Raw genomic sequence first — 144,179 nt, 5'->3', positions numbered from 1 at the left:
ATAACTTGCACTGTGTAAACCGCATTGAGTCACCTAATCTAGGCTGAAAAATGCGGTATAGAAGTAAAGCAAATAAATAAATAAATAAATAAATAAATCTTCATCACCTGCATTCAGCAGTATTTTTATACCACCAATCCAAAGGACAACAGAAGCTTATGACCAGCTTAAGCTTCACAAGAAAGAATATTAAGACAGTTTATAACCATTGCTTTGCACCAGAGCCAGAAGACTCAAGAGAGATGACTGCAGCCAGCAAAGGCTCCTTTTGTAATGTATTGTTTTAAGTTACCTTATGATAGTCCTGGGTGGAGTCAACCCTTTATTCCTACACACCAGTAAACTCATTTTGGTTATCTTTTCACCTTGCCTAAAGTATCTCTGTCTGCTAAGAGTCTTAATCTTAACAGAAGGTATACAGATAGCCCCTGAGTAAAGTCAAATGCTATAATTTTCCAAAAGGCTCAGGCATGCCATCAGAGGAGGAGAAGGAGGAGAAGGAGGAGGAGGAAGAAGAAATACACCTTCCAGGGGCCACTTGAAAATTTCAAAATGCACACAAGGTTTTTTTTACCTGCTCACACTTTTACTTGATTTTTATTTTGGTGTCCAGGCTTATAGTTTTATTATTTAAAAAAATATTGAGAGAAACTGCTAAAACAGATTGATTTGCCTAACACTTTCTCTCTGTTTTGCTATTGAAATTTGCTCTGTAAAGGATTCTGGAAGTAGCTGATGTTTGTCTTTTTCAGGTAGGCACACAGCTCCAGTAGGGTTGGCTACAACATTTCCCAGCTCAAGCTTTATTGCATTGTTTATTGCAGATTCACTGCGGCAATCCAATATTCCTCACCCCTGGTTCACTATCTTCCCAATTCTAATGTTTATTTTAAAAACAAGTAGGAAGAACATGAGAAGAAAAAGAAAGAGACTAGGCAAGCATAAACAGACTTTGCTAAAAGGGGCTTCTTTGTCATAGGCTTTATTAGCAGAGGAATGCTTGTAGCATTGCAGCATAACACTACACATATCTATCGAGCAGTCACTAGAGCTCAGTGCAACTTTTTCATTATCAGTGAGTAGATCAGAGATTTCCAAACTGTGTGTCATGACAAGTTAGTGGATCAGCTCTAGTGTGTAGGTGTGTCATGCGAATATACTCATAAATGACAGAAACCTTGGAAATGTTATTGTCCTGCAGATTAGATATCTTTAAAATATAAATGAAAAGTGGATTGTTCTAGGTTTTTCAGGTTATATGGCCATGTTCTAGAAGCATTCCCTCCTGATGTTTTGCCAGCATCTATGGCAGGCATCCTCAGAGTTTGTGAGGTCTCGCAACCTCTGAAGATGCCTGCCATAGATGCAGATGAAACATCAGGAGAGAATGCTTCTGGAACATGGCAATATAGCCCGAAAAACCTAGAACAACCCAGTGATTCTGGCTGTGAAAGTCTTCAACAATACATAAATGAAAAGTTTTCATATGATGATGTGTTGTTATTACAATCATTACAATTTATGTATGTTTCCCCATCTCTTGTAAGGGGTTGATTTAATGTCTATTTGGCTAGTAAAACTGAATTAGTGTGTGAGAAATGATACATGTCTAAAAATGTGTCATCAACATGAAATTTTAAATCCTTGCAGAGAACCTCCCTCATCTGCCATAAATGCACACCCTTTCCCTTGACATCTGTCAAACATGAATTGGCTCATGTGGTGTAGTTCTTCATTGCTGTTTTAGGGGGCAAAATCTCTAAATGCCTGCCTTCTTTGAAGGTAAACTATCTTCTCCACATTCTTCTGTGACTCCTGAACGACTCGCTGAGTAATCCACAGAGATCCATCCTGTTTATAGTGGTTTAGGAAAGTATTAAGTTTTACTGTGTTCATCCTTGGTTTTTTTTAATGCCCACCCAATGAGAAGTTTTTTTCTTTATTCCTATTTTTTGCCAATAGTGGATTAAGAATGATATAGCGAGTGATTTGCTTATCACAGGATTCATGGCTGAGCTGAAATGAGATTAGTTCTGCCTAATTCAGATCTAATACTTTACCTACTCTTAATACATTTAATTGAAAGCATCTTGCAAATGTAATGATCGAGTGCACAGTGATGAGTTTTGCATGGAAGACTTCCTGATACATTTTAATATTTTTTCCAGTTTCAGATCGTAAGTCTACATGGCTATGACTGCACTCAAGCAATACATTCTGTCTTCAGGAATAATAGACATTTTATTAAAAAAAACATTAGGGAAATTGAATCTAAATGCATCTGCCAGTTGAATGAGTTGTAGTAAAAAAGAGATTTGACTTATTACTTGTATTTACTATATAGGTGTTAGAGGACTCATGGAAATGAATGATATTAGCTGGATCCAGCACACAGGAATGTATAATTATTCTTATCCATATTATTATATAATAATACTGCACCGTAAACCTGTTTATACTGCTCTGTGGTTTTCAACACACGGTATGCCACATTTTGTTTGAAATATTGTACTCCTTTAAGTGCCTCTTTCACAAAGCTGTAAAAAGTTGACTTTGGAGGGATTAAAGCTTGATCACTGATTAAATAACTAACCATTTCCTGCCTTTTCATGACACCAAGATGTTTGAGGTCTTGATTACATTTTGAAAAGGTGATGCCTATAAATCTCTGAGCAGGGAGGATTGGAATTACAGTGTGTGAGAGGGAGGAGAAGGGAGAAAGAGGGAGAATATATATGAGCGCTTTGATAAATGTTTGTATGAGAATGGGGAATGATTGATCCAGGTCAACAGTAGGATAGCTCCACTATTTGGGGCTATGGCATCTCAGATATCCCACATGTGGCCTATGTTGATGCTACTGTTATCAATGTTGTAAACATCTTTATTTATACCTTACTTTTTACATCAAACCAGGACTAAGGTGCCGTACAAATTAAAATAGGTTTAATATAGTGAAAGTATGGCCCCAAACCCAATATTTAAATGAAATTAAGTTCTATAAACAATTTAAAAATTTAAATTTTAAATGTTCAAAAGCAGTTTCATAACAGTACACTCATGATTACAAACTTTCATTAAAGATCCTTAGTTCTCAAACATCTGTCCCAATTTTAAAAATATAAATTAAATGGTTCCTGATTATACCCCAAACGAATATATACCCACAAGTACAACAGCATATATAGGTCAACAATCAATAAACAGGTATGAAATATAAACTTATATTGAATAAGCAAGTACACAACTTACAATTATAATGTTGATGCTCCGTACATCAGAATGAATATCAAACAAAACATAAATTTGCCGCTTGTGAAGTCAGTCCGTTGAACTGAAGAGTCTGTAGAGCACACAACCTAAGGATGACTTTTTAGTCATCCTTAGGTGTGAGTACTTATACCTGATTTCTGTGTGTTCCCCCCAGTGCTCACATTATTTGATAAAGTTATATCTTCCTCAGATACTATAATAATCAGCTCTGATTCTATTCTTCCTCCCTTTTATGACCAATTTCATTAGAAAGGCAGCATAGATTTCTAATAAAAAGTACAAATCATTACTGACTCAAAGCATATATTTTGTTTATTTATTTTCTCTTTTTTGTGTATTTTTATCCCACATTTCTTCCAATATAGGGACTTAGGGTGGCTCAGAGCCTTCCACAGGCACTGGGGTTAAGGGTACAAGACCTCTGTGAAAGTGAAAAACTGTGAATAAAGAAATTGCTATTTTTTTAACCTGAAAGAACACCTCTGTAGGAATTTAGGGCCTCCAGCATGACTTTATGGTCAATTTCTGCTGGAAACTGACTACAAAACCTCATCGTAGGACCTAGGGATTCTTATGACCTCTTCACATGCGCCACTGGAATCACCAAGTATTGTTATGGATTGCAGTGATTCCGGCAGCACCCACCCAGGGGGCCTAGGGACCTGTCACCTCACACCATCCCAGCTCCCCACCCCTACCTTATCACACGGGGAAAGCATAGAGAAGTCAGCTATCTCTGTTGATTCTTATGGAAAGACAGGATACCTCCATATGAATCCATGGACATAGCTGGCTTCTTGATGCTTCCCCCATCTTTTGTGTCCCATATTTCAATGCCTGCTATTTTTTGGCAGCGGCAGGGTTTTTTGGCAGTTTCACCATGAAGCCTCTCTTGGAGTACTTCTCCAGGGTGTAAATGGAGCCATCGGGCTCTGTGGCAAAACTGCTAAAAACTCATCACTGCCACTGAAGAGGTCTCTAGACACATATTTTCTGTAGGAATCTCTAGGTCCTCCAGTATTACTGGAGGAAGATGACAATAGAGTCAAAAAATTCTAGAGAGAACATTTTCAATCAAATCCATGAATAATCAAATCTGCAAATCAGAACCACAAAGTGGAAGAATTACTGTACTAGACTTTTTAATGAATCTAATACACACACACACACACCAAAAAAAGATACCATACAGAGAATGTCCTATTAAATTCAAACAGAACAAAACAAGTAGAGAAGATAAACAAACAATACCAGTCCAACTACTGGAGATCATTCATAAATTTCTATAAATAAGTTATTGCTTGCCTGTTCTGCCTCAAACTCCCTCTGGATCATCTCAAACCAACTTTGTTACACTGCCAAGTTTTGGATCAATCTTGTTGAGCTATTTCAGAACAAACCCGTAGAACTCAGTGCTCCACACTCTCAGTAGTAGCAAAATGTGCTTCATCCAGCTCAATCTTCACAAAGGGTTACCTCTGTGGCTCATAATTCTGCAAAGTAACAGAAAAGAAGGTAGCTGTCATTGACTTACAAAACTGATGGAGCTATAGCTCAGTAGGTGCTTTGAAGGTTCCCAAGGTCTTCAGTTGCGGATGTGAAAAGCATTCACACTACGGAATTATAGCAGCATTTTCCCATTTAAACTGCTAAGCTATCAGATCCTAAGACTGACTGTTTAGGGAGAACATTGATCTCATCCTAGATTCCATTATATTGAGCTATGGCAGTTCGAGTGGAATCGTCGTGCTATAATTCTGTAGTGTGAATGGGCTCCAAGTGATGAAAAGACTTCTGTCTGAATCCATAGACTCCACTCCTTTGAAAGCAGACTCAATAGAACAATGATCAGTCCCACGGTTAAGACAAAATTTATGTGTTAAATATCAGACTTGATGGTGGGCATGAAATGATTGGATTCTAAGAATTATTTAGTATCTATCAATCTATCTATGGCCTGGGATGTCTGTACAGATACTGTTCTGCTCAGTATCTTTTCTGACAATAATTTGTATAAGTTGAGTGGGGGAGCTTGTATGACTGAATAAATCCATTTACTTTTTGAAATGCAAAGAAATGTGTGTCCCTTAATAAGTAAAGGTCTCAATAATTTGTCATTTTCCAATCCTCCCACCTTTTATGAAGGTAGCTTTTTTTCCCAGTTAGGGCTTTTGTTACTAGAGCATGACCGGGAACTGACAGCAGGTAGCAAATCTCCTAGCAACTCATCATCTAAGGCTACAGAATAACATTATGAAAGTAATTACCAGGGTTCAGAGTAGAATGCTTTGAATAGGAATCGGGTTGCTTCAAGGTAAAACATGAAGAAAAAGATTACACACAGGTCATGTCTTAAGAAAATGACACACACAATATAGCAATATCCAAATTCTTTTACAAGGAAATATTCAACAGGTACTAGTCAGTTCTCTTTCTTTGACATGCAAATAATCCATAGGATTCTACAGCATCTGCTGGCCACATTCCTGCACTTCTAGATTTATGCTTAAAATATGTATCTCTTGAGCTGGAAATAGATATTAATATTGTTGAATGGCTACACTGCCAATATGACAGCAGAAAACATCCTTATACCACTTGCCATGTGAGAAGCTTTCAGATATGTGAAGATAACTTTCATATTGCCTCTCACTATCTTGGTTTGTGTTCTCTGCTCCAGTTTTCCTGGAAACAGATACAGTACTCCAGGTGAGAACTGGCTACACCAAATCCTTAATGTAGTCCTTGGATTTTTGTTAAGGGAAACTAGAATTGTATAAGCTTTATATACCACTGTGTCAGACTGTTGACTCATGTTTGTGCTCTACTTATATAACATATAGTGTACTATACAGTATTTGTGGACATAATATTTGCTGACTAAATGTAATCCAATTTTCATTTTTCTTCAGTTGCCAAGAAACCATTCACAAGCACTTTTTAAATTCAGTTTGTCAATCAGCTAGAATTTCTCCTAATCTACCAAGCTTGTATTTGATTTTTTTTTTAAAAAACTTATTTTTGAGAACCAAAGCCAGCATTATTTTGTGAATGCTCACAGAAACAGAGTTTCATGGTCTATCTTAGATGTGTCCCAGGTATCAATGTGAATATGCTCTGATGGCATTTGTCCAGTTCTTCTTTTGGACAAATATTGGATTCTACGGGAAGATGGAGGATAGTAGTTACCCAACTCCAATGTGCAAGGAATTTACCTGAAAGACAGCACAGTAGACTCTGGATAGGCAGGGGGAAAAGTCTGGCAGAGGTAGATGTGGTTTGCTAATAGGCAGAACATAGGAAAGCAGCAGGTAGTTATAATAAACATTGTTCCTTCAGCATCATACTAGAGACCCATGGAGAACTGCAAAGGTTCAGAATTAAAGTACTAACCACACAATAGAATTGTCAGAGTTGAAACATTTCATTGAAAGACAGTTTAATGAAACCTGGGTGATCATGATATAACAAGTGGATGGCATCCTGTTAATGACTTATGTTAGCACAAGCCCATCTTATGCTAATATAAGTTATGAGTCAGTCAGTAGCCTTTATTTCAGTCAACAAACCTACAGCTGAAGTCAAATGAGGATAGAATAGAAAAATACAGCATTTGAATCATTTATAACATCGAATGTGGATTAATTTATTTTATTTATCATATCAGAAGCGAACTGAGGATGCAGTTGTAATGTATTTTTAAAATACAAACTTTAAAAAAATTGGCCTTATACTAAATGTCCTTTAACCCATAGCTCGCCACTTGAAGTGCCTCTGGTGTTGCTATAAGAAGGTCCTCCATTGTGCATGTGGCAGGGCTCAGGTTGCATTGTAATAGGTAGTCTGTGGTTTGCTCTTTTCCACGCTCACATGTCATGGACTCCACTTTGTGGCCCCATTTCTGCATCTTGCAATGCCAGTCTGTTCAGCGCATTCCAAGTCACCCAGTCTTCTGTGTGCCCAGAAGGGAGTCTCTCATTTGGTCTTTCCCATGGGTTGAGGTCCGGAGTTTTTGCCTGCCACTTTTGGTCTATCACTTGCTGAGGTGTTCCTGCGAGTACCTCTGTAGATCTTGGGAAAAAATCCTTGATTTAAGGCGTTGGTCTTATAGTTTAATGATAATAAATATCTCCATTCAGTTGAGTGCCTATCTTAATCTCCTAAAACTGATTAGCTAATATTAGTTACTAACACTTTTGTGAAAACAAGATAGAGGTATATAGCAACTTTGTATCTTGATAAATAATGTAGTGAGCAGAAGTATAACAAAGATTACATATAAAAGAAGACATATAAAGGGAAAATGGAGGGGGTGGACAAAGCTTTAAAAACACCTGAGATCTGTCTCAAAGTGCCAAACATCATGGAATATTCTACAAAGTGCCATCTATGCCAGTCTCTTCTGCAGTCCCTCTTTATGGTTTGGCATCCTGCTTTGCCAGGGCTCCAATTCACAGGGACAGCCTCCAAATATAAACAGAGTACCTCCTCTTCTGCTCCATAAATGAGAAGCCAGCAGAGCTTCTAACTAAGGTTTGACATATTTCCTGGGGAGGAAACACTAGATGCCTCCAACATACCAAGTTTACATTATTTCTACTGCCACCAAAATTTTATGACAGCTCTGCTAGCCTCTCCATTGTTAAAAAGATGTTGCACAAGGATGTAGAAGCTACAGGCTGGAAGCATCTCCTTCCCAAAAGTGTAGGACTACAGTCCTAGCTTCAATGTACAAATTTCACAGAATTCCAATTTACTCTTCTACAGGTTTTTTTGTTTTTGCAGGGGAGCTAAAAGCTTCCCACTGGAGAAAAGAAAAACTCCATATGCCCTACTTCTAGCTTGAGCTGCTTCGTTCAGCGAAATAAATAGGGAGCTATAGGAACTCCTTGTCTTTGCCTTCATGAGTGAAAACCCAAACTGAGTAGTGTTCCTGAACTTTAAAAAATGATCAGAAGAAATAGAGTTATGCAGACTCTGCTCTCTTATCTGCTCAGATGCAGCCGACCAGACTGCTGGGTAAGACAGAAAAGGTAGAGAAACCATTGCAAACATTTCCAAATTATCAAAATAAGTAATAATAGCAGAATTTGGGATGTCATTGATTTTTAAAGGATTGCTTTGCTCTTCATGGGCCCTTGGTATCTGCTGGGGTTTGGTTCCAGGACTATACATGAAGATAAAATGGCAAAATCCAGCTTTGTCTTTCGGAATTACATATTTTTTTTTTTAAAAAAAAACATTTTCAGACTGAATGGTTGAATCAATCCACACAGAGTCCATGGGTACAGAGGATCAACCATACTACAGCTTTGTTCATATGACAGATTTATCCTCTGGCAGCATGGGATTGGAAGAGATTTCCCCAGTCCCTTATTTTGCATCATCTTCTTTACAGCTAGATATGTAGAAAGCGCCTGCATTTAGTTATCCTGTAGGTGTATAAATATTCTGATTTTGTGGAGCAAAAGACCATTAGAAAATGAGTTCTAACATACACAGCCTGTGGACCATCTGAATAGATCAGTGGTTCCCAACCTGTGGTCCGTGTACCACGAGTGGTCCACAAAAACAAAAATATGGTCCACGGCCTCACCATTACTATACAGTTGCTTCAAAACCATGTGGCAATGAGAGCAACTAGTCTCGCAAAAACGTCTTATATTGCCGAGGCAACGGGGATGTTGGGAGGGGAGAAGCTTACTATACAAGAAAGATTACTACTACCACATCGGCCCTAGATTATTAAATATGTTTTTTTTTGTTTGTGGGTGAGCATATGGTGACTACTGGATGGCATATGTTCTGTATCTGAAACTAGAGCTGATGTGGTCTATTTTTTTTTTTACACTGTAGCATTGAATTTTTGCTGTTCTTATTTGTTGTGAACCGCTGTGAGTCGCCTTCGGGCTGAGAACAGCGGTATATAAGTAAAGTAAAGGAAGTAAGTAAGTAAGTCTATTCAATGCAGTTTTCTGAATCAGCACGCCAAATAACCAAACTGAGTCTGAAGTTGACCAAAAACTGGATAGTAACCCTTTTGGTACTAATGTTAGAGAATGGTCTCTGGTCAAAGTGGTCCCTGGTAAAAAAAGAAAAGAAAAGAAAAGATTGGGAACCACTGGGATAGATCTTGTGAGAGTTATCACAAAGCATTTCCTTTAAGATGCATAACTCATGGCACACAGAAAAAAATATTGTGACTTCACTATTTACTACATGAAGCTCATAGAATTTCTTTAAAATTCTGTAGGGCATAAATGAAAATGTGATAAAAATAGTAACACAATGGTGATGAGTGTAGAAACCAAGTCCTGTGAGGAATGGTTGAAAGAAGTGAGGTATGTTTAGCCTGAAGGAGAAAAAAATGAAGGTGTGACATGACAGCTGTCATCAAATATCTGAAAGGCTACCATGCAGAAAGTGGAAAAGGTTTGTTTCCCTGTTGTTCCAGAGGACAGAACTCAGAAAAGTGAATGGAGAGAAACTAAAGAAACCTGTTTTCAGTTACACAACAGGACAAACATCCACTGGCAGCAGTAATTTGACAGTGGGGCAGCCTTTCTTAGGATGTGCTCCCTCTGGACATCTTTAAGAGAAGCAAAATGACCATATGTCAGAGATGCTGTAGCTACATCTTGTTCTGCAGTCCCCAGCCTTTAGCAGGATGTTGGAATAAATTTATCTCCAAAATGTCTTCTGACTTTACTTCCTGGAATAGTTTCCTATGCCATACATGCATATGTTTTGTTTTGTTTTTTTTTATTGTTTTTTTTTTTTTTGCTGCAGAAAAGGGGTGCCCAATGCAAACAGATTAAGACAGTGTGCAGGAAGAAGTCTGTGTGGCCTAATCACCTCCATTTCCTTTTGTGGTGTCTGTCTGTTTCACCCATGCAAATGAAGGGAGGAACCTGGAACCCATTTGTTTCTCTCTCTGACAGCTTGTTTTGTCATCCTCTCTGATATGAGAAAGACAGCAAGTGGTCAGATAGGTTGGGAATGGAAGGGGTACCCAGTTCCTCTCTTTCTTTCTCGGCTTGCCTTATTGCTCAGTGCCTTCCAGATGCTCAATTTCTCCATGCCTTTCTCGTCTTTCTTCAAGTTCATTCACTGCATCTGAAGGATTGGCAACCCTCATTATGCATTTACAGTCATCTTCAGTCTTGTGAGGCTTGCAGTCCCTAGTAAAATGAAGTAGGATTGCCATAAGTAAAAGGTGCCCTAACTCATAATAATAACCACAAAAGGTACAAAATATTACAGGCATAAAGTTTTCCCTTTTATAATGAAGGGAAGTATTTGAGATGGAAAATTTCAAATCTCTTTGAGGGAAAATGGGATTTTGGGGGGCAAATAATGCTTTTCAGTTGTTAACAGAATATTGTAGGGTATGCCCACATTTCAGGGTCGTTATAGTAAGTATTATTTTCTAAATTAGGTAATTCTTTGGATTATTATTTCACATTTGCTCCCATCTCCATAATTCCTTGGTTTTAAAAGCGAGCATTGTTTTTTCATGGTTCCCGGGTGGGGAAAATGGGCATTCATAAAAATGCTGTAAATAAAACCAGCCATAAAAATGCTGCCAATGCGTCCAGGGATTCATTCCTTGATCTGTTGTGCTGCCAAAAAGGGTCATTAGAGCTCCATGCATAGTGAGACAGTATGCAACAGCGGCTGCTAAAATGGAAGGGACTCTCAGCTCTGTCCTTGGAAAAGGCTCCCACTTTTCTTGAGAATTTCCTTGAATAAAATAGTATCACCATTCCAACTTACTTCCCTAAACTAAAAAAAAGAAACCCAGAAACTGTCTAGGGCAAAAAAATATATATTTTCAGGGGGCTTGGAAAATATTTTATCAGCTAGCATTGGTTCTGGCAGATTGACATTTGAAGATTGATCTGGTCTTAAATATTTTAGTCTCTTGACTGAAAGGGAACTAACCAACAGCTGAAGGAACCTTATGGCCTGAATACTGTTATTACTCCCAAATAGAATAGATCTATTGAATCAATGAGATTTATTTAGATGTTGCCTCACATTTTAACTGTTAATTTAATCAATCTTGTGTAGTCTGAACAAAACTCAATAACGTTAGGCTACCTTCTGCTGTCCTCTCTCATGACTAGAATTCTGCTGCTATGGTTGATCCAAGTTTATGGGGTTATTACTCCAGTCAAGAGGTTCAAAATTACTTTTAAAAGCTATTTGTTCCCATTACCCACAATGGTGTTTAAAACATAGTCTATTGCAATTCCTTGTTATAATAGTAAAGAAATTACTTGTTGTATTACGTGCTGCTTTGCTCATTATATTTTCATTGTTTGCAATGATAATTTCTGAGGGGAAATCCTTAGGAATTACAAGGGAATGACACAAAATCGTGCCAATATGCCTCTAAATGTGCTTTTAAAACATGACCATTAAAGGTAACTAGAAAACTAGTGAAGTAGACTCATTGCCATCTCTTACTTTACTTATCCAATGTACTTTTATATACAATTTATTTACAATGAAGCAAAAAAGGAAAGAACAAAATAGACCACTTCACTATGTTACTTATAATTCATTACTTCCTAGCTGTGCCTAAATCAAAGAGCATGGTACCTAAAACAAGATACATTATTTAACAACTCTTTCAGTATTTGGCCATAAAAATGTAATACGAGGGTTGAATGAAAAGTAATGCCTCCACCTTCGTTACTTAGGTTTGGATGGAAATATTTTAATAAATCAAATGCAGAAATAATCCTTAGAATGTGCTCTTTAACTACCACTATTCACTTTTCCGCATAATCACCAGACAATTGGATACATTTCTGCCAACAATGAACAAGTTTTCTGAAGCCATCATGGAAGAAATCGACACTGTTTCTGCAACCAGCATCTCACAGTTCTCTCAACGTCTTCATCAGAAGCATAATGATGTCCCCGCAGATCTTCTTTCATTATCAGGAACAGATGGAAGTCAGATGGTGCTAAATCTGGACTGTATGGAGGATGTCATACAGTGGTGAGATCCAGTCTCTGAAGTTTCAAGTCTGTGCGCTTTCATTTCAGGTGTCAGCAGCCAAGCAAAGCAATAATGTGACCCACACATTCTTGTGAAATGCTGATTATGCTTGAAATTTCTCTCTGAGTGATACGAGGATTGTCCTGAATCAACCTTTTGCTTGTGAAACTCGGTGGTTCCTGTCACAGGACGTCCAACTCTTTGTTTGTCACACAAGTCAGATGTTCCTACCTCAACATCTTTAAACTTTCTCACCCAACAACACACAGTACTCACATCAACACAATCACCATAAATGGCTTGCATTCTCTGATGAATCTCCTTTAGGGTGACACCTTCTGCTGTCAAGAATTAAATGACTGCACATTGTTTAAGTTGCATTGACCAATCATCTGCACAGGGTTCCATACTTCACACTTTAACAACACAACTGTTCAATGCTAAGGCTTCCTACCAAAATGGAACTGTAGAGGAGAGGCTACTAAACAAGCCAGTACCTGCCGCATACCAGTACTGCCATCTGTTGAGGAGTCTGCCAAAGACGGCTGGTGGCTCACAAACCTCCACTTTATGATTCCACAGCACTGACCTATGGCAAAGCAGTATCAAGCTGTATTACTTCTTCAGCATAGATGAACTCTACTGAGTCTTCTGCTCGAAGAGGTAACTTCAAAATGGGCACCTGTCTGCTGCTTACCATAATATGATTTGGGGAAGACAATGGGAAACAAGCTATAGAAGTCATCATCACGTGATTTCAAGTAAGATTGTCACCCTTGAAGACCTACCTGGGACAGTACTGTTTACTCAAAATCACTACATTCACAAGTATAGAAGCACATGCTTCCCACTTGTCAATCCTCACTTTATATGTCTCTGTTATGGATAGATGGATTGACTGACTGACTGATTAATGTAATATTCCACATTTTCCCCAAACCCTAGGACTCAAGTGTAGGAAAGTCAAAACAGATACAGCTAAAGGTTCACATCAAAAGATAAAATACAATTTAACTATTTGCTTTAATGCATAACAAAAGGTAAACTATCTACCTCTTTGTGAATAATGTATGTATGATGAATGAAAATCTGCAGATATAAGCAGCACATTTCCATTTAAAGGAGATGCTAAAGTGAAGGGCCCAATCAAATTAAAACTGGAATTATACACATTCAAACTTGCATTAAGTTGAGACAAGGACATACAGGTGGTAGAGCCTGAGCTACTATGTGATTTCAGGATGGCTGGCAGTATCTCAGCAAACTATATTGCTAAAATGAATGTATATTGCTAAAATGAAGACAGCCTGAATTGGCTATTAACTATTTTTCATGTGGAGGTGATGTGTGCACCATTCATTTCTACTACTCTGAACAGATTGAGCTCAGAGGTTGATCCCTTCAACCTGAAGAATATTTTTCCCCCTGTAGAATATTTCATGGTATATGAGAACAAGAAATGCTCACAAGTCCTGTCACAAGAAGCAGGTCCTGTTGATATTACAAGAGATATAAGCGAGCAATCCCTGATGATGTCATTAAGCACAACATTTTAAGAACATATTTTGCAGTATATACAATTGAATGTAAGACATGTCTAAGAAATGAAAAACACTTTTGAAGGCAGTGTTCTCATCCTGAGATTTCTCTTTCTTGCCCTGAAGATCAGAAAAGAGTCAGGCACTGAGATTCTGAGGCTCCATCTATACTCTTATATTATGCAGTTTCAGAATGCAGATTTACTGCATTAAACTGGATTATATGAGTCTTCACTGCCATATAATCCAGTTCAATGCAGTCAATGTGCATTCTGAAACTGCACTATATGGCAGCGTAGATGGGGCAACTCTGAGATGTGGGGGATTTTAATGCCAATTAGGTAAAAATGTCAAGTCTAACAAATGAGGAAAATATATATGCATGTATAATGGGTTGTTGGTATCTGTCAAGAACCCATAAGTTCCAGGCCTACTATGTATACCAAACTCTGTGGGTGCTGAAATCCCATTATATGCAGTGACATGATTAAATTGTGTTCTTCTATATACAAGGTAAAAATCAGGGTTTGCTTTTTGGATTTTTTTTTTGTATAGGAATATTTTCAAGCCTAAATTGAATCTAGGGATACTTTACTTACTTATTTACTTACTATATTTATATCCCACCCTTCTCACCCTGAAGGGAACTGAGAGTGGCCTTACAATCGGCAGCAATTTGATGCCATATCAACAGACAATAAACTAAAATATACATTAAGACAAAAAAAATTAAAAGCAATATGAACATTAAAACACATTATTAAAATCACTTAATCTGAAGACAGTCAAAAGTTGTTCTGGTCATTATTGCACATAATTCCACTTCACTTATTGCACTGAACTATTGGCCAAAGGCTTGGTCCCAGAAAAGTTTTTACTTTCTTTCAGAAGGATAGGAGGGAGGGAACTGATCTAATTTCACTGGGGAGGGAGTTAAATAGCCGAGGGGCCACCACTGAGAAGGCCCTGTCCCTCATCCCCACCAACCGCACCTGTGAAGGAAGTGGGACCAAGAGCAGAGCCTCTCCAGATGATCTCAATGTCTGAATGGTTCATAGAGGGACAGATAAGCTGGGCCAGAACCATTTAGGGCTTTATAGGCTAAAGTCAGCACCTTGAATTGTGCTTGGGAGCAGATGGCCAGTTATAATCACTGATATAACATCTGTGATTATAAAGGGCCAATACGCATGTTACAAGCTGGTATCCTTGCCCCGGGACTCCTCCCTATCACTGAGGATTTGAGGAGGCATTGCAAAAAATGTCAGAAGTCCAGCAATTTTCATGACTTTAATCACAAAAAGTGCTTCCATGACTTTCCTAATACCTGCCAACACCTATTGCGTCAAGTAAACCCTGCTGCTAGTATACTAGATAGAAGTGATCTCTTCAGATATATTATTATTAGAAGAGTGGCCTCAAGATTATGAACTCTGTGCACACTTCGTTTTTAAGGGGTGCTGCTGTTTGGTTATCATCAGTAAAGCAAGTGCAATATTTGTGCTTAAAAGCCCTTTCAACAACCACATTCTTCAAGATGTTTAAACTATTTTCGATGCCACTAACTGAGGCAATACTTCAACTATGTCATTTTCCCTCTGCCCTCACACCCTTGCAGACATTTCAAAGCACAAGACATTTTAATATGTCAAGTGTGGTGGTTCTTATGAGGCTCTTTATTTCTACATTAATTTTTAGTAGTGAACATAAAACTTGCTTTTCCAGCACTATTTCAAAGTCAGATCGAATCAAGAGTGTACTATAGGGAAACATTTACACTATTTCTTTAAAATCTAAAATTCAAAGAGGGAACAGACCATCATAAGAAAAATACCAAGCATTATTTTCCATCTCCCATTCATTATGGCATGCTTTACTGAAAAGATTTGAAATGTGAGCATAGCTTTGATCTCTCACTGCTGTAATTCATATAATCATTAATGAAATATGGCAGGATAATGCAAATCTCCTTCATTGTCTTTGGTCCAGGGACATTTCAGTTACGGTAATTTTTATTAAAGATAGATTTCCTGGTGTTGGCAGCTGTACCTCTAAGGCAATATAGTATCTGAGAGTCTTTCATAATTATTAGAGAGTTTGTCTTAATAATCTCTTCTTAAGCATTCAACACCTGTTCAAGGATTATATTTGATTCATAATATACCTGCACACATCATAGTTATAACTAACTGCATATTTTCCAACACTTCTAAGCAAATCAAGAGTGTGTCAAGACGGCAAAAGTGAGGCAAAATATGCAAGCTAACAGACACTATGGGAGTTTGCTTTTTCCTGAGCCTATTGTAAAGGGTACAATTCTGCCATCTCCTTTTCCCTTGCTGTATTAAATGAGTGCAAACCATTTTTATTTATCTATTATTTATTTGCGATATTTGTATACTGCCCTTCTCAACCCCGAAGGAGCCTCAGGGTGGTTCACAGTGTTGGCAACAATTCAATGTCATTGATAAAAAAACAGTATAAAACATCAAAATTGACCCTCCCCTCATAAAACATTAAACATTAGTAAACACAGCACACCACATATCTCACAAAAACATTGCCATTGTCCATAAACAGTCCTGGGTCATTGCACTTTCAATTTTCACTTTCACTTAAAATATTCCTATGAAGGGCCGAACACTTGGTTTTTGCACTTTGGACTCAGTTTGCAGCAACTAACATAAGCTGAGGACAAAATAGGTGAGAGTAAAAGAAAGAACCCGTCTGTATGAGCCCAGTAACCTGCAGTGGCTCAGAAGTCACTCCGAGATGTCTACATGATGTCTAGGAACTGTTTGCCTTTATCACAGTCCAAGTTAAACTTTCTTAGACCCACAACAAAGGGGGAGTATATTGGGACTGTGTTGTGAACCTACAGATGGGAAAGCTCCTGGCCATTGTGGGTACTCCATGTTGACATCAGCAGAGTGACCATGGAGGAGGTGACCCCCCCCCCCCCCCGCAGTCATACACATGCACCTGTTGATGTCAACTGATGGTCCCTTCGAGGGCAGGAGATCTCCTAGGCTTTGAAACCTCTCCTTCAATATCCCTGCAACCCATGCAGAATCAACCTATGCCACCTTGTTGTACTTTTTGTTGTACTTCAGTCATCTGGGGTCCCTTCCACACAGATGAATAAAATCCTACATTAACTGCTTTGAATTGGAATACATGGCAGTGTGGACTCAGATAACCCAGTTCAAAGCAGATATTGTGGGATTTTCAGCCTTGATATTCTGGGTTATGTAGCTGTGTGGAAGGGCCCCTAGATGACAGCAATAGAGACAGTAAGATAATATTTAATGGGTACCAACTGGTTTCAGATTCCCCCCCCCCCCCAGACTATAGATGCCTCTAGGGCCACTCCAGTGTGTTGGAAGCCTCAATCCCAAATACTAGCTGAGTGTTAATCAAAAGTCCAAGGTCAAACATTAGCAGGATAACACAATAGAGAAGTCAGGATCATAACCAATTATTACCAGAATGTTCGGAGTACAAGGTTAAATCAGAATCCACAAACCAAAGTCCAAGGTAAGTCCAGAGTTCAGAAAAGCAAGATAGCAATGACCAAGAGTCCAAGGTCATTGCTTCTAGAACTGACATTGCAATCAACAATGTCTTTAAATCCTAAGTTCACAAGTATTACCTTTTGCTGGCTCTCTTCTCAGTGAATCTCAAGGACATACATGACTGAGATTTCTCTCTTTGCAGGTCCACAAAAGCTGGAACAGTTAAATTCCTCAATCTGCTCAGGGGAACTTGCTTGCACTTGTTCTGCAAGATGAGAAGTAGTAGCTACTTCCATGGGCACTGCTTCAAGGCTTGGCTGAGGGAGCTGCTGCACTGCTGATCTCCTGCTCAACAACTGAGATTTCCACCAGCATCTCCTCATCTCCTCATCCCTGCTTTCCATACTATCCATGACATGTAACATTATATTCTGGATGTGCTGTTAATTATGTGGCTATTCTCCAGTGTAGAAAAGCCCTAGGACATTTTAGAAGCAGCTGGAAATGACAGATGATTATGTGAGCCTCCCAAATTTGGACACTTGGAATCTCATCACAAAGGGCAGATTTCAGCAGCATATGCCGGCTCCACCCTACTTCATCCATGGAGCTCACTGGTTTCCATCAAATGACACCGGCGGGGCTCTGTGGGTGAAGTAGGGCAGAGCCGAACATGTTTCTATTGGAATCCATTGGGGGGGGGGTGTCATGTGATCGACACTCCCGCATCTCCAAGGGGATTGCCCCCTCAACTGGAGCTGGGTGATGTGGGGCATGTGGGGCATGGGGACCCGGGTTCACCACGTCCCTTGATGTCACTCTGTGCTGCAGGGTATTTGGAGCATATGTAACTGAGGCCTGGTCTCTACAAGCAGCACATCAAATCATGAAAGAGTTCATTATCTGAACACAGGGCCACTGCAATTTTTTTTTTTGTGAGAAGCAAGAGAAAATTGTTCTATCCACCCTCCACCCCGCTTCTTTCTCAAAGTGCATAGTATTCTCAACCAGTCACATTATCTTGCCTCATGAGATAGTTAATCTCACAAATACCTTTATAGTTGTTTTTCACAAAACCCAGAATTTGGTATCTGAATTAGTTGCTCCTTCTGTACTTAATGATAAGATTGACCCTAGCACTACGTTAGATTACATATAAGTGTATATATTTTTGACCAATGATATTAAATAGTAAAAGGCATGAACTAGTCTAGCCTTATTCCTCACTTCTCAGCTTTCTGCATCTAGCATTTTTTTTGAATGAGGAGTATTGAATCCTTTAGTAGAGGATTCAATAGAAAATCCTTGCCTGCAGAAATAACATCCACAAACATATCTACTTCATTACCTGAGATATATTACTATAGTAGCACGATCCAGCTCTTTAAAGAAACCCTGCAGAGATTTAAAGCAAGTTCAAACCTCTGTGTAATGAAGTTTCCACAAAGCCCAAATCTCTCCATGTGTGTAGTTTTATGTTGTCTTGAACTAACTGGCTTTAAACTGTCTTGTTTTATTTTGTCAAACTATTCATTGTACAGTATTTTCATTTTTGACTGTTTTCAATTGATTAGATTGATTTTACTAGTATGTCATTTTAAGTTTCTCTAACATAGAGCAGGGTAGAAAGGCTTTAATAAAGCAAATATAGACAATTGTGATCTCAGCAAGTGCCAAAGCAGGAGAAAAAGCTACTCGTTGAGTAAGATGATAAAAAAAAATTCAATAAGCCTGAGGAAAAAGATAAGGCTCAGATTAGATAAGCAAAAACACAAGGCTCAGATTAGATAAGAGGAAATACTGATTAAGTATGAGGATAAGGCTAAGATAAAGGAAGAGGATAAGGCTCAGACTCTGGAAACATGACTGGACCCCACCAATATCCACATTTAGGTTTAGGAAAGTATGTTTTTCTATGCAAATACGTTTGTAGTCCTTTCCCCTTCAACGGCAATCTCATTGTTCTGTTTTAATTCTTTGAATTATGAGAACCTCTAGTACAGAGCTTTTTGAGGTCTGGATTTTTTTCCTTTACAGTTATGTACTATGGTTGATTCTTGTGTAGTTTTCTCTATAGCCACTCCATGTGTTTCATTACAAACATTATTACCAACAGATTCTCTTTTCTTACTTAGAAACATATCCATTTTAGTGGCAATAACTGCAATTCAATAAACAACTTGTGCAGATTATAAAAGTTATAACAGTACCTAAAGTTGAACAGCATCAGCCTTTGTTTGTGAGGGTAGAGGAGGGAGCATTTTTTCATGCAATACACTTAGGCACTACAGGCGACACACTAGTGTGTCCTGATACATAGTTTGGAAAGCTCTGTTCTAGTAAGAGTCATCTTGTTTCATTTTAATTTTTGGTTTCTTGCACATTGTATGATATGAGATGAGTTATTAAGAGCATTTGGGTATAGAAAATCCTGACTTTGTGTGTTTATAACACATGGATGATCTGGGGCCGTTTGCAATTGCTACATATTCAATTATTACAGAAGCATATACAATATTTTAATAAGTAGATATAGTGTTTCTGCTCCCTCTGCTGGGCAGGTAGGGGTAATCTCTCTTCTTGTTATAGAGCTGGTGCCTTGGCTCAGTCTCAGCATATAAAAATGCCATATTTAGTTTCATGCTGGTATAGGCACAGAGCCAAATGAAGAACAAGAACACCAGTCAAGTGGCAAACAGTCCATGTGTGTTAAAATTTGCATATTTCTATATGATTTGAGCAGTTTCCATTTTTATTTTAGGAAGAGATGACAAAATCAGTATTTCTATTTAGAATCACCTTCTCAAAATCAAAATATTGAGTTTTTTCTTTGTTCAGAACCTTCTACTAACCATCAAGAAATGAAGAATTACAGTTTGCTTTCTACATTCACTAGAGTTGGGGTGCAGAACCCCCACAAAAGTTGAAAATTATTAATAAAAACACACTATTTTTTTACCCAAGAGAACTCAGGAGAAAGTTGACCACAGAGTCAAAATGGAGCACCTAGGTTCCTTCTACACCACCATATAATTCAAATTATCAATGTAGATAATCCACATTATCTGCTTTGAATTGGATTATATGAGTCTACACTGCCATACAATCCAGTTCAAAGCAGATAATTCGGAGGTTATATGGCAATGTAGAAGGGGCCCTATTAATTCCTTGAGTAATATCCAAAAGTTAAACCTGCAAAAGTTAAGGGGCAATTGCATTTCCTTTTTCTATCAAGAGGTCATGAATCCTAGATATATGAATTACCCCTCACAAATAGGTCTTTCTCCTCTTCCTTCTTCCACTGACCCAAGAAGCTTTGAATCCTCTCCTTCAATATCCCTGCAACCCATGCCATCTTATTGAACTTTAGGCATCTGGGCTACAACTACCACAATTCCTGAGCCAAACTACAGTGGTGACTGTTGGGAGCTATAGTCAGTTGGAGGATGTCAGTTTGATGAAGCATCATCCCATCTCTATGTGGTTTGCTTAAACATAGAAAGTCAACGTGGCTTACAAAATAAAAACAAATGTCATATAGATGAAAACCTACATTATTCATGCAGCTCAGGGCCCTTCCACACAGCTATATAACCCAGAATATCAAGGCAGAAAATCACAATATCTGCTTTAAACTGGGTTATCTGAGTCCACACTGCCATATATTCCAGTGCAAAGCAGAAAATTTGGGATTTTATTCAGCTGTGTGGAAGGAGCCTAAAATAATCCAGTTCAAATCATATAATGTGGTTTTTCTGGTTTGATAACCTGGATTATCTAGCAGGGTAGGAGGGGCAATAGACACCAGGTGTCAGCATCCCTATTTTCCATGTATATGGGGAATATGAACACTCTAGCTCAAAACACCCAGAGGCCACAAGGCTGTCTTACATAATTAGTCCACAGTCTGTTCATTTTATTCATATGCTTGCCTTCCACAAGCCAAACTTCAGTCCTTGGCTGAAAAATGAAGACCTTTTGAGGATTTTTTTCCCTTTGGGATGTAATCTGGCACTCGACTAACTCTTTTTACCCCCTGACACCATTTGTGGAGACAGGCATTTTTATTGAAGCCAGCACTATAAATTCCAGGACAAGACAAGCATCAGCCTTAGAAGTCTCGCAATTGGTGGGTTTCCCAGCTATTCTACACTGCCATAAAAAAATCCATCTTTTCTGCTTCGAAAATGGCAGTGTAGACTCATATAATCTAGTTCAAAGCAGATAATGTGGATTATTTATTTATTAAAAAAATATATTCTGCCCTTCTCACCCCGAAGGGGGCTCAGGGCAGAGCACAGCATATATACGGCAAACATTCAATGCCGGGACACAAATTCTTATATACATACATAAACATTAAAAACATTTATCAAAATATTAAAATATACCATTTAAAACCATCCTAGTCATCCACATCAAATTTAATTGGCCTGGTAATCTTTCCTATTGCTGCTTTATTGCCCTGCCCCAAAAGCCTGGTCCCACATCCAAGTTTTTACCATCCTTCTAAAGGACAGGAGAGAGGGAGCCAACTTGATCTCACCAGGAAGGGAGTTCCATAGCCGGGGAGCAATCACCAAAAAGGCCCTGTCTCTTGTCCCCACCAATCGTATCTGTGACAATGGCGGGACGGAAAGCAGGGCCTGCCCGGAGGATTTTAATTTCCGCAATGGTTCATAGGGGGAGATGTGTTCGGACAGGTAATTATCTGCTTTGATAATCTGGATTTTATGGCAGTTTAGATCCAACCTAACATTGCTACTCAATCGCGTTGGGATAGGCATTCTGAGCAACCTTATTTTGGTCATGAGATCTTATGAGGCAATACAGGATATCAGGATGCATGCATAGACCTGCTGACTTGGTGACCAGCTGGTTTCAGTCTGATCAAAAACATCTTGCCAGGCTAAAGGTGTATTTTTCTCATTATTGGTGTTCCTAAGAGCACACCTTTATTTACTTATGACAGCTATTAATAACAGGAGGTTTTTTATCTTTCTTCCACACCCTGAGAAGATCTGGCATAATTGGTTATCCCAAATTCACTGCCTCCAAATTTAGGAAGAAAATTCTTGTTCAGTCCATCGGTTGGAGTAGAACCTGCTCACCACTTCTGATGTGGCTCAGTCTGACTGTCATGGACTGCACAGGAATGCATCAAACTTGTGTGCTCAGGAGGCAGAAAAATGCATTGGCTCTTCTAGAGATAAGACTCTTGCAATATACAGATGACCTTCATCGTGGCAGACATTTTGCTAATATCCTAGAGAGGGGTATTCAAATAGAGATTGCTGCTCAGAATGCCTATCCCAGCTCGGTTGAAAAAAAAAATCAATTATCACTTTTCTTTGCTTCTATCTTGCTTATCCAAAGATAACCCAAATCATTTTGCAGTCACAACACACAAACACATTGGATTGATGTTATCTATGATGACCTTAGAGAGGAGAATAGTATTTTTCTACTAGGCCAATAAGTCTAGCTTTAAACCCACTATCAACAGCTACTGGAAATTACTATTTTTGTACTCCTCTGAGAAACCCCTTGCTATTTTCAAATAAAAGCTTATAAATTGAAGCAACAAGGCAGCACTCAGTTAACAATAAGTTGTTAAACAAGTTTGTGTGTTTGCAAAATGGCAAGTGAAGGACATCCTTTCAGGAGCTTCAGACAGGGGAAACACTGTTATTAATGTGAAAGAGATAGATACGATACCATAAAGTAGTTACGTAGAGCCTCCTGCCCAGACATTTAGTATGGCTGGTGGTGAAGGACCTTCTGTCATTCACTAATTCCTTCCTTATCCTTCCAACTCCTGCTTTTTTCCTTGACACAGGGTAAAAAGAGGGGGGAAAGCTTGTCTCCAATCTTTAGCCCAAATTTACTTTCTCCCTCATGAACGAGTATGGCTTCCATTATAGTAGGCATGAACCTACTCTTGGCTTCATGCTGAACTTTGAAGAATCTGGCTCATTATATTCAACACCTTGGACAAATATTTGAATTAAGCTATAAAATCTGAGATGGTTACCATTCTAATAACATGAAAAACCATTACCAGAGTGCAAAAAAAAAAAAAAAAAAAACATTTCATAATATATCATTTTAATGTTTGTGCCCATAATACCTCTCCAATTAATTAATTAATTAATTAATTAATTAACTATATTTATATCCCGTCCTTCTCGACCCCGAAGGGGACTCATGGTGGCTTACAGCAGAAGCAAAATTCAATGCCTTAAACAAGTCAACAAATAACATTTAGTTAAAAATCTAAATGAGGTTAAAAGCAATCAAAACATAAATACCACTTACAGCTATAAAAGCACGTTATCCGCAATCAAGGTTGGGCTATTCCAATGATCATTACACATAAATCCAAGTCATCTATTGCATTGTATTAGTTGCTGGAGGCTTGATCACAAAGCTATGTTTTCACATTTTTCTGAAAGTCAGGAGGGAAGGGGCTGATGTAATATCACTAGGAAGGAAGTTCCGTAGCTGAGGAGCCACCACTGAAAAGGCCCTGCAAAGGAGGCGGGACCAAGAACAGGACCTATCCAGATGATCTCAATCTCTGAAATGGTTCATACAGGGAGATACATTCAGACAGATAAGTTGGGCTGGAACATTTAGGGCTCTATAGGCTAAAGCCAGCATTTTGAATTGTATTCAGTAGCAGATTGGCAGCCAGTGGAGCTGACACAACAGAGGGATTGTATGCTCCTTGTGCGTCGCTCCATTGGACCATTTGTAGCTTCCGAACAGACTTCAATGTGATTATGCAGTGAATCCAACAGCATATGCAAGGGGTTTTTTAACTCTGTCTTTGCTAAATTTAAGCCAGCACTGATACTCTAGTGAGCATCTTTTTAGAGCTTCCTAAAACCTTTCCAGAATTGGACAGCTGTCATATGCAGAAGAGCTCCAAATTAGTGCCGCTTCCTTTTAATGTCACCTTGACCTGGAGTGGGTGTCCAAGATCTACCTAAATTATCTCTATGGAGAAAATTTTGCTGAGACAAAAAGATTACTTTGTTGCCTTGGCTACTTTGGCTGGCCTAAAATAACCTCTATTCATAAAGGCTGACCTGCCACAACGGCTTTGATTAGTCAGCAATGACTTCTTCATCCACCTGCTAGCCTTCTCCTTATATAAAGCACTCTAACCTTAGTAAATTTTAGCATCCGGCCTCTTTCATTTTAATTTTTGCTTTATGTGTTCTTTTCCATCTCTGGTTTATGTCTTATCCTTTATAACATATTTTAAGATTTTAAATCCCCTTAAGGCACCAGATCCCATCTAATACTGGAAGCGTTACAAGATCAGATCTGGTTAATACTGAATGTGAGACAACCAACAAACACAAAGTGTTGTAGACTTTATTCCAGAACTGGCAAAACCACCTCTGAGTATTCTTTGACTAAGAAAAACCTATGAAATTCATGCGGTTACAATAAGTAGAAAAGTGACTTGAAGGCAACACATAACCTTACAGGCAATATATTATAAACACTCTCTTTTCCCATGATCTCAAAAGTCATGTTTTAAAGCACTATATTAATACAGTTCATGTTGTTCTTACACATTTCATCAATTATGGCAGTCTTAACACAAGGAATAAGATCAATTGAAAATATGTTATGCTTGCCTTGAAACATAACAGAAACTGACAAGCATTCCAAAGGTCTTCCCGGTGGTTTGGGATCTAAATTGAATAAAAGGAAATCAAGTTGCTCCAAGTTTGTCATCTTTTATAGACTCATAATTGAAAGGAGCCCTATGGGTGATTGAGTCCTGCCCTCTGCTCAATGTAGGACCACCAGCAGGCAGTTCTTCAGCCTCATTTTGCAGGTGTCCAGGGAATTAGACATGGCCTCCAGGCTCCTCTAGGCATTTGGTTCCATTACTGTTAAGTTCCTTCTAACTTTCAATCAAAATGTATTGGCCTGTAACTTCAAACCATTAGACCTGGTCCTACCTTCTATGACAGCCCTTGAGGAATTTAAATTAATATTTAAAGGTTTTATCTCACCTCTAGCCAGTCTGGAATAATGTCAGTTTTTCAGCATGTGCAATAAATCATGTTTTGTGAAGCCATCAATTAAACGAGATATCCTGAAATGTTTACCAAGATTAAGCAATTGTCAATCTGGCTGTAGTTGATGGCATGTAAATTAAAGATGCTAAGATATTTTGTTGAATAAAATATACCTTTTATCCAACAAAATTCAAAAATAGCAAAAGAGTATAATTGGAACATATGGCTTGATAACTCATATGTTTTTATTATGTCAGAAGCTACTTGAGAAATTGCAAGTTGCTTCTGGTTTGAGAGAATTGGCCATCTGCAGAGACATTGCCCAGGAACGCCCGGATGTGTTACTATCCATGGGAGGCTTCTCTCATGTCCCCACATGGGAAGCTGGAGCTGACAGATGGGAGCTCATCTCATCTCGTAGATTTGAACTGCCAACCTTCAGGTCACCAGTTCAGCCCGCACAAGGGGTCAACCTATTGCGCACTGCAGCTACCTAAACTCTTATGTGGTAACCAATTCAAACTTCGTCCCACAATATTTTTTCTTTGCCATGTCAAGGGTAAGTGACTAGAGTTCCAACCCCTTCAACACAGATTGGGAACTTCTTTATTAATTTGGTCCCTTGAGATTATCTTTGAACACTTAGTTCCAACCCTGGTTGGAAATGAGAGCCAGTGTGGTGTAGCAATTAGACTAAAACATTGGAGATCCAGGTTCAAGTCCTCACTGAGCCATCAACTGCACGAGGTTACTTTGAGTCTTTCATCCAACCTGATAACTTGCAGCTGGAGAACCATGTGTGCCATTTGGCGTGATATAAGCAAATAAAAGAAAAAAAACTGTGCATTCCAAGAAATAATTTTTAATGACAATTTTAAATATTTTTAGTAATTATTTTGATTTATTTGTCCCACTAGAGCGTGTTCTATCGAAATTCCTTAGATCAGCTCTACAGGCTCCCAGATGTGTCTCTAATGCCAGTCTGCGATTGGAGACAGGCTTTGTGAAAGTAGAGGCGAGAGTATGGACAGCCATTCTCAACTACTGGCTACACCTATCCTTCTCCCTATGTGGTCCTGCCCCTCTAACCATGAGGGACGTCTTCCAGTCCACATTGACTAAAACAGTGGCAATAAAGATCACAACACTAGGTTTCTCCCAAGGACAATTGCTAAGCATGAGATAGGACCAAGTCAAGGAACTTATTAAGCAACGGATCCTTGAATCCTGGATATAGAGTGCCAATGGAACCTAGCTTGCTCCTCAGCCTTTATTGTTAGTGAAGCCAATAGATACCTCATTGCTCCCATGGCATGCCTAACAGATCTGGAGGTGTCCAAACACTGAAACTGTTTTACCCTGGGAAGATGCCATGCCCTCCTATCGGCTGTATTGGAGGGGAGATACTGGAAGACCTCCTTCAAGGAGAGACTATGCCCCTGTGAATCCGGACATGTAGAAAAGACTAAGCATGTGCTTCTTCAATGCATGTTCTACAGAGATCTTAGAACTAATCTCATTATACCATGGCTTCTAAAATATCCAGGGTGCACTGAAAAATATTACTCCACCTTGCTGCTTTCGGACTCTAGCACTACAATAACTTACAGTGGTGCTAAGTTTCGTGCTGCAGCACTTACAATTAGACAGATGATGGTTGAACCCAATAGGCAACACCCTGTCAGGAATGTAGTTAGGGCAGTCTGTTACAGCTGAAATGCTACTAGACTTGTAATGTGCCCATCCCATCCCTTTTAGTGCCCCCCTCCCAGTGCTTTGATCTCTCCTATCAGTCTTCCCAGTCTCAGTTCCATACCTGCTACAATTTAAACTGTTTTTTAATAACTGCTTCACTGGAGAACTGTGTTTTCCCATTCCAGGGCACTTGTGCCCCACTTTGTGCTGGTCAGTGACCATAATAAAGTTTTGTTGTTGATTATTTATTTGCATGGAAAGGAGCTCTTGTGAGTGTTGAAAATTTTGGACTGGAAGATGCAAAATTGCTACTTTTGTAGAGAAATTAGACCTCAGCTAATTTTTTCCACCCTAAAAGGCCATACTTGGGCTGAACTGCTTACAAGTGAAAGTCTTTTTCATTAGAACTATCAAAATGTTGTTTGAAGTAAACTGGAGAGAGTAAAACTCACATTCTAATCATTAAGATCTTTGAGATTGGTTTTGATGTTCAAGCAAGTGACCAGGCTATATACTAAACCCATCTTTATCCTTCAAGTGAACAAAATACATTTTGAAAAATTGTAGGAGAGGACTTTATCCCCTGAACACCCTTTATCTCCCATTTCCAGGTGTAACAAAATATAATTTCTCCTTTTCAAAAAGCCACACATCTCTGCTGCCCGTGCATGCTTTTATTCACTTTAGAAGAAGCCAAATAAAATGTGCTGCACTTGTGTGGGTTCATACAGGTGCCCCAAAATTGCAAAGAAGCCAGAAACTCATACCTGGCAGAAATGATATCCTTTCCTTTCACAACAACATATGATAGTTGTTTGACCTCTTTGGTTTAAATCCACTCACTCATTCATTCTTGTGATATACAGCTTTTTTCACCCCTCTGGAATTGGAAACGGGCTGTGAAGATTAAAGCAGGCACAGGTTGTTATTTTTTTTAAAAAACCTGAATGTTCAAATGCTAGAGCACAACCAAAGAAAATTATAGTATTTTGATTAAATTAAGCAGGTTGGAAACCTATTTTAAAACACCCGAAATGCTATTTAAAATAGTTTGGCACTTATATATTCAAAGTCCCTTTTCAGATGCCAGTCAGTTGCCAAGAACCTGCCTGTGCAAAAGGACTTTGCCAGACAGCAGAAAGACAGTTATTTGCTGCATTTACTTTAACCAATTCTTCACTTCAAAGGTAGAAAAGTGGTACAGTATTCAACTTCATGGGCAGACAGAAATTGTCCTAGCTTCCCAGAACATTATCTGCCTCTGTGGTCTAAGGATGAATGAAAATTGACATCAGAACGTGTCAATATGATAATTGATTTTCAAAAGGCCATATTTCTCAAGATGCATGGTGACCTTGTTCTCAGTTTGAGAGATAGTGAAGTGCAGTAAGATATGATAGTGTGAGTCCTACAAGTTAAGACTTGTTTTCCTGTTTCATTTTTATGTTGATAATTGGATTTTTAATGTAATGTATCTCACTATAAGCATAAACATACCCAAACATTTTCACTGTGCTTTTTGTGAAGAAGGAAGTGATTGTATATTAATAATGCTCTGCCAATACAAACTTATTCAGGATTTTCTCATATTGAATTTATTAAGATTTCCTTCTGAATTAATGAGAGGATTGAAATGTATATCCGTTTGCCTCTTTGCTATAAGTCAAAATATACCAGACTTTTCCAACTCAGGTTTCTCTTCTTGAACTCCTCAGGTCACTGTAATATAACCTTCAAAGAGCATGTGGTCAAACAACATAAAACTGTGGCTAAGATTACAGAAATAATTAATTAGCAAGAAAACAAACTAGGACAATCTGGAGCTGTTTACTTTTGCCTGAGTCCCTTCTGGCTGGCTGAGTTTGCTGAATGCTGCCTCCTCTGGTATTTTGGAATTTATAGAAGTAACCTGAGGATAAAGGAGAAAAGTGAATGGAAGAAAGAAAAACTGGGATATCTTAAAAATACCTGCAAAAGTAGTATAGCAAAATGAGTGCCAACTTAGAAGAGTTTTTTTTCTTGCATGCAGTTGTGTGAGAAGCTTCCTAGCAGATAGTGAACTAGGACTGACACAAGTCAGAGAACCTCTGGAGTGCCACAAATTCACCATCGTTGTTTAAAGACTAGCAGATAGACACATTATCTGGACCAGGCATGCACACCTTGCAGTCCTCCAGATGTTTGCGTTTCCAATTCCCAGAAGTCCTGGCCAGCTTGTTGAATGGCTAGGAATTCTGGGAGCTAAAGTCCAAAACACCTGGAGTGCTGGAAGTTGTGTGGACCTGATCTGGACAAATGGATCCTTCTGTTTTATTGACGTATGAACAAGACTGTAAACAAGAACTTTCAGAAAGATAATGTAAAGATATCAAAATCAGCATCTTTTTGAAAGGAGATAGCTTTGGTGGAGGCGCTCTGATTATACATCACAAACTGTTTATGAGCAATGATATATGCTCTTCATCCACGAGTCCTTATTCCTACTGTTGCTTTGCAGATTCTCCATTTCTGATTTAAGGTTTTACAGGAGGACTTCTTGTGGTAGTGGTGTGGGAGTGATCTTGTGCATAATATAAAAGTCAGGCTTCTGCAATAAAATAAACACAAGGTTTGTGTCTTTAGTCTATAATCACACATCAAACTCTATGACCTAAATCAAATTATTACTCCCAATGGTATCACTAGAGTTAGTGTCACCTGATGCAGTAATTCATAGCATCAGCCCCAGCACCTTCTCACCAAGTAAACCATATAATGCTATTGTAGCAAAAATACCCAAAAAATTATCAAAATCGCTGCCTATTTAAAAGAAAAAAAGTAGGAACAAAAGTGTGTAATTGTGATTTGAAGTGACATTGTAAAGAGCAATAATGAGGGCTCTAAGGTTAAAAAAGTAAATTGGCATACAGTTTCCACCTTGTAGATATATTAATGCAATACATGTAAGATGGGCCTAGGAGAAATGTTTTTGTGGCTATATCTAACTACAGAATTTTTTTATACAAACAATACATTTCTACTGAAGCACAAAAATGTTGTAGGCATTTGCTATAGGATCACACCCTCTGATGGTGTCACCCAGTGCAGTCTACCCCTCCCCCAACAACCAATACTGGCATTACTGATCAGTCCTAGCTGTACTGAAACCCAATGAATCAGTGGAACCTCAATATTAGTTGTCTACTAAAGTTTTCCACTGACTGGGGCCCCTTCTACACTGCCATATAAAATCCAGATTATCTGCTTTGACCTAGATTATCTGGCTGTGTAGACTCATATAATCCAGTTCAAATCAGATAATGTAGGCTACCTGCTTTGATAATCTGGATTATATGACGGCGTAGAAGGTGCCCGAATGGGTTTATTCCAAGTGGGACTTGTAATTGGATTTAGGCAAATATATTGATCTATAGTGGCATCTACAATATTGGGTTGTTGTCGGTTTTTTCAGGCTATATGGCCATGGTCTAGAGGCATTCGACAATACATCTACAATATTGTTCAGGCAATAGAATTTTCCCTTATTTTCCAAGATACAGCTTTCAAAATATATTTCTATCTCACCATTCTGAAGATTGCATCTTCTCATTATTACAAGCCAGCATCACACACATACAAATGACTCCAAACCCTATGAACACAGAATCTTAATCCTATGAAGCACTGCCTATCACTTTGTTACTTCTACTCAAGCCAGAGAAAACAGGAAATACCACTGACCCTTTTCAAAAACATGGCACTCCACAGAACAAAGAGGTAAGCCTTTGGTAATTACAAAAAGCTGAAGTCAAGTAAAGCAAAGAGCAACTGAACAGCAGGAGAGACATTCTCTGCTCTTCTCTTCCATGGAGCTGCTATACTGCCAGCTGCCCAGTCTTCCTTTGATTTGCTTCAGATACATGCCAAGCCAGCTTCTTCCCACTTGGAAAGGACAAACCACTGAGAAAATAGAAAAGTACATGCTTTCTAGTCCAATGAAGCTTGTTAGACTAAATTAGCATCTTCTCTGTTAAAAGGACAAAACAAAAGCTACCTGCCAGAGAAGAAGCAGAACATTAGTTTTTCTCATCAGAGTTTTGTTAAATAATGTCATATAACCCTACCCCCCACCCCGAACCCAGCAACTCCCTGGCAGCAACGCTTGTAGAATGTAAGGCAGCATGTTTTTCCTGATTGTGGGAATCCTCTTTCAATAAATTCCATTTGCTAGAATAATTATAATGTAGGACAGTAACAACAAAGAGCAATCGGCTAACAAAAGCAATGCAGTTAACCAGTACTGTTGTTATGTGCCTTCAAAGTTGTTTATTGCTTACAGTGATACTAAAATGAACCTTTCATTAGGCTTTCTGAAGCTGAGAGTATGTGATCTGCACAGTCAGCAAATGGGTTTCCAAAACTCAGGGGCCCATCAAACCGTTGTAGTTCAAAGCTCAAACCAATACACAACTTTGGCTCTTGGTTTCCAGAAGCACATAATATGAATATGGTCAGCAATAAAATGTATCTAGAGCAGTGGTTCTCAACCTGTGGGTCCACAGATGTTTTGGCCTTCAACTCCCAGAAATCCTAACAGCTGGTAAACTGATTGGGATTTCTGGGAGTTGTAGGCCAAAACACCTGGGGACCCACAGGTTGAGAACCACTGATCTAGAGTATCTTTCAACACATTCACATGAGTGATTGCAAAGGGAATCAGTCTATATAAAACAATGAGTATTATTATATATGCAAACCTTTTTATAATGTTGTGTAATTGAATACACACTGAATACAATGGCAAGCCCTTCAAGGCATTCCACAAACATTTAATATAATTTTTTGATATAGGAAAATATCTATCTATGACTCATAGTTAAGAACAGGGATGAGTCAACATGGGGAGGTGAAATCTTCTGAACAGGGGCACATACAGCAAAACAAACACCACAGTGTGTTAATTGTTCCCTATGCTGTTCAAAGTGTGCGTGTATACACATACATACATACACACACACACACACATAGGGAGCCCCTGGTGATGCAGTGGGTTAAACCGCTGAGCTGCTGAACTTGTTGATCAAAAGGTCACAGGTTAGAATCCGGGAAGTGGCATGAGCTTCCGCTGTCAGCCCCAGCTTCTGTCAACCTAGCAGTCCAAAAATGTGCTCTGGTGGTTACCGCTCTGGTGGGAAGGTAACAGCGTTCCTTGCAGTCATGCCAGCCTCGTGACCTTGGAGGTGTCTACGGTCAACGCCAACTCTTTGGCTTAAAAATGAAGATGAGCACCAACCCCCAGATATATATATATATATATATATATATATATATATATATGAAGTTGCACTCAAAAATGTACTTGTTCCGACTTACACCCACATTCAATTTAAAAACAAACCTACAGAACCTATCTTGTTCATAACTTGGGGACTGCCTGTATTCGTCAAGTCCTCCTCGTTGGGAACATCTATAGTAAAAGATAAGTTTGCCAACCACACATTATCTTCCCTTGCAATGCCAGCTATAGCAGGGTAGTAGATGTGTAAAGGAAAATTTTCAGCTCATACAGAGGGATGGTGAGAGCCATTAGCCTGGCAGTTCTGTGTGGAGTGAATATAAGGCCTTTAGCCTTCTTTGCCAAATATTACTGTTGCCTACTCAAACTACATCTCCCATTATTCCAAAACATTGAGCCATGGCAGTCAAAGTGGTGTCAAACTAGATTAATTCTACAGCATATAAGCAAAACAAGTTTGGAGCACTGATATAAAGTCAGGATTGATACTGTCATCTGCCACAAATATCTGGTGAATCAAAAAAATATATACATCTTGAATATCTCTTTGAGAACATGACCAACTCAGATTTGCAAATAAATCCAGGTTGCCTTCATATATAGCTGCCTCCTGTACATTTCTCTTTCTAGCACTTTCATATGCTGAATATGTCACACAGGACAGTGAGAGAAAAATATTCTCAGTGAAATGGATGATAATAGCAGTATTTAGGTGGATAATAGAATACCACTGGTTTAGGATAACAGTGATGTATGAATATGTGAAAGTGATGGGCAGAATATTATTGAGGCTTTAAAATGTGGAAGATAATAGTCTTGCTGCAATTATTTAAAATGTGTGCATTAAATTGCCTGATTTGTCATTAGTTTGCTTGGCATGGACTACATATTTTAATAAAACCTTACAACTCAGTGTAATAGGAATGATTTCAGCACAGGTTATTTACTCTGAAAACAGAATACAGTGACAACATATTTTAGAAGAGGAAAACATGTAACCCTTGCTGGACTGTAACTCCTGGTATTTGTCCCATTGATTGTGTGTCTATCCCAGCCAGATTATCCAATGACCAGGAATTCTGAGAACTGAAGTCCAAAATACTTGGAGACCAAAGTATGGGAAGCACTCTTCTGGAGCGTTATATAACCTCTATGCCATATCAGGTGTAAGCCGCATAGTACTGAATGGAAGCTGTGAGTTCTGAATATGTGTGTATAGAATTATAATGGTCGTTTGGAACATAGGGAGAAGAGGAAGCTGGGGGACTTCTCAAACTATACAGTTATAGCACTATGATTCCACTTAGATGATTTTCTTTTAAAGACCTTTGGGATTTGCAGTTTAACAAAGTTCATTTTGAATTCTCAGCCAGGTAGTTGTACTGCTTCACTACTACTAGGATTCATAAAAGTTATGGTGGAATCATAGAACTATAATTGCCTTGTGACAGACCCGTAGCCAGGATTTTTATGGGGGGGGGGCTGAGTTTGATTCGGGGGGGGGGGGTCAGGATCTACCCTAGAAAACCTTTTGTATCGTTATCCCAATACCCCCATGCATATGGGATATATTAAGCATGGTGATCAGATCATGATATGAATAAACATAACAGTTTAAATAATGTACCAGTAAGGCCTTCTCGCGGATCACCCTGATAATTTTTGGGGGTGATCACCCTGATAATTTTTTTTGGGGGGGGGGAGCTGAAGCCCCTCAACCCCCCCCCCCCCCCCGGCTATGGGCCTGCCTTGTGGAAAGGCCCCTCTGCCAATAGCAGGTGGGAACACAGAAGCACTCAAGCAGTCTCTTCAGGGATTAAGAAGACAAACTGTCCTCAAAAGTGAAAAATAATCACTCTTGCAATATGAGAGGGAAGAATGAATGACTTCCCAGAACATACAATGGTTACAATGTTGTGGGCTGTGTTTTGACAGCTTCCTTGATATTCCTTTCCTTTTCCATAAATTGCTTTAGAGTATCAATGTGTTTCAAAACTGACATACATTGGTCTCCAATGACTTGCATTCTAGGGAAACTGGTATAAATGGAGTTGAGATTATACCCACCTGAATTAAATATTTCTCCCCCACTGCACAATAGACAATAGGCTTGAAATGGGCAGCTCTTCTGTCATGGACATTCAATTCAATATGACAGAGAAAACCATCATTCTAAATCAATATTGGTTGAATGCATCCAGAGACAGAGTGTAATTTGAAGCTGATACAAGGTAGCTTTTTCTGGTCACAAGAGAATGTTCTGCCTTTCTGCAGCAGCACATTCTCCAAGATAAGTTTCTTCAGGAGGGAAAGGAAGATTTGAAGGTATCCTAGAAGATTATAATGTATGGAAACATTTAAATAGTTGGAATTATGATGTTTATTTTATTTGGTCACTCTCAGTGGTGAATCCATTCTGAACTTTAAAGGATCTGCCCAAAGTGCTGAACTTTATCCTCCAAATAGGTACAACACTCCTTTAAAGCTCAGAGTGAAACCTGGAACAAATTCACTGGCTGACATAGGGTCTTTCCACACAGCCCTATATCCCATAATATCAAGGCAGGAAATCCAACAATATCTGCTTTGAACTGGGTTGTCTGAGTCCACACTGCCCTATATTCCAGTTCAAAGCATATGTGGGATTTTATTCAGCTTTGTGGAAGGGGTCTTAGATGGAAGCCATCAGCTGCCACTGATCCTATGGAGGAGCCAAATCTCCTATTGCAAGCAACATTCAAATCCTGTCGAAGGGAATATTTGAGCCTTCTGGTGCCATCTTTTGGCACCTTATATATTGCAAGGCCTTTCACTCCCCCCCCCCTCCTTCAACTTGCTCCTCCAACAGGTCCCTCCTCCCTCATTAACAGTATTATTTATTTTAACCATGAGTAAATACCCTAAAGCACTGTTTCTTAAACAGTTTACCAGCCATTAGGAATTCTAGGAGATGAAGTCTGGAAGAGAAGAGTCTGAGAAACACTGCTCTAAAGGAACCAGATTTCATCCACTCTTGCAAGCTAAGCAAGAGTGGATGAAATGGGAGTAGTTGAATGGGAGACCATCAGTGAATACCAGATACTGGAGGCTATATTTGAGAGGAAGAAACTGGCAAAACCCCTTCTGAGTATTTTTCCTAAGAAAATCCAATGAAGTACATAAATTGAAAGAGGACTTATCACAGATTTCCATGGACACACCTTGACCTTAGAAAAATCTTGGAAATGTTGGGTTTTGGGGGTAACTTTGTGGTTTTGTCCCTGTTTTATTGCAGTTGCAGTTGATGCTATTGCTAATTGTTAATTGAAAGAAATATATTTTTGGGCACACTCGAATAATAAGGATACCTGCTGAGAATTTGGAGTTTTGTGGATCTGCTCTATGGAAACTAGGGTGTTAATATTTATAATACTAACTTTACTTCATGGAGCGGAGAATATACACTCGACTAAATCTGTATATATATATTGGCAAAATGATGCAGAGGAATGTACACCTGTTCAACAAAAATCTTGCTGAGTAATATCTGTGATGAAAGACAAAACAACTTCCTTTTCAATTGGATCTGACAGATTTCTAGGCCCATTGTAATGTAGTTTATGCTTTATGGCATGAGTTCAGCAACTCTTTTTCATATCTTATCTGTATAAAACTAGAGATGTGAAATTGGATAATACAGTTCTTGTGGTTCTCAGGGTCCCACCAGTTCCTGTTCTATCCTATTTCCATCCAACTGAGGGCTCTTCCACACAGTCATATAACCCAGAATATCAAGGCAGAAAATTCCACAATATCTGCTTTGAACTGGGTTATCTGAGTCCCCACAGCCATATATTCAAGTCCAAAGCAGATAATATGGGATTTTATGCAGCTTTGTGGAGGGGACTGAGAGTTTCTTTTAAATCCTTTGTGGAAATGTATAGTGTAAATAGTCTTTATTTGAAATGTGTGGGACCACAAGTGTTTTGGATTTTGAGGTATCATGATTGGCCAAGTGAAAGTCTGAAAGCATTGCATTACAAAAGAGATGATATTTCAGGAAATGCCAAGAAAAGAGGACAAATTACAACTAAGTCATAATTTTCCTCTGTTGGTGGAAGACAATCATAGTATGTAACATCTACTTCTGAAGCCCTGTAGGAACTAGTATAAGTATAGAGGGAAGAAATAGAATCCAGTATATGTTTGCTCAAATAAGCCTCAGCCGTTGATTGACTTGCTTGTAAATGAACATAGGATTTCCTTCTAATAGTATAATCCTACTCTGCACTGGGGGGAGGTCTCAGAATATGCCTTAGAACTCCCTCACTTGGTTTAAGCAAATCGCTGCCATACTTTCTCGGTTCATGATTTACCACACCAGGAAAATAATGATGACCTAATTCAAAAGCTGTTACAAGGATTAAGTAACTTATGCAAAGTGTCTGAAAACTTTGGGAACACTATCCAAAGGTTCAAGATAGTGTTATTAATTTCTGTTTCCCAGACTTTTTAGACTAATGTTTACAATTTTAGACTCAATTTTTTGAACGAACTATTGTACATACCCAGTAGTCTTATTGTTTTGGACCTCCCGGAAGAGAAATATTTTGATTTTCATTTCAAAACTATAAAAACATCTAGATGCTTTTTTAAAAGACAGGAGCTTCGATGTGTATTTTTCTTGAATACTGTTAACTGAGAAAGACATCTGCTATGAAACTGCACCAAAATTACAGCAAGATGAAAACCTCAATATAATCAGTCTTTGAACCATGACAAATGATATAACATTATGTTCTTGTTTGAAAGTTCTAGTAAAATATACATAAAAACGAAATGTACAATCCTTTTAAAACATTGCTTGCCTGAAGCCACATTATGATATGCATAGTTTCAAACTTCCTAGAAAAATGTTAATACTACAATGAAAGTGTTCCTTGAAAAAATATATTTAAATGAAGAGGCACAGAGCTATCATTTCTACTGTGGCAGCCTTTTTGCAACACACAGAGTCATAACATTTGACTTAAAAGTAAAAGTGATTAAAAAGTGAATTAAAAACTAGAAGTGAATAACAGAATTTCAAATACAGGTTAAGTATTCCTTATCAGGAATTCCAAAATTCAAATACTCCAAAATTGTCCACCTGGGTAGCTGAGATAGGGATACTGTCTCATGCATAAAATGATTGAAAATATTATATATAGAATTACATTCAGACTGTGTATATAAGGTATATATGAAGCATAAATGAATTTCATGTTTAGACTTGGATCCCATTTCCAGAATATATCATTAAGGATATGCAAGTATCAAAGCAAACTTTTTGGATAAAGGATACTCACCTGTCCATACAGACACTTTGCCTGGAATCGTGTTGGTGTTTTACACACATGTAAGTTCCCTTACACATGGGCTTGTACATTTTTGGAAATTGTGCAAAGGTTATTTTTACTTTATGACAGTGCAAGCAGAACTCTGCATGTGCTCTTGAATAGTACATACCGTATATATTCACATATAAGTTGACTTCACGTATAAGTCAAGGGAAGGTTTGGGGACAAAAACTAGGGATTTTGATGTGATACATGGAGAGGTCAAATATTATTCAATGGAAATGGAGAAAGCACCAGTGATGCTTCAGGAAGCCAACTCCCTCTGACCGCCATCAATCTGTTCCCACCTAGGCATTCAAACAAGTCAGAAGCAGAAGAGTCAATTCATCTTTTAGGTTCTCCCAGAATGGACTAAGTTCTCATCTTTCACCAGTTGGCTCAGAGAAGGGGATGGTTTTTTTGTTTTGTTTTGTTTTGTTTTTTTAAATAAAAGTTAAGGTGTAATACTTACACTAATCCATGGAGAAGCCAACCCAAGTTTTTGAAGGCTGATTTTTCATATGAAAGTTCAAAACATACAGTATATATGGGTATATAGAGTAATTATTTGCCAGTGCCTTCAATACACCACTTAATTCACTAGGATTCTGGAAATAGCCATTGTTCATCACAAATTGCATGCTCTGACTTATAAGAAGCGCTGCTTGAATATCAAGGAAAAAGGGGGTGCTAGAAATAATATCATATGAAAGCTGACTGGCAAAACCTGGGGATCACAATCAGACACAGTGAAGACATCTGCTCATACGCTTTGCTACTCTACTGCTGAGTACACATGCCCAGTGTGGAAAACATCTCACCATGTTAAAACAGTGGATGTGGCTCTTAATGGGATATGCCACATTATAACAGGATGTCTATGCCCCACACCACTGGAGAAATTACACTGTTTAGCTGGTATTGCACCACTTGACATCCGCCATGAAGTAGCAGCCAGCAATGAAAGGACAAGGGCATCCACATCTTTGGCAATATCCTCTGTTCGGATATCAGCCAGCATGCCAACACCTTAAATCAAGAAACAGCTTCCTAAGATCTACAGAGATACTTGCAGGAACACATCAGCAAGCAAGAGCCCAAAAGTGGCAGGCTAAAACCCAGAACCTTAATCAATGACTGAGACCAGATGAGAAACCGCCTCCTGGGCACACAGAAGACTGGGTGACTTGGAAGGCGCTGAACAGACTGCGCTGAACAGACTGCACTCTGGCACCACGAGATGCAGAGCCAACCAGAGCCACAAGTTGGAGTCCACGACATGCGTGTGTGGAGAAGAGCAAACCACAGACCACCTACTACAATGCAACCTGAAATCTGCCACATGCACAATGGAGGACCTTCTCACTGCAACACCAGAGGCACTCCAATTGGCCAGTTTCTGGTCAAAGAACATTTAGCATAATGTCAATTTCGGTTTTTAACTTTGTTTGTATTTTTAAATGCATTTTAACTGTACCCTGAACTTACTTCTGACACGATAAATAAATAAATAGCTGGTTCTGACTGTTTCCTGTCGGGAATTCCCCTGTTTTCTGAGTGTTATAATATAATAATAAATAATAAAACTTTATTTATATACCGCTCTATCTCCCCAAGGGGACTCAGAGCCAGGCCTGTAGCGAGGGGGTGGTTTTAGGGGTTCAACCCCCCCCCCCCGAAATGTTTCAGATTTTTTACAAAAAAATTGGTTTACTCACGAATTTTAACTGGTTAAGCCAATCCCCATGCTAAGTCTATGAGATGCAAAAAAATTAAGTTTCCCTCCAGAACTGTAAGCACTATCTCAAGCAAATATTGACAATTTATTCACACTGTCATTACTTGCAGCAATAGCCGATGTAGTGAAGCAACCAAGTTGTGTGTGTGTGTGTTGAATGCTCTCATTAAGGAGGCCAGACTTGGTGGAGGTGGTTGAAAGGGGCGGAGCTGCGGGCTATTGAAGGTTGCTCTGCCTCTTTGCTTCAGCGTGAGCTAGGAGGCAGGTTTCAACCCCCCCCCCCCCGAAATTTTCAAACCCCCCCCCCCCCCCCGAAATTTTTACCCCCTCTCCCCCGCCGAAATTGTCAACCCTCCCTGAATTTTTTTTCTGGCTACGGCCCTGCTCAGAGCGGTTCCCAGGTAACATCACAGAACATACAAAGTAAAAAAACAACATAACCGTAAGATTAACAAAACAAACTATAAGCATAAAATTGTTGCCATAACACACATATATTAAAAATAATCCTGCCTGTTCAAGGCAATTTAAAAATTTTAAAGGCTGGGCCAAGATTTGTGTAAAGTGTTGCTCATTATAATGATTATTATTGCTAGAGGGAGTTTTTGTAGACTTCAGGTGCATCTATGCTGTAGAGTAAATACAGATGTGGTGGAATCCTGAGAGCTGTGATGTCCCCTGTGACATCAGCGCCCCTCCCCCAACACCAATGGCCACTCTGGGGCCAGAATTGTTTTTATACAATGTCTTGAATTTTGTTGTTCCTATGTTGTACACCGCTGTGAGTCGCCCCTGGGCTGAGAACAGCGGTATATAAGGAAAGTAAGTAAGTAAATAAATAAATAAATAGGCACCCTTAAGCAGAAAAGGCCATGTTAAATTACAACTCCCAAGATCATATTGCATCAAGTTTGGGCAGGTAAAGGACTCACAACCTCTGAGGATGCCTGCCATAGATGCAGGCCAAACATCAGGAGAGAATGCTTCTAGAACATGGCCATACAGCCCGAAAACCCTACAACAACCCAGGTAAAGGACTCTTAGGCTGTTAGGAATTGTGGGAGTTGAAGTCCAAAACACCTGAAAGGCCCAAGTTTGCCTATGCCTGGTGTAGATCCCTTTGCATATAGAGTGTGCGGTGGTAACGACAGGGAAAAGCTAACCTCTTGTGGCTCCAATTCCGATTGTTGAAGCTGAGAAAATCTAATTCCCCTAAAGAGCCTGTTCCCTTAGTGCGGAACCCTTCTTGGGCGGAACCAATCTTCGCGGCCGACGGGGCGAGCCGGAGCCGTTGGGGGCAAGGATTGGCGGCGGACCCTTCGTGACGCTTGCTTGCTTGCTTGCTGTTTCTTCGGGCCTTGTCTCCTTGTGGGCTGCTGTTCAGCCATGCAGCCCTTCATGGTCAACATCAAGCTGTCGGCTCGGACCCTCACCGGGGCGCTGAACCCTCAAAACAAGGGGGCGGCGGATTGGTAAGTCAGGAATGGAGGCGACAAGGCTGGGCAGGGGATTTAGTATTGCTTTTGCTATCTGCTGTGGTACAGAGTGTGGGGTATGAAGGGAAGCTGTGGGTTCTGATTAGGTTCTGCAAGGGTTAGTTAGGGTCCGATCGCATTGTTTATTTTTAGTCACACAGTCTTTTAGTTTGTTTCCTAGTAAATATATACAGTAGACTCTCAGGCCCCATCTACACTGCCATATAAAACTCTGATTATCTGCTTTGAACTGGGTTATATGGCAGTGTAGACTCAGGGAATAGTATGATAGTTGGTCCAGAAGCTCTGAATGTTATGGAGATGCCGCATCGCTCCTTTGGGAGCTCTGTTAAAGTTACAAGCTGGATAGACAAGGTCCCCCATGACCTTCTGGCAAACAAACTAGTCCAATGTGGGCTAGGCAAAACTACGGTGAGGTGGATCAGTAATTGGTTAAATGGACGAATCCAGAGGGTGCTCACCAATGCTTCCTCTTCATCTTGGAAAGAAGTGACGAGCGGAGTGCCGCAGGGTTCAGTCCTGGGCCCGGTCCTGTTCAACATCTTTATTAATGACTTAGATCAGGGGTCCACAAACTTTTTAAACAGAGGGCCAGGTCACAGTCCCTCAAACTGTTGAAGGGCCGGATTATAATTTTTTTTTTAAAAAAATGAATGAATTTCTATGCACACTGCACTTATCTTATTCACAATACAATAATTAAAATGAAGAACAATGTTAACAAATATAAACTTATTAGTATTTCAATGGGAAGTGTGGGTCTGCTTTTGGCTGATGAGATAGGATTGTTGTTGTGTGCTTTCCAGTCGTTTCAGACTTAGGTTAACCCTGAGCGAGGGCCAGGTAAATGACCTTGGAGGGCCGTATCCGGCCCCCGGGCCTTAGTTTGAGGACCCCTGACTTAGATGAAGGGCTAGAAGGCATGATCATCAAGTTTGCAGATGACACCAAATTGGGAGAGATAGCCAATACTCTAAAGGACAGGAGCAGAATTCAAAACAATCTTGACAGATTAGAGAGATGGGCCAAAACTAACAAAATGAAGTTCAACAGTGAAAAATGCAAGACACTCCACTTAGGCAGAAAAAACAAGATGCAAAGATACAGAATGGGGGACAATGCTTGGCTCGAGAGCAGTACGTGTGAAAAAGATCTTGGAGTCCTTGTGGACAACAAGTTAAACATAAATCAACAATGTGATGTGGTGGCAAAAAAAGCCAATGGGATTTTGGCCTGCATCAATAGGAGCATAGTGTCTAGATCTAGGGAATGCTACCCCTCTATTCTACTTTGGTTAGACCACACCTGGAATATTGTGTCCAATTCTGGGCACCACAATTCAAGAGAGATATTGACATGCTGAAATGTGTCCAGAGGAGGGGGACTAAAATGATCAAGGGTCAGGAGAACAAGCCCTATGAGGAGCGGCTTCAAGAGCTGGGCATGTTTAGCCTGAAGAAGAGAAAGATGAGAGGAGATATGATAGCCATGTATAAATATGTGAGAGGAAGCCACGGGGAGGAGGGAGCAAGCTTGTTTTCTTCTTCCCTGGAGACTAGGACGTGGAACAATGGCTTCAAACTACAAGAGAGGAGATTCCATCTGAACATGAGGACGAGCTTCCTGACTGTGAGAGCCGTACAGCAGTGGAACTCTCTGCCCCGGAGTGTGGTGGAGGCTCCTTCTTTGGAGGCTTTTAAACAGAGGCTGGATGGCCATCTGTCAGGGGTGATTTGAATGCAATATTCCTGCTTCTTGGCAGGGGGTTGGACTGGATGGCCAATGAGGTTTCTTCCAACTCTTTGATTCTATGAGTCTATGTCCTTTGACCAGAAACTAGCCACTTGGAGTGCCTCAGGTGTCATTGTGAGAAGGTCCTCCATTGTGCATGTGGTGAGGCTCAGACTGTATTGTATTAAGTGTTCTGTGGTTTTCTCTTCCACACTCGCATGTTGTGAACTCCACTTTGTGGCCCTATTTCTTAAGGTTGGCTTTGCATCTCGTGGTGCCAGAGCACATTCTGTTCAGTGGCTTCCAAGTGGCCCAGTCTTCTGTGTGCCTAGGAAGAGGTTTCTCATCTGGTCTCAGCCAGTGATTGAGGTTCTGGGTTTTAGCCTGCCACTTTTGCGCTCTTGTTTGCTGAGGTGTCCCTGCGAGTATCTCTGTAGATCTTAGAAAGCTGTTTCTTTGTTTAAGGCGTTGGCATGCTGGCTGATATCCAAACAGAAGATGGACTGAAGATGTCAACAATATCTCCAACCCATCCTCTGTTAACAATAACCATCAAGAGCATTAAGATCTTCTGGAGAGGCTCTGCTCTTGGTCCCCCCACTTTCGCAATCACTTTTGGTGGGGATGAGAGACAGGGCCTTTTCTGTGGTGGCCCCCTGGCTATGGAACTTCATCTCTCCCAAATGAAGTTAGATCTGCCACCTCCCACCTAATCTTTAGGAAGCAAGTGAAAGCATGGCTGTGAAACAAGGCATTTGCAGAGTTATGGCTGAGACCGGTAATTGACTAAAGTTATTGACCACAATGTGCAGACTGAGTTGGATGTTGTTTTTTATCTTGGCTAATGGTCTATATGTATTTTATTTTATATGTATTTTAACATATTGTTTTATATGATGTTTTAAAGGTTATTATTGTTAGCATTGAATCCTTGCTGTTAGCCGGTCTGAGTTCCTCTACGGAGGTAGAGAAGATCTGGATACAAAAGTTTTAAATAAATAATAACTTTATTTTTGTACCCCGCCTCCATTTCCCCAAAGTGACTTGGGTTGGCTTACATGGGGACAAGCCAAAAAACATAATTAAAATGGCACATTAAAATTCAATAACAACAACATAAAACAATATAAAACAATCAAATAAATAACACAGTATAAAACAACAAACAGCAACAAATGCCCTTGTCCGTTCATTGCTGGCTGCTACTTCCCTGCGGATATCAGGGAACCATATAAAAACCATATAAAGATCTATCGCTTCTGACAGGCCTACCCAGCTAGCCTTTAAGCATGAATTTTAAATGTGCATCTTGTGTTTAATCTCTGTTTTGTGTATTTTATTATGCATTTTATAGAAATATGCTTTAATATGTTGCTTTCATAGAAATACATTTTAATATGTGGATTTGTAGCACTTTTATAATGTTTATGTGTTTAAATTATTCTGTAACCCACCTCAAGCGACGAGGAGAGGTGTGTAAGAAATAAAATTATTATTACTATTATTAACTCACAGCTAAGAAACAACAGAACAGGAGATAAATCTCCCCCTAGGAAGGGAAATTCATTCCTGAAAGAGTTATGGGGAAAAGGTGTCTCCACTGAAGCTTTGTCACCAATCCTTGTTTCCACAACAAGCCACATTTTTTTCAAAATCCAGTTATCACAGTGAGATGAAAGTTCCTGAACAGGGACACAGACAGCAAAGGAAACCTCACAGAGGTGTTCATTCTTCCCTGTGATAGATAGAGTTACACTTTTAAAATGTACCTGTTCTGACTTACATACAAATTCAGTTTAAGAACAAATTGACAGAACCTATCTTGTTCATAACTTGGAGAGTGCCTGTAATGATATTAATATTAAAATACAGTAATTAAAAGCAAATAAAGACAAATGCAATGTTACATAATTTTACTGTAATATATGACCCTTGCCATAGCGATGAATTTATCTAAATTCTCCGACTGATTCTTTTGCACTTGTCACTCCACTCCCCCTGCTTTAATATTGTAATTCAATCCCATTTTACCAAACTTATTATTTAATCAAGTTGTATTCGATTTGAATTTATTTTAGTTAACTATTAGAAGGCTTTTAGGATAGATGATCCTCATTATCTGCTTTGAACTGGACTTTATGAGTCTACACTGCCATATAATCCACGTTAAAAATGATAACCTGGATTTTATATGGCAGTGTAGAAGGAGACTGAGTCTCCTTCCACACAGCTGTTTAAAATTCACATTGAACTGGATTATATGGCAGTGTGGACTCAGATAATCCAGTTCAAAGCAGATATTGTTGATTGTCTGTCTTGATATTCTGGGTTATATGACCATGTGGAAGGGCCCTGGGAATTTCCTGCGGAGCTTTCCAGCCATTTCATGTTGGTAGCACGCTTTTTAGACAAGCGTAATTTCACAACACAGTAATTCAGGTTTTTTTAGTAAACCAAACACATACATAAATAGTAGTAATGAAATGTATGAGGGCACAATGAAAACCTTTGTTAATATTATATATATATATGATTTATTGATTATTTCACATAGATTCAGAGATTCCTCATTATGTTCACATGCCACACACATTGCAGACGATACACTAATGTGTTGCAACCAACAGTGTGGAAAACTCTGGTCTATGGTATAAGGTAAAAGGTAAAGGTTTTCCCCTAACATTAAATCCAGTCGTGTCTGACTCTGGGGTGTGGTGCTCATCTCCATTTCTAAACCAAAGAGTCGGCGTTGTCCGTAGACACCTCCAAGGTCATGAGGCCATCATGTCTGCATGGAGCGCTGTTACCTTCCCGCCGGAGCGGTATCTATTGATCTACTCACATTTGCATGCTTTCGAACTGCTAGGTTGACAGAAGCTGGGGCTGACAGTGGAAGGTCGCGCTGCTCCCCATATTTGAACCTGCGACCTTTCGGTCAGCAAGCTTAGCAGCTCAGTGGTTTCACTCACTGTGCCACCGGGGGTTGCACCTTAATATAATAAGCATGGCACCTCTGGAGAGGAATTTTAAGAGATAGAGCATTTCATTGAGGGAGTGTCCAGGTGCAAGGATATTTAAGTGATATGTGATGAGGTGCTCCTTTATTCACAAATGGCTTTAGTACCCTATTTTTCAGAAGGGAATAATGTATGTATGTCTTATATAATTCTTGTTGGGATTGCTGAACTGATATTAAAACTGATATTAAAATTGGTATATACTATTTTAAGCACTAAATGTGAGGTATGATTCTTATTTAATATAGTACTACATACTACTTACAGTTTCTCTTGGTATCTTTAAGTGGCTTAGACCATGTGAGACTGATTTGTTATGTTCATGAATCTGCAACATACAGTATTGGGTAAAGGAAAAGAGGCTTTCAGATGGTTTATAGATGTGTAGTATCTTCTGCAACAAGTCTAGTCAAACCAAGTATATGTAAGGTGAGGAATGACTATGTAATTTCAATGAGAAATTATGCATAGAATAAAGCCAACAGAGGTAATGAAGGGATACAAGTCAGTTGTAATGAAAAGGAGGAGGGCAAAGTTGTGAGATTCATCCCCACAGACCTCAGGAAAAACATATTCATAATTTATAAATCGAAAACATTAGGATTTCTTGCTCATTTTTGAATAGATGGCTGCTTCAAAACTCCACACCTGCAGTGTTACTAGAGGTGGGCAAAGAGTTCACTTTGTTTTGAAGCACCAGAAAATTAATAATTCACTAAAACTTTGAATCAGGAACGCCTTATGTATTTCTGCTTTGTTTCATCCTGTTTGTACACACCAGATGTATCACATTTACTAAACCTTATGAAACATTCTTTTCCTTGTTTGAGAACATGGTGGTAGTGTTGAGGTGATGATGACGACGACAACTGTTATTGTTATTATTTCTAGGGGCTGGCAAGGACTGATTGCATATGGATGTCATTCTCTAATCCTGGTGATTGATCCTAAGACTGCTCAGACTTTACAAGTTTTGGAAAGGCACAAGGCTAATGTTGTCAAGGTAACATTTAAAAATGAATTAAAGCTTGGTGGATTGCATGAAGTCGTATTTGTAACCCAATAATGTTTTATTCATTTAATGTGAAATTGAATTAAACTAAAACAATCATGCAGCAACAATTCTTCCAGCAAAAACTAAACAAAGTAAAGGGTAAAATCCCCAAATTTATACAAACACCTCCATAACCCATAGTTGCAGTTTGACTTACCCACATGTGAAGAAAAATAGTTTCCCCATGGAATTTGCTACATTCACCAGAAATGCTATAATTTGCTAGCCCTGGAGTTCCCCTGGGGAGGAAGACAGGGTATAAATAAAGTAAATGAATAAAACAAGTAAATAAATCTGGAACATTCCTAGAGAAGATATCTCTAGGAATTTCTAGGTCCTCCATTTGTCAATTTAATGTATGATATGACTGGAAGTAAGATAATTTAAGGGTATTCGACTGCATCCTGTGGTTTCATGTAACTGTGGTGTGATTGGTAATGTATTCAACATAGATGTGAAGATCTTTTTACAATGTTTAAATTGTTATTGCAGTTTATATTTTACAAGTATCACGCAGAAAAAATGCAATCATGTTTCTGTTCAGTGTTCCTCTTAGCTATAACCTCCTTGCATAATGGTTCTCAAGCTTCCTAATGCCGCGACCCCTTAATACAGTTTTTCATATTGTGATAATCCCCAGCCATAAAATTATTTTCATTGCTACTTCATAACTGTAATTTTGCTACTGTTATGAACCTTGATGTAAATATGTGATATGCAGGATGTATTTTCATTCACTGGACCAAATTTGCTCCAAATACCTGATACACCCAAATTTGAATACCAGTGAGGTTTGGGGAAATTGATTTTGTCATGTAGGAATTGTAGTTCCTGAGATTTATAGTTCACCTACAATCAGAGAGCATCCTGAAGTCCACCAATGATGGAATTGAACCAAACTTGACACACAGAACTCCCATGACCAACAGATAATACTGAAAGGGTTTGGTGGGTATTGACCTTGAGTTTTGGAGCTGTAGTTCACCTACATACAGAGAACACTGTGGCCTCAAACAATGAAGGATCTAGACCAAACTTGGCACAAATACTCAATATGCCCAAATGTGAACACTGATGGAGTTTGGGGAAAATAGACATTGACATTTGGGAGTTGTAGTTGCTGGGATTTATAGTTCATCTACAATCAAAGAGCATTCTGAACCCCACCAACAATAGAATTGGGCCAAACTTCCCACTCACGACCCCCATGACCAACAGAAAATACTGTGCTTTCAGGTCTTTGGTGACCACTTTGATACCCAGTCGCGACCCCCTCCCCAGGGGTCCCGACCCCCAGGTTGAGAAACACTGTCCTAGCAGGGCATTATGTTCAACTCTCTACTTTTCATTTTCTATGAACATTTAGTATCCTGTTTCTTCAGAGCATGCTCAGTTCTCATTGGATTTTTCTCTGTGTTTTTATGTAAACCATAGTATTCGTATGAATGTGTTGATATTTTTCTTGTTTCTCAGTGATTCTGTTTGGACTCTGTTTCTGGCCATCACCCATCTTACATAAGCTCCATATCTAGGTTACTATTATAGAGATATAATACAGTATGGATTTCTAAATAGTTAATTTCTAATTATCATACAAGATAATTTGGTGAAGTTATATTTGTTTTGTCTATAAAATATGTTTATTTGTTTTACGTATATATCAATTTTCATGGTACTCATGAGAATATAGAAATTATAATTTAAAAAGACAAGAGAAGCTTAATCTTTTCTTTTTATCATTTTTTTTTTCATTTTGCTCATTACTGGTCAGAAATAATCCAGTGGGGTTTTATGACTAGTCTATTTCAAATGGCTGTGGTTATTCTCCTGTCTTTAGGTTAAATGGGCTAAAGAAAACTACCATCACAACATTGGATCCCCTTATTCTTTGCGCCTAGCCTCTGCTGATGTTACTGGAAAGATCATTGTTTGGGATGTAGCCACAGGAGCTGCTCGCTGTGAGATCCAGGAGCACACAAAACCCATTCAGGGTAAGGAAACTATTTTCATACTACAGCATTTTGCAGTAATGCATGCACTTACTCATTAGATGGTATAATAAATCTATCTTTGAATATTTTTTTATGTTCAGGTAATTCCTGTTCATGCACTCTTCCTTCCAAGCAACAGACACTCAGGCCAGCATCCTGTAAGGGTCTTGTTCATGCATAAGTACATATGCATATACATAAATCCTTTTTGGATGAGCAGTTCAGAGAGCCAATATTTTGCCCTTGTACTTAGTCAAAATACCTCCCATTGCTAGGGAACTATTAAGCCCCTGGAGGAGCTAACTTCTCCAGTCTCATCATTTGGAGAGAAAGGGGGAGGAAGGAGACTGTGAAAATCCAACTGTTCTAAGCTCCCAGGGAAAAGGTGAGTGCTTTCTGTTTGAGAGCATACCATTATTTATTTGCCCCAACTGAGAGCCCTTCCACACAGCCCTATATCCCAGAATATCGAGGTAGAAAATCCTACAATATCTGCTTTGAACTGGGTTATCTGAGTCCACACTCAGATAATGTCAGATTTCCTGCATTGATATTCTGGGATATAGGGCTGTGTGGACGGGCCCTCAGCTGAGATCAGATGCTTCTGTGGACTCTTCCACACAGTCATAAAACCCAGAATATCAAGGCAGAAAATCCCACAATATCAGCTTTGAACTGGAATAGCTGAGGCACCACTGCCATATATCCCAGTTCAGAGCAGAAAATACGGGATTTTATTCAGCTGCGTGGAAGGAGCCTAAGTGTTCTCAATTGTCTCCCTGCTTTTTCCTCATTGGTGGCAGGAGCCAAAACCCTTGAGGACTGATCGCTACCTTGCAATGGGAGGGGTAGAGATTTGGAAATGCATGTTCAGGTAGGATTTCAGTGACTGCTCAGTTTTACACATTTAATGTGCTTTATCTAAAGGCTTTAAAAAGCAAGTCTGGACACTTCATAGTCAGGAGAAGTGAGATCTTAAGTCTTGACAAGTTTGAAAATATTTATATGGAAAATGATGAAAATATTTTATTTATTACTCTGTTTGTATCCTGCCTTTCTCTACCCCGAGGGGGACTCAAGACGGCTTTACGTATGGCAACTATTCAATTCCTTTGGACAACAAATAGTTAGAATACACTTAAGTTAAAATTAAAAACAAAATTACATGCACATTAAAACATACAAAACATTGCATACACTGTTTAAATCACACCATTCTCAATCGTAATCCGGGGCCATTCCAAAATTTTCTAACACTTATCTTTACAGCTGATCACACCAGTCATTAATGCTGCAATCTATACACAGTTAACCTTGCACTTTCATGATATTTTTACCTAACTAGATATTATAGGGTCGCATTATTCATTGGTTGCAAATATTGTTTGATTTCTTACAAACTGCTTAGAAATAGAGCATTTAGACTTTAGGGAGTCCCTGAGTAATCAGTAACATACTTGCTTGAGGACATCCCAGGGCTGTGGTTAGTACAACGGGTTAAACCGCCACATACAGAATATCTTGCCAACCAAAAGGTTAGCAGTTCAAGCCACGGGTGGAGTGAGCTCCCGCTATTAGCCCAGCTTCTGCTTACCTAGCAGTTCAAAAACAGCAGTGCGGGTAGATAAATAGGTACTACTGTCATGGGGAGGTAAAAGGCCCCCCTGAAGACATGCTGGCAATTTTATCAGGAAGGCATCCATGGATAGGCTCCTTGGCATGGAAAAGTGGAACAAGAGTGCCTCCCCATGACTGAGTGAAGCAGAACCTCCAGATTCCAGAATGAAAAAGAGGGAAAACCTTGCCTTTGTCTATGTATTGTCTGTCCTTGTTAATTGTATAACAGCATTGAATGTTTACCATATATGTATTCTGTAATCTGCTCTGAGTCCTCTTGGTGAGATAAAGTGGAATATAAATAGTTTGTTTATTTATTTATTTATTATGTATTGTTGCCTTATTTTAGTTTATCTGAGCATAGCTTTTTCCCATTCTACCTCTCTCACTTTTTCCATGGTCACAAACCTTCACACACTTTAGTTTGTCACTTATTGTAGTAATGACATTATGGAGCTACTATAAAAAAGACAAATTGTCCTGAGCTGGTTTATTGATGTACATCAGAAGTGCAGGGAAGAGTATGGGAAGTGCACCCTTCAAAGTCTTCTGTGGACGAATGCTGCCCACACTTACTGTACATGCTTGCATGTGTTAATTCTCTGCCCTGATTCCACAGTCTTTTTGTGCGAGTCCTTTAGGTTAATGACAGAGCTTGGCATATAATGAGTTTATGGCACTGTTACATACAACAAACAGCATCCAATTGTTCATGGCCTTCATAAGCTTGTTAGCAGTTCAATCTCAGGAGAATTTCACTCAGTTGCTAAGCAACAGTGAAGTATTTCAGTAGCTTTGTGTCTTTTAGTAATGTGGTTTGTAAATCAGCAAATAGGGTGGTAAGAGGGAAATCAGCAACCAAACAATCCATCACAACAGCAAGATTTTTCACTGGAGGTTTAGGGACTCTTTTTCCCATATGAAAAACCCATCATCTCTCCTTTTTCAACATATTTTTTATTATGCCAGCAAAGTAATATAGAAGAAAGATAATCATATGATTTGACAAGAGAGGGCTGCATGGATAAAGAATATTGTATAGATTGCCTTTTTGAAAAACTTAGTAATTATATGTTGTGATCTACATTGTAAGCACATGTGTCTGTATATAATGATGTAGCCAGAGTGTTGTGATCTTACAGTATTTATATACTGTCAGTATATCTATATACTTCATATTTAAATTGGAGACAGGTAGTGGTGAGGACTCTGCTGATGTTGTATTCAAATAAGCTACCTGAAAAGAATTCAGACCAAATGATGGAAATGGTTCAGCATCTTCACATTTGAAATTCCTTATTACACAGAATTATTAATTACTGTGTATTATTGTAAGTTATGCTTTGTGACCATAAGATTTCCATTACATCATAAAAAGCAGTGAAGACAATTGCTACATTGGATTGCTGTAGGTTTTCTGGGCTGTATGGCCATGTTCCAGAAGCATTCTCTCCTGATGTTTCGCCCATAGCTATGGCAGGCAACTTCAAAAATGGAGGGGTTTGTTGGAAACCAGGCAAGTGAGGTTTATATGTATGTGAATTGTCCAGGGTGGGAGAAAGAACTCTGTCTGTTTGAGGTGTTGCAGTTAGCCACTTTGATTAGCATTGAATTGCCTTGCAGCTTCAAATACTGGCTGCTTCTTGCCTGGGGGAGATGTGTTAGCGAGTCCTGATTGTTTTATATCTGGAATTCCTCAGTTTTCTGAGTGTTGTTCTTTATTTACTGTCCTGATTTTAGAGTTTTTTCTAATACTGGTAGCCAGATTTTGTTCATTTTCATGGTTTCCTCCTTTCTGTTGAAATTGTCCACATGCTTGTGGATTTCAATGGCTTCTCTGTGTAGCCTGACATGGTAGTTGTTAGAGTGGTCCAGCATTTCTGTGTTCTCAAATAATATGCTGTGTCCAGGTTGGTTCATCAGGTGGTCTGCTATGGCTGACTTCTTTGGTTGAAGTAGTCTGCAGTGCCTTTCATGTTTCTTGATTCGTGTTTGGGCGCTGCGTTTGGTGGTCCCTATGTAGACTTGTCCACAGCTGCATGATATACGGTAGACTCCTGCAGAAGTGAGAGGATCCCTCTTGTCCTTTGCTGAATGTAGCATTTGTTGTATTTTCTTAGTGGGTCTGTAGATAGTTTGTATGTTGTGTTTCTTCATTCAGCAATGGACAAGAGGGATCCCCTCACCTCTGCAGGAGTCTACTATATACCATGCAGCTGTGGACAAGTCTACATGTGGGGGAAACATCAGGAGAGAATGCTTCTGGAACATGGCCATACAGCCCGGAAAACTCACAGCAACCCAGTGATTCTGGCCACGAAAGCCTTCAACAACCCATCAAATTCTACATCGTTTCAATGAAAGAGAATGTCAGGGTCATATTGGGTCGTGGGACATTTTGTGAGATAGGTCCTCTCATTCACATGTTACTGTAAACCAGTGGTTCTCAATCTGCGGGTCCCCACGTGTTTTGGCCTACAACTCCCAGAAACCCCAACCAGTTTGCTAGCTGTTAGGATTTTTGGGAGTTGAAGGCCAAAATATCTGGGGACCTTCAGGTTGAAAACCACTGCTGTAAACTTTTGGAGTTTGAAGAAATGAAGAGTAGGAGGGGAACACAGAGAGGTTAGAGCAAAATGGTTTCTATAAGGATTATAGAAATTGAATTGTGTTGGTGTTCATTTGCTTTTTATTGCATCTGAGCATCAATGATCCATAACCTGGCAATGTTATTCTACGATAATGAAAAACGGTATAGGTTTGTGTGTTACTCCTGCTCTGGATACCATGGTTACAAACCCCATTCAGCCATGACAGCCCTCTAGGTGACTTTGCATGAGTCACAGTCTCTCAGCCCTAGACAAAGGCAATTGAAACCTCCCTCTAAACAAATCTTACCAAGAAAACCTTTTAACAGATTTGCCTTGGGGTTGCCATTAGTCAGAAGTGACTTGAAGATACTCAGTAATAAATGCTTCTTCAGTCTGCTGTCCTGAAGAATTAGGTTGACGTCATCACTCAGTTGTAGACTACCTGACAAATGTGTTGTTTTCTATCACCTTAAGTGTCTCCCTTGGTCTCATGGCAGCAATTGCCAAGTTTTATGTCTTTCATTAAAATTAATAAAAGGTTCTAATATATAGGTGCATGTGTGAATTTCCTTAAGGTTGAAAGTGATAACAGCTGAATAAAAAAGAAAAAGAAAAGGTTTTCTACATCTGTCTTTTAAAAAACAAGCTTACATGTTAATGTTGTGTAATGTGTCTCAGTCTCCATTGGGTTTTTTCCCCTCCCTGTAGCAAGCTGTGCAGCCCCTGCTGTTTTTAGTGCTACTGCATTCCTCATTATCATTACGGTTATAGATGTGTTTTATTCCTGAAGAGAAATTCATAGCATCTTGGCGAAATGAATAATTGATCGTTTGCTTCCCAAGTTGTCTCATAAAACTTTTCATGACCCAGAATGACCTACACATGATCTTCTCTCACTGCAAACATTGCTGAAGTAATTCTGCTCTTGTCTTGATTGCTCCTTAAGATGAAGCGGAGATGGTACAATCACAAATGTGATTTCAAAAACGCAGTGATGAATAATTCTGTGTAATAAGGTGTTTGAATCCTGGACATGCTAAACTGTTTCTGTCATTTAGTGCAGATGCTTTTTGAGCAGGTTATTTGAACTACTGACATATTTAAACAAGTTTTCCTTGCATTCATGAAAGAGTGGGAAGATCAAAAATGGAGACGTTGTACACCCATTCTAATAACTGAAGTTCTTTTTAATATAAGTTTTCTTAATCCATCAAGCACAGAGGGACAGATGAAGGCTGTACTTTCTCAGTGGAAAGAGAGTGGTTTCAGGTGACTGTTGGCTTCAAATCAACACATTTGTTGATTTCTAGATATGTCTTTACTCAAACTTCAGGACATTGCCAGCAATTACTTAATGTACTTTACTTGATGTAATTATAGTAATTTCCCCTAGCTTCCTGTATAAATAAAAATGAAAAATAGAACTATTTATCTACCTGTATATACTTGAGTATAAACTGACGAGAATACAAGCCGAGGCAAATAATTTTACCACAAAAAACTGGGAAAGCGTATTGACACAAGTATAAGCCGAGGGTGGGAAATGCAGCAGCTACTGAGAAATTTCAAAAAATAAAAAAAGATACCAATAAATAAAAAATAGACACCTTCAGGCTGATATGGGCAGGATAAAAGTAACGTAAATAAAATAAACAAATAAATAAAATTACATTAAGCAAGGCATCAGTAGGTTAAATGTTTTTGAATATTTACATAAAACTGTAATTTAAGACTGTCCAATTCTGATTAAACCATTATTCTAACCACCTTCAATGTAAATGTGCTTTTGTATCCTTCCATTAATCATAGAGTAAAATAATACATGAAATAATAATAATAATAATGAAATAAAAAAAATGGAAATGTAATAATAACAGTAATAATAGAGCAAAATAATAAATGTAGTAATAATAGAGTAAAATAATAAATGAAATAATATAATAAATAGAGTAATAAATGTAATAATAACAATAACAGAGTAAAATTATAAATAACTTTGACTCGAGTATAACCTGGGGGGGGGGGGTTCCGCCTTAAAAAGGGGCTGAAAAACTCTGCTTATACTTGAATATATACAGTATCTTGAAGTTTGTTTGGTTTTTAAATTTAAAAATATGCATAGTGTAACATTTCCTCAACACACAATAGCCTTTGTGATTAAAACCAGATTTGTCCTTGCTCGAGGGACAGGACAGATACTATTTCTTCTTGACATGCATTTTCCATCTTTCCCATTCATTTCATAGTTCTCACATTCAGTAGGACTGACATGTCCATCTGTGCTCTGCCATCTAATATTCTTTGTCCAAAAACTTTGTATATGTTACACCTGAGGACCCTTAATATCTCCATACAAAAGCAGTAATTTAATAACAGTTTGGAATAGGTAGCCAGAATTTTTCTCAATATTTAATTACTAGTTAATTGTAATATTTCCTTGAGAGCTTTTTGTTACCCATCTCACCCAAATAGCACCGGTAATTGAATAACCTGAAGTGCATCAGTTGTAAAACAGCCTTTATTCCAGTTTCAGATCTAATTATATGAGCTGGAGAGACTCTTGATATTCCAAATATCTAATAAAGCCAGTTCTGAAGTCTTTCTTATCTTTCTTATTATTGGCGAAAATCCATATTTCTTCAGTAAGTTAATACATGTAGTACCTTTATAAATTTTCATAATTAGGTGTGATGAACCTGGGGAACTATCATTCCAAAGCCACATTTGAAGTTGCAGCACAGGCAGTTACTTGTTTCCAACTCTTTTTCTGAAAAGTCTTTGACTTTCTATTATGTGATCCAATCAGTATTTCTGTGATGAAAAGTTTCCTGATATGCCACTTCCTCTTGTAGCAATGAAAGAGATTGCTGTTCTTCACTTTGAAACTGTTCCTCCCTCTTTTGACAGACATGCAATGGTTATGGAGTCAGGATGCTTCTCGAGATTTGTTACTTGCAGTTCATCCACCAAATTACATTGTGTTATGGAATGCAGATACTGGCACCAAGCTCTGGAAGAAAAGTTATGCAGAAAATATCCTTTCTTTTTCATTTGATCCCTTTGATCCTTCAAATTTGACATGTAAGTTCTGCATTAGGAAAGTACATGTGAAACTTCATTTCCAGGGTAAAATAATTTCAGAGTAAGTGTTACTGTGATATAAAGTTTTGCTGATGGGTCGCAACTGCCAAAAGCCCGAAAATGCATTAAAAGAAATAATATCATAGGATGATCTAATTAACCTTGGGTTGTGACTTTTATAGGAAGCTTGAGGTGGGAGCATCGGGAATTGAATGTGAAGTGGGCAAATGAGACTGGTTATGGAAAAAGTCATTAATTAAAACAACATATAACTAAATGTACTGTGAAACAAGTTCAAAGTTTGAGAGAATGGATGTGCATACATATTACAATATTTAGGCAGCTACCTTATGCCTCAGGCTGATGTTATTAGTCTACTGAGCAGGGACTCTGAAAATTCAGGGTGATCTACAGGCTGCATTTACATCTCACATTAAAGCATAGCTTAGGCCCCTTCCACATAGCTGAATAAAATCCCACATTTTCTGCTTGGAACTGGGATGTATGGCAGTGTGGACTCAGATAACCCAGTTCAAAGCAGATTTTGTGGGATGTTCTGCCTTAATATTCTGGGTTTTATGGCTGTGTGGAAGGGCCCTTAGTGTGCGGATAGAAAAGTTATCAAGGTCATGGGGACTGTAGCAGCCCTTTGTGATGTAGTGGTCCTTAGCATTTGCTCTCTGAGCACCTCCAGTCCTCTGAAAATTTGCTTTTAAAATTATGGTTGCAACCCGAGGAACCTCCACAGAAATCAGCTGGTGGTTTTGAGCCCTCCATCTGGTTCTAAATCCAGGAAATCCCTTTTAAAAACAAACAGATTTTTTTTTCTGGAGAGCTCAAAACCAGGCTGTTATAGGTTCTTTAACCACATTTTATCTACTTCTAGTATATTGGAACATAGATGTGTGGAAATGATTCACAGCAAGTCTCAGGGTTATACATTTCCTTTCTTGTCTCCCACATGGCTGGGAGAAGAAGGAATTCAGAATTATTTTCCACAGTTCACTGTGTAGTCTTGACCCAGAACTGTTGTCATGCCTAACTTAGGTTACTTTAAACATGCCAGTTTCTGTAATTATTTGAAGCTGTGTGGGTTTTAAAAAAAACTAAATCCACTATTAACTTTTTTTCTAATCCAGACTACATGAAAAATGGTGCACGAGAAAGTGAAAGGTTTCAAATTCCTTTCAGCTGCAGAAAAGGATGTGAATCAAGCTCATTTTAATTCATGGGCTCACTTCTGTCATATTAATTTTGACATGGAATCATGTCCAATGTCTTACCCAGGTTCCTGTCCAGTTTGTCGTAGTTTAGCAACCCTGTAATGGTCAAAGAAAAGTAGTGAAAGATTTCTTAGCACTGTTTCAGAGTTCTTCCTTGGTTGGAACATGGAAAGTTTATGGCTAGTTTACAAAAATACAAATGATTAATTTGGTTAATTGGAACATTTCTGTTTATAATCCTTTCAACTTGGCCAGTCAAATATAAACTTCTTCTCCATAACAAGGAATATAGCTCCTGTTCTCAGTGATTTCAAAATAGGAATTAAAAATGGTAATATAGTTTACATGTTACATGTGAACATGAGTAAGGAGTTGTATGCAAACAACATAATTCCCACTGTGTTGACCGAAACTTACTTTCAAGCAAGTTGTGTAAGATTGCAGCCTAAAGATTATAAAGTCATTCCACATTCAAGTTTCAAGAGTGTTTTGAGAGAATAATTTTGCATTTGAGAGATACTTTCTAGAGAAACACTTATATCTGAACATGTGCAGGTAGTTGGAAGTCAGTGTACTGAGCTAATGTTAGAAGGATTCACTTGTCTTCCACCATACTCAGAACCATTGACAATTATTTTTGAGAATTCCTATAGAACAGGAGAAATCCCAACAGCCTAGAAGAGATCAAATGCTGTCCCCAATTTCAGAAAGAGCAAAAAAGAGGACAAATGATTATCACTCTGTCAGCCTGATGTCAATACCAGGAAGGGTTCTGGAACAGATATTTTCTTCCATTTCTTTTAACAATTTTTAATTATTATTGTAAACACATGTAAAATTATAGATAGTAAATCTCAATGGCAACTCTGCCGGGTTAAATAGAACAAAGAAATAATAATATTCGACTTACATTTTCTTTCAATTTGGCATGTCCTACTTTTTTAAATTTCATACTTATCTCCCACTTGTGTTCAACAGTTTTTCTGGAACAGATAAACAGATAGTCCATAAGGGGCCTAAGTCAGTGGTTCTCAACCTGTGGGTCCCCAAATGTTTTGGCCTTTAAATCCCAGAAATCCTAACAGCTGGTAAACTGTTTGGGATTTCTGGGAGTTGTAGGCCAAAACATCTGGGGACCCACAGGTTGAGAACCACTGACTTAGGCCCCTTCCACACAGGTGAGTAAAATCCCAGATTTTCTACTTTGAACTGGGATATATGGCATTGTGGACTCAGATATCCCAGTTCAAAGCAGATTTTGTGGGATTTTCTGCTTTGATATTCTGGGATATAGGGCTGTGTGGAAGGGCCCTTAGAAAATAGAACCCAGAGAAATGGATTCAAGCTACAGAGAAAGAGAATCCCACCTAAATGCCAGGAGTAACTTACTTTTCTAACAGTAAAGGCTATTTGACATAGGAATACGCTGCCTTGGAGTGTGGTGAAACATCCTTTGCATTTTTAAAAAACAGAGGCTGGATGGCTATTTTCAGTAGTGCTCTGATTGTGTATTGCTGCATGACAGAGGGTTAGATTAGATGGTCCTTGTGGTCTCTTCCATATCACTGATTCTCTGTGTGTCTATCTGTCTCTGTGTTTACGTATGTATATATTAAAGCTGGCTTCAGAAATAAATAAAAATGCCATATGCTGTTGAGATTTTTCTCTCCCCAGGAACATTTCTTGTAATGATTTGTCAGTTACTTTAGCATTCACAAAACAGTTAGCATTAATGTACATGACATTAAGAATGAAATTATATGGCCAAAGTGCTCTGCATATTTATGGTGTAATCATTCTCTTTTTTTATGCAGTGCTTACAAGTGAGGGAATAGTGTTCATTTCAGATTTCTCTCCATCCAAGGCCCCTGCCAGTTCCGGGAAAAAGGTTTACATTTCCAGTCCCCATTCTAGTCCTGTTCATAACAAACTGGCAGCTGCAACAGGAGCTAAGAAGGCATTAGACAAAGTAAAAATTCTCATCACTAATGAAAAACCAAGGTAAGTATTCAGAGCATGTTTTCTATTGTGCTCATAAAGCTTGTGCTTTGAGCATGAACCTATACAAATTATTTTATATGTAGTTTTTAGACATCATAAGGTAGGAACTGTGTATGTGTTACTAAAGTGATTCTCTGCCTGTGGGTCCCCAGGTGTTTTGGCCTTAAACTCCCAGAAATCCTAACAGCTGGTAAACTGACTGGGATTTCTGGGAGTTGCAAGCCAAAATACCTGGAGACCCACAGGTTGGAACCACTGTGCTACAATGTGCTGCTAGCCTCGACATCTGCAGGCTGTTTCAATGCAGCTGCTGTTCACTTTCCAAGAGATTTGCCTGGTTTCCTTCTCCCCCTTTCAAAGTTTACCAAACCACTACCAACACTAGGACACAATGTTAGTAAGCTGTCACCAAATTGCCTAAATATTTGCTGCCTTCAGAGGTATGGAATATAGTGTCAAATAATTTATAACTTATCTTTTTGGTAGCTTTCAAAATTCAGTTTGCTACTTTCCCACACCAGCCTTAAAGAAGCTGGGCTGTAATTTCATTATTTTGATCTGAAGCACACATGGGATGTAATAGTTTCAGTCAAAAGCATGGTGCAAATGTCTTTCTTCGGTGCTGCTCAGAAAGAACTGCTTTTTCCCCTCGCTTTCACTTCTTCGTTTTACTTCTCTTTTTGCCTTTCTCTCTCAAGTTTTGGTTGGACATTTGCTATTTCCCTTCTTTGTCTTCTGCACATATCCTCTTCCTCCCCCCACCCCCCAATGACTTCTGCCTTCATTTATCATTTCCCTTCTTCCCTAATAGCTCATTCTTATTATTTAGTCCCGCTCCTCTTTTTTCTCTTCCTTTTCTCCCCCCTCTTCCTGCCTTCTTTTGCCAGCATACAGTTAAGAACTAGAAATCTCTCCTCTCCCTCCCCCATTCCCCACCTTCACATCATGGCTTATTTGGCTTCTTTCTTCTCTATCTCATTGTTTCTCACTCTCATCCTCAGAGCCCCCGGTGGTGCAGTGAGTTAAACGAGTGGTTCTCAACCTGGGGTCCCCAGATGTTTTTGGCCTACAACTCCCAGAAATCCTAACAGCTGGGATTTCTGAGAGTTGTAGGCCAAAAACATCTGGGGACCCCAGGTTGAGAACCACTGAGTTAAACCCTTGTGATGGCAGGATTGCTGACCGAAAGATCAGCGGTTTGACTCCGGGGAGCAGGGAGAGTTCCTATCCATTAGCTCCAGCTTCTCATTCGGGGACATGAGAGAAGCCTCCCACGGGATAATAATATAATAATTATAATAAACTTTATTTGTATCCCACCACCATCTCCCCAAGGGGACTCGGGGCGGCTTACATGAGGCCACACCCAACAATACGGCACACACAATATAACACTAAAACACCACAAAAATCAAGAAATAAAATAACTTAAAATGCAAAACCAATGTAAATAAGCAACACAACAATATAAAATCAAAACATTAAACACTAAAAATGATCACAGTGGGCAGAGCCAGATTCAAGGATTAAAATTTTAAAACACTGGGAGATAGGACAATGTAGAATATCAGGAAAGGGATCCGGGAGATAAGATAGGATTTAATTGCACAGACCAGAAAATAAAGTGCTTCTGAGGGCATTTTATGCAGCAATTGGGCAGGCATTATCATACATTCAATCATTGAAGGCACATTGGAACAGCCAAGTTTTCAGGCTCCTCCTGAAGGTTGCCAGAATGGGGGCTTGCCTAATATCTCTGGGGAGCAAATTCCAGAGCCGGGGGGCCACCACGGAGAAGGCCCTCCCCCTTGTTCCCACTAGTCGCACTTGCGATGAGGGTGGGAGCTAGAGAAGGGCCTCTCCGGAAGATCGAAGAGATCGTATGGGTTTGTAGACAGAAATGCGGTTGCACAGGTAGGCAGGTCCCAAACCATTCAGGCTTTGTAGGTCAGAACCTGCACCTTGAATTGGGACCGGAAAATAAACGGCAGCCAGTGGAGCTCTTTAAACAGGCAGGCTGTCCGCTCCCTGGAATTCGCACCAGTTAGCTGCGACTTCTGACACCAGGAAAACAAAAACAACAAAAAAAACCCTCTTATTCTTTATCTCACTTTTCACAGTTACATGCATCATACTTCAGACCTTCTCCCCAGCCCCACAACCAAAAATCTTCCAAACAATTACTGGCATATGGTTGCTTCTTATCCTGTTAAAGCTGTAAGTCCAATTAAACCGAACTGAACTTGTTTCTGAATAAACATGCATAAATATGATTGTTGAAATTTTACTACAATTGCAGCCATCTGTTTCCTCCCCAAAAGATTTTAAGATTACACTATGTAATATGATTTTTGTTCCTGGGTTATAAATATAATTTCCTAATTGGTTCTATCACAACATGAAAACAGTTTATTAAACTGCAAAATCCTTGTATTGTCTAAGGCTTCCACGGCCGGAATCACAAGGATGTTGTGTGGTTTCCAGACTGTATGATTGTGTTCTAGCAACATTTTCTCTTGACACTTTGCTTTCATCTTTGGCTGGCATCCTCTGAAAACCACAAAACTGGACTATATAGTTGTGTTCTAGCAGCATTTTCTCCGGATGTTTCACTTGTATCTGTGACTGGCATCCTCTGAAAACCACACAACACCTCTGCAAAAACTTTGTTTTTGCGGGACATCCTGAAGCACATTTTGCTATATTTTTTCAACAAATAGCTCAAGAGTCTCAACCAATTCAACATTGTAGCAGCCACAAAAAATGAAGTTTCTCGAGTATAACAACTACTTTCAAAGTAGGTACCACACAATTAAACAAATAACACTTTCAAATCAGGAACATCATTCTTTTTCAAATGTTGTTACGTAGTGTTATTATTCTTCTTATTATAATATAATTACTATTTTGAAATTAATGGAGGATTGCATAACCTGTTTATTTTTTTTAAGTGGATCATGAGGGGCACTTTTTTTGTGTCAGGAGCAACTTGAGAAACTGCAAGTCGCTTCTGGTGTGAGAGAATTGGCCATCTGCAAGGATGTTGCCCAGGGAACGCCCATATGTTTGATGTTTTACCATCCCTGTGGGATACTTCTCTCATTTCCCTGCATAGGAAGCTGGAGCTGACAGAGGGAGCTCACCCCACTCTGCGCCACTGGGGGCTCCATGAGTGGCACTGATTATTGGGACCAATGCTTCAAAAGCAGAATACTGAAAACTTGCTTTTGGCTTGAAAAAAATGTCTTCAATTAGACTGTAAAATGTGTTAAAATACATGTTTGGCAAAATGTTACTCTGGTAAAAGTTTTATAGTTCAAAGCAGAGTGTGAAAAACTTTCATTGGGAGAACTACAACTCCCAAATGGTCCTAAAAGCAATTCTTATAAAGGTGCAAAGGGCAGGGAAAAGCTCTACTTTCAGTGCAGAGCCTGGGAAACATGATTTCCAACTAAATAAACATTAAACATTTTAATGTACCATATATAATATGTTCTGATCCATTGTGGTTGATACTTTACATATCAGTGTTAACAGAGTGGAGTGCTCCTTTTGTCTTAGCCAAGATGATCTTAAAGTCCTTGATGGTTCATAGAGAGACACACATTCGGATAGGTAAAGCCAGAGCTGTTAAGGGCTTTATAGGTCAAAACCAGCACTTTGAATTGTCCTCAGAAGCTAATAGGCAGCCAGTGGAGCTGGTGTGATAAGGGTGTTGTGCACTCCCTGTATCCTGCTCCCATAAGTAACCATAAGTAACCTGGCTGCCGAACGTTGGACTAGCTGAAGCAGCTCTCATTACTTTTCATCGAGCTAAACCTTACTTTTAGTTCCACTTAGAGCAAATTAGACTTAACTAGAATGTGATAAATCCATACAGTGTTATACTTGCAGATCTTAATATATGTCAAGATGTTGTTTCAGAAGTATAAGTTATACAAGTAGCTTTAGTATATGTTGTTCAACACTTTTTAATTTTCTTGTGGATTGCAAATTAATTTACCAAAAAAAGCCGCACTGCTTACAGTTTAAAGTATTTTAATAGGACTTCTTTGTGATGTGTTTAGTGCTGAATCAGTAACGCTGAATGACTGCCTTCAACTATCCTACTTGCCTTCCAAACGAAACTACATGTTGTTACTCTACCCAAGAGAAATCTTGATTCTTGACCTTGAAGTAAACCAGACAGTAGGTGTCATTGCCATTGAAAGAACAGGAATACCGTTTTTACAGGTAACAAAACTGGCAAATATGCATGCTTTCGTTCTTAGTGTTCTCTTGAAATAGATTTTTAAAATTCCTTTTTGCTCTGTATTTGTCTAAAAGGGTTGCTGTAATACTTAACTTTGGAGGAAATGCTACTTAATTTTTCTTTTAAATACTGCAAATTAATGCTTAATAAATTAGTTTCCAACTGGATGATAAGAAAACTGCTACCTTCTTTTCCTCCAAAGTCTTTGTCATACCTGGGTTTATTTTCTCTGCTTTCTTTATGGAAGATAGATTTGTGTTTTTAACATACTGTATGTAAGCATGAATCATTCAAGACAACAGTTGTGAGTCATTAGGAAACTTGGCATCAAAGGTTTGGAGTGTGTGTGCCAGAAATGCACTAACCTTGAAAGAGTGTTAAGACTGCCTGCTATAACCCTGAAATATGTTGTCTTCTTCTCAGTGTTTTGCCAGAATAAATTTGACAACTTGATATGCGCAAGTTGTTGAGTGCTTCAAGGTCTCATCATGTAGTGCTTTCTATCATACAGAAATGTTCGAAAGAAAGTAATAAATTGAACATTTATTATAATTTGATGACGGTGGTTAGCATGTTGTGAAAAGCAATAAACACGATTGAAGAAAATTACAGCCCAACATGGGCCAAAATGATTTAACATCTAAAGTCTGCTGGAAATTCTCCCTCCTTTCATGGCATTATGAAAATTATTATAGTGGAAATAATTCTGTGGTGAATGGAAATCCCATTATTATGGTTGTTTAGATATTTTCTCTAATAGTGAAACAAGGCATTTTGAGCATGAGGGGCTTATTTGAACTTGTTTGAACTTCTGGAATCCTTCATTTATGTGAGCTAGGAAGAAGAAAAGCTAAACATCACAGTGGTTATAAATGTCTGAGAATAAATTGCACTCAGTCATGCGGATAGACTGAGAAATTGAGGCATTTTGAAGGCATTAATCTACCCCAAAAAATCTAAACATCTGACCAAGGTCACTTTCATGGAACTCTTACCTCAGAAGTTTAAAACTTCTAGAAGAATATTAAACTGACTCATTGTACTGATCTCCAAGCTCCTATGTTGTCGTATCGAACCAGCGGTTTATGTTATGACTAAGGGATAATTAAGAAGGAAGGCAAATCCAGGAAGTGAGATCCATGCGGTGCAGTTTGTACAATATGAACCTCGGATTTATCTTTATTAATTACCTAGATGAAGGGTTAGAAGGCATGATCATCAAGTTTACAGCCAACACCAAATTGGAAGGGATAGCCAATATCCCAGAAGACAGGAGCAGAATTCAAAATGATCTTAACAGATAATAATAATAATAATAATAATAATAATAATAATAATAATAATAATAATAATAATAGAGATTGGCTAAAACTAACAAAATGAAGTTCAACAGTGAAAAAATGCAAGATACTCCACTTAGAAAAAATGAAATGCAAAGATACAGAATGGGGGACGCCTGGCTCTACAGAATACATGTGAAAAAGATCTTGGAGTCCTCATGGACAACAAATTTAACATGAGCCAACAATGTGATGTGGCAGCTAAAATAGCCAATGGGATTTTGACCTGCATCAATAGGAGTATAGTGTCTAGATCCAGGGAAGTCATGCTACCCCTCTGTTCTGCCTTGGCCAGATCACACCTGGTTACTATGTCGAATTCTGGGCACCGCAGTTGAAGGGAGATGTTGAGAAGCTGGAATGTGTATAATAATAATAACAACAACAACAACAACAACAACATACTAGATGCTTGGGAAGTGTTTGACTTGTGATTTTGTAATACGAAATCCAGCATATAGATCTCGTTTGCTGTGACACACTGTGCTTTTGTGTCAGTAAAATAATAATACTACTACTACTAATAATAATAATAACAAAAACAACAACAACTTTATTTGTATTCCACCCTCTCTCCCCGAGGGGACTCAGGGCAGATTCCAACATAACAATGGCAAACATTCAATGCTTACATAAAACACACGATACTAACATAAAATCCCAGAAAACCCCCACATATAAAAGCAACATTAAAGCCTAACATCAAATTAAGGCCATAACATCAGTAAATTAAACCTTATATCAATAAATTAAACTATACGTAATCAGACAAAATTCTATAATCATATACATCTAAAGAAAACATCCACATTAGAACAAATCCTATGAGGAGCAGCTTAAAGAGCTGGGCATATTTAGCCTTCAGAAGAGAAGGCTGAGCGGAGACATGATGGCCATGTATAAATGTGTGAGGGGAAGTCATAGGGAGGAAGGAGCAAGCTTAGGAGTATAGTGTCTAGATCGAGGGAAGTCATGCTACTCCTGGAGACTAGGGCGTAGAACAATGGCTTCAAACTACAAGAAAGGAGATTCCACCTGAACATTACAAAGAACTTCCTGACTGTGAGAGCTGTTCAACAGTGGAACTCTCTGTCCCAGAGTGTGGTGGAAGCTCCTTCTTTGGAGGCTTTTAAACAGAGGCTGGATGGCCATCTGTTGGGGGTGCTTTGAATGCAATTTTCCTGCTTCTTGGCAGGGAGTTGGATGGATGGCCCACGAGGTCTCTTCTAACTCAATGATTCTATGATTTATTGGAAGCCTTTTAATGTGACTGCTGTTGGAATTGCATACTCAATCAGATGTACTGAAGTCTCTCCCAGTGGGACTAATACTCAGGCCACCCTATGAAAAGAAGGTTGGAAATTCTCTATGTATATTTATCTTTTTTAAAAGCTGTACTCTGCAGCTTTTACTAAAGCAGCCTTATGCTGCCTTGTTCATTTAGGTAAGCTTTATAGTGCTCCATATGAAGCCATGGCTCAATACGGGAACACTTGAAGCCATTATGAGACAGATATAACAACTTGTTAATACCTGTATTGGGGTTCATGTTGGTCAGTGGTCATGACTGCTACAGAAACATGAAAAATATTCACTCTCTATTTTTGTTCTCTTTATCGAGGTAATTCCTTGTTTTCAGCGCGATGGGTTGTTTTGCCTTCATGAAAATGGCTGCATAACGTTGAGAATTCGCAGGTCTGCCAATAGTTTAAGTACTACACCAAATGAAGATCCTGGTGAGCATGCTTATCATATCTACGAAACCAAATCTTTATTTTTGTTCCAACTTGGATTATCAACAGAGAAATTAAAATTGGTATTTCTAATATTTCTATATAATTAAACCTTGAGGATAGTCAGTGCCATAATGCAGTAGTGCCCTAAATTCTCAATAAGTAAAGAAATGGGCATGGTTTGTTTAAAATAGACCAATAGGTTTTAGAGAATAAGCCATAAAAGCCATAATATTATACATTTCACATTTATACATTTAGATCACATTTAAATGATTTATATTATACAGTTATATCATTATACATTTATATCACTCTTTATAATAATGAGTCTTGCTAGATCTATTTGTCAAGACCCAGAAGCCTTAAAGACTCCAAACACAATGTACAAGGTCCAAACACAAGTTTACTGGTTACAAAAAAGACTTGGAGACACTTACTTCAGTGTCCCAAGTAAAAACTAAGAGCTTGTAGCAAACGTAAGGTGAGAAAAGCAATTTAAATATAATCTGGATTATCCTGGTATATAATCCGGTATAACAAAAACATGTAGCAATCCGCTTGAAATTCAGTGTCCAAAGAGCATACAAAAACAAGTTGGTAATGAGCAAAAAACAGTGTCCAAAGGCAGTCCGTAGTCCAAACATGTTCCAAGCAAGTTGAGATAGTCCAAAACATGTAGCCATTGTCAAACACGATCCGGAGTCAAAAACAGGAGAGTAGAAGTCGTCACTTACAGAGTTTCAAGAAGTAAACACAGGAACACGGAGATCTGTAGTCCAAGGACCCAAACTCGAGAATTGGCAGGAACAAAGAATCATGCACAAAAAGACACTTTGCCTTCTGCAAAGACCCATTGAAACAAAACCCACTTATATCCTAAAGGTCCTCATCAGAAGATGAGGTGCTCCCCACCCTTTCATCATCGCTCTCAGCTGCCCCATTCCCTGCAGCTGAACCCAGACCCCCATCCCTCCAGCTTTGCCAGCGTCCGTCAAGACTTAGATCTTGCCAAGTGCTTCCCGGGTGCCACTCTTCTGTAAACCCCTCAAAGTCATCGTTGGAGGTAGGCTGGGTACAGATATCCCTAATCTCCTGTACACAGGTCCAGTCAAGCTCATCCTCCTCCCCCATGTCACTCCCAGTCCCATCACTCCCTTCAAAGCCCATGAAGTCTTCATCCTCTGTAAGACGAGGAGCGGCTTAGGGAACTGGGCATGTTTAGCCTGAAGAAGAGAAGGCTGAGAGGAGATATGATAGCCATGTATAAATATGTGAGAGGAAGCCACAGGGAGGAGGGAGCAAGCTTGTTTTCTGCTTCCTTGGAGACTAGGACGCGGAACAATGGCTTCAAACTACAAGAGAGGAGATTCCATCTGAACATTAGGAAGAACTTCCTGACTGTGAGAGCCGTTCAGCAGTGGAACTCTCTGCCCCGGAGTGTGGTGGAGGCTCCTTCTTTGGAAGCTTTTAAGCAGAGGCTGGATGGCCATCTGTCAGGGGTGATTTGAATGCAATATTCCTGCTTCTTGGCAGGGGGTTGGACTGGATGGCCCATGAGGTCTCTTCCAACTCTTTGATTCTATGATTCTATGAGCGCTAAGTATATCACGGATGCACTTCCTTTGAATCTCCTTGTCAGATTCTTGTTCGCGAGTAGCCCGCTTGACTCCTCTGCTTTCCTCCCCATCTCCCATTTCACAGTCAGAGAAACCCTCGAAGGTTTCGGAATCAGTCGGGGCCATGATTATCTCTCTAATCCGCTTTCACTGCTGCTCCTCTTCCAACACCTGCGCAGCCCTCTTCTCCCTCCTACCAGTAGTAGCAACGTTACCATCATGCTGTACTACAACATAATTTTCTCCAAATTGTATGATCTAGTCATTTTAAAAAAAAAATCCCAGTCTTTCATATGTACTTTATTTATATTCCTCTTCCTGTCTCCCCAGAGGGACTCAGGGTGGATTCTAAACATAAAAGGCAAACATTCAATGTGTGAACATAATAACAGTAGCAGTGAAAGTAAGCAGAACTGATGCAAGAGCATGGCAATTGTGTTGGTTTGACAACTTTGGGTTTCTCAAACTTTGTACTTTGCCTTTTGCAGACCCTGACCACATTCAGGAGCTGGTTTATGACTTACGAAGTCAGTGTGATGCCATCAGGGTTACCAAAACTGTTCGCCCTTTCAGTATGGTTTGCTGTCCAGTGAATGAAAACTCTGCAGCTCTCATAGTGAGTGATGGTAGAGTAATGATATGGGAGTTGAAGTCCGCTGTTTCAGGCCGAAGTCTACGCACTAGGTAATCTGAATAATATGCTTTGTTTTTGCTTTACTTTTACTTTATGGTTTGCTGTTATATTGTTATACTGTTAGGTTTCTAATGTTGATAGTTAGTCAAATCCTGTTTGTATATTCTATGGTAAAGATCAGTAAAAATATAATGTAAGATAAAATGTTTGTGAGTGTAACTAACAGTAATCTACCCTACCTTTACATATGATGTATATAAGAGTGGGGATATGTGTCTATGGGCTGCTTGTTTCCCTATCAGCACCTGTTTTTGCAGCATTGGGATAAACTCCTCTCATTGTCAGAAAAATCCTGGTCAAGATCCTACATCACAATATACACAATATATTCATGGAAGAAAATAAAAGGTTAGATGTAGACACATTGTCAGCATGTGGATTAAACCCACTCCCTGTTGTCACCAAGTGCTGTTATTCAGGATTATTCCTGTTTGCAAAGACACAGCCTTTCTCTTGCATAGCTCATTGTAGATTTTGTTTGTACCTCATATTAAGTTTAGTAGAATGTTACATGCTGAAACTTTATTGTTGTTTTGTACAGCAGTTCAGGTGCATCCCCACTGTATTCACCCATCTCATTCTGTGGAATTCCTGTTGGAACATCTCAAAATAAACTTCCAGACCTGTCACTAGATAATATGATAGGTAAGCATGTTTGTAAATTAATCAGCTTCTTAAAGAAAAGTTATATCATCTGTATAACTTAAAAGAAAGTTATACAGATGATAAAAATGTTGCTCTAAATATGCATATTCAGTAGTAATTCAATAAGACATTAGATGAGATTTTTTTTGTGTGTGTTGATTTTTGTTCTTTCCACATCCCAGTTCCCACTGAACTGGATAAGATTTGCTTTTAAATAATACTGATTAACATAGATTTCTCTCAATGGAAATTTAAAAGCAAGTGTTTAATATGTAATTTGACTTCTTCCTCACAATAAAACAGGGGAAGGCACACTTTCAAAAGAAGAGCAGCAACGGAGTTTCTCTTTGCAGGAAGTCCATCTAAAGTTCCTGTTAACAGGACTTCTTTCAGGACTCCCTTTGCCTCCATTCGCTATCCGCATGTGTCCACCTCTTACAACAAAAAATATAAAACAGTACGAGCCCCTACTTGCTGTTGGTAAGCATCATTTTGATTCTTTGCAATAGTTATATATGTGAATTCTGCACAACTTCTGGGGACTATAACGTTCTGTATGTGCATACTGCTGAACTGCTTTAGACCTTTTACAGGATCTTCAAAAAGATATGAACGATGTTCAAAGAAATTATTTTCATTCCTTCTTGGAATATTCCTGTCATATGTGTATTATATTATTTTGGTTTGTATCGTTTTCTAAATTAAAGGTGTGGTGCAAGTAACAGCACATTTCTTTACATTATTTTTACAGTTACAAAATAGGTCTTTTATATTTTATTAACATTTAAAATGCAATGAATTATTTATCTGACTCCAACCAAGTACGTGCTTAACTATGATATAGCCCAGAAAGGTGGGTTGTGTTTATGAATTTTATTTGATGGGCAGATTTAATGAAAAGCTAGGATGCAACTGCTCAGAACAATTAAGGGGTTTAACATACAGTGGCTGTATGTCCAGCTTCTTGTCATGGCTTATCTATTTTATTTTTTTATTTATATGCCGCTTTTCTCACCCCTGGGGGGACTCAAAGCGGTTCACAACGTAATCCTTAGCAAAATTCAATGCCTCACACATATAAAACATCATATATCAAATTAACCACATATTGCAATAGATTAAAACCATTAAAATTACAAACAACAATCACAAACACACAACATAAAACATTCATTTTACATCGATCCCAAAATTATCTTTAACTACTTCATATTTCTATACTCCTGCCAATCATCAAATGCCTTTATGAACAACCAGGTCTTAAGTTGTTTCCTAAATGCTAGGGGGGAAGGGCTGATCTAATCTCAATAGGGAGGGAGTTCCACAGCTGAGGGGCAACCACTGAAAAGGCCCTGTCTCTCGTCTCCACCAATCGCACCTGTGACGGCAGCAGGACCGAGAGCAGAACCTCCCCAGCAGATCTTAGTATTCTAGTTGGCTCATATACGATTTGAAGAGAAAACAGAGTATTCTAGCTGGCTCATAAAGGGAGATGTGTTTGGACAGGTAAGCTGAATCGGAACTGTTTAGGGATTTATAGCCTAAATCCAGCCCTTTGATTTCTGCTTGGTAACAGACTGTCAGCCAGTGGAGCTGACACAACAGGGGAGTTGTATGCTCCCATTACGCTGCTCCGGTGAGCAACCTGGCTGCTGCCTGTTAGGTTACTTGAAGCTTCCTTACAGACCTCATATGGTGGAATGAAGTTTTTGCAGTACTGAAATTGGAGGGACAAATGTAAAAAGCAAAACAGTGTGGCAAATTCAATTTTATTTCCGAAAATTGAATTTAAAATGTTAATATGAGTCTATAAATTAATCCAAATTGCTCTTTGTAGGAACAAGCAATGGTTCAGTCTTGGTGTATAATCTTACAAGTGGGCTTCTCCATAAAGAGCTAAGCATTCATTCCTGTGAAGTCAAGTAAGTTCCGTTTAATTGTTCATTTTTTTCCCTTTAGAAAAAAGAAAATTAAAATGTTAAATATGCTAAGAAATGCAAACATTTGGCACTATCATAAGTGGTGTACTGAAAAATAGTTCGGTAGGATAATTGTACTTCGAAAATAGAGCCATAGTTCTGTGAAAACATTGATTCATTGCAAAATTATTCTGCATTGTATTTGTTTGAATTGGTAACTATGTTGTGCATTGTTCAAGGCTGAACACAAGCCTTTGTTTTCTGTAGAACACGGCAGTGTAGAGAATTCTTCTTAATGAGATTTTGATTATATCCATAATCATATGGAACAGACTATGTGTGAGAAGCAGCTCTTGATTGTTCCTCCTTACAATTTTTAATTTAAGCAAACAAAACCCAGGAGACTCTTGGGAGTTTCCAATAAGAGACCAGAGCCCAGGGAGGAGAAGCAGATAGACTGAAAAAAATGTCCTAGTCCTTTAACCTTCATTACGGTCCCCTGCTCCTGTTTTCATTCCCCTGGAGTGAATTAACTTATTTTTGAAAAGCGGCAATTAACGGACATACCCACATAATGTATGGTAACTTGGCGGGTTTAAAATATTTTTTTCTTTTTTCAGTTCTAAAGTTTCTGTTATGTCCAAAAAGCCTTCAAAGTTATACTATGCAAGAAGGTCATGGTTCTATATTACAATTATTTTTTGAAAATCAACTCATTTGAAATGTAGTATTGGAAAAGAATTATGTGGATAACATGAGGTATTTAAAAAATAAAGAAGACTCCTACTCATCTTAACTCTTTACATGTCAAGATGAGTAAACAGACTACTGTAGTTTGGTCATAGAAAAGTACAAAGACTATAAGGCTTGGTAAAGAGGAGGGTGTATCCATCAATGTTATCTGACTGGCAAACGCCTCTGGAGTCACTTTCAATACATCAAATACAACTGCATCATAGCTTTTCTGAGCATAATCTGAACTCCATCCTTCCAGAGAGTCAGAGCTTCTGCTACCCTCTGGAGCACTGATATTGAGACTCCTAGATCTTAACAGGGCTTGATGATGATAGGGTGACTTTGTAGACTTTCTTTATTACAGTCCATGACCATCACAAAGTGGGGCACAAATGCTCTGGGAAGGGGAAACACAGTTCCCTAGCTAAGCATTTATATAATAAAAACAGAGTAGTAAACAGTTTGAAATCACAGGTTAATGTAGCAGATATGGGACCGGGGGGGGGGGGGGACACTGATAGGAGCGGGCAAAGCACTGGAGGGGGGGCACTAAAGGAGACAGGAGAAGCACATTACAAGTCTAGTAGCATTTCAGCTGCAATAGGTTGCTCTAGCTACATTCCCGACTGGGTGTTGCCTTGTGGGGTCAATCATCATCCGTCTAATATTAAGTGCTGCAGTACAAAACTTAGCTGCTTCGAATTGGAAGGAAGAGCCAAGCATTAAGCAGTGTACACCAAAACATTTAGTTATTTACAACAAATCAGATTTCCTAGCGATTTTGACTTTTTAAAGTTTTCTTTAGTTGGTTACTTTATTTAATACATTTTAGACGATAGGAATAAATTCTATGACCTGCATGAAACACTTGAGAAGATAAAAGGGATGACAAAGGACAACACATTTATGAAAATGAAATCCTAAAAGTGTAGAATTCTTTGCCAAATAATTTTAAGTCAATGAAAAGAACTTGGCATAGCCTTCCTTTGTTTGGATCATCTTATGCTTGTGAGCAGCTGTTTTCAGCTTTGAATTATATAAAATCTGACGCCAGAAACAGACTAACAAATGACCTGAGTGCTACATGTGTTGCTCTCAAACTGACAAAGTACGAACCAAGGTTAGGCAAATTATCAGCATGCATACAACAGCAAAAATCACATTAATTTTTCAATAGCATGCCAAATGCAAACTTTTACCTTTCAATAAAAAGTTGTTCGTATCATTGAAAGCTCTGCTACTGGGTATTTTTTTTTCTTTTATGGCAAAATATGTTAATATATAGAACTCCCTGGTGGCGCAGCAGATTCAACCACTGAGCTGCTGAAGTTGCTGACCGAAAGGTTGGCGGTTCGAATCTGGGGAGCGGGATGAGCTCCTGCTATTATCCCCAACTTCTGCCTATGTTCAAAAACATGCAAATGTGAGTAGATCAATAGGTACATGGCGCTCCATGTAGTCATGCCAGCCACATGACCTTGGAGGTGTCTATGGACAAATGCCGGCTCTTCGGCTTAGAAATTGAGGTGAGCACCACCCCCCAGAGTCGGACGTAACTAACTTAATGTCAGGGGAAACGTTTACCCTTTTATGTTAATGTATGATTTTTTTTTCTAAATGAAAATTTCAGTATTCAGGTTCAATTGCCGTGTTGGAACTTTATGATAAATAAGTGGGTTTTGGGTTGCAGTTTGGACACTCAGACTCTAAAAGGTTCACCATCACTGTTATAGAAGACTTGTATTTTATACAGTGGTCACTTAGTGAATAATAGTCATATAATTTTATTTTTTCCACTCCAATTTTGTAATTGCTTTTAGCACTGTATTTTTGATATTGTATTCCATCTTTTGAGTCTTCTGAAGACTGTCATGTTTTTATGTTAATATTATAAAATGTAAAGCTTAAATAGTAATATTAGTATACCACAAATGCTAATGTTAAAACCATTTAAAATGTCTTATCTAATTAAAGTTCAGACGATACTTTGTGCAATGTTATATGCATAATTTTAGACATAGGCAGACTTTCATCTTTTTCTCTCTTTAATAATTGATACTCTTGCTTGGGCTTTTCCTGATTTTATGCCTGCAATTTAAGAAGCATTTAAAGCATTTTGAACATTTTATGTTTCAATTTAATTGGACCCCCCCCTCCCCAAAAAAAAAAACCCAACAGAAACCAACTATTAACTTTTGGGAATTCCTTTTATTAGAGTTTAGAAAACATATTTTAGGGCCAGTCCCTACTAAGTGTCTCCCAACCAAGTTCTGAAAAGGGTCAAACCTACTTATCAACTGAAAGTAGAGAAGTTGGGATGTACTGAGGGCAGTATGTGATTAAATATGATAAAGAATTACAGAGCTTTCTGTTATTTTTATTTTCTTTATAAAAAAAACCCAACTTTTGATTTAACTTGTTGTATTTGGGTTTTCCATCTCCAAAATCCCATAAAATTGCATCTGTTAAAGGCCACACACTTAACAGATCTGCTCTTTCAGCAATATTGATATAAGAAAATTCACAGATGACTTTCACACACATGAATAGCTTTTAGAGCAGGATGTTTTAACTTACGTACATGTAAGTTAAAACAATGAAATTCTATGTCTGCACTCTTTCATTTCGTTAAAACTGTTGTTATAAATCACAACATTTTAACAATGTATAAGCCCCCTAGATAAATAAAACTACTATTGTGAAACTATTAATCCAGTGAATGTAAATGAGTTTTTATGACAATATGAAAAATGCAATTTTTTATATACAAGAGAAGCTATTTCTGAGATATATTAACATGGGGCACTTATTTTGATTTAGTGTTATGAATGAATTTCCCCCACCTTTTATGCAAATCAACAGAAGTGCACCACCATCACTACAACTAGATGGCTCATACTGAGCACAGTGTGGAGTTATATTTTTGTGACTATTTTACTGAATGCAGTATGATGGTCTGGGGGATTGAAGGGGGAGAGAGATGTCTTTTTGGATCCCTATACAATAAGCACACAGAAAAATAGCAGTTGGATTATGTGTGTTTGAAACTTCTCTTTCCATTTGTTCTTGGAAATAAATATTCATGAAGTAAATTAATCTGAATGTTATTAGTTTAATCGGAAGGTCTATAATCAAGTACATTTCCCCAAATAACAATTATTTCTAAAATAAATTTAATCCTTTTCTTTGTTTGGTGTGATTAGAAGACCTATAGTCAAGTTAATTTGTGTAATCATCAGCCTATCTTAAATTCTTGATGTGTTTAGACTGGTTAGGCTGTGATCCCAAGGATCCATGCTGGGAATTCAAGACAGCACCACATGTTATCTTCATTGTGATAAAGCTGTGGATGGTATATATATGTCTAGAAAAAGAAAAACTTGTGTGATGTTAACTTGTTTGTTCTGTAGCACAGCACTTACAACGGTTTGTAAAGATCTCTTTCAGCATCTTGCTGCCTGTTTTCCACTGGGAACGTCACATAAGTTTTCATATTGTTCACCCACCCTCCACCCCAGTTTGGGCACTCACTCTCTAAAGGGTTTACCATCACTGCCATAGACTCCCATAGGAGGACCTAACAATACCTAGAAGAGTATTTTCTGTAGGCTTCTGCCTTGACTATATGGTCGACTTCTGCCTACTTTCATACCAGCATTTCCTATATGTAACAGCCATACATTCCCTAAAGGCAGTTCCATCTGATCTTGGAAGCTAAGCCACATCAGCCTTGGTAATTACTTCAATGGGAGACCACCAATGAATACTAGGTGCTGTATTTTGTAGGAAAAAAACTGGCAAAACTATCTCCATGTATTTATTACTTGAGAAAATCCTACAAAATTCATGGGTCAGAAAAGTTGACAAATAATTTAAAGTTACATACATACACAGACCTTTTCCTTCTCATTCCCCATTCATTTGTGGAATTTTTGAAGCGATTTGTCAGTAGTTATTCCTAATTACTTTTAGCTTATAAGCCACAGATAGTAGCAAGCATCAGAAACAGGATTCATTCTTTTGAGATAGATGTTAACCATTTTTACAGATAAACTGTTCATTATAAACATTTTAATCCTTCCAAATAATTTTTCCAGAAGGATTAAAAAAACAGTAAAACAAACACACTGAAAGTATTATTTTTTAAAAAAAAACTGTCAAAGAACTACTCTATACCAATTTAGTTCTAAATTGAAAGGAAATGAGAAAAGACCGGGTATGTGTGAGCAAAAGGAACAATGTGTAAGAAGCAATATTTCTACTTGTGAAGCCATTATTTTGGTGTTAAGGCAGTGTGATCTTGGAAAAGCACAGTTTTGCAAAAATCCTGAGTAAACCTGAACTGAAACAGTCTGGAAAAACAATCATTTGACAACAACGAATGGTTTTAGGTTGCATCACTCTTGATACGTGTGAACAGAAAAGAAATAATCTAGAGTGTGCCTACTTTTTTTAGTTTCAAAACGTCAGGTCACAAATAAGATTAGCTAAACTTTCAATATCATTCAAAGAATTGCAATTTGTTTTAAATATCTGGGATAATAGCCAATGAGTTCCTTTTGGTGAAAGAGTCAAGTTATTCTCACAACATGGTATTCTCAAAATGCAACCAAAGTTAACTTCTTTCTCTCAACTTAAGATAAGTCTAGAAATTCCAAATCTCAGTGGAAATAGAAGAGAAAGGAAAAAAGTAAACAGAAAAGAGGTATAAGGGGTGAATTGTCAGGGAGGAGACTTTTCTTTTTTGACTGTTTCCAATTTTCATAATTCTTGGGCGCATAAACTTTTGATGGACCCTTCCCTTCCTTTATAATACCATTGATTTCTTCCCTAGATTTTCATTTCACATTATTTATTTATTTATTTATTATTTAAACTTATATGCCGCCACTCCCCTGGGGCTCAGAGCGGCTTACAAGAATAGCTATGCGAATTAAAAATGGTATGCGTAAATGGGTTGCAATTTTAAAGTTGGAAGATATTACAAAGGTCAATCAACTACCATGCAGGAATATATAAAGTGTTCAAAACCCTGGTTCTGTTTAAGAACTTCCAAAGACTCCACCACATTTTGAGACAACATATTCCACTCTCAGGCAGCTGTTACCATCAGTAAGTTCTTTCTAGTGGTTACGCAGAATCTCTTTTCCTGTAGTTTTTATTCATTGTTCCATTTCCTAGCCTCTAAAGCAGCAGAAAACAAGTTTTCTCCATCTTCCATATGGCATTCTTTCAAATATTTAAACATGGCTCTCATGTCACTGCTTAACTTCCCCTGGCTAAGTAAGCCCATTCTTTGTAAGCACAATTTCCAAACCTTTTACCATCTTGATCATCCTCTACTGTACATGTTCCAAAGCAGATACCAAAATTATTATTATTGAAATCATTATTTACTTCATTTATACTCTGCTTTTCCCCCTTTGGGGACTCAAGGTGGCTAACAACCACACACTTTGGTCACAATTTAAAGCAAGGCAAATACAAAAAATTAAAAAAAAACATTAAATAGTTCTGTGTAGACTTCAAAGGCTTTGGAGATTTTGGTTTTCCAAAAGGTTATGATGTCAAATGTCATCCTTTCCCCCCAAAAGGTTATGCCTTTTCAAATGGTTATGCCTTTTCCAAAAAAAATATCTTAAAAATCTAAGAATCAGTCTATTGTGCAACCATAGCTAATATATTGTTGTCTCCATAGAACTGAAATGCTTTTGTTGTTATGTGTTCTGTGCTGCTGTCTTTACTCACATGGGTACATATATTCCACCTTTAAAAGACTGATTAGATTTGCATGCCAAATCATATTTGTATCTTTTGTATTATAGCATGGGGATTATGTTTTTCCTCAAGGGAACCACTGAGTACTTCATAGCTGTGTTTTTCACGATTCACTTCAAATGGAGTCATTTTTATCCACTGAAGCATTTCTAACAAACTAAAATAGTTTGTGTAATTTGTGCGATCTGCATCCTTTGACAGAGGCATCGAGTGGACAAGCTTGAGTAGCTTCCTTTCCTTTGCCACATCAACACCTAATAATCTGGGGCTAGTGAGAAATGAGCTGCAGCTGGTTGATCTTCCCACAGGTAAATATATTCATAACTCTTGATAACAAGATCGGTGAGAAATAACACCATTGTAATATTGGCTTATGGAGAATTCAGTATATTGGCATTGAGTACATTGGAAATGATGAATGTAGAATAATTGAGCAGGCTAACAAGCATAATTATTTTTGAAACTGGAATTCAAAACATTTTCGACTGTCGTGATGCCTGGAAGGTCAAAATAAATTTGAAGAATGTGCTGTTGTTGTCAAATGAATGAGCACTGTTAAAAGTGGATGCATTTGATTTTTGTTAGTGAACCAAGATAAATTCATCATTGGCCAGAAAATCCAAAGAACTCTACAGTTCTCTTGAATCCTAACAGCGCTGTGCAGATTGGTTTGCTGTTGTAACTTTGAGCAAATTGTGGTAGCATAACACAATAAGATTGTTTCTTTTACATAAAAGGCTTTTGGGAAAATAAATATTAAAATAATTTGTGGAAAGTGGAGAAAAGGATTGTGTCTAATGAAGTGGTTTAGAGACTTGATTTGCAGTATTTTGGCCACATCCAAACTATCATAATGTATTATTTCAGACACTTAGATAAAATGTAATGTTAAGTGTAATTAAGGAAGTACAAGAGGTTGTACAAATGCTTGGCTAGTTGTAGCAGTTCTAGCAAGATTTAACCTAATGAAATTATAATGAGGTCTGGAGTACGTTTTTCAGTGGGTTGCATAAGTGGAACCAAAATAATTGGATTTGACACTTGTGCAAAGTTAAACATGTCTTTTCCCCTGGGAGCTGAAACATTTCACTGGTAAACGGGCAATCCCAACTGCAGCTGATAGGTCATATCTTGGCTTGGCTTTACTTTGTTTATCTATTCTTTTGGTTTTAGGCAGAAGCATTGCATTTCGTGGAGAACGAGGCAGTGATGAGCCATCCATCGAAATGATAAAAGTGTCTCACTTGAAGTAAGAAACTCCAAATGAAAACCGGTGGGACAATAGAGTATGGGGATCAGTTTTATTTTCATCCTATGATCAGGATGCATAGGATATAGTTGCAAGTGTCATAGAAAGTTTAGAGAACTAACAAACCTATCTCACCTGTATATAGGAATAAAACAACCTAATCCAATTATAAAAAAACATACCCGTATATTCCGGCATATAAGACGACTGGGCGTAGAAGACGACCCCCAATTTTTTCCAGTTAAAAAATAGAGTTTGGGATATATTCACCGTATAAGACTACCCCTCTTCCAACAGACACCAAATAAAATTTTTAAAAGCATCAGATTTGATTTCAATATGGTAATTTTCCTATTACTGTACTTCCTTCTCTGCCTCTCAGATCTCGCACATGCGCACCTGAACCACTTCACTGCAGTCTTCAGGAGCGAGATCTGAGAGGCAGAGGAGGAGGTACGGTAATAGGATACAAGGACAGGCCAGACAGGAAAAAGAGTTGTGTTTTTCTGGGCCCAGAGCTACTCTATCTCTTTTTTCCATACCCCAGGCGCCCCAGACGGCAGCAGCTTGCTCCGCCCTTCACTTACACCTTCCCGGTGATGTGCCCCTTCACCTCACCATTGGGACCACATTAAGTCCACGAATCCTGATTAATGGATTTTCTTCTACCATACTTGTACAGCGTTGCCCTTAATGCTTTCATACAGTCACTGCATATGGTAGGGATGCGGCCACTGCCATTTTTGAGCTCCCCCCACAATATGCAGCAACCACAGATTCTCCAATCCAGATTGGAAGTTCAGCACCCGCTCTATAAGACGACTCCCGGCGTCTAAGAATACTCCCACATATAAGACGACACCCATGCATAAGGCTACTCCAGCATATAAGATGACTCCCGTGTATAAGACTACTCCCGCGTATAAGATGACCCCTGACTTTTTAGAAGATTTTCTTGGGTTAAAAAGTACTTATATGCCAGAATATATGGTACATATTATCAAGTAAGTTAAGGCATTCCTTCCCCACTGCACCCAGGATCTATTTTCTGCTGTAATCTGTAAATTTGTACAGACTTGCATATTTCCCATTAACTTAGTCTCATGCTTTCATACACACTCATCACCTGTCTGTCAAATAAATAAATGATAGAGTATCCCCCACCTAAAAATGCTTGGGGCCGAAAGTTTTTTGGATTATTTGGAATATCAGACTGCATATATGTACATAACGAGGTGGACTACAGCTTTCCCCCCAATGTTTAGTATAGGGCAGAGTAATGGGAGTGGTTGCTATTTGTTCATTGTTATCACCATAGTGTCAGAGCTTGTACTGATAGCAATGTTTTGTGCAGATTCTGTTCAGGTCATTAGAAGTCACAGGCTTGTAGAAAATTCTCTTGAGTGTTTCTAATGTAGGAAATTGCTTGGTTTTATTTTATTTCTTTTTATTTCAGACAGTACTTGGCTGTTGTGTTTAAAGACAAGCCTTTGGAACTATGGGACATCAGGACTTGTACTCTACTGAGAGAAATGTCCAAAAACTTTCCTACAATTACTGCTTTGGTGAGGAAGTCTGTTCATTTTTCTTCAGATAAGAAAAATGTATTCTTGTTTGGCCTGAAAAAAGACTGTCTTCTTGTTGAATTATTTATAAAACATAAATCCTCTATTGCAGAAACCATCCCCTTGCTTTTTGTCCCTTAATATAATGAAACAGAATACATGGAATGTGATTTGTGTATTGTTGTATTTCATAACACTTTTTCATGCAAGTGAATTGGGATGGTATGTACACTTGGCAAATAATCGTTAGAGATGAGTGAAAAGTTATGACTTCTGTTCTCTCAGGAATGGTCACCTTCTCATAACCTTAAGAGCTTAAGAAAGAAACAGCTTGCTGCCCGTGAAGCCATGGCCCGGCAAACAGGGGTGTCAGATACAGAGCAGAGCAGTTTGGAGTCTTCGGTGATCAGGTATTAGCACCATTCTACATTAGAAAAAAATGGCTTGTCATTGTTGTTGTTAGTTCACTTTGAATGTTTTCTTGACATAAATCCATTAGCATTCCCATGGTTAACTTTGGATGTATGGAAATAAAATAGGGGTTTCATGTTATCATTTAAATCAACTGCCTTTGATAATTCCTTTGTATTGTTAGAATGACAGGAGGAAGGAAACAGTTCGGAATTGCTCAGCATTACTGTAATATATAAGGAGGTGGGATGAAGGGGAAAAAACAACTCATACTGCATGAATCAATCTTCTAATGTAATGGTGTTTAGAACTAACACCATTACAATGTTTTTTTTTAAAGCAACCAATTCCTCTGACTCATAGTGACAGGTGCATGCTATGTGTCTGACATATAAACAATTACTGGGACCAAGGAAAATCTAAATTCTCAGCCAAGAAAACTCAAAATCTGTGTTTAGAAGAAATACTACAGAATATTTCTGCATGAAAATGGACAAAATCTGGTTACCAGTATTAAAAGCTCTAAAATCAGGGCAGTACACAAAGAGGAACACTCAAAACGCAGGGGACTTCCAGACAAGAATCAATCAGGCCCAGCTAACACATCCCAACAAAGGATTCCCCCAGGCAGCAACCAGCCAGGCTTTGAAGCTGTAAGGCCATTAAATGCTAATCAAGGTGGCTATTTGCAACAATCACACTTGCCTCAAGCGGACAAGAGTTCTTTCTCCCACCCTGGACATTCCACAAATATATAAACCTCATTTGCCTAGTTCCCAACAGAACCCTCTGAGAATGCCTGCCATAGATGTGGGCGAAACATCAGGAGAGAATGCTTCTGGAACATGGCCATACATCCCAGAAAACTCACAGCAACTCAGTACAGAATAACTTTACATAATTAATATATAATTACTATAATAAAGAATAAAAGAGTCAGACTTTAAATATAACCTTTAGGAAGATTGTCTGATGTTGATCTTAAGATCCAATTTGTGGTCACTAAAGTTTCTATCTAAGGCTGGATCTGAAACAGAGTTTCAGAATGCAGTTTAACTACATTGAACTGAATTATATGAGCCTACCCTGCCATAAAAGCCAGTTCAATGCAGCTAAACCACATTCTAAAACCCAGTTATATGGCAGTGTAGAAACAGCTTAAGGCTCCACTTCGTTGCTTATGCTACTGCGTTTCTAGGTTTAAATAATTCTTTTTCATTCTTTCAAATTCTGGGGATAATTTATGTAAATATTGTGAGTGCCTGCCAAACTTGAATCACATTCAGTAACTATATACTTTCCGAAAACAATGTCCTTGGTGATATGATGGCTATAGGGTTTATTTTACAATTTCTTAGATTTTAAGCTAGACTTCAGTGCGACATATGTGTGTGTGAAACATACAACTATGATAAACTGGTGAAGTTGTGGGGTAAATTCCACATAGCAAGATATCTGCCTCTTTTCCTGATCAAAGCTAAACACTCATGTAACAAAATGACAGCTCTAGGCAGCAGCAGTATTTCAGTGCATGCATGATATTTGTTTATTAGATTCCTAGGCCACCTTTCTTCCATCCACCTCAAAGCAATTTACAAAGAATTCCAAAGCAATCTATCATTGAGACACTTACCAGCCCCAATTGTTGCATCACCATATGTCTTCACACCATACCTTATGATGAATTAAAAACAATTGTTTTATTTCCTAAGATACCTTTTTGGTGGCTTGTCCATGTCTATAAGATAATAGTGTTTGCTGGTTTGCATTGCTTTACTGTAAAACTAGAGTCCAAACTTTTTGACCAATATGACCTGCCCTGGGCTTTGAGAATTTCAAGGCCCTTATTTCGATTCTGTCAACTTCTGAGGCACATTTAGTGTCCATGTTTGAAAGGTTTTCTTTGTGGCATTCCCAAGCTTTGAAACACCCCACCCCTTGTTCTTCCATCAGCTAGTAAAGACATGTTTAATTCAGGCAAGCCTCAAACAACTAAGCCCAGTTATTGCAGAAGGATATTTTAATTGGATGGGTATAATATTTTTCTGTTGGTAATCTGTTTTTTAAATTGTATTTCAAATGTTTATGGTTCTTACTCATTTTATGTTGCAAAGTATAGTTATTCTATATTGTAAGCTGTCTGGAGTCCTGTTCGCAAGAGAAACACATAAATAAAATAAATGAATACATTTATAAATATAACTCTTTTCTTTTTGAAAAGGAAGCCATTTGTTGCTTTTTCTTTTAAAGTTTACTGCAGGAAGCTGAGAGTAAATCTGAACTCAGTCAGAATATTTCTGCTCGGGAGCACTTTGTATTTACAGATACTGATGGGCAAGTTTATCACTTGACAGTAGAAGGAAATTCTGTCAAAGACAGTGCAAGAATTCCTCCTGATGTAAGTTGTGTGTTGAGTTTTGAATTTTTTTATTCACATGTTAAGTTTTGTTTTAAAAATTACAACAGATACAGACAGACTAAGATTTTCTGGGGAGGCCCTGCTCTCAGTCCCGGCACCATCACTGATGTGATTGGTGGGGACAAGATAAAGGGCCTTCTCACTGATTGCTCCTCTGCTGTGGAACTCCCTCCCTGGTGAGTTCAGATCAGCCCCCTCCCTCCTGTCCTTCAGAAAGATGGTAAAAACTTGGTTGTGGGACCAAACCTTTGGGACAGTGCAATAAAGTAATAATAGGAACCCATCTCTGCGGATTGGATTTGGTATGGCTGTTTTGAAATGGTTTTAACAATTGATTTTAAAGTGGATACAACTGATTTTAATGTTTGTGTATATTTGTTTGTTTATATTTTGACATTGAATGTTTGCTTTATATATGTTGTGCTCTGTCCTAAGTCCCCTTAAGAGTGTGAAGGGTGGAATATAAATGCTTCAAATAAATAAATAAATGTGTCTTTATTCATAACTTTTAAAATTTTTGCCGATTGGCAAAAAAAGTCTTATATAGCAATTGATATTAGTACGAATTAAGCAAGGGTATACCTCAGTAAGGAAATAGATACGTTCCTGAGCTGACAGCTTTTCTAGTTGCCAAGTGTCACAAGACAAATTGTTGTCATGACTATATACTTATTGAGTTCCATTCAGAAAGTTAATGCCAGTGGGAAATTCCATATCACAGAACCTATTGCATCTCTATCATCTATCCTCTGTGTCAGATTTTGTATGTTCATAGGGTAGTTTGTGTTATATCACACTGTCTTGGAGTTCATAAATAAGTACTAAAAAAGAACTATTGATCTGCATTCTCAGAAGCTTCACTCCAGGCTACTGTTAGTGTCAATTTCCATTAAGACATCCTTGAGGATCAAGCTGTTTTGGTAATCTTTACAGCACTGTTTTTGAAGTATCTTCAAAGCATTTTCTTGCATTTTTTTAAAAAGATGAAATCCTCAAGTTCCAAAATTTAAAAGTGGGATGAGAAATTGTTGAAAGCTGTATGTGGTGGAATTGTCCCACATTTTAAAAATTGGAGTATTTTCTGAATTCCAGCCCCTTTGTAGTTAAGTGACTACCTTTTTAATTTCTGTTGTTGTTTTCATCTGTTCTTGAAATATTTGTAGGGAAGTATGGGAAGTATTACATGCATTGCTTGGAAAGGAGATACCTTGGTTCTGGGAGATGTTGATGGAAACTTGAATTTCTGGGATTTGAAAGCCAGAGTATCCAGGTAATGATATGCCTAACATTCAAATATGACACAATGTAGATGGTGTTCTGAAATGACCATCACAATGTAGATGGTCATTTCATGGTGAATTTCCAGGGAATAATGTGAATATAATAACTAAGTTGCAGTAATATATAGTATTGATTCCTGGTGCACTGGAGAAAAATGCCAGTCCACAAGATCAGGTGGTTATTTTTGTTTTGGTAACTGCTGTCACATCAATACAAATGTATGTTGACTCTATGAATGAGAGACCTTCCAATCACTCTGTCACCAACAGCCCTTTTGTTCAACTGTCAGGTCAGGGCCATGACTTCCTTAATTAAGCCTATCCATCTGTAATACAATATTTTTTTTCCTTTTGCTATTGTCTTTTACTTCTACTTTATTGTCTCTTCTTGTGAGTCATGCCTTCTCATGATATGTCCAAAGTACAACAGACTTAGTTTAGTTATTTTTTATGTTACCGTGAAGGTAGAAAAAGCGACTGAGGTTTCTGCATCTTAATAATGACCATTTTGCCAGGTTTTTTTAGAGTTGACTCAAAATCATATGGTTGATTATGATTTGTCTCTGAAGGCAAATTTATTAGTAGTTATTTCTGAGCCTGTTCATCATACAGGTGTGTTTTTAGACCAAAATACAGATAGATAGATAGATAGATAGATAGATAGATAGATAGATAGATGTATTCGAGTCTAATGCTCATCTTTTTTTATTAAATTACATAGCCCAAATTAAAGTGTGCATTAGATTTGATAGCATATTAGAATTGTGCATGTAGACCCGCCTGCTCCCCTCCATCAGGCCAAAGTTACACCAGCCTCAACCTGATGAAGGGGTAAGGCTTCCCAACTGACTGCTTCACAAGGCCTTCAAAACCAAGGGGGAGCAGCCGGCAGGCAGTAGAATGGCCAACAGGCAAAGGGAAGCTACGAACCTCTGTCAAGACAAAGCTGGCTTCCCAATTGGCCTCATGAAGGTTTGAAGGCCTCGTGAAGAAGGTTGGTTGGGAACTGCACAAAGGTAGCTAAGGGGCATAGGCTGCAGCTTACCCCTTGCCTATGGGGACTGATTTGTTGACCTAGAGCAAGTCATACTCTGACCAAATGTTTCCAATAGAAACTAATGTTAAGTTTTAAGTTTTCGTTAGGATAATTGTAATTGGAAATGGTTGAAGACAAAGTGGTGCAGCAGTCACAGTATGAATATAGACAGAAGGAAGGTGATGTTTACCTATTTATTTATCTATCTATTTATTTACAATATTTCTATTCTGCCTTTCTCAAGCCCGAAGGCAACTCAAGGCAGCTAATAAATTGGCAGCAATTAGATGCCATAACAATGTTGACCAAATGCCTTTTCTTCTTTTAAAGGTTTTTGCTTATCATTTTAGAAATAGACTAAAATGTCTGTGTGATATCAAAACACAAACACAGTCTTTAAGAAAAATGTATACTCTTTATGGCCTTTCAGGGGAATCCCAACACACCGAGGCTGGGTGAGGAAGATCCGCTTTGCTCCTGGAAAAGGAAATCAAAAGCTCATAGCAATGTACAATGATGGGGCTGAAGTTTGGGATACAAAGGAGGTAGATACCAATTTTGTTTAACTTCTTCAAAATATTTAATTGCGTTTATCTACTTAATTGCATTTATGAATAGTTTATGTTTGTGACACTGATAAGTTGTGCCTTTATACTCAATAACATCACAAATTTTCATAGATCTTTCTCCGATATTTCATCTGTTACAGTTGTTCCTAGTAGTTTTTTATTATTATTTAGAGAGAACAGAAATAGACCTTGTCTTGGAAATGAAACATATTACCTTACTGAAATATAAAACAAGCAATTAGAAATACCTATATTATTTTATCTGCTTTGCATAAATTTGAAGTGGAAGACCACCAGTTAATAATGATTGGAATGAATGTGTGTCCATGTTCCTTAAAAAAATACAGTGCAAAATAATCTCAATAGCATTTGTGATTAAGGATGATAATAGAAAACAAGAAGAAAAATTGGTAGAAGTGTAACCAAAGTGTCTTATATGTACTGTCAAGAATAATTGATATATAGAGATATGAAGAGAGCTATTTTCCTCAATTGCTGTAGACTTTCTAACCCCGAGATTTGTTCTGCCTTTCAGGTACAGATGGTTAGCAGTTTAAGAACTGGAAGAAACGTCAACTTCCGAGTACTTGATGTTGATTGGTGTACGTCAGATAAGGTGATCTTGGCATCGGATGATGGATGTATCAGAGTGCTAGAGATGACAATGAAATCCGCATGTTTTAGGATGGATGAGCAAGAGTTGTCAGGTGAGGAAGAAGCCGTCTTTCTTATTCAATTGAATCATGTGGCATTTTAAATAATAAGATGTTTCCACGTTGAAGCATCCAGAGAATGAGAAATATATATTCTACCCACAAGAATAATACAAGCTCCATAATTTAGGCATAGGCGCTGGAGTGGATTGAAATTGTTTCTTATTCAAAAAAGGTACCGTTATGTGCCAATAAAGATTCAATCTTCCTGTGCATTTCATCTCTGGGCTCTGAACAACTACAGAGGAAGATTGAAATAAGAAACAGCTGAATTGGAAAATATCAACAAACTCCAGAACAGAGACAATAGTTTCCTGGCACAATACACAGATTATAACACTAGTGAAACCATCACCAGTTTTATCATGTCTCCTTTCTGGTTCCTGACCAGCATCACACTACATTCCAACAACTCCCTCCACCATTCATATGACCATTTACTCATTTTTACCTTAGGGAACATCTTCCCAACTATCTTTGTCTGCCAATGGCCATCATTAATATTGAATTTGTCACCTGATAATAATAATAATGACTTTATTTGTATATCCCGCTTACATATCCCCGAAGGGACTCAGAGCATCTTACATGGAGCCCAAAACAAACATGATTAAAATATACCACACTAAAAAAAAAAAACATCAATAGCATAAAACAGAATAAAACAACAACATTACAACAGAATATAAGAGCAACCATCAAACCAAAAACCAATGAACCTGTAACAATAAACAATTTCTGGGCATGGGTGGGCAAACTGGTGGAACTCAATTGTAAGGATAGGGATAGGGTTAGGGCAACATTGATCACCATACCCACAAGTTTTGTATTTCTATGGTTATTCAAACACATAGTATGCTGTATAGGTCTGTTTCTAGGCACTTCGCTCCATATATCTGAAGAAGCAGGCTCACTCTGTGAAAGTATACCAACTTCTTTTTTTTTTTTTTGTTAGTCTCTGAGGGGCTACAAGATTTCTATGTACTGATATTCCAGACTAAAATAACTATGTTTTTGAGCTATACGCCGGGGAAGTCCTAAGCCCCTTCTACACTGCCATATAATTCAGATGATCAAAGCAGATAATCCACATTATCTGCTTTGAAGTGGATTATATGAGTCTACACTGCTATATAATCCAGTTCAAAGCAGATAATATGGATGTATATGTCAGTGTAGAAAGGGCCTTAGTCACACTAATTTCTCTTAGACTTGCCACTGATCATACAAGGATTGCTCTCCTGATATGGCAGTTCTTTTCAAGAGATTATGAACTCAGAGTATCAAACTTTTCTCTACCATCTGTAATAAGCACATGTCCCAGAATTTTTTAAATCTCTTTTACTATATTTGTGGGAGGTTTTCAGGTGTTCCTTTGAACCTAATGTAGGTCTTCCTTTTCTTTTTCCTCCCCTCCCCATCTCTTTGTTTTCCAGAACCTGTGTGGTGTCCATATCTTCTCATTCCAAGAGCCTCTTTAGCTTTGAAGGCATTTTTGCTGCACCAGCCTTGGAATAATAAATATTCTCTGGATATTTCCGACATGTAAGATTCTTTGTTAAAACTCAAAAGTCTAATTTTATAAAGTGACAACACACATACAGCTTTTTAACAGTTGGAGGAGAGCATACTGGATCTGGGTGAGGTTTAAAACATTGTTGGGCAAGACAAGAACTTGTCTTCATGTGCAGTTGTTTTTTCAACTCCTTTATTGGGGAAATGCAGAGGCATAGGCTCACACAATATCAAGCTAAAGTTGGGCACCTCTGGATTAGGAGTGTATGGGTGGGTCATACTACTTTTTGTTTAGTTGTGATTTTCATAAATTTGGAAGTCAACATTTATCATTATTTTGTATTTATCTGAATACACTGCATTTCTTTTCAGTCACTCAATTCAGTAGGACAAGTTGTAGGCTATACTATTATTTACTTGCATAGAAACAAGTCAAGTTTCTTCTATATGTAACACCTGTGCATAACAATCAAATAAATACTATGCACACTTGGTTCTTTCATGAGATGAGCAAAGACGGTAACTGGTTGTATGACATATATCTGTGGATGTATTGAGGATTAGAGATCTTATATGCAAATGTTTGAATTACCAAAGATAAATTGCAACCTAAAATGTGGCAGAGACACTGCAGAATAAGTCCTATTCCATATATCTTCTACCTTGCAAATTTGGGAGTAGATGGGGAGGGAGGAACAGAAGGCAAACTTTTGTTACATTTGTAGAAGTCTCATAACATAAAGTTAAATTTAACTCACAATTGACAACAAAATACCAATGCAAGAGAATTCTCTTCATTTAAAACAACCTATTTCTGAAATGCTTTGTTGAGTTGTGAGAAGAAATTGTCCGTATTTACATCTTCTACTTAACATTAGAGTGATGATTCTGTTTTTCCCCCAACTCTGGTTATTCCTCTGAATTTGCAGCAGATGGTGTACTCTGGATGAGAATTGGGTTATTTGGCCTCAGACTAATTTTTGCCTTGTTAATTGTATTGTTTGCTTTTCAGAAATTATGCAGAGAATGAAAATGTTAAAAATTTGCTACAAGAACAATTGCACTCATTATCCAAGTAAGCGTATCTCAGTTAATGCATTCATGTGTTAATCAAAATATACTCTTGATTGCTGGTGTTACTAATCGATATCTGTATTCAGCATATTTAGCTTCCAGCAGATCTGTTCAACTGATAATGTTATACATTTGTAGAAATGACACATAAAACATCTTTATTGTCTCTTGGTGTCAGTTTTTTAGTTCATTTTTTGTGTCGGCAGTATTGTTAGCAGCCTTATTGCCCTGGCAGCCAGATCAATTGGAAGCACTGGCAAAGTTACCAAGTATGATGTGCTCTAATGCAAGTCACTTACTGACAAACTTCATGTATATAGACTATAATCTTAATCAGTCTCTCCAAACAAAGTTTTTATTTTTTTCTTTTAAAATCTGCACTACGACCTTAGAGAATTTTTTAATAAAATGATGAACAAGTAGCACCTGACCCCAGCAACCCTAAAATGTATAATGGAAGATACAAAAAGTGCTGGAAATGTAAAGAGCAAGAAGCAACGTTCTTCCACATGTGGCGAACCTGTAAAAAAGCAAGAGCATTCTGGGGCAATTTACAAAAAACACTGCAATATTTTTTTCAATCAAAGATACAATTGGACCCCAAATTATTTTTATTGGGAAGATCAAATAAACAAACAAAAATAATTAAACTACAAATTATTGCACTACATGATAATTGCAGGAAGAATAATATACACACATTTCTGGATGAAAGTGGACCTCACAACAATAGAAAACAGATGGTGAAAGTCTTTAAAATAGTAGAAATGAACAAATTAGCAATGATGAACAAAGAAAAAGCTCAAAAACACTTTATTAAGGACTGGGAAGCATTTCTAAACATTGTAAAAAACAAAGAAGGAAATGGGTTTTTTTAAAGAATAATTTTTATTGAAGAAATAAAATAGCCATTTTTTACAATATTTAAAAACTGGGGAAAAGGTTAGGGTTAGGGTATACTAATCTAGGAAAGGGGGAAAAAAGAAAAGAGGGGGAAAATGAAAATTGGTGTGGTTTTGAAAAGGTAAATAATGGGTGGGTGGAGAGAAGAAGAAAAAGATAATTGGCTTCCAATCTTCTCCACAGGTATTTTCATTGTCTTTTTTCCAAGTCATTATATTTCTGCTCTTGCCTCTTTGTGCCTCTCTCCTCTGAGGACAATTGTTGTTTTAATAATTAATGCCTTCTGTCCATTTCATTTTTTTCTCGTTGCATAAATTTCATCAGTACTGCCGTATCTGTTGCAATTTTTCCCCTGCGAATCTTGCCTCATTAATTGGGTTAATTTATCTATTTTCATTATGTCTATTATTTTTAATATCCATTGTTCTAATGATGGTAACTCTTTCGATCTCCATTTTTGGGCATATACTCTTCTAGCCGCAGTTATTAAATAGTTGAAAAGTTTCTCTTTGTTTTTATTTATCTCAAAGTCTGTAATTCCTAATAGAAAGTACTCGGGTTGCGATTTAAATTAGATAACCAATATTTTTGGATTTTTTTCTTGAATGTCACTCCAGTTTTTCTTTGCCATGTCTACCACCTATGGAAGAACCCTTTATGGTCCTCACACTTCCAGCATTTATCTTTGAAATTTGGATAAAACTTTGATAGTTTTTGTGGTTTTAGTTTTTGTGGTTTTGTGGCTTTTTTAAAGAAGACTTCAAAATTTGACCTGTTAGAAACAGTGTAGAGAATGTATAAATAATAAATATCAGGCCAGAAAGAAGAATAGAAAAACAATGTAATAGGAAGGAAGAATGGAATTATATATGAATTTCTCTAACCCAAGGGATGGGAAGTCACTAAATTGGGAGACGTGGGCGGAGGAGAGAGTATACCAAATACAAATATAGTACAGATCTTAGGAAGTATTGTATTGATTCATGCATATATACATTTATATAAATTTCTTTCACTGTTTTTTAAGAATATGTAAATTGAAAATAAAAAAACGTTGATTCAGAAGAACAACAGCGACAGACATAATAGAAAGATTTCATGATTTGGGTACAGGATCACTTACCATGGATTTGGAACAAGAAACTATTGGGTTAATGTGATACACATTTTTGTCCTGAACTGTTGCTTATTTGTTCACATAGTAAAAGATTAGAATGGACTGATGACCTTAAAAAAAGAGTACAGCATGATGTTTTTGAGCATATGTTCATATATGTTGAGAATGCAATGTCCTCCAGATGAATTTTTTCAGGGAAAATAATATTATTTTGCAGTGATATCAAGAAGCTTTTGCTTGATGCAGAATTCACCCTTCTGCAGCGATGCCTGTTAGTTTCAAGGTAAGAAGCTTTATACATGTTTTACATGTAGAATTCTAATGTAGTTTTAAACCTGATTCTTTTGAGACTTCCCTAAAATAATGCTATTTCATCATGTGTCCAATTACCTTTTCCCTGCATTTAAGCAAGTATTATTGGGTTACTCCTGCTATCTTAAGGTCTGTGGGGCACCCTGACCTGCTCACTATATGTCAGGGACTCTTTGGGGATGGAAAAACCATACCATCTGTATTCTGAAGATAGTCTCAGGAGAACTATTGTTTCTTCATTTAAAGTTTTCAGTGGACAACGGTTTAACATTCTGGAAAAAAGTCAAGACATGGCTTTTTGAACAAGAGTTTGCAAATGCAGAGTAATTGACATAGAACAACGGAACAACTAGACAACGAGACCGGAAAACATTTTTAACAAGGAGACACTATGGATTTATATTTTATTGATTCTGTTTAGTTTTTATTATATGTAATGTTTTAATTGTATTTATGATCTTGTAAGCATTGAATTCTACCTGTAAACCGCCTTGAGTCACCTGTGGGCTGAGAAAGGCGGTATATAAATACAGTAAATAAATAATTAAATACATAAATAAATAATAAAACTTCAATTCAGACTTTTGCTTTATCCAGGCTGTATGGTGATGAATCAGAACTGCATTTCTGGACCGCTGCTGCCCATTATTTGCATACCTTTTCCCAGGGGAAGACATTCACTGAAAAAGCAGAAAACGTTTCTCAAGAAAAATGGATTAGTCCACTAGATATATGTTATGATACGCTGTGTGAAAACTCATATTTCCAGGTATTCCATATATTTTGCTAATGAGACAGGTCAAATAATTAAAGATAGCACCTTTACTTCCACATAAGGCTGTTCACCTTTCATTTGAGGCTCTCATATGTCATTCTTTTTATATCCTTATATACCTTAATATGTGCATGTATTACTGGTTTCTATATTTCGCACCGTATAGTGCAAGGTGTGATGGGCAATTAAGAATTTTGTCACTGATGGAAATGGGAAAAGGTACTTATCAATTTCTAATTATAGCCACACTACCCCATAGGTCAGACCCAATTACAGTAATTTTGCTTCATAAATAGCTGAATCACTTTCTCAAATTTTCATTAGTAATAGATCTGATGAATTTGCAGAAACAATATTTCTCAGTTGAAATATCTGAACTTTTTGAGCCAAGAAAGTCTATAGCAAGTCCATTCTCCAAAATGCTAAAACTATATAGCAGAAATACTTGCATTTATCAGGACTGTAATACTTTCAGTGGAACATTGATCATAGTAAATTGTGCTATTTTGTTAACATATTCATATTTTCCTTATGCCAGTCCCCCCATTTATGGTTAAAAGAGAAATATACCCAGTCAAATTTATCTGGACAGAGTTATTTCTATATAAGTTCCCATGAAAAGATGAACTCTTGAGAAATGTACATTATTGAAGCACAACAATATATTGTTAGTCCTCTGGAGATCACCTTGTTTTTGTGTATATCACAGAAACTCAATTCTTGTTTCATTAATAGTAATTTGCAATATATTATTCATTTTCATCTAAATCTCTGTAGAAATTCCAGCTTGAACGGGTCAATCTTCAAGAAGCTAAAAGATCAAATTACGACCATACCAGGAAATGCACAGACCAGCTGCTGCTTCTAGGCCAGGTTTGTCTTTCCATTTTTTTTCTTCTTCTTCTTCTTCTTCTTCTTCTTTTTTTACTATTGAATTCATTCTGTTTTCATTAGCACAAGAAAGTAATTAGCACACCAAGGATAAAATTAAGTTACACTGGCAATAGATATTATTATTGTGCAATTCTGTTTTCTTTTTTTTTCTTTTTTTGAAAGGTTGCATTGGAAATTGTATAATTATTTTTTATTCCTTCCCAGACGGATAGAGCTGTGCAGTTACTCTTGGAAACAAGTGCTGAGAATCCCTACTACTACTGTGATTCACTCAAAGCATGTTTGGTTACAACAGTCACTTCCTCAGGCCCATCCCAAAGTACCATCAAATTGGTGGCAACCAACATGATTGCAAATGGAAAGCTGGCAGGTGAAATGTACTTTCTTTCTGGAGCCTTGAATTTAGACTCAATCAAACTGAAATGCTTCAGTAGTTATTATTTATTTATTTATTTCAAACATTTGTACTCCATCCTTCTCAACCTTCAGGGGGCACCCAGGGCGGCTTACAACCGGCAACAATTTGATGTCAAAACATACAACATAATATAACACAAGTTAAACATTAATTAAAACATTAAATTATAAAGTAGTGAGGTGGGGGAATGCTGCTGAGAACAGTTTATTCTGTGTGGTGTCTGTGAAACCGCACATATGGGTTGTCTACACATGTGTGGTGCGGTTTGGAACCTTCTAAATCTCTAAATTGAAACATTTTGGCGGAGGCCCCGTTCAATCTCCCCATACTGTATAAATGTCTGTGGGCAGGGCTGAGCCTCAATTCCAGGCATTTATACATTATGGGGAGAATGGGTGAGGCCTCCGCCAAAATGTTTCAATTTAGAGATCTTAAAGGTTCCAAACTGCACCGGCATGCACAGACAACCCATATGTGCGAATTTCACAGATCACCCCTCGAAATAACACAGTTACAAGAGACAACCCATATGTAAGCAACTCATTCTTCTAGAGGAAAATGTAAAACTGTGCTGTGATCTGTCGAGTTTCTGTATCTGTTGTATCATCACATCTGTATGATGTATATACCTCTTCTTGTCACCCTTAGTTTGCAAGAGAGTGTGAATCTCAAGTATTCAAATATTTAAATTTTTGATGTATTGTAAAAATTAAAAAAATAAATACGTGGGCACAAAGTGCTGGGGGACTCCTCAGGTAGCAATTGGCAAGGTTTGATGTTGTTAGCTGCTATGGGGGCTTCATAGTTCATGTCAATTAATCAAGCTAGTTAGAAATTAAGATGGCAATTACTTCTTTTACAGAAGGTGTCCAGTTGCTGTGCTTAATAGATAAAGCTGCTGATGCGTGTCGTTACCTACAAACCTATGGAGAATGGAATCGAGCTGCATGGCTTGCAAAAGTAGGCAATTTTTTCAGTCCTTCCTATTCTCTGTGATCTGTTGCTTGCTAGTAAACAACCAGCAGATTATGCTGATAAACAACCAGCAGAGAAAAAGCTAAAATTAAAAAAAAGCTGACATGCTTTTCAGGAAGGGGGATGGGGAGGAATCATTCAATATTCTGAAAAAGTGAAAAATGCCAGCTACAAATTTTGAAGCATTAATAACAATAACTGTTCAAAATGCTATACTAAGAGATTTGCAGCTTTAATATCAACTTCTGTGAGAATATTATAGATTAACAGCTAGAACAAGGTGAAAGTAAGGAGAATGTGGATGTCTCTCCTAGGTTCTTTATGAATCAGAATCAACGGAGTGGGAAATTCCCTGTATCCATAACTTGAAGGTCTAAGTCAGGACTCTGCAAGTGGTAATAGGACCATCTGCAAAGTCGTGTATAATGGCTTTGCATTGAAATCAGTAAGATCTCCAGAGATTATAGTTCAATCTCCAGATTTGCTTCAAATTTCCTTCTTGTGATCTCCACTGAGGTCCCTTTACAACCATTTCTAGCTTTGCATTGTTCTAGTTCTTTCTGTTTTGGTTGCAGACTTCCTTTCTGCTGGTTATTTTGACCAGATATCACTCTTGCCATTATTGTCTCACTTCTTCTTATCCCACATCTTTAATTCATTGAAGCCCCATCACTTTCTGGGAATATCTTTACACTGTAGCTGAGTTTCTGCAAAAACTTTTGGTGAGACTTTAATATAGCCAGAGATTAATAAAATTGAAACTTTCCAAGAATTGAACAGAATTTGCATGTCAGTCCCATAATTGCCTCATAATGTGTTAAAAAACACACAACTCCCTTCCCACTTCATCCCAAGGAGAGGACAAACCTTCTGTATTAAGAATGTGTGCATTTTTGTACCTATTTGCACTATGACTCATAAAATGTGCTGAAGTATTTCTGCTCTTTCCTAGGTTCGTCTGAATGCAGAGGAATGTGCGGATGTTATGAAGCGTTGGGTTGATAATCTTTGCTCTCCACAAATCAATCAGAAATCCAAGGCCATCCTTGTCCTCCTCTCCCTTGGTTGTTTCATGAGAGTTGCAGAGATGTTACACAGGTCAAATGAGGCATTTTTGTTTTCATTTCCCTTTTCATTTCATTTTATCTGTTTACTGTCATCCAATTCATCAGTGCTGACAGCTACTTGTGGCAATAGTACAACAGACATGTCTACATAGAGATCGTAAATGTGCAGCAGTACAGGTGCATACCTGTAAGTTACACACATTACTGCAGTAGTAAATAAATGTCTGTTGTGCCTCCACTCAGAAATTGAAATAAGGGCCTATTTGGCATCCTAAAGACAATGTCTGGTCTCATAAACTTTCCATGGGGTCTCCCACATGCCGTGTTAAATCTTAATTGAATGAAAATACGCAACTGCGGTTATGGTACGAGGTTGTAAACTATGAGACTAAAAGGCCCTGAAATGAAAGATTTCTCACTGACTAGAGCCCAGTTCATCAAATACCTGGAGCATTCTTCCCATTTGTCAAATAATATAAATCAATATTCATTCAAGTGAGAGACAGAGAAAGAAAACAGTGAGCCTACAAGGCTATGGAGGGCAAGTATATAAACTCTGTGTGTTTGTTTTTGATTTGATACACTTTGTTGTAGGCAGATATAGTTTGATGAGGAAAAAACATACAGTGTATCAATTTCTGTTTGAAATTAATGGCCTTTATTGGAATTATTGTACCAAAAACCTTACTAAGGCATGTTGCAAAGCAGTCAGTGTGTTTTCCTACATACTGACAATATATATTTTAAGTTGTCTTTTGTATCCTAATGATTTGTTCCTCTCTTTAACAGTATGAGATATTTTGATAGGGCCGCCTTATTCCTCGAAGCTTGCCTCAAGTATGGTGCAATTGAGGTTAACGAAGATGCAAATATCCTTTTTGAAACTATTACTGGCATTGTAAAATTAGAAGCCTGCTGATTAAGGGAGCAATTTGGACTTGATGTTAAAAAAAATACTTGGTCTGAACTGAAAAACAAATATTTAAGGTGGGATGGCCGGGTAACATTTTTTAAGGAAGGAAATGGCTACAGTTTATCCAAGGAATAACATGCAATGTGCTCCATGAGGAAGAGCATGGGTTGTTTTAAATACTTTGATACCCAAAATCAAAGTACGGGCAGGTTTAATTGTTAGTATCACTATCTATAAATGCCCCACCTTAAGATGAATCTTTTTCAAGAGTGAGATGACAAAGTTTTGGTTCTGGTTATTGCCATTGGTTCATGTCTGTTCCTTAACACACAGTTTACAAAAACTGATCCATGCAGTATTTGCTGATTATGCCAGAAACCTGAAGACTTTGGGGTTTACCCAGGCTGCTGCTTTGTTTGCCTCTAAAGCAGGACCAGCTGGGAAAGATTTATTAGATGAGCTTGAACAATTGAAAGAAGAAGGACTTAGTGACAGCTCCAAGTGAACCTCTACAGAAAGCTTCTTATCCGATGGAGTCATTTGAAGTTGATTTCTTTAAAATGGGCCTCTTTTGGGAAAAGAATACATCTTTGGCTGCAATAGAAATTATCAATGAAGATTGCTGTGTGTCAACAGAGTTTTCTTTCAAATTGATAGAGATAACATTTTCAGGATACTTCTTTTTAATCAAAAGTTTTTTTAAAAGTGCTTATAAAAAAATTCCAGCTACTTAAGGAAAAGACATATCAATTTTAAGTTCTCTTTAAATAAATGTGGAAGCCCCAAAGCTAAAATGAATCTGTATGTACATCAGTGTTGGAGACAGTCTTTGGACCAACCCTTTTTTTCAGTTTCCTTCCCTTTCAAAACAATCAGTCAGAAATACCTCCTCAAAGAACCAAGACTCCAAGAAACCACAGGACAGTGGAGTGGTTTGGTTGATTTTTGTCCCTTGCAGACTCTTCCCAAACCCAAAAGGAAGAACAATGCAATGATAAATGAAAGAGATTCACTGTCACTTTGTACCCAAGGTTTGGAAGCATCCTTTGGAGGACTTTGCACTCTCCCTGAAATGTGATTAATATGAATATATCCTGAGGGACAACAAGCAGAGAATCCTTGACCCTAAGAAACTAGCCTTTTGAAGGATTTTTACTACTTCATTTTCATGTCCAAGAGCTGGGCAAGAGATGTAATTGAAATGCAGAAACAGATCAATGTGTTTTTCAGTAATATGAACGACATGAGATCCCTGGTGAATCAGGCCAAAGGCCTCTTTGTTCCCCATAGTATCCAAAAACATGGTTCTTAAAAGGCCAAAAGCAGCTATAAGGTAATAACCCACTCCACAGCAACAGATCTTCAGAAACAAGCTGTTTCTAATTCTAGAGGTACAATATGGCTATCATAACTAGATGCCATTGATTGCACTTTCCCAGATAAATTGTCCCCTTTCCAAGCCACTCTACGTTGGTGACTGTAATGAACATGCAAAGAAAATATATAGTTATGTCTATGAAATAGTCTGCTCTCCTGATAATTTAAAATAAAACAGATCAAACTTCTATTAGTTGTATAAATAGACTTTTCTGTCACAAACTCTTAACAAGAATTAAAGATTTGTCCTTTTCTCTATATATTGAGCATTATGAGTGTTTAACAGTGTACTTAGATATAGCCTTAATCTGAACCTGAGTGCTTTTCTTACAAGATTACGTAAACTGTCTTTCTAATTCCCGCATTTTTGGTTGCTATCCAAATGAGTACATGTTAATTGTTCTTAAAATTTTAATGTTGCGTTTTGTGTTATGTGCATTTAGCCCAGAAATATCACAGGTGTTGAGTTAAAGTACTCTGTGGATTATACTCAGTGGATTAGTCCTTGAATTTGAAATCAGAAGCATTCCAAACTTCTATTTTTAAGTGTACATCCTCACTACAATGGAATAAACAATTCTCTTGTTCATTTTGGCTGATATTTGAATACTTCACAATGCATGTAATGCTACTGCAGAAAGAGTATTTCAGCAATACAGTACCAAGTGGTAAAACTCATTAGTTGTTAGAAAGAGATTGATGTAGCTTTATTCATTCCTGGCAGTATGGCAGGGTAAACCATTCCAGGAAACACATATGTTTTACACAAACAAGCATCTTGGGGGGAGAAAGTGAGAAATGAGCTAATATTAAAATACTTTCTCAAGTGACTTGCAGCTTCAAATTATTTTTTATTCGACTTACCTTTTATGTTTGTATGGTCAGGACTTACTTGCCTTCTTTGTTTTTATAATTTGCAGTTAGAGATTGCAGTTCTTTGTCTTCAAACAGCTGAAAAGAGACTGTTTTTCCATTGCTATATTACTTCAATCAAGAAATAGTGCAATATTGATGCTTTACCATAAAAGAAATACCCTTATTTGGATCATAACAATTAAAGAATGAAAAGAATATTGTCCTGGTTTTATTGGGTAGTGTTTCGAGAATGAGAACAAAGTAATAAATATTTTCACCAAAGGAAGAATAAAGAGGTGATCCTTGACAAAAGTTTACATTGGAGGAATAATTTCAAATTTTCACATTATCTGAGAATTAGATATTGAGGTCCTAGTGCATTTTAGTGAGCATCAGACTATGAATTCATGTAATTACCTTCTGAAAATCTCATCTGGCTCAGTATTGTACAGGTTGATTCATAGCTTCAGTATAGTAGAAATATTTTGATGCTTTTCTTCATTTAATCAGATTGTGATTTTAATCAGATTGTGATATTCCCTTTTAAGACAAGAATCACTATCTGAATCAGCAAGCTTTTCAAAATACAGGAAGCCTTGCTGTGATTCAGGGACTTTTATAGAAGACTGTTTTGAGCATACCCAGTATCCATTCAGAGGCTGTCATCCTGGCTTGTGTCAACAATTTGGTTGGAATACCAGTTGGCAGGGCTAGACTGCAGGTGAAAGCTCATTCTACCAGGGCAGTTGCGACGTCTACGGCACTCCTGAGAGGCATTCCACTTGAAGGCATCTGACAGGCAACAATCCGGTCGACCCCTCCACCCACTACAAATTGGATGTCCTCACTAAGAGGGATGCAGTTTTTGGTAGAACTGTCCTGTTCTCCTCAGGGCATGACGCACACTATCTCATGGGGACAGCTTGCTAATCTACCACAGGTGCATATTTCACACAAAAAAGAAGGAAGCGTTGCTTACCTATAACATTGTTTCTTTGAGTGATCATATGTGAAATTCACACATTCACCCATCCTCCCCACATTTGTCATGCCTCACTTCACAGCTGCTACTTTGGGGTACGGGAACTGAGGCTACAGCCCCTCTGTTCTGTCTATATCTTCTGAGAGGGTGAATGGGGCTGTAGCCCTATTACTCAAGAGCTTTCTAGAAGAGTTCCGACAGCTGCGAGGATGCAGGAACTACCACAGGTGTGAATTTCACAGATGACCCCTTGAACCAACATGGTTACAAGTAAGCAACCCTTCCATCTTCAGCATGCTGAAAATCTGAAGAAAAGTATGGATATGCTATCTTAGAAGTTATCTCATCAACCCACATAGCTGTGTTTTCTTTTCTGCCCACACTGACTTAGATAGATGTAGCGTAGAAATCATTAATTTCACTGAGAAATCAGTGACCACACCCTTTCATGGGCATAGCTGTTATCTATGTTGAAATTCATGGGTCAGGCCCTACATTTAACACCTCTGTAGGATACACAGGAGTCTAAAATAGAGCAGGTACCAGGAAGTCTCTCTTATTATCTTTCATTCACAGTGCTGTTTCCTTTCATACCTACTTTGTATAGCACAGCGAGCTATTTCTGAAAAATATATAAGCAGAGAAAAGAATGGCTATGTGTGAACTACAAAAGGCACTCATGAAAACTGGCATGAAACTCTAATGTGTTCTTGCCTTGAAACCAACATTGCTTATTTAATACATAGTGATTTTTTTAGAAAATATATAATCATGATTTTATGAATTTGCTGTTGTACTTTTAAGTTTTTAGTTCCTTCATAACCTATCTTTTCCAAAACTGAGACATTATACAAATAGTGTAAAAACTAAATTTACATTTGTAGTGAATGCTTGCTTTCCTCCTGAGATAATTCTGCAATATTTCATCTTTTGCTGCCCCTGCTGGTGTTCAAATGGTATAGCGAATGGGATAATCCTATTAAGAATTCAATTATGTAACTTCTGTCAACATGCGAGCAGCGTGCACAGATGAACCTTTGCATTTTGAATCCATAATACATTTCTTTTGGCTCCTGGCTGTGTTGCTAGCAGATATGAATACATTTCCTATTCCATAAAAGATGTGGATTTATATCTGGAACAGATATAGAATTCTGTTGCTGTACAATGTAGAGATTCCTCTGAAATAACAATGGTGGCAGATTATCCTTTTCTGATATTCCATCAAGTCAGAATGAAATTACTCTTTTCTTTGCAGCAACATCTTAGTAAGAGCAAAGTATGGAAGGGAATCTTCACAAGTAATTGAGGCCAGAAACTGATAAGAATCAACTATCAAAATGTGAATGCTCCATATAATGGAAAGCATTGACCTCTTTTGGGGGTCCATTTTGCAATGCTCTCTGAGCAATTCATGCTATTGTTAGTCTACAATCTGGTTGGGTAGGAAGAAATGACCAGAAATTAAATGGCAAAATGCCGGGAACAGGCCTAGCATGGGAATGATGTGGATATGGTTCTCTGAAATGTATCAATGAATTCCCAATCTATTTAGTCCCAATTCTGCGAAAACACTTGCTTTCAACAGAAATGAAAATTAAATCTTTCCACTGAGAGACTTTAAAAGATATCATTAATGGTGCTTAATGAAGCTTTTCACAGATTAAATCAATGCATGGTCAAGAAAAAGAAAGCATTTTCATTTCTTTTATGCCTTCTCAAGTTTAGGACACTTGAAAGTGAGAGTTTGAGACAAAAAAAGTCTGTTCCCTTTCCTAGGGGAGAAGGCCAATCCTGGAGGCTTCCTCTCATAGTTCTTCCAAAATATTGATAGTCACAAACATAGCTTTCATGTTATCTGTTTTCCATACTTTTTCTGCATTCTTTCTTCATTTGCACATTCATACACATGCAGGGTGAAAGATTTATTTGCTTTTCAGCATTCTGCAATCAACTTCATTACAATCTGACATAATGCTGCCTTTAAGAACCATGGGCTGAGAAAAGAAGAGAAAGTCCTGTTCTTTTTATCCAATGCAGAGTTTAGGGGCCTCCATGACATAGGATGGTATATAGCACATTGGAAGAAGAGCATGTAAATGTACCTCTAGAGTTGTGAATATTGCTGACAGTTGCTTTACAAAAGATTTAACAGAAACAAATCTGGCATGAGAGATAACACTAAAAACCAGTTTCAACCATGGTGGGCATAAAGTAAGAGATTTAGAGGTTGCAGTCCTTGAACAAGTATTACAAAGGAGGGCTACAAAGAGAAACTTTATTATTATTATTTTTTGGTGTCGTGGCGACTTGAGAAACTGCAAGTTGCTTCTAGTGTGAGAGAATTGGCCATCTGCAAGGACGTTGCCCAGCGGATGCCCCGATGTTTTTGATATTTTACCATCCTTATGGGAGACATCTCTCATGGGAAGCCGGAGCTGTCAGTGGAAGCTCATCTGTGCTCTCCCCGGATTCAAACCTGCAACCTGTCGGTCTTCAGTCCTGCCAGGACAAGGGTGTGCCACTGGGGGCTCCAAAAGCAAATTAGTTCTATTCATAAATTCCAATCCATTCGCAGAGATATGAATAAAGATCCTGGCTTCACAACACTACATATTTTAAAACACTACATATTAACAATATAACAAAAGCAATATTCTCAGAGTAAACTATGGGAAATTGACTTGAAAAGGCAGATGCATTGCTCTCACACATCAACACTAACTGATCTGAAAGATCTTTATCATATGCAGTCCTTTGGAAATTTAGGACAAGGATCATGATTTGTATCTTTTGGGATCCTATTACATTCTAAGCCACATAGACAACTGTATAAATATGCTTTATGCTGAGGACTTATTACCACTTGGTACTGTATCTGAGGAAGTGGGTTTACATCCATAAGAGGTTCTGTGATAATAAAGCCAGTTAGTCTTGATTTCTGCATTAGAACTCCCCAAATCTTTCAGTATGAATGAGTTATAGTCCAAAAATGACTTTTCCAAGCTCAGGTCAGATGACCACATATTGAAAGCTATACAGCAAAATGATCAGAACAAAAGGAGGGAAGCCAAACAATTCTGGAGGTCAAATATTAAGATGATTTTTGTGGAGTATGGGATACATTCCAGCAACAAAGAGAAGCAAGATACTCTTTTTATCTGATGGTTGAGCCAGACACCTATACCAGGCATTTCTGTAGGGTTTTTGTATCTAAAGTCCCATATGGAAAATTGTTCGTGGAATGAAGAACATACTGGACAATAATGATGTGTGAGATAAGGAAAAGCTTCTAGGTCTCAGGATGTTATGCACCATAATTTAAGAGGTTACTGTTCTATAAATATTGCAGATTTGTACTGTTAGACCACAATAGCTTAGGGTGATATTTGTAAACATAAAAGTAAAGAGGGATGTTTGCATAGTGAAGAACAGTGCTTTGTTCTGATTAGTTCCTACTGGAAAAATGGGAGATTGATTCAGAAAATAAAATAAAATTGGCAAGCTATCTAAGGAAATGGTTGAGTCATTTCTTGGAAACTTATTTACATGTTCCCGAGATATCATTTTCACTAGACACATCCAACAGACAGAATTATATATACTTGTTACTTTAAAGCCCTTATCAATGAGCAAATCTCATGAAGCATTCCAGAACAGAAGTATCAAGTTCACAGAGTTCTCTTCAACTGAATAGAAGAAGACTTCTTTCAAAAATATGTCAGGAAACAATCTGATACAGTCTGCGCATGAAGAAACATGCAAGGTTTATGCTATAATTAAAAATCAAGAAACATGGGAAAGGTATGGGGGAAATAAATGTGTTAGTTTCCGTACTGTGTAAAGAAGTTCCTTTCTGCTTACTGTGTCATTGCTTCACAAAGAGGAAAAAGACATGAATTTTGTGCAGTGTATGTTTGTCCAAACAGCAAAAACCACACCAAAACAAAATTGCATCTTTCTCAAGAACAGACTGCATCTTTCTCAAGTACAGATTGCATCTTTTTCAAGAACGATGGAGAATCCTTGAGACACTAGTGCCATTCTCAGTTGGCTAGTGTCACCTAGAATTGCATTCATGGTGAAATGTCTTGACATCATAAATAAGGATTGATGCATATAAGGCATTCCAAGAGTGCTTTTGGTTGTAGAGAGATACATATGTGCATACATGCATAGTGACATATGTGTCATTATCTCGCTGCTGCAAAGACATCCCTGGGAAAATGTTCTACTTCCGGAGGAGAGAATAAAAACAAAAGCAAACAGGAACCATTTTCATTTTCTTTTGTTTGACATGGATCAATCAACAGCTTCATTGTCTCAAAAGAATTTAAACCATTTGTTTATATATATATATATAATACTTGAAAAATAGCTGACTAAAAGGGCTGCAAATGAACCTTTTTGTGTCTAAAACGTGTTTTTATGACTTTGCCATTCAGAAACTTTTCTTGTGTGCTTATCAGACATTTTTAAACTCAACCAATGGAAGTCTATTGTGCAATAAGTAGAAAATAATGATTTCAAGATTAAATTGATGGGTCTTTCCCTCAAATTGTTCAGTGTGGTTGCATTTCAATTTGTTCTCACCTGTGTCTTAATCTGTCGTCCTAATGTTGTTGTTCATTCGTTCAGTCGTCTCCGACTCTTCATGACCTCATGGACCAGCCCACGCCAGAACTCCCTGTCGGCCGTCACCTCCCCCAGCTCCTTCAAGGTCAGTCCAGTCACTTCAAGGATGCCATCCATCCATCTTGCCCTTGGTCGGCCCCTCTTCCTTTTGCCTTCCACTTTCCCCAGCATAATTGTCTTCTCTAGGCTTTGCTGTCTCCTCATGATGTGGCCAAAGTATTTCAACTTTGTCTCTAGTATCCTTCCCTCCAGTGAGCAGCCGGGCTTTATTTCCTGGAGGATGGACTGGTTGGATCTTCTCGCAGTCCAAGGCACTCTCAGAACTTTCCTCCAACACCACAGCTCAAAAGCATCGATCTTCCTTTGCTCAGCCTTCCCTAAGCTCCAGCTCTCGCATCCGTAGGTTACTACAGGGAATACCATGGCTTTGACTAGGCGGATCTTTGTTGCCAGTCTGATGTCTCTGCTCTTTACTATTTTATCGAGACTGGACATTGCTCTCCTCCCAAGAAGTAAGCGTCTTCTGATTCAATTATTAAAAAATCATTTTAGTTTTTAAGTTCTTCATGTTCAATAGTATACATTATTTTCTTTGTTTTATAGTTTTTGGTATCCCATTGTTCACTAAATCTTTAACATAATATTTATTTATTTACCTTGTTTTATATTCCGCCCTCTTTTTTTCTGAGACATCACTTGTCTTCTCATCAGTGGCATGTTGGTGACTCGGTATCTGATGCTACTGTGTAAGCAGGGCTTTTGAAGAAATGTCATAGGGTTGACAGTTCAGGATCACTCCAAGCCCTGAGGTTTCCGGGCCAAAATCTGAGAACCAGGGATGGCCCTGATGATGTTGTTAATTGATGTGCATTGAGTACCAATCACAGTTGCTCACAACATGTTGTTTAAATAGAAATACATAATACAACAAGTTTGGATCCAGTCCATAACATCCCATTGCTTCCAGGTCAATGTGTGCTTTCATAGTATGTTTCCCTTTGCAGGTCCAGGGCAACTGGTAGCTGAAACAAGTTAAGTATGTTTGCTTTTTAAAAACCTCTCATGAATTAGAGTCACACAGCCTTGGTATAGGAAATCATAGCACTCATGGTAGGAAAAGCAGAAATCAGAAGTACTACCATTTTGGCTGGAATTTACAGAATTTTTCCAGCCATTACAGCCAGTATCCCCCAATTTCTGGAAAAGACAATACTAGCTCCAGAGAGTTTTGCTCCTCCTCCTCCTCCTCCTCTTTTTTCTTCAATTTGAATAATTTTCTATAGCCAATTTTTCTTCCCATCAATTGTTTCATTATTTTCTTACATTGAAATGCATTATAGTTTATTTTTTCAAAACTCTATTGTGCCTACCTTTCAGAACATAAAGCACTCTTTTGTTTAAAGAGCAATATAAAAGTATTCATGAAAAAGTCATAATGTATTTGAGCAGCAGCATTCATTTCTTCCTTCTGCGGGGGCGTTTTATTTTTATTTTTTAAAGAGCCTTCCAGACATGGAGATAATCATTTGCCAAATGAATGCTCCTCGGTCTTATTTTTATGCACCCCTTCCTCTCCAATCCCTCCATTTTCAATCTAGCATTTCTTGAACAGAAACACAAAGTATGTTTTTCTTCAGCTCTATTGTTCTTGAATTGAAAGCTATCAATCCTGACTGCATAATGTAGAGATATATGAACCCACAAGGCATGAAAGGCAGGAAGTTAATTACAAATCCTTCCAAAAGTATATTCAGCCCACTAACTTGAATTGCCTTCTGCATTTCCTTTTTTCTCCTCCTTATGTTCTTTATGCATCTATTTTGTGTGTGAAATCCTGTGTGGTGTAACATTCATAGTCAAGGTTTCTCGTAGTTGAGAAGGCAGAAGTATGTAGATCAGAACGGGGACAAATATCCCTTTAGATTGGTGGTTCTCAACCTGTTGGTCCCCAGGTTTTCCTGTCGTAGTCACTGTGAATCGTACATTTGGTATCCCTGCGCTTGCGCAATACAACTTTTCGGAACCTTCTAGAAAGAAAAAGAAACTTTCAGCCCTCAGCTAGGCCCGCCCCCCCCCCCTCTCGAGTATATATAGCCCGAGGGCGGGACTAGCCGTCAGTTCTCTTAATCCGCTTGTGACAGCTTTGAGAACCTTCTGTGCTAGTGCGATTCTCTATCTGCTTTTGAATCGATTTTTGGACTTTGGATTCCTCTTTTGACGATTCTCCTGCTTAGCCCTCTTGTCTGACGCTCGTTTGGACTGACTATAAGGTATTCGACCCGGATTGGAATTGACAAATCTCTTGGTGGCTTCTCACTATCGCTACTACTTCCTTTAAGAAGTGTATCAAATGCCCAAACATCTTGCCGGACACAGATGGCCACACGCTGTGCCTTACTTGCTTGGGGGAGGCGCACTTGACCCAATCTTGTGCCATATGCCTCTCCTTTACTCCTCAAACGAGGAAGAATAGAGTGTCTAGGCTTCGGGCAGCACTTTACGAGAGGGCCCTCATGCCCCCCTCCGTTCCAGCGCAAACTACGGAGCGACCGGACTTACCTTTCCTGCCTTCCTCCTCCGGGCCGGCCAAAAAGAAGGCCAAGAGGCCTAAATCTAAGGTGCCTCAAGATGGCGGCCAGGCTCCCACACAGGGAAAAGCCTCAGAAGAAAGAGCGGGAAGACCGCTGGAGGCCCGCCGCGCCATGGCGCCTTTGTCGGCCACCGAGACTCCAACTGACGCGGTGCGCCCTCTGCAGGCAGCCGGAACACCTCGGGCGACGCTCTCGACGTCGACCCCGCTGCCTGCGCATGCGCCCGCTATAGCGCCGGCCTCCCTGACTCCTCCTACTGTGCCGGCTCCGATGCTTTCGCCTCCGCCGCTCAGCCGGGCCCAAGAGTCCGCGATGCCACCGATGTCGGCGGCAGTGGCCGCAGCTCCCATGCCTCTGTCCCCACCGCCGGTCCTGCTCCGGGATGGAGCCCTCGTGACCCCGCCCCCCTCGGGATCGGGGGAGGCGGCTGAAGGGACCTCCCATCGCGCCCAGCCAACAGCTGAGGGCGCCCCAGGAGGGGAGGGCCCTGTGTCAGAGGCGGCTCCTGAGGTGCCGATATCGGCGATGCCGACCCAGCCCTTCGCGCCGCCGCAGCGCGAGACCCAGACAATCGAGGTCCCCATCCAGGAGGAGCACAAGGTCGCGCAGACACCGACGCCGATCGGCTTCCAGGCGATCCCGCTCCTCTTCCTCGACTTCTTCCTCCTCGTCTTCCTCCTCTTCGTCAGCCTACTCCAGGCGGAGCAGACGGTCCCGAGCCTCCAGGCGCTCCCGTTGGCATCGCTCCTCCATAGCCCCTCCTCCATGCCCGGGCTTTTGGCAGCTGGGCCCTTCAGGCCAGATGGTGTTTGTGCAGGCCCCCCCTCCTGCTTTGCCCATTCCAACGCTTCCGACGGCGACGATCTCGAGGGCACCACCTCCTCAGGCTGCCTGCCCTCTAGTGCCTAATGACCAGCCTTCCACTTCTGCTCAGCACGACCCAGGAAGGGCTCCTCCGTGCGGAGCCTCTTTTGTACTGAACTCTAATGACTTGAACTTACCTACTGCGCCCTATGGGGCAGCATCATCTCACTCTGCATTGGCCCTGCCTGCTTGCACCCAAGGTGACTTATCTGGCAATGCCACCACCACCCTGGCCACCTCCCAGGGCAACCTGCAAGGTGATTCCACCCCTATGAGACCTTCTGGGGTTCTGTTGCCCGAGGGCTCTGATCAAAGAGCGGCTGATCTAGATGGCTCGGACTCTGATCAGGATCCCACTGACACTGCCAACCATGGGGAGGGGGAGAATGCCTCTTTTATTCACCCTGCGGATGTCAATAGGTTTGCGGCACTCATCGATAGAATGATTAAGGCCCTAAACATTCCCGCCCCCAAACCTCCTGAGCACGTGGAGGACCCCATGTTCCCCTCGGAGGAGCAGGTCATAACCCCTGCATCCCCCCTGCCTGTGCTCCCATACCTCCTAAAACTGGCAAGGGTCTCCGACATGTCCCCTTCCTTGGTCCCGGCGATCCCCCGACGACTAGACTTGCTATATAGAATTGACGTGTCGTCGGCCAAGTGGGTTTCGGCCCCTCCCAGACCAAATACGGTGGTCGCCGAGGTGGCAAAGACCAAGAGGCTTAAAAATTCACTCACAGCTCCCCCCGATAGAGAGGGAAAGAAAATTGATGCCCTAGGGAGGAAGGCACACCTCTCTGCTGGGTTGTTCACCCGAATGGCGCACTACGCCACTTATGCCAGTGGTTATCAAACTTTCCTGTGGGGAAAGATGCTGGAATATATCGAGCTGCTACCAGCTGACCAGCAGCGTTTCCCTAGGGCCATACAGGGAGAGGCTCTTGTGTTGTCAAAAATGCAAAAGGATGCAGCCAAGCATATGGCCGAGGCTGCGGGTAATCTGTATTCCACTGTAACCTCACTGAGAAGGCACGCGTGGTTGCGTGCATCTAACTTGTCCAAGGAAGGGAAGGCCCTCGCAGAGGACCTCCCCTTCCACGAGGAGGACCTGTTTAATCCGCAAACGGATGACAGGCTTAAGCAAAAGCAAGACGTGAGACAAGCCGCAGGGAAATTCGGGTATGCTTGGCAGCCCTACCCCCAGCAACGCCAGAGGTGGAACTTGCCTTCTTCGGGGTTCCGTAGGGGTTATGGAAACTCTTATGGTAACACCTTTAGGGGTAGGAACAACAACAACTCCTCTAGATTCCAGGGCGGTCGCCGGGCTCCCTATTTTCCCAGATCCCGCAACCAAGGGTTCGGGAATAAGTCTAAGACTCAGCAGGGGCCCAAGAAGCGTCTTTGATGTGCAGGATGCTTTGCCTACTCATGGGGGATGTGATCAAAGTTTGCCTGTTGCAATTAACCCCGTTCCTGTTGTTCAGGGTTCCCTATCCACTACTCCTCTAATGTTTGGCGATAGACTGTTTCCATTCCGCCAGTCATGGTCTAACATCACCACGGATGGTTGGGTGCTCTCCATTGTTACTCATGGTTATGAGATTGAGTTTTCTGACTCCCCTAGAGTGGGCCATGTCCGATGCACAATGCCATCGGGCCCTCTGTTACAAGAAGTACAAATGTTGTTGGATAAAGAGGCTGTTTCCCCTCTGGATCCTTCTGTTTTCAAGTACTGTTTCTTTTCACGTTATTTCTTGGTTTCCAAACGTGGAGGTGGGCTGCGCCCCATCCTTGACTTGAGACACCTCAATAAATACATTCGGCCAAAAAAGTTTAGAATGGTCACTCTTGCCTCCATCTTACCATTGTTGTCTAAGGGGGTGTGGTTTGCTACCGTCGATTTGAAAGAAGCGTACTTCCACATATCCATTGCGCACCACCACCAAAGATTCCTCGCCTTCATGGTGGGAGACAAAGCTTATTGTTTCAATGTCCTTCCCTTCGGGTTGTCCACAGCCCCCCGAGTGTTTACAAAATGTATGTCGGTGGTGGCCGCGTACCTACGTACAAGGGGCATTACGGTGTACCCCTATATTGACGACTGGCTGATTGTGTCGATGTCGAGAGACCAACTTCAAACCCAAATCTCTTGTGTTCTATCCCTTCTCCAGTCTCTCGGCCTGGTGGTCAACCTCGACAAGTCGTCTCTGCGTCCCGCTCAACGGATCAGCTTCATCGGTGCCCTGCTAGACTCGGTTTCCCAGAAGGCTTTTCTACCACCAGATCGCTTCGACAACCTGAGGGAATTGGTGCTACAGGTCATGCGCTCCCCGTCGGTGTCAGCCAAACAAATCCAAATCCTGTTGGGACACATGGCCTCCACCACGTCTGTTACCCCGTATGCCAGGCTACGCATGCGGCCCCTCCAGTCATGGTTTGTTTCAACGTTCAACCCACTTGTGGACAACCCCTCCATGCGACTCACGTTGCCAGCAGCTGTTCGTCATTCCCTTTATTGCTGGCAGGATGCACTGTGGGTGTGTGCAGGAATGCCTTTCCACCCGCCCCGTCCCACTCGGGTGATTACTACGGACTCCTCCCTCAGGGGTTGGGGTGTCCACTCCGAGGGCCTCATCGCTCAAGGCGTATGGGAAGGAGAAGAAAACGCCCTTCACATAAACATGTTAGAGCTCCTCGCGGTGGAAAGGGCGCTACTCTCGTTCGAAAGGGTCATAAAGGGCCAGATAGTACAAATCCTCACCGACAACACCACGGTGATGTACTATCTCAACAAGCAGGGGGGCACCCACTCCTTCCCGTTGCTGGCCCTAACGATTTGAATTTGGGATTGGTGCCTGGATCGGGGGGTGCACCTCTTAGTAACACACCTCCCGGGGGAGCAGAACATGCTGGCAGATTCACTCAGCCGGAGTCCTCTAATGCACCACGAGTGGTCTCTTCACCACGAAGAGGTCCGGAGACTCTTTCTGGCATGGGGCACCCCCGAGGTGGATCTTTTTGCGACCCAGGTCAATTCGAAATGCGACCTGTTCTGTGCTCGGACCCAGGCCTCATTAGAGATAGGGTGTCTGGGGGATGCCTTCCTTCTAGACTGGTCGACTCGGCCTGTGTACGCGTTTCCTCCTTTCCCCCTCCTTCTGAGAGTGGTGGCCAAGATCCAAAGGGAAAGCGCGCGGTGCATTTTAATAACCCCATGGTGGCCTCGCCAGCCCTGGTTTTCCCCACTCCACCAGATGGCGAGAGGAATATTCTTCCGGTTTCCCGACAGGCCCGATCTTCTAACTTCTCAGGACGACCAGGTCTTGTACCCGGAGGTGGACAAACTGAAGCTCACAGCGTGGAGGATTCTTCCGCTCCCCTAGCTTCACTGGAAACATTGTCTGCTCCGGTGCTAGCAATCATTGATGCTGCGCATAGACCTTCGACGAAACGTTCTTATGTCTATAAATGGGCGAAATTCAGTTCGTTTGTCCGTTCAAAGGGACTTGACCCAGTAACTGTTCAGACTTCCGTCGTTTTGGACTTTTTGGTGTCCCTGGCGGACTCGGGGTTATCTCATTCTTCGTTAAAATGTTACTTGGCGGCGATTTCCTGGTTTAGAAGGAAATCGGGCCTACCGTCATGTTTCATGGACCCATTGGTCAGGACATTTTTGCGGGGATTTGCTAATATTAGGCCTTCGGTGGCCCCAATTGCTCCCTCTTGGAGCTTGGAACTCGTGTTAACTTGCCTATCTAAACCTCCCTTTGAGCCATTGGCTAGGGTTGATCTTTCATTCTTGTCATGGAAGACGGCCTTTCTGGTGGCGATTACTTCTGCCAGGCGCTCCAGTGAGCTCTGTGCACTACGAGTAGACCCACCCTACCTTAAGTTTCATGGTGATAGGGTGGTCTTGCGTACAGATGTGGGTTTTCTCCCTAAGGTGGCTACTCGTTTTCACATATCTCAAGAACTAGTGCTCCCGGGGTTCTTTCAAAATCCTACTACACCCACGGAGCGTGCTCTGCATTTGCTTGATGTACGCAGAGCTCTCGCTTTTTATGTGGATAGGACTGCGTCGTTGCGAAAAACCCCTAGGTTGTTCATAAAATATCGTAGGGACGCCATGGGTCTTCCCTTGTCTTCCCAAAGGTTTTCGTCTTGGATAGTTTCTGTTATCCGTTTGTGTTATCGTATGGTTGGCAAAGATCTGCCGTTGCAGATACGGGGTCACTCCACCAGAGCTGTGGCGACGTCGACAGCTTTTTTAAAGGGAGTGTCTCTGGACGCCATTTGTCGGGCTGCTGTTTGGTCGTCCCCTTTGACCTTTGTGTCACATTACAAGGTGGACACTGTTTCTCAAAGGGACATGGAATTTGGTAGAGCAGTACTATCTTCGGCGGTGGCATGATCCCGCCTGCCAAGATGGATAACTCGCTAATCTACCAAATGTACGATTCACAGTGACTACGACAGGAAATTATAAGTTGCTTACCTGTAACTGTAGTTTCCTGAGTAGTCACCTGTGAATTCGTACATACCCGCCCTTCCTCCCCTCGAGTATCATGCCACGCCGTTTAGCTGTTTTTTGCGGCTAAGAGAACTGACGGCTAGTCCCGCCCTCGGGCTATATATACTCGAGGGGGGGGGGGGGCGGGCCTAGCTGAGGGCTGAAAGTTTCTTTTTCTTTCTAGAAGGTTCCAAAAAGTTGTATTGCGCAAGCGCAGGGATACCAAATGTACGAATTCACAGGTGACTACTCAGGAAACTACAGTTACAGGTAAGCAACTTATAAATTTTGGCCTACAACTCCCAGAAATTCCAGCCAGTTTACCAGCTGATAAGGTTTCTGAGCGCAGGGATACCAAATGTACGAATTCACAGGTGACTACTCAGGAAACTACAGTTACAGGTAAGCAACTTATAAATTTTGGCCTACAACTCCCAGAAATTCCAGCCAGTTTACCAGCTGATAAGGTTTCTGAGAGTTGAAGGCTAAAACATCTGGGGACCCACAGGTTGAAAACCACTGTTTTAGATTATCTTGGAATATAACCTCCATCATGCTAGTAGGACTACTTGGACTTGCAGTTGAGAAACATATGGAGGACCACAATGTTCCTAACCCTAGTGTAAAGTTTTCCTCTCTTTATGTAAGTGAAACATATTTTATCAATGGGGCTCCTCAGTCAATGAGGATCATTGGAATCTCCAACAAGATGGAATTTTTCACAAAATTCTCCATTCTTTCCATCTCGTTCTTCCACCTTGATGCCAGATCTTGATTCTTGACACTTGTTTCCAAATCTGAAAGATGGCAGAAGCAGATATAACAGTACTTGTATGGGTTGTGGTATTTTGGGGCAAAAAGTATTGAGAACATGGTTCTAGGCAGCATTGGAAAGTCTTAGTACAGTTAATCTTGTGCATTTCCAATAACTGAAATTGGTTTTTCCCGTTCAATTTTAAAATGTGTGAATCTTATCGTGACTAAGGGAGGAGATTCCTGTAACAACAATAAAATTATACATAAAACTGTATAGACCAAGGCAGCGTTTCATTATTATTTCCGCATGTCTGGTGCAAGTTTTATAGTTGTTGTTTGTTTTATCAGTGAAAAAAATATATAATTATCACACCAACAGTCAACAACAGAGGGAGAGGGAAGCTTCAGAAGTTCCCCCTGTCCCACTTGGAGGTTTTTTTAGCGTATCGCGCGGTCGCGTCTGCTATTAACGAATCGATTCGTAATTGTTTCGTAATTGTTTCGTAATTTCCGAAATTTCGTAAATTTCGAATTTTTTTAAAGATAAATTTCGGAATTCTTTTAAAAAATCGAAACACAAAAACCCCCTAAAAACGAATCGAGTTTAGAAACAAATTTTTCTGTGGTTGCCCAGCCCTAATATATATATTATATATAATATTATATATTATATATTCCTTTCAGTATTGCATTTAGTAGATTGTTCTTGCCACTCATTGGGTGGCATTAATTATATTGATTTTGTAAACACCACAAAGATGGTTCTTAAATCATCATAATATATACAATATGGTAATACATAATACTGATATTGTACTATGCTGTATGTATATATTGTATGTATATCTAGTAATCCGATCTGAGTCCCCTTCGGAGTGAGAAGAGTGGCATATAAATGTCATAAATAAATAAATATGTGCTCTATCTTGCAAGATGTAAACAGCCGGTTCTTCACCTCTACCGGATGATGTTAAGGAGGATGTCTCCATTGTTTTACCTTATTTTTTGAACTTCTCTTTCTAAATAATTTGAATATTGTTAATACTTACTCATCTTTGGGATGGAGGTTAAACTTTTCTATCTTGCCTTATTGGTTGATTAAGCAATACTTCTCTGCTGGGTTATTCTTTTATTGTTCAAGTATAAATTGTTTAAATAATGTTTGGATTGATTTGATCTTATTGATGGATTTGATGGCATTTTTGTATTATGTTGAGCAGAGAGCCTAAATACTCTAAAAGCAGGGGTACTCAAACTAAGGCCCAGGGACTGTATACGGTCCTCCAAGGTCATTTACCCGGCCCTTACTCAGGGTCAACCTAAGTCTGAAACGACTTGAAAGCACACAACCACAACAACAATTCTATCTCATCAGCCAAAAGCAGGCCCGCACTTCCCACTGAAATACAAATAAGTTTATATTTGTTAAAATTGTTTCTGCACTACAAATAAGATATGTGCAGTGTGAATAGGAATTCATTCGTGTTTTTGTTTTTTTTCAAATTATAATCCAGCCCTCCAACAGTTTGAGGGACTGTGACCTGGCCCTCTGTTTAAAAAGTTTGAGGACCCCTGCTCTAAAGGAAGCAGACTGAAAAAAGATTTTAAAAGAAAGTCATGGAGTTGCCATAAGTCAACAGGCAACATGCACACATTCTCTTGAACATAACATTGTAATAGAAGGGAGACTGTGCATAAATTAATAAAAGGCATTACATTATGTTTCATTTTGCTTTACTTGATTTCAGTAGATTAGGCTAGATGTAGAGGTGGTTAGTACTGACCCACTGAGATCCAGGAGACTCCAATTTGCCATGAATGATGTATCTTATTGATTTCAGTGGGTCAATTCTATAGATGAGCAGCTGCATAGGGACCAGGACCATTTTTTAACCCCTGACCCACCTGTGGAATCCATGCCCAGCACATCAAAATACCTCTATTTTCCTTTTCCCTTCCAAACCAAGCGAGATGACATGTTACTGCCTACTGCCACTTGGGATAGAACCTGCAGAGAAATTGAGGTATTTGGAATTTAGGGAATATATATATATATTTGCACTCATTTGGGGAAAATACTGCCTTTCTTCTTTATTGTCTCTCTCTTTATGATGTATTTATTGTGTAATGGAATACAAATTTTAATAAGATCCCAAAAAATTCAGCACAATTAAGAGTTCTATGTGAGACATTATTACAGATTTGAGAGACATTATTACAGAGTTGATCCAGTAGAGTGCAGCAGAGATCAAGGAACAATAAGAAGCAATACCTATTACCTGAATTATTATCAATGAATAGAGATCAGAAACAGGCTCACTAATTAAGTTATTTTTGGTTAGCAGCTTCTTCCTTTCCACTACCATTTATCAATATGCATACTCCAGTATTTCAATTTTAACTGTTATTCTTTCCTTGGAAATTATGGGTTTTCATTTAACTACTGCCTTGAAAGGAAAGAGCTCCCTTGATGTTTTTTTTAAACCTATCAAAGCAAAATCAGTCAAGGAAACCTGTCTGCAAGAGCAGAAACTACACATCCGATTTTAAATTTTCTTTGAAATGGTGGAAATAATACAGAATGAAAATAATCCCATTACAGTGATTTAGCTATGGGATGGTGGCTTATTTAGCAAAATAAGAGTAATTTATTTCATGATGATACATTCAAGATCACTAGGTTTCCTTCTTGCCATCTTGCTGCCAATAATTTAATGGGTAACAAAAGAGAAAAGACAGTGAAGAAGAAGAAAATGGAGATGAAGTTACTAAAGACAGAAGAAAAATTCTATCCAAAATCATGGATCCTTGTTCTGAGATTTCACATGCTCAGTTATAGGGCTATGGTTCCATTTAAACTACCAGGGTTCAATCCTACAATCAGCAGTTTAGGGAGGAGAATTTAATATTCTCACCCACAAAAATTTAGGGACTCACAAATCTACAAACCATAGGATGCAGCCATACAGTTAAAATGGTATCATAGACCTATAACTGTGTAGTGTGACTGTGTAGACTGGTTGGGGAATTCAGCAGGTTGCAACCAACATGTAACCTTTCCATAGTAAAGGTAAAGATTTTCCCCTGACATTCAGTCCAGTCGTGTCTGATTCTGAGGGGTGATGCTCATCTCCATTTCTAAGCCAAAGAGCCGGCATTGCCCATAGACACCTCCAAATTCATTTGGTTTACATGACTGCATGGAGTGCTGTTACTTTCCTGCTGGAGCGATACCTGTTGATCTACTCACATTTGCATGTTTTCAAACTGCTAGGTTGGCAGAAGCTGGGACTAACAGTGGGAGCTCACACCGCTCCCCTGATTTGAACCTGTGACCTTTCGATTAGCAAGTTCAGCAGCTCAGTGGTTTAACCCACTGCACCACTGGGGGTCCATGCTTTCCATACTGCAATCTAATTTAGTGTAACACATCTCTATGTTCATCAGGCAAAAAAAGTCAAATACACATTGTGAGGCATAGCAAGGCAAGGGTTAAGAAACAAACAGGTTTCTAGTTGTGAATCAACTGATCAATGAGCCAAATATATAATTAAAGATAAATAAATATGCTTAGAATCTTAGGGCCGGAGGTTTAGCACAGCTGGTAAATCATCAGCAATTATAAGATCTTCAATGCTAACGGTGTCCTGACAAGCACTCCGTATTTTCCAGTTCCGGTTTTGAGCCCTGCATGAGATATACTCTGATCTGCTGCAGCACATTATCTGGCTTTCTCCAGCTTTTCTGGTGAGTATTGAATGCACTGTCTATCACTTGTGCACTGCAGTGTGCATTGGGATGTGTGTTTTGTAGACACCTTTCCTTCGAGCCAGCTTCAAACTACATTATATGACCTGTATAGAAGGGTCCCCAGTCGTCATCTCTGTTTTCACAATAAAGTACTGGTGAGGTACAGGATATCATCAGACACAATATTAATGTATTCCTGCATTTAAAATATTGACATGTAAATTGCACAGGGTCTACCTGGCTTAAGCCTAACAATGTTGTTCATTCGTTCAGTCATCTCCGACTCTTCGTGACCTCATGGACCAGTCCACGCCAGAGCTCCCTGTCGGCCGTCACCACCCCCACCTCTAGTATCCTTCTCTCCAATGAGCAGTCGGGCTTTATTTCCTGGAGAATGGACTGGTTGGATCTTCTCGCAGTCCAAGGCACTCTCAGCACTTTCCTCCAACACCACAGTTCAAAAGCATCTATCTTCCTTCGCTCAGCCTTCCCTAAGGTCCAGCTCTCACATCCGTAGGTTACTACAGGGAATACCATGGCTTTGACTAGGCGGATCTTTGTTGCCAGTCTGATGTCTCTACTCTTTACTATTTTATCGAGATTGGACATTGCTCTCCTCCCAAGAAGTAAGCGTCTTCTGATTTCCTGGCCACAGTCTCCATCTGCAGTAATCTTTGCACCTAGAAATACAAAGTGTCACGGCCTCCACATTTTCTCCCTCTATTTTCCAATTGTCAATCATTCTTGTTGCCATGATCTTGGTTTTTTTGATGTTTAGCTGCAACCCAGCTTTTGCGCTTTCTTCTTTCACCTTAATTAGAAGACTCCTCAGCTCCTCCTCGCTTTCGGTCATCAGAGTGGTGTCATCTGCATATCTGATAGCCTAACAATACTTTGTTCTTTTCCTGCATGGTAGGGGATTGGACAGGATGGCCCATATGCTCTCTTTCAACTCTATCATTCTATGGGTTGTTGTAGGTTTTTCGGGCTGAATGGCCATGTTCTAGAAGCATTTTCTCCTGCTGTTTTGCCCTGCATCTGTGGCAAGCATCCTTAGAGGTTGTGAGGTTTGTTGTAAACTAGGAAAATTGGGTTTATATATCTGTGGAAGGTCCAGGTTGGGAGAAAGAACTCTTGCCTGTTGGAGCTAGGTATGACTGTTTCAATTGGCCACCTTTATTAGCATTTGATGGCCTGACAGTTTTTAGGTGTGGCTCGTTACTGCCTGGGAAATTCCTTTGTTGAGAGGTGATTAGGTGTTCCTGATTGTTTCTTGTCTGGAGTTCCCTTTGTTTGAGTTTTGTTTTTTATTTACTGTTATAATTTTAGAGTTTTTTTAAAAATACTGGTAGCCAGATTTTGTTCATTTTCATGTTTTCTTCCTTTTGGTTGAAATTGTCCACATGCTGGTGGATTTCAGTGGCTTCTCTGTGTAGCCTGAGATGGTAGGTGTTAGAGTGGTCCAGCATTTCTGTGTTCTCAAATAATACGTTGTGTTCAGGTTGGTTCATCAGGTGCTCTGCTATGATTCTATGTTTCTAATAGAATTCAAGTCATGGCTTTGTCAATTTAGTTTGTCCTCAGGACCCCACTTCATTCTGAGACTTACTACATATGATTAAGATTGCTTCATTTAAAGGATTCTTTTTCTTTAAAATATTTTAATAGTTATTTAAAATATTTTACTCTCCATGAGAAAATTCCCAAGTCCCGTCTGTAATCACCATGCTAAAGATAAAATCTCAGCTCCATAAGACAAGCTATGAACATATTCACTTCACACATTGTCAAGCATGGTGATGTCTTGATCCAACATTTAAAACTGAACTATTTCATTTGGCCCAGCTAAAGAAACATATCAAGATGGAGAAATGCACATTATTTAGATCCGTTTACATAGTATCCCAATAGAAGAAAGGATGTATTGAAAACTGATGACAGGAAAGCCTTGATGTGCCCCAGTTTTCAAAGGCACATAACAGTAAACTTGCATGTGCATACATGTCTGTGTGGTTTGTGTTCCCCCCTCCCCTTCCCCTTTTCACTTCTGGCAAATTGTTGCTTCAGTGACTGATTGTAGATTTAGACCTTTTCAATAATCTATGACAAGGTAAAAGCCTAAGTGACCTCAGGTGAAAGAGACCGGTTACTGTGGGGAGATATATTTGTTCAATAAATCTTCATTTCAACAGCTGGGTTGCTTTAACATCGCCAGCACTTACATCACCTGTTAAACATGCTGCATTGGCTCTGGAAAACCATATTTTTTTGACTTAAGGAGAACTCCAAAATGCTGGGGTGTCCTCCTCTTCCTGTCAATTTCAGCATATGATATATTATATAAAGTGTTGAGTTAAATTGTTTCGAAGCCTTAACAGGAAGCAGAGAGACTCATTTTGGGGGCATTATTACATAGTAGCACCTTCAAGAATTCCAATGTAAAATCATTAGGGAACTACACTTCACTTATAGTTTGCATTATAATTTTTTCCCTTCCTTGCTGTCATTTGAGCTCTCTGTATTAGCCTGAAACCAGACGTGACTGGGAGGAAACTGTGTCATTTTGAAGGGGAAAAAAATCTCAAAAATTGCTCTACAAATTCCAAAATCAGAAGCACATTATAGATGCTCAGTTGCAGGGTGACCTGAAATGGAAAGCATATTATTGACAACCCCAAAGAGAAGACTGAAGGCTGCAACCATTTCCCTTGTTTTTCCTAAAATATCTAGAGTACCAAATATTTTCCTTTGCTTTGGACAATTTTGTATCTCACCTTTTAAAAATACATGTAAAAGATAGCCCTTTAATATGCCAGATAGCTTTATAGCAACCAATGATTTTGAGCACTGTACTAATCCGCCCTCTGGTGGTGCAGTGGGTTAAACCGCTGAACTGTTAAACTTGTTGACTGAAAGGTTGCAGGTTTGAATCCAGGGAGTGGAGTGAGCTTCCGCTGTCAGCCCCAGCTTCGGCCAACCTAGCAGTTCGAAAACATGCAAATGTGAGTAGATCAATAGGTACCACTCTGGCGGGAAGGTAACAGTGCTCCATGTAGTCATGCCGGCCACATGACCTTGGAGGTGTCTACGAACAATGCCAGCTCTTCGGCTTAGAAATGGAGATGAGCACCACTCCCCAGAGTCAGACACAACTGGACTTACTATCAGGGGAAAACCTTTACCTTTACCTACTAATGCTTTATCTTTCTTTCAAGACACTCCTGCCCATCTAGGAACCAAATTACCGTATCTAATTGAGTATAAGCCGAGGCACCTAATTTTATCACAAAAACTGAGAAAACATACTGACTCGAGTATAAGCCAAGGGTGGTAAATCCAGCAGCTACTGGTAAAATTTCAAAATAAAAATAGATACCAATAAAATTACATTAATTGAGGCATCAGTAGGTGAAATGTTTTTACATAAAACTGTAATTTAAGATAAGACTGCCCAACTCTGATTAAACCATTATTCTTACCTTCTTCAATGTAAATGCGTTTACGTATCTTTCCAATAATAATAGAGTAAAATAATAAATGTAATAATAATAATAGAGTAAAAAAATGAATGTAATAATAAAGAGTAAATTAATAAATGTAATAATCTATATTAATAAAAATGTAATGTTCGTTTCTGGGATTAACATAACTCGAAAAAACACTGGACAAACTGACACCAAAGTTGGACACAATACACCTATTAGGCCAACGAATGATCATCACTCATAAAAGTACTGAAAAACACAATAGAAGAGACTTTAAAAGCCAAAAAATAAAACATATTACAACACATGCACAAAACCGGAGCCTGGGATTGAGAGTGTGATGGGGAGGGGGGAGGAGGGGGAGGGGGGATGCTGGCAAGAACCAATAAACTTAACAACAAGCATAGGAGAAAGTACTCTTATGGCTCATAACTGCGGCATGGAGGGGGGGAGGTGTTCCACTAGCCGAGGGGCCCCCATAGAGGTCGTGGTGGGAAGGAGGAGATGCGGGAGAAGGAGACCTCGAATTCGGCCTGATTCGGACCGCTTTTCCAAATTAACTATTCCCAATAGGTCTCCTAAGGTAATTTGGTGTAACCAGGTGAGCGGGCCCTCTGGCTTGAAGGTGGTGTTGTTGAACGCCAGGTCTGTCAACGGGAAAACAACTTGGATTCAGGATTTAATCCTGGAGGAGCGGGCAGATCTGGCGTGCATCACGGAGACCTGGTTGGATGAAGCGGGGGGCGTAAATCTCTCCCAGCTTTGTCCTCCAGGTTTCTCCGTGCAACACCAACCAAGAGCCGGAGGACGGGGAGGCGGGGTCGCAGTGGTCTATAGAGATACCATCCATCTAACCAGGAGCCCCATCCCGCAGACCACAAATTTTGAATGCGTCCACCTGAGGGTGGGTGACCGGGACAGAATAGGGATTCTGCTAGTGTACCGTCCACCTCGCTGCACTACAGTCTCCCTACCTGAGCTAGCGGGGGTGGTCTCGAGCCTGGCGGTGGAGTCCCAACGGCTTCTTGTGCTGGGGGACTTCAACATCCACGCCGAGGCAACCCTCACAGGTGCGGCTCAGGACTTCATGTCCGCCATGGCAACCATGGGGCTGTCCCAACAAATAACTGGCCCCACCCACTGTGCTGGACACACATTGGACTTGGTTTTCTGCCAGGGATGGGAGCAGGGTGGCGGTGTGGAGGAGTTGTCCATCTCTCCGTTGCCGTGGACCGACCACTTCCTGATTAGATTTAGGCTCACTGCGCCCCCTAACCTCCGCAAGGGTGGAGGACCCATTAAGATGGTCCGCCCCAGGAGGCTAATGGATCCGAACGGATTCCTGACGGCCCTTGGGGAGTTTCCCGCCACCGCGGTAGGTGATAATGTCGAGGCCTTGGTCGCTCTCTGGAATGGGGAGATGACCAGGGCTATTGACAAGATCGCTCCGGAACGTCCCCTCTCAAGTAACCGAGCTAAACCAGCCCCTTGGTTCACTGAGGAGCTGGCAGCGATGAAGCGAAGGAAGAGGGTTCTAGAGAGCGTGTGGCGATCGGACCCAAGCGAGTCAAACCGAACACGGTTTGTGTCCTTTTTGAGGGCATATGCCGCGGCAATAAAAGCCGCAAAGAAAACTTTCTTTGCGGCCACTATTGCGTCTGCAAAGAACCGTCCGGCGGAGTTGTTCCGGGTTGTCAGAGGTTTTTTAACTCCCCCCACTGGTGGGAGCCCTGACAACTCGGCAGCGCGCTGTGAAGCATTTGCTCGGTTCTTTGCAGACAAAGTCGCTTTGATCCGTTCCGGGCTGGACGCCACATTAGATGCAGTCTCCGTGGATGTGACACAAGCACCTGCTTGTCAGATTTTGTTGGATTCTTTTCAGTTTGTGAAACCCGAGGATGTGGACAAGGTACTTGGAGGAATGAGACCCACCACGTCCATCCTAGACCCCTGCCCATCCTGGCTTCTTAAGGAGGCCAGAGGGGGATTGGCCGAGTGGGTAACGGTGGTGGTTAATGCCTCCCTTCGGGAAGGCAAGATTCCAGCGAGCCTAAAACAGGCTGTTATAAAGCCGCTGTTGAAGAAACCATCACTTGACCCCACTAAATTGGACAACTTTCGGCCTGTTTCCAATCTTCCCTTCTTGGGCAAAGTCATGGAAAGCGTGGTGGCCTCACAACTCCAGGTATTCTTGAGAGACACGGATTATCTGGATCCGGCGCAGTCTGGTTTCAGACCGGGACATGGTACCGAGACGGTCTTGGTCGCCTTAGTGGATGATCTGCGCCAGGAGCTAGACAGGGGGAGTGTGTCCCTGTTGGTGCTCCTGGACCTCTCAGCGGCCTTCGATACCGTCGACCACGGTATTCTTCTGGGGCGCCTTGCAGAGATGGGTCTCGGGGGCACTGCTTTGCAGTGGCTCCGGTCATTTCTGGAGGGTCGTACTCAGAAGGTGTTACTGGGGGACTCTTGTTCAACGCCTGTGGCGTTCCTCAGGGTTCCATCTTGTCCCCCTTGCTGTTTAACATCTACATGAAGCCGCTGGGTGAGATCATCCGGAGTTTCGGGGTGCGATGTCACCTGTACACAGATGACGTCCAACTCTGTCACTCCTTCCCACCTGCTACTAAGGAGGCCGTCGAAGTCCTGAACCGGTGCCTGGCCGCTGTAATGGTCTGGATGAGGGCGAACCAACTGAAATTAAATCCAGACAAGACAGAGGTACTCCTGGTCAGTCGCAAGGCCGAACAGGGTATAGGGTTACAGCCTGTGCTGGACGGGGTCGCACTCCCCTTGAAGGCGCAGGTTCGCAGCTTGGGTGTGACCCTGGACTCATCGCTGAGCCTGGAGCCTCAGGTTTCAGCGGTGACCAGGGGAGCATTTGCACAGCTTAGGCTCATGCGCCAGCTGCGCCCGTATCTTGGGAAGTCTGACTTGGCCACGGTGGTACACGCTTTGGTCACATCCCGCCTCGACTACTGCAACGCTCTCTACGTGGGGCTGCCCTTGAAGACGGCCCGGAAGCTTCAGCTAGTCCAGCGCGCGGCAGCCATGTTGTTAACGGGAGCTGGACGCAGAGAGCATACAACGCCTTTGCTGTCCCAGCTCCACTGGCTGCCGATCTGCTACCGGGCCCAATTTAAGGTGCTGGTGTTATCCTACAAAGCCCTAAACGGTTCCGGCCCAAAATACCTTGCAGACCGCATCTCGGCCTACGAGCCCACGAGGGCCTTGAGATCATCCGGGGAGGCCCTTCTCTCGGTCCCGCCTGCCTCACAGGCACGTCTGGCGGGGACGAGGGAGCGGGCCTTCTCGGTGGTGGCTCCCCGGCTGTGGAACACCCTCCCTGCTGAAGTTAGACAGGCGCCCTCCTTGATGGCCTTTCGTAGGAGCCTAAAAACATGGCTCTTCGAGCAGGCCTTCAACTGAGTGTATTGAATGACACTGGAATGAACTAAGACTACGAATTTCGGCTATGACCCCAGGACTTGACGAAGCGGATATTTTAGTATAAGTATATGTTATGTTGTATCTGTCTGGTTTGTATTGTCGTGATTCACTGTACACTGTCTTCTTTGTTGTTGTCCACCGCCCCGAGTCGCCTTCGGGCTGAGAGGGGCGGTCAATAAATGCATGAAATAAATAAATAAATAAATAAAACCACTTAGATACACATATACACAAATATATACACACACATATATATACACACACATAAGAGATATACACAGACTGGGCCACAGCAATGTGTGGCAGTGGATGGCTAATAATAATAATAATAATAATAATAATAATAATAATAATTAGAGTAAAATAATAAGTGTAATAAAAATAATAATATTAACAGAGTAAAATAATAAACAACTTGACTTGAGTATAAGTTGAGGGGGACTTTTTTAGTCTAAAAAAAGGGCTGAAAAACTAGGCTTATACTCAAGTATATACAGTGCATGATAAAAGCCAGAATGGAAAAAAAAAACACCTACTGCCTACCCATAGGGATAATGTAAAAAAGCTCCCATGTACCATGGCAGACTGCTAATTCATCCAATACAGTGATCCTTAATCTGTAGGTCCCCAGATGTTTTGGCCTTCAACTCCCAGAAATTCTAACAGCTGGTAAACTGGCTGGGATTTTTGGGAGTTGAGGATCAAAACACCTGGGGACCCACAGGTTGAGTACCACTAATTCAGTGGTTCTCAACCTGGGGTCCCCAGATGTTTTTGGCCTACAACTCCCAGAAATCCCAGCCAGTTTACCAGCTGTTAGGATTTGTGGGAGTTGAAGGCCAAAAACATCTGGGGACCCCAGGTTGAGAACCACTGCACTAATCCAATGTTTTCCTAAATGTGGCTTTCCAGGTGTTTTGGACTTCGTTTCTCAGAATTGCTAAAGATCAGTTTGTTGTATGGAAGGATGTTACCAAGTGGGCACAAGATGGCAGTGTTTCTGAGCACTGCCTAATAATGACTTCATATTTCTAAGTGTTTTCCGATGTCCATCTTAAAAGAACTGTATTGATCAAAATGACTTAGGATACAGCTTGATCATTGCAATATATATATGGAAAGGACATTCCATCAACAGTATGGCAAATAAGTAAGATGCATGGATGCTGGCTAATTTGCTTTAATTATATCAGATTGGAGTCCAGTTTGGTCAGATGGGCTTAGGCTTTTAAGTTTCCGATATACATAAAGAAACATTCTTTATGTAGTGTTGTGTAAATGATTATATTACAGGAAGGAGATTTCCTGAAAACTTAAGGAACAGAGACATTCACAAAATGAAAAATCAAGAAACAGTATACCCAATGACATTTTTTCAGGTACCTCACTAATACCAAGTTAATGAAATGTATTTTATACAAGGAAATGTAATGATTAGATGAGCCATTTTGCATCTAAAAAGAGCACCATGACCTCTTTATTCAATAATGGTTTTCATCTGAAGAGCACTGATTTTTGTTTTTAAAGGAAGCAGCTATATTCCCTTCTATTGCATGATTTGCATTATTTCATTTTAGTTCACCCTAAATTCGTCATCACATTTTGTAGCATATATGGTCCCAAAGGGACCAGAGCAAGTTATAACCTTGAAAGGAGATCATAAAATAAGAAATATTCTATCTAAACTTACACAAAACATTTCTACGCTCAAACACTAAATGCCATCTAAATTAAAATGGTTGTATGTGACTCCTTTTAAAAGCATTTGAATATTTAGGGAAGGGTTTTTCTTGAATTGTAGAATTGCTATCAGGAAACTCCCTATAAGTCTTCCCTTTTCTATTAGGAGAAAATTAATTTTAGGAAATATTCATTTGTTGACATCAGATCTTGTCTTTACAATATGATGTTCATGCAGAAAAATCGGCTGGGAAAGTTCAAGTCCCACTTCAGCACAGACATGCATACACATATATATTCTTTTCTCTCTCTTTATGGAATTTGGCTATGTAAGACATGTTAGCCAACACTCATGACACTACATCAGTGACACAATACTCTCTGCCTTACTCATCACTATGGAAGTTGTCCCTTTATCTTCTATCTTTTCATGTCAAAAGTGTGCATTGGTCAATCTGTCTCTAACACTGCTCCAAAAACATGGTCCAGATATCTGAACTCTGAAGAATTATTTTGTCTTAAATACTGCTCAACAAATTTTATAGTGGCTAACAGTACTACTGTATGTTGAATATCAGGTTCCTCAAGAGTAGGAGTATCCTCCACACCAGGAAGGTATAGATTTCTTTTGGTTAGAGTACTAGGAGATTTAAACCTTCACGTCTGGTCATTCAGACTAATAAAATGACACATATACCCTATTTCTGTGCATGTCAGTGGACTACAATACACAGCCTCCTCCTCTTATCACCTAGTGAACCTTGACTGTTTCTGCTTTCTAATATGTAAGCATGTGTTGTCTCTCCATACATAGATTGGATAAAAGAAGTGATGTCACCAACAAACCTATGGTGGGGAGTTGCTGCTGCTGATGTAAATATTATGTATTTATTTATTTCGAGCATTTATATCCCATCCTTCTCACCCCCGAAGAGGGACTCGGGGCAGCTTACAACAGGCAACCAAATAATACATTAAAATACACAGATACAATTAAAACAGCAATTAAAAACAATTATAAACATTCAATTTAAAACAGTGGAATCTTCAGAGTAACTCCGCTGTCTTCTTGACCTGCATTAATGGCTGGATGCAGTACTTCTGCAAATCTATTAATGGCTATGCATTGTGTGGATTCCCTGCAGCAAGTTATGTTTATTTTGGTTATGCAGACATGGCTTATATCTACTTATACAGGAGTAAATCTAACTGATCTTGATATTACCTACTCAAAGTATATAGGATTACATTGTTAAATGACTTTATTTTTAAAAGAAGTTAGCTTCATGTTAAAGGTGAGGCACTTCTGACTGTGTTATGTTACAGTCGGTCCTTATCACTACAGCCATCCCTGATCAATAGATCTGCTTCTGTCAACTAAGTTGGAGGCATGTGAAGTAGAAAGGAGGAAGATGTTTTATTACATCTTTATTTTGTTTTCGCTACTTATACCAGCCTAATTCTTCCTCCCATAGTTTCATTGCTTGTGTTTCCTTTCCCCCCTCATTGAATCTCTATTAATATTTTATATATCATACTGGTTATCCCTTTCTGATACTCATTTTCTCCTTTCATCTGTTCTTTAAATATTAAGTTTTCAAATTTCATTTGTTTTCAAAAATATTTTCAAGCCATTGATGTTGGAATATAGAGGGCTCTTTCAAACTCTCAGACATAAACCATCACCATTGATAGCTCTCTGTTGCCTCTCAACATTGATCAGATACCCTAAAGCAGACATGTCCAAATTCTGACCCTAGGGCCAATTGTGCCCCCTGTTCAAATTTTGACTGATTCTTTCTCTCCAGGCCTCCCTCCTTCCTTTTCTTTATCACAATTAAAGTCCAACATATGGCTATGCCGCCTCTGCTGAAAAACCTCCAGAGAAGGAGACTCCACCAGACCCTGAGGCAGCAAATGCCATTGTCTGAAACAACTTGAAGGTACACCACAACAATCGTAATTAACTTGAGTATCTCATCAGTTAAAAGCAGGCCCTCACATCCCATTGAAAGACTGGTACATTTATGCTGGTTAAAACTGTTCTTGGTTTTATATATTGTATTGTTCTTTTATGGGGTTTTTGCATTACAAATAAGACATATGCAGTATGCATAGGAATATGTTCATGTTTTTTCAGACTATAGTACCAACAGTGTAGGGATTTGGACAACCCTGCTCTAAACTACATAATATGCACATATGCACACTTACAAAGTCAACTTTGGCAGAGAAAAGTGGAGTGTGTGTGTGTGTGTGTGTGTGTGTATACAGTATCATAGAACATTATTCATTACTATAATTCAAATAAAGGATACACAGTAATATTGTACAGTCAGCAGAACACCAGTCCCTGGGTCTATTTTTTAAAAGTAGCCAAGGAAAGATAGTCTTGAGAAACATTTTGTTAACTTTGTTGTTGTTGTTGTTGTTGTTGTTGTTGTTGTTGTTATTATTTACTTCATTTATATACTGCTTTTCTCAGCCCTTGGGCGACTCAAAGAGGTTAACAATAGCAAAATTCAATGCTCAACGTCATAAAAAGAGTTAAAAACCAGTTAAAAACAATGATATAATAAACAATCAGTTAAACATAACTATAACATCTCATTAGCGTCTCATAGGTAGAATCAAAATCCAATCTCATAATCTGTTGTTCCATGTTCTTATGTTCAATACACTAGTATTGTCATTCTAGTCCATGTCCTTTAAACTCTACAAACATCTACTGTCCGAAGGCCTGGGTCCCAAAGCCATTATTTTAATTTCTTTCTGAAAGCCAGGAGGGAGGGAGCAGATCTTACCTCATTTGGGAGTGTGTTCCATAGGCGAGGGGCCACCGCCGAGAAGGCCCTGTCTCTCGTCCTCAACAGACGCATTTGCACAATTGACGGGAGTGAGAGTAGGGCCTGCCTGGATGATCTTAGATTACGAGATGGGATGTAGGGGTGGATGCATTTGGACAAGTAAGCTGGGCCAGAACCGTATAGAGCTTTATAGATCAAAACCAGCACTTTGAATTGTTACAAATCATAATTAACACTTTAGAAGTGTTTTCCAAGTATAAAACTCACTTTCCTTATATCATTAGAATATTTTTTGCTGGTATTGTGTTCCTTCAAGTCCTTTCCAATTTACAACAGCTCTAAAGTGAACCTATTGCAGTTTTTTCTTGGCAATATTTGTTCCAAAACTGTTTGCTATCACTTTTCCTCTGAGGCTGAAACAGTGTGACTTCCCCAAGATCACCCAGTAGGTTTTATGACCAATCAGGGATTTAAACCCTGTTATCCAGAGTTCAATGTCCAAACCATGACTCCATGTTGGTTTTTGTATAGCAACCCTAATCCTGGGACAGATTGGTGTGATTGTTTTGTAGATAAGTTATGGTCCAGGAGTGTGATTTTAGATGCCTGAAACAGAATCTCACCATTCCTGGGAAAAACTACAGCCTAAACATCAGAATTTCCCACAACTGTTGAAAGCAGAGAAGGTTTTAGAGATGAAAAAATGGTAAAAGGTAGCAAAGAAAGCAACCGTGGAGGTATACAAAGCTGGAGGTTCTGCATTACATTTGAAGACTCTAAGAAAGCATCTGCTCTGTAGAATTAATTTAGTTTGACACCACTTTAACTGCCATGGTTCAATGCAATGGAATCATGGAAGGAGAAGCTTCAAAAGGCCTTTAGCCTTCACTGAAAAAAAGGGGTGGCGCCTCACCAAGCTACACATCCCATTATTCCATAACATTGAGCCATGACTCTTAAATTGCTTTCAAATTGCATTGATTCTACAGTGGAGATGTACCTAATAGGCCTGGGCGGTTTCGTTTCGTTAATTCGTAATTCGTTAATAATTCGTTAATTTTTCCAATTACAACACGACAACGAACCATTCTGGAGCAATCATTTAAAAAAACGAATTTTTAAATAGTTTTGTAAATGCTTCGTATTTCGTTATTGTATTCGTTTCGTTATTGTTCAGTGGTCGTTTTGTTATTATTTCCGCATGTCTGGGCCAGTTTTATGGTTTAATTAGTGAAAAAAAATTATAATATCACACCAACAGTCAAGAACAGAGGGAGAGGGAAGCTTCAGAAGTTTTTGGAGGTTTTTTAGCGTATTTCGCGGTCGCGTCCGCCATTAACGAATCGATTCGTTATTGTTTCGGAAATCGATTCGTTATTTTTTTACCATTTACGAAATTTCGTAAATATCGAACTTTTTAAAAGGAAAATGTTGTAATTATTTTAAATATCGAAACAAAAAAAACCCCCAAATACAAATCGATTTTAGAAACAAATTTTTGCGTTGTTACCCAGGCCTAGTACCTAAGAAAGCTCAATTTCCATTTCTCTATGAATGAGCCACCACATTCTTTGTGTGATCAGCCAGAGAATATAAAAGCAGGTGTAAAGGACTTACAAAATGGCAGCTGAGAACAGTTTTGACTCAGGTCTTTTAATGTTCCAAAATAAAGAAAAATACAATAAGAGAGACATCGGGATTGGAAGGTAAATTACAGGATGGCAGGTTGCCATTAACCCCACAGCCAAGGAACTTCCCTCTTCTATATTGACATTCTAGGGTGCATCTACACTCAGGGGCGGCTCAACCCATTATGCAAAGTAAGCATTTGCAGTATAGTTGATTTTGCCTAGGGGTGCTCTTGAGGCACTCTTGGGGTAAAATAGACCTTGACATATGCGAGTTGTAGTTACTGGGATGTATAGTTCACCTACAATAAAAGAGCATTCTGAACTCCATCCATGATGGAATTGAACCAAATATGGCATACAGAACTCCCACAACGAACAGAAAATATATATCAGTGATTGGTTGGGGGGGGGGGGGCAAAATACTGTTTGCTTACCATTGAAAATTACCTAGGGCCACCTCTGTCTACACTGTAGAATTAACTCAGTTTGGCATCACTCTAAGTGCCTTTGTTCAATGCTATGGAATCCTAGGATTGGTAGTTTGGTGAGGCATCAGCATTTTTTGGGTGAGAAGGCTATAAACCTTTTAAAATTACAACCCCCATGTTTCCATAATATTGCGCCATGGTAGTTAAAGTTGTGCCAAACTACATTAATTCTACAGTGTAGCTGCACTCCTAGATATCAATTTGGAGTGACTTATTATTGGATTAGCTGACTGTGTCATGTCCTGTCCTCTCAAATGCTATCTGCTTGGCTTTGAATCTTTTAGGAGAAAATGCTTTTGGAATTAGTTGCTCATTCCCCAACTCCCAAAAGATACTCCTTTAAAAAAGAAATCTGGGAAAGCTTTCAGATTGTAGCTGTTTTATATTTTAAAATATTTCAACTCATTTCCCCACTTAGTACAAAACAGAAACACTATTTATGAATGATGGCTACGGCATGAACAAAAATTATTTTCTATTAAGACGTGCTCTCGTCATTCCTGGTCAGATGCCAAACTAAGCATTGTGGCCAGTGACAGTTTTAAGGTCTTATACCTTGCGGGGAAATGCTAAAGAAAGAACCGACTTATGCTGTTAGAAATTGTAGAATCCCATGAGTATATACACTTCCTTTCTAGGCCTGTTGTCCTCAGAAACCGTAGCCTCTACATTACATCATTCCAATATACAGTCTCATTTTGTCCTTTCCGAACTCCCAACCCACCTGGTGTGGTATAATATTTGTTGTTGCTCATTTTATGAACTACTATGGCAAGAAAGCAATGAATCCCTAATTATAGTGTAAACTGCCTCTCTGTTACAATACTTCCTGTCTTTCTCTCTTGGGAATTTGTAGCGTTTTCATTGAGGAAAGCACGTGGTGCGTGTATATGTATATATGTGTGCGCACGCATTTTCTATGCCTTATAACAATTTTCCTTCCCTCTGGAACTCTCCACACAGATACCTAGTCTGTTTATGATGGTATTAGAAAACAAGCTTATCTTCTCCCACTGAAACAAATAAATGAACGAGAGTATGAATATTGCAACACTTTTCATATATATAGCAACAAATTAATGTACATTCCAGATTAGTCCCAACCTTGCATTTAAACTGCTTTTCTATAATGTTTTTCCAAGTAGGTAGTGGCTGTCGTACAGCAAAATGCTCAAAATTCATCATGTGACATTTCCAAATAGTGTTGGGAAACAATTTCTGTATATCATCTAGTAGATAAAACTGTTAGATGAGGCAATACTGAGCTAACTGAACCAATGGTCTGATTTAATAAAAGACAGTCAATGCTTGGAAATTCACTTTAAAAGAAAAAAGAATTATTTGTTAACTGTGTGTGTGTGGGGGGGGGGTGTGTGTTAATTGATTATTTATCATGTTCATTATTATTCAAAAGTAGATCTATGTAGATGATTTTCAACTCTATCACTCCTTTCCACCTGAAACTAAGGAGGGTTGTGCTGGTACGACTGTACCAAAAACTCCAACTTCCTTTTCTTTCTTTGAGTGTTTGCATGTATTCGAAGGTTCCATGCATTTTGCAATAAGGTGGCTTCCCTTGGTTTGCAATTATAGGGCCAAAGACCCATCAATCATTGTTAAAGTTTGGTTCCGCCCCTTTCCCCAGGGCTCTGGGAGGAGAGGGAGCCATTTTAGGTCAGCCTTGTGTTGGAAAGCTTAGCTACAGGACGTGGATTAGCTTCCCCTTTTGAGAAGCTTGGTTTCTCATAGCATCCAGGGGAAATTCTGGGGGAAAACAGTTCCAAAGGACTCCAGCTGGAGAATCTACAAAGCCTTGACTGGTAGGTCTACTCGGGACCCAAGAAGCAGTTTGGAGCCTGGAGTAGAGCCCACACCAGCAAAGTTTAGAAAGTAGATTGCCCAAGGAGGGGTTAAAAAGGGTTTTCCTCTTAAAGCAAAGAAACAGTTCATGAAGCCAGTTGCCTGTCCCTTGTGGACAAGATTAAGAAAGCCACCAGTTGATTCAAAACCTTGAAGCCTTTGTTTAATTTGTTGAAGATCTAAGAAGTATTTGATTGTTTGTTGAAGACTTAAGCAATAATAAAGGGCTTTGTTGAACCTTTCAAGCTTCTAAAGACTCTTTTATAGGAAAATCCTTAGGGCCTCTCACTCAAGGCACCCTAGCTTGCTGCTGGGCACAAAGAGCACGTCCTGTTCAAAAGCCATCTGCTATAGGCCCAGCGCGTGACAGCACAAGGGTGTTCAGGTCCTGAACCACTGCTTGGCAGCTGTAACGGTCTAGATGAGGGCAAACAAATTTAAATTGAATCCAGACAAGACAGAGGTCATCGAAAGGCTGAATAGGGTATAGGGTTACTGCCTGTGTTGGATGGAGTTACACTCCTCCTGAAGACACAGGTTCACAGCTTGGGAGTTCTCCAGGATTCATTGCTGAGCCTGGATCCCCAGGTCTCAGCAGTGGCCAGGGGAGCTTTTGTACCGGGATTGTGGCGCAGCTGGCTGAGTGTCAGCTGCATTAAGATCACTCTGACCAAAAGGTCATGAGTTCGAAGCCAGCCCGGGCTGGAGTTTGTGTCCAGCCATTGTGTAGCCCGTTGTTGACCGTTGCAACCCGAAAGACAGTTGCATCTGTCAAGTAGGAAAATAAGGTACCACCTTGTGTGGGAGGCTAAATTTAACTAATTTATGAGGCCATAAAGAAAGAAGACTCCGGGGAATATGGAATGCGGAAGAACTTCATCGGTGTCGTTGATGGACGATGAAAAGCAGCAGCTCCCCTGGCGGCCAGAAAAAAAGTTAAATAGCCTTTGTCTGTTAAATGTTGTTTGTCAAACTGGCATTGAATGTTTGCCATATATGTGGTTACTGTAATCCGCCCTGAGTCCCCTGCAGGGTGAGAAGGGCAGAATATAAGAACTGTAAATAAATAAATAAATAAATAAATAAATAAATAAATAAATAAAATTTGTGAGCCAGTTGCACCCGTCCCTTGGGAAGTCAGACTTGGCCATGGTGGTACATGCTCTTGTTACATCCTGTATAGATTACTGCGACATGCTCTATGTTGGGTTACCTTTGAAGACTGTTTGGAAGCTACAAATGGTCCAATGGGTGGCAGCCAGGTTTCTAACAGGAGCAGCATACAGGGAGCATGCAACTCCACTATTACATCAGCTCCACTGGCTGCCAGTCTGCTACCGAGCACAATTCAAAGTGCTGGCTTTGACCTATAAAGCCCTAAATGGTCCCGGCCCAGGTTACCTGTCTGAACATATCTCCCTCACCACAGAGGTTAAGACTTTCTGGGGAGGCTCTGCTCTCAATCTTTCCTTCTTCGCAGGCGCGTTTGGCGGGGATGAGAGACAGGGCCTTCTCAGTGATGGCCCCTTGGCTATGGAACCCCCTCTCCAGTGAAATCAGAGCAGCCCCTCCCTCCTGACTTTCAGGAAGAAAGTTAAAACCTGGTTATGGACCAAGCTTTTGGCTAACAAGCTAGTGCAATATGAGTATAAGGAATTGTGAAATAACTAATGGAATGACCTTGAATTTGACTCTGGATAATGTGATTTTAATAACTTTTAAAATACTGCTGTTGTTTTTTGAGTTTGAATGCATATGTTTATTTTTATTGTATTTATTATGTATATGTACGACATAAAATTGCTGCCCTTTGTGAGCCGTTCTGAGTTCCCCTGCTGGGGTGAGAAGGGCGGGATATAAATATAGTAAATAAAGAAATAATCTAAATTAGATGTTGTGTTTTGACTGCTGTGAAGTTGACCTTGACTTATAGTAACCATGGAGTGAGAGACCTCCAAGGCACCATATCTTTGTATTTATTTAATTAAATGGATACTTTTATTCAGACTGCAAACAGTTACATAATATAAGAATACGCACCATAAGATGAAATACACAACACTGTTACAATCACTAACATGAACTATGTACAGATCTAAAATACCTAATTGAAGGGCTTTACATTCTGTGCCTGGTGGTTTTATTTCCTCCATTTTCCATGCCCTAAGTCACCATACCTTCATCAACCCTGTTCAAGTCTTACAGACTCATGACTGTGGCTTCCTTGGTTGAGTCTATCCATCTGGAATGTGGCCTTCCTCTTTCCTATTTCCTATTTCCAAAGAAGGAGACTCCACCACATTCTGGGCCAGAAAGTTCCCCTGCTGAACAGCTCTCACAGTCAAGAAGTTCTTCCTAATGTTCAGATGGAATCTCCTTTCTTGTAGTTTGAAGCCATTACTCCAGGGCAGCAGAAAACCAGCTTGCTCCCTCCTCCCTATGACTTCTTCTCACATATATCTTTCACTGTTTTGATGCTATCTTCACCTTCTTTGATCACAAATTTATTACATACAATTTAAACATAGCTCTTAACAGAAATTAAGCTCACCTCAAGGCAGAGCCACATTGAATACTGGAGAGTAAGAATAATTCCCAAACTCTTTAGTTTGTACAGCTTCAAATGGTCCATCAATATATAACTCAGACCCATAAACATTGAGCTACAATCCTAATTAAAATATCTGGCTAGCAGAGGATAATGTAGCCTTTTCCTTTCATGTAAAACAGAAGAAATATTCCCAAACAAAGTAAGACACTCTTCTGAACTTTTTTGCTTAGTTATTCCAATATGCAAAAGAGTGAAACTACTCCCTGATATATTGTCGAAGGCTTTCATGGCCGGAATCACTGGCCATGGAACTCCCTGATAGCAATGTTCATTGATGGTAGGTGAGCGTGTGCATGTGAATGAGAGAGGGACGGGAAGGAAGAATTTGGGGTAAATGCATCTCCATGTAACTATTTAGTGTGCTTCCTTGTTCACCACAGAACTGCAGAGAATGGCTTATGATCATTCTCTATGTTGTTCTTCCTTTATGTTTTATGAGGGGGGAAATCATCAAAGAACTCAGAAATAAGATTTATAGTAATATTTTCTGTTGTTTGGGATCTCTTAAGACAAGTAGCACAAAAAAGCAAAGGAAAAAATGACTGGTACAAAATTGCTTCCATGTTCGACACTAGTTTATTGTATAATAAAAACAAACATCCTGCGCATAATTGTGACTCATATCCTCAGAGTTCCAATTCCCACATTGTTTTCACTGAATTTGGGAGCAGCAGCTTTTGTTTATTGCTCGAAGACCAAAATCAAAATAAGCTTGTCTCTGTCCTGTCACCTTGAAATCCTGCATCAGATCCAAAACCAGGTAGAAATATTGTGAAACAAATGCTTTTAAAAAAAAGCTTAGCAAATGTGAAATTTGCCAGCATTGCTCTCCCCGTTTCTCTCTTGTTAGCTATCATATTTTAATATTATGTGCTCAGCAGTATCCTTTCTCCATGACAGCCTTCCAAATTAAACTTTAAGATTCCAGGAAAGTTCTAACAAATATTTAAATCACTCAGAAGCTAAGACACATGAAAAGAAAATAGAGCTCTCCTTTTCAAGAGTTATACTGCACAGTAGCACTATTTTAATCTCCCACACCAAGAGTTATTTTGCAGGAATCCCATAGTGACATGAGCTGAAATAAGGCTAACATAAATAGATGACAAAAGGTGCTTACATGTTCAGGTAAAGGGCTCGAAAGAACAAGGGGGTCCCAAAGGTTTCCCCCTCCTTTCCTGTCACACAAACTTTGAGGGCCTCTGTCCAGGACTTCTGTCCTTTTGAGGAACTCAGAGGTCTTTTGGGTTTGTCCACGCAAAGAAGCATTTAAACATTGATCTTTCTTTGTTTATCATTGCATGAGAATGGTTTTGCCTTGCTGTTACACTGGCCAACACACATTTTACTGCCTCCAAGGTGCTCCCTTGCCTCAACTTTGGCCTTCTATCATTTTGAAGTTTGTAGGGATTTGTAAAAAGGCACCATTATATAAATGGGATGACTGGAAATATACATGTGTTGGCAGCTGAATGGCTGAGCATGCCAGGAGCCAGAGTTCTGATTGGCTACCGTCTCTGGCCTGCTGCTGAGACAAATTGTTTTAACTGCCGTTTTCACCTCAGAGAGTGAAGAGAGCACTGACTGGAAACAGCCAGGAAGGAAATGACTGCCAACTCTCTGAAGCCTGATAATTTCTAAGGCATGAAGCATATTTTAAAGACTGTTTAAAAGGACTGTTTATCCCCCCTGTTCGCTGTGTAAATTCAGAGAGACGGCTGTATATATTGTTGCCCTGTTTGAGCTTTTGAACGGAAGTAAAGATACTGGGTTGTAGTAGGTTTTTTCGGGCTACATGGGTACTAGAGGCATTCTCTCCTGATGTTTCACCTGCATCTATGGCAAGTATCCTCAAAGATAAACTTACTTGGTTCCATCCAGCCACTGTGGCAAATAAGCACTTTTGAGGCAGTAAAATGTGTGTAGGCCAGTGTAACAGCAAGGCAAAACCATTCACATGCAACAATAAGCAAAGAAAGTTAACTTTGTGGAGGTTGTAAATGTAAATAAACAGATACTGTTACTTGTTACACAAGCCCGAGTGACATTTTATTATACTGCAGGGTATATTTTGATTCAGAAACTGTGGTAAAGCTTCTGTTTATTTACATTTACAACCTCCACAAAGTTAATCTTTCTTTGCTTATTGCTGCATGTGAATGGTTTTGCCTTGCTGTTACACTGGCCTACACACATTTTACTGCCTCAAAAGTGCTTATTTGCCACAGTGGCTGGATGGAACCAAGTGAGTTTATTTGTTTGCATTCTCTTTTATTAAGTGCCATTATTTTTGTGCATTATTTGTATAAAGTACGTTTTCTTATTTAAAACAAAAATGGAGAGGGTGGGGGCAGGATTTAAAGCATTTCAATGGGAAAATTCACTTTGAGATAAGAGTATTTTGAGTTAAGAGCTAGGTCATGCAATGAATTAAACTCTTAAGTTTCTTTTGAGTCTTCTTCATGAGAGATAAAGAAGGGTTCAAATAAATAGAAGAAGAAGAAGAAGAAGAAGAAGAAGAAGAAGAAGAAGAAGAAGTCAAGGTATCACTGTACTTAGAGAAGCTTAATTTGCCATGCATTTGCTGGATTCTGACAAATCTTGGCTAGACATTTTAGCTTTCCATATTCATATCTGTTGTACCACAAACTCCAGCCAAATTCAGAGGGAAGCAAAGGTTACTGAAAGGAGAACAAAAATGAAAACAGTTGTGATCATTTAAGATTTATTAACATGACATCTCCAAATAGTGTCTTTGTCATGACTCCTAATATTACAGGAATTGCTGAATTGAGTGCTGTTGTAATTAATGCTTAGAGAGATAGGAAATTACTGCTTCTAATTTCTTTCCTTGAGACATCTCTTAAATAAAAGATTAAATTCTAATTTAGGAAGAGTTTTGAGGAAATATACCAGTAAGCACATAGGATATGGCTGCCTGAAAATTATACCAATTTGATCCAATTCAACGGCTTTGAAGCAAACAAAAATTACTGAACCTGCAAATCAGAGATCCCATTCAAAGCAATATCTCCTCAAGCTAAACTTGAGATTATTTTAGTTTAAAGCTTTCTGAGCAGTTAAGTAGTCTGATATCCCACAACCAAATAATCCAGTGGGCTAGATATGGAAGGTAATCAAGGTTCATTGGGTCTGGAGGCTGAGACAGAAGGGAGTTCCACCCGGTGGAAAAGTCTGCGCCGACCTGGGCTTAAGAAACCCAGGTCAGGGTGAACTGTAGTCCACACACCAACCCCAGAAGTCCATGCTTTCCATAGGGGATGTCTAAATGTCCTCCTGGTATCTTCTGGGAGAACACCAAGACACCCAAACCGCCCCCTAAAAAAGACTTTAAAAATAAAATAACTTACCTGGTCACCATTAAAATGATGCCAGAGCTCTCCTGGTGTGAAGAAAGGGAAAGTGGGATGCAGGCAGCAGTTACATGTGGACAGGTAAGTTATTTTTTTCCAGTCTTTTTGGGAAGTTTTGGGGAGGGGGTTAGAACCCTCTCAGGTATTTTGGGCTGATTTAGCCTGGAAAAACATGAGAGGGCTGTGCAGACTGCCCCCTCAGAAATCCCAGGACTAAGGAGCAGGCCAGACAGCACCCACAGCTGGAAAGACCCGGGTCTTTCAAGAAGACCAGGGTCTTTCCAGCTGTCAAATTACTTCAGGACAAAGCAGGACAAACCTTTGTCCTGAAGGAATTCATTTTTGTGTGGGGCATCATTTGGATGCCCCACATAAAAATGTGGGTGCTGATGTATTTCAGGTGCTGTCTGGATGAGTCCAGAGTCTTCTAGTATATAACCACATCTAAAACTTTCCATGTCTTCCAACATAAATGATATTTCCATAGTGTTTGGGACAAAGAGGTGAGAGTTTTCTATTTAAAATAGCCCTTGGAATGTCATCCTGAAGAATATATGGAAAATCTGCTAAGTATAAGAGTAAAACAATTTGCATAAAGTGTATAGGCAGACCCTGGGTTACGAAAATGATGGGTTCTGTAGGTTTGTTCATAAATTGAATTTGTATGTAAATCAGATCAGGTATATTTTAAAGTGTAAATACATTCAATTTTTTTATGTTGTTGTGGATAGCATAGCATAGAGAAGGCTTAACACCCCCATAACATCTGTTATGGTGTCTGTGTCATTGTTCACGAGATTTTTGCCTCACTTTCTGGCCCGTTGACAATTGGATTTTGAAAATTTTAGGTTGTCATAGAAACAAAGATTTGTGATAAAGCTTCAGTGGAGGCAAATTTCCCCATGATAACTCTTCCAGGAGTGAATTGCTCTTCCTAGTGGTAGATTTCTCTCACTTCCTGTTGTCTCAGTCTTATTTGTAACTAGGACTGGTATATAAATTGGAATTTTTTTGTAACTTGCGGACTGCCTTTATGTGTGCCTCATATGCTCATTGTAAAACCACTTTTCCCAACCTGAAAAGCCTCCTTTCTGACAAAGAACATAATTAGGACTGTTTTTATTATTACATTTGCAATATTCTCCTTTTTTCCTGGTAAGTGGATCTGTTCTATTCAAGGTATTTTTAACATCATTTGCAATCTCCCTAAGTGTAGGATTTTTCCAATAAGCTAGGTGGTCTATTAAAAAGGTTCAAAGCCCAGTAAGGGGCAGTAATTCTCCTAGAGATAAATTAAATACCAAGCAACTGAGTGGGAACTTCAGCTTTGGAGAGAGTTTTAAAATATCAAGTTTTGTTTGATGAGTGTTAATCTTACTGCTTTCCTTTTATTTGGAAATATAAGACCCTGCTGAGTTTGTTAGTTCTATGGAGGTCAGCCAGAATTCTGGAGCTTCTAGGAATGCCCAATGAGAAAGCAGTGTGAGCTAAGGTTAGACATTTCTAGTGAGAGGGTGGGAAGAATATAGCCATACAGATGTTCTTGGAATTCAACTCCCATCAGCCCTAGGCAGCATAATCCATTGTGAGGAATTTTAGAAGCTACTGTTAATAATATAGGCAGTCCACAAGTTACAAACATCTGACTTACAAATGACTCAAAATTAAGAACAGAGATGAGATAACAGGAAGTGAGAGAAAGCTACTTGTATGAAGGAAAATTCACTCCTGGAAGAGTTATCATGGAGAAAAGATGTCTCCAATGAAGCTTCCTAACCAATCCTTGTTTCTAAAACAAGCCATTTTTTTTCAAAATGCAATTATCACATAGATGGAAATTGAGGTGAAATATTCTGGAGGGCACAGACAATAAAACAAACATAGTTGTTGTTGTTTATTCGTTCAGTCACTTCCGACTTTTTGTGACCTCATGGACCAGCCCATGCCAGAGCTCCCTGTCGACTGTAGCCACCCCCCACTCCTTCAGAGTCAAGCCAGTCACTTCAAAGGTACCATCCATCCATCCATCTTGCCCTTGGTTGGCCCCTCTTCCTTTTTCAAAGCCGAAACAAACATCACAGGAGTTTTAACCCCTATGCTATCCAAAGCTAACATAATAATAATAATAATAATAATAATAATAATAATAATAATCTTTATTTGTACCCCACTCCATCTCCCCGATGGGGACTCGGTGTGGCTTACATGAGGCCAAGCCCAAAACAACAATTACATGAAATAAAACAAAACCAAAAACGCAAATAAACAATAATAAAGCAATTACATAAAACAAAGACAACATAGCAATATAAAATTACAATAATCACTATCACAATAACATGGGCGAGCTACATGTAATGGATAAAAGAAAGCTGGGTAGAAACAGATTAAAACTCAGGCGAGATAAACACGAGATAAACAAGGACAGATTATTTGCAGTCAAATATATAGCTATATTTGGCTGGAGTTGCACTTAAAATGTACCTGTTCTGACTTATATACAAATTCAACTTAAGAACAAACCTATAAAAACATATCTTGTTTGTAACCAAAGAATTGGATGTGTCTGGAGGAACGCAGCTATTGTTTCATACTTGTTTGAAGGTGTTCCCATGTCGCATGCACCACTTCACTTGAAAATCTGTCATGTGAAAGGTTGGTCTTCCTAAAAGACTAGCTTTTATTTTGTAAGGATTTTGTAACACTTCAATCCACTTTCAAATGAATAACCCCACCACCATGCACATTTATGATGTTATGGTCCCACGAGAACTGGACTTCATGTCTTGCTATGAATTGCACTTAGAGCTCAATAGCATTTGCTTGTTGGAAGAAGTATGTGTATTTGCATGCACAGGCCCTCAAATTCAATCCTTGGCATATCTGGGTAGTCTCACAGAAAGGATCATGTCCCAAAGGTCTGAAGAGAGCCTTCTAGCAGGAATGGAAAGAGAATTCCAATAATCAAAGGAGAAATGAGAAAAGACCTTTTCTGGTGTATAAAATCCCTGATAAGGATCTTCTTCAAGCCTCTTGTTAAGGAAGCAGTCTGCAAACACTTAGAAACAAATGCAGTCATCGCTAATAGTCAACATGGATTTATCAAAAACAAGTCATGCCAGACTAATCTGATCTCTTTCTTCGATAGAGCTACAAGCTGGGTAGATGCGGGGAATGCCGTGGATGTAGCGTACCTGGATTTCAGTAAGGCCTTCGACAAGGTCCCCCATGACCTTCTGGCAAGGAAACTAGTCCAATGTGGGCTAGGCAAAACTACGGTGAGGTGGATCTGTAATTGGTTAAGTGGACGAACACAGAGAGTGCTCACTAATGCTTCCTCTTCATCTTGGAAAGAAGTGACGAGCGGAGTGCCGCAGGGTTCCGTCCTGGGCCCGGTCCTGTTCAACATCTTTATTAATGACTTAGATGAAGCGCTAGAAGGCATGATCATCAAGTTTGCAGACGACACCAAATTGGGAGGGATAGCCAATAGTCCAGAGGACAGGAGCAGAATTCAAAACGATCTTGACAGATTAGAGAGATGGGCCAAAACTAACAAAATGAAATTCAACAGTGACAAATGCAAGATACTCCACTTTGGCAGAAAAAATGAAATGCAAAGATACAGAATGGGGGACGCCTGGCTCGAGAGCAGTACGTGTGAAAAAGATCTTGGAGTCCTCGTGGACAACAAGTTAAACATGAGCCAACAATGTGATGTGGCGGCAAAAAAAGCCAATGGGATTTTGGCCTGCATCAATAGGAGCATAGTGTCTAGTAGGGCTGTCCAAACACGGAAAAATTTGTTTCTAAACTCGATTCGTTTTTAGGGGTTTTTTGCGTTTCGTTATTTAAAAGAATTCCGAAATTTTCCTTTAAAAAAGTTCGATATTTACAAAATTTCGGAAATCATAAAACAATTACGAAACAATTACGAATCGATTACGAATCGATTCGTTAATGGCGGCCGCGATCGCGCAATACGCTAAAAAAACTTCAGAAGCTTCCCTCTCCCTCTGTTGTTGACTGTTGGTGTGATAATTATATTTTTTTTTCACTGAGGAAAACAAACAGCAACCCTAAAACTTGCACCAGACATGCGGAAATAATAACGAATCAATAACTAATCAATAAAGAAACAATTACAAAACAATTGGAAAAATTCGTTTCGTTTTTTAGTTGCTCCTGAATGGTTCAATATCGCTTAGTTATAAAAAAAACAACGAATTTTTAACGAATTACGAAATTACGAAACGAAACCGCCCAGCCCTAGTGTCTAGATCTAAGGAAGTAATGCTACCCCTCTATTCTGCTTTGGTTAGACCACATCTGGATTATTGTGTCCAATTCTGGGCACCACAATTCAAGAGAGATATTGACAAGCTGGAATGTGTCCAGAGGAGGGCGACTAAAATGATCAAGGGTCTGGAGAACAAGCCCTATGAGGAGCGGCTTAGGGAACTGGGCATGTTTAGCCTGAAGAAGAGAAGGCTGAGAGGAGATATGATAGCCATGTATAAATATGTGAGAGGAAGCCACAGGGAGGAGGGAGCAAGCTTGTTTTCTGCTTCCTTGGAGACTAGGACGCGGAACAATGGCTTCAAACTACAAGAGAGGAGATTCCATCTGAACATTAGGAAGAACTTCCTGACTGTGAGAGCCGTTCAGCAGTGGAACTCTCTGCCCCGGAGTGTGGTGGAGGCTCCTTCTTTGGAAGCTTTTAAGCAGAGGCTGGATGGCCATTTGTCAGGGGTGATTTGAATGCAATATTCCTGCTTCTTGGCAGGGGGTTGGACTGGATGGCCCATGAGGTCTCTTCCAACTCTTTGATTCTATGATTCTATGATTCTATGATTCTTTCTCCCCCCATTCCTCAGTGTATCCTCAAATAGACCAAGGCACACCTATTTCCTCTCCTACCTGAGAGGCTAGAGCTGTGTGTGGCCCCCTGAGGAGGATCACTAATGTGGTGAATTTTCATAGCCAGCACACAAAGACAGCATCTGCATCACTGCAAACTACATTAACAGATATCTCATGTTAACTTTTCTAAACCTTGCCAGCCTTCTCCACTTATTCTTCATTTAGAAGGGTGGTAGGGTTCTGCTCTCTGCCTCCCATGCTTAAATAGGAAAGAACGTCATGAATTTCTACTAACTCTCCAACTGCCTTCACTGCCCTACTTCCCAAGATGCACAAAAGTCAGTGAAAGGGGCAGGTGCTAAGGGTTTATTTATTAGCTACTGGTTTCACAGAAACTTCCTTTTAACCTGCCATGGGAGAATGAGGACTCTCTAAATAC

The 144,179-nt window shown here is 39.3% G+C and overlaps 1 protein-coding gene across 2 annotated transcripts; it reads left to right on the top strand.

Moving 5' to 3' along the window:
• Window positions 1-40,756: 40,756 nt before the first annotated feature.
• Window positions 40,757-99,137, top strand: WDR11 (WD repeat domain 11). Of its 2 annotated transcripts, none has more exons than XM_067465805.1 (29): window positions 40,757-40,921; window positions 46,585-46,696; window positions 48,585-48,738; window positions 55,854-56,027; window positions 59,065-59,251; window positions 63,319-63,484; window positions 66,465-66,579; window positions 68,684-68,879; window positions 69,434-69,534; window positions 69,838-70,014; window positions 71,372-71,456; window positions 78,168-78,274; window positions 79,140-79,215; window positions 80,672-80,780; window positions 81,066-81,190; window positions 83,442-83,589; window positions 84,774-84,880; window positions 86,357-86,471; window positions 87,031-87,202; window positions 88,645-88,753; window positions 89,736-89,798; window positions 92,035-92,100; window positions 92,727-92,898; window positions 93,682-93,777; window positions 94,003-94,168; window positions 95,079-95,176; window positions 96,144-96,289; window positions 97,048-97,128; window positions 97,511-99,137. In XM_067465805.1, exons 1-29 carry the CDS (start codon window positions 40,836-40,838, stop codon window positions 97,674-97,676), a joined length of 3,675 nt encoding a protein of 1,224 aa, XP_067321906.1. In that variant the 5' UTR covers window positions 40,757-40,835; the 3' UTR covers window positions 97,677-99,137. The 2 variants fall into 2 exon arrangements, with proteins under 2 accessions (XP_067321906.1, XP_067321905.1); XM_067465804.1 differs by having other exon boundaries at window positions 40,758-40,921; window positions 69,431-69,534.
• Window positions 99,138-144,179: the final 45,042 nt, after the last annotated feature.

The sequence above is a fragment of the Anolis sagrei genome, chromosome 3 (genome assembly GCF_037176765.1).
Source record: "Anolis sagrei isolate rAnoSag1 chromosome 3, rAnoSag1.mat, whole genome shotgun sequence".
Taxonomy (NCBI): Eukaryota; Metazoa; Chordata; class Lepidosauria; order Squamata; family Dactyloidae; genus Anolis; species Anolis sagrei.
This window is presented reverse-complemented; position numbering and strand designations above follow the sequence as displayed.

Coding starts and splice junctions, on each gene's coding strand:
- WDR11 (XM_067465804.1), top strand. CDS start 40,836: ATGCAGCCCTTCATGGTCAACATCAAGCTGTCGGCTCGGACCCTCACC. Junction 70,015..71,371: donor CGAGCCCCTACTTGCTGTTG/GTAAGCATCATT, acceptor TGCTCTTTGTAG/GAACAAGCAATGGTTCAGTC. Junction 80,781..81,065: donor TTCCTACAATTACTGCTTTG/GTGAGGAAGTCT, acceptor CTGTTCTCTCAG/GAATGGTCACCTTCTCATAA.